This window comes from Mustela lutreola, chromosome 7 (genome assembly GCF_030435805.1).
Source record: "Mustela lutreola isolate mMusLut2 chromosome 7, mMusLut2.pri, whole genome shotgun sequence".
Lineage (NCBI taxonomy): Eukaryota > Metazoa > Chordata > Mammalia > Carnivora > Mustelidae > Mustela > Mustela lutreola.
In genome coordinates this window covers 145006586-145150764 of record NC_081296.1, presented here as the reverse complement: position 1 = coordinate 145150764, position 144179 = coordinate 145006586, and the positions used below count along the sequence as shown (strand labels likewise).

At 42.1% G+C, this 144179-nt stretch overlaps 2 protein-coding genes across 10 annotated transcripts in view; both read right to left on the bottom strand.

Moving 5' to 3' along the window:
• The window catches only part of PAPOLA (poly(A) polymerase alpha), a 59216-nt gene extending 5778 nt beyond the window's left edge, over positions 1–53438 (bottom strand). For 2 of the 6 annotated variants that reach the window (XM_059183061.1, XM_059183063.1), the window contains exons 1-19: positions 53200–53437; positions 38726–38899; positions 37853–37919; positions 33448–33529; positions 31550–31659; positions 31050–31103; positions 28328–28439; positions 27561–27650; positions 27332–27470; positions 25717–25789; positions 24275–24395; positions 23268–23352; positions 18249–18302; positions 17612–17731; positions 15822–15931; positions 11760–11881; positions 7867–8009; positions 4715–4815; positions 4270–4490 (exon numbers count right to left, since the gene is read on the bottom strand). In XM_059183061.1, coding sequence (XP_059039044.1) covers positions 4270–4490; positions 4715–4815; positions 7867–8009; positions 11760–11881; positions 15822–15931; positions 17612–17731; positions 18249–18302; positions 23268–23352; positions 24275–24395; positions 25717–25789; positions 27332–27470; positions 27561–27650; positions 28328–28439; positions 31050–31103; positions 31550–31659; positions 33448–33529; positions 37853–37919; positions 38726–38899; positions 53200–53207 — 1986 coding nt within the window. In that variant the 5' untranslated portion in view covers positions 53208–53437. Of the gene's footprint in view, positions 1–577; positions 641–4269; positions 4491–4714; positions 4816–7866; positions 8010–11759; positions 11882–15821; positions 15932–17611; positions 17732–18248; positions 18303–23267; positions 23353–24274; positions 24396–25716; positions 25790–27331; positions 27471–27560; positions 27651–28327; positions 28440–31049; positions 31104–31549; positions 31660–33447; positions 33530–37852; positions 37920–38725; positions 38900–53199 lie in introns of all 6 variants that reach the window. The other 4 variants (XM_059183060.1, XM_059183059.1, XM_059183064.1 and 1 more) reach the window with 4 other exon arrangements.
• A 12453-nt stretch (positions 53439–65891) lies between these two features.
• AK7 (adenylate kinase 7) lies at positions 65892–143525 on the bottom strand. 4 transcript variants are annotated; one of them, XM_059183058.1, is made up of 20 exons: positions 143374–143396; positions 140670–140749; positions 138149–138337; positions 135496–135728; positions 132742–132850; positions 122401–122495; positions 109248–109358; positions 98302–98382; positions 95731–95819; positions 94922–95012; positions 93794–93871; positions 92776–92925; positions 88857–88985; positions 87052–87178; positions 79876–80004; positions 79208–79276; positions 74107–74304; positions 70984–71204; positions 68285–68443; positions 65892–67807 (listed from the first exon to the last, which is right to left on the bottom strand). In XM_059183058.1, the coding sequence occupies exons 5-20, from the start codon at positions 132824–132826 to the stop codon at positions 67769–67771; spliced, it is 1851 nt and encodes a 616-aa protein (XP_059039041.1). In that variant the 5' UTR covers positions 132827–132850; positions 135496–135728; positions 138149–138337; positions 140670–140749; positions 143374–143396; the 3' UTR covers positions 65892–67768. The 4 variants fall into 4 exon arrangements, with proteins under 4 accessions (XP_059039041.1, XP_059039040.1, XP_059039038.1 ...); XM_059183057.1 differs by lacking the exon at positions 135496–135728 and having other exon boundaries at positions 143374–143392; XM_059183055.1 differs by lacking the exons at positions 135496–135728; positions 140670–140749 and having other exon boundaries at positions 143374–143525.
• Between the last annotated feature and the right edge of the window lie 654 nt (positions 143526–144179).

Genomic DNA, 144179 nt, shown 5'->3' with positions numbered 1-144179 from the left:
CCATGCACTCCAAAAGGCTCTTGCCAGAGCCTTCTGCCAAAAACTGGTTCTCAAAACATAGCCTACGTTCGCACCAAGAGTGAGATGACCTTCTCATCTTGGACTGCCCCAAATCCTACATATCCTTCAAGGACTACGTCAAATACTACAAGGTCTTCCTACAAAGCCTCTTAATACTTCTTCAGTCAGAAATAACATCCCACTGCTCCTGTCCTTCACACCACCACAGCAGCCTCAATTACTCTGATCTTCTCTGATAATATAATTAGTTGCTTCTATCTCTTATCTTCTCTACTTAATTACAAGTTCCTTTAAAGGCATGGAACATGGCTCACTTGTCATTTTATGCCATTCAGTACCCACCCAGATTGCCCTGCATTTATTAGGACCTCAAACATTTGAGAAATTCAATTTCAGCATTATAAATTAACGTTCAAAAGGGACAAACACTTCTCTAAAAAGAATACTAAAAGCAACCTACAACCTAGAGAACAAAAAGACAATACAATATTCTAGAGACATTTCTATCACATCTTCCGTACTCTTGTGTATGTATTCCAAGGCTAAATTAGTATACCTTTGTTTCTGTTTTATCATGTCCACTCAAAGCAAGACAGTTAGCATCTTCGCTTGTTTCATCCTGTTTTTGAAAAGAAAAGCTTTATTCTCTAAAATGAAAAATTTAGATTATCTGCCAATCAATGCTTTAATTGATAAAAAAAATTTTTAAATTATAAAATAATTTAACCTGTAAAATCAACTATGGCTTAAAAGTAGATTACTCATTCACTTGAAAAAAAAATTTTAATGTAACATATTTAATTTGGCTTCAATATCTTCCAAACAAAGAATATGAAGAAAGCTGTTACTATTAATCAATACCACCTGAAGTACTTTCCTAAACCACTAAGTTCATAAAATATTTTTTGTAAGAAAGAGGGAAAAAAAAAGAGTTCTTTGATCTAACAATTTAGAAACTTGGAATCCTATCACCGCCATTCTGGGAAATTCACATACATATCAGCACTTTTTATAAAAGGTTCTAAGAAGTTCTATAAAGAGTACCTCTTTAACTTTCCCCAACTTAATTAATCACAGAATCCCCCTTGCTTAGTAAAACTTAGTAACATCCTGAAGAACAGGTGGTTTGAGAAATGCTCTCTTCCCAGTCTTAATTTTTTAATTTATTATAGTTATATTAAAAAACAACTCATTTGATAAAGGAAGGAAAAGGGAGGCCAAAGATGGCTGCACTTTCCCATATTTGCAATTAACATCCCTGTAAGAATAACTATTTTAACCCTAATTTCTCTGCTGTATTTACTAGGCATAATTATAATTTTAAATGCAGCTTTATAATAAGACATAGAAACTATGTTTCTATGAGTAGAAGAGATTTAACAGTTAAGAAATTCTAATAAGGGCCTTATATTTGTACCCTGAAAACAGTACAAACTTCAAGAACAGAAATTTGTCATAACTAGGCAAATACCAAACCTGACTGGAAACGCAGCATTATAGAATTATTGCTAATACTTGTAAATATACTGGCATATACATACATAGATATGTACACACACACACATATGGTGATAATAGACTGTAGTTGTGTTTTCAGAAGTCTTTATCTTTAGATACACACAGAATATTTAGGGCTGAAATGCTATGCCTGGGATTTGCTTCATAACAAGGGAAAGGAAGTCGATGTGGAGATGGAGGAGGCTGGCCGTGGGCCGGTAAATGTGGAAGCGAAGTGATACAAACAGGACTGTTCATTAAAATTTTGTACATGTTTGAAATTTTCCATAAGAAAAAAGTTTAAAAATACATAGGTAGCATCATTTAACCATACAATCCAGGGCAAACATTAGTCTATTTTTATTTTACATATCTGTAAAGCCTTCGCCTATGATGCAAATCAAGGGGCAGTACACCTCCTGAGCACCCTGAACCTGTCTGTACACATGTTAGCGCATGATTAATTAAGACCAGTGTTTCTTTCTGGTTAAAATTTCTAATACCAAGTACTCATTAACAGAGAATAAGAGATCCAGTTGAGGAGAACTCCAAAGTGATGATATTCATAATAATCTTCTCCTTTAGCACCATGAGATTTAGGCCTGGGTTCTAATCCTGACTGACTTTAATTAGCTTTATAAACAGAAAAACCACCGAAACTCAAGCTCCTCCTTCTGGGCAATGAGGAGATCAGCCTGTGAGATACCTCAGACCCTCACGTCTCTTGTATATCATAAAGCTGTTTTTGTTAGTCAACTCCATGAGGCTGCCAGAAACAAAACCCAGACTCTGAGAAAACATTAAAAAAAAAAAAAAAATTGCAAGGAAAAAAGGGAGGGAAGTCGGTTTTAAAGAATACTTAAGAGAAATCAATCAATCAGCTATACAGGGATCTTATATAGTTACAGAATGGAACAAAGACTTAAAAAAAAAAAATCACTGATGATGCAATGGGGGTCAGTTGAGCACTGACTAGATATTTGATTTTTCTAAGCAGGGTAAGTTTAGTTTGTTTATGCTTTCTTTTTTGTAAATCTTATCTTTTAGATACATGATTTAAAAAATACTGATGATATATGAGGTCTGGATTTTTAATTTCTGTAATACAGACAGAGGGAGATGGAAAAGGCCCAAAGAATGAAGGTGACAGAGCCCACTGTTCCCAAAGCTGCAGCGGAAATGACTCTCTACTTGTGTATAGACTTAAAATTGTCCATAGTAAGTTAAAAAATCCTATAATCCTACTGCCTTCGTATCTAGACAGGAAACAGGAGTGTTTTCTACTAAGGTAAGTGCAAATGAAACTACCAACATTATGCCGGTACTCCATGGGTCAGAGCTCTCAGGAGCCATTAAGGGATTAAACCATTAACAGAAGTAAACAGAATGAATAGGCATCTCCAGTTATCCTTACCTGTACTTTACTAAGATCAAAAGAAATGTGAATTCTGAATTCTGCAATGCTCTGCCAAATTCCAAACAAGTATCAAGAGACACACAAAATGTGCAGTTTCACCAAAACCAGCACACTTTTAGGTTGCTGCACTACACAGTCATGCAGCATTGGGGGTCTGAATAAAAGATTCCCAGGCCTAACTTCTGGAGTCTCTGATTCAGCGTATCTGGAGGAGGCTGTAAAATCTCTATTAGGAAGAAGGGAAAAATCACTCTGAAAAATTCTGATATACAAGCAAGGCTGAAAATCATTGCCTTAAAAATTAACTACAGATGGGTTTTCAGGATAGGAGTTGTAAAGCATGATATGATATAATCATTCTTAATTCAGGACCATTAGAGTGATAAAATTCATCAAGTTATTCATATTCAGTTAACAGGGACCATATTCAAAAAAAACCTAAACCAATATGCTTCAGAATAAGCTGGGGAATAGAACACTTACAAATTAGTGACAATAACATTTCACTATTACAGAGCAAAACACTCTCATGAGAAAAATCCAGATTTTTTTTTCCCCATTCTAAAGAAGCTTTGATGAAATAAGTAAATTCCTAAGGAACAAAATTTCAACCAAAAATCACAATGAAATTAGTTTTTCGACTGTCATCTCTGAGACAACAGTGACTGTCCTACTAACTGGAAAAAAACAGGAGAGTGAGTCCAGGGAGCAATGAAATTGTGTGACAAGCCTACTTACTTCTGTTTTATATTTCAAAACACACACCAAAATCAACATACACTTTTAATGGTTTCCCTAAAACTATCTGAGACTTTGGCAAGGCAAATTGGCCACTATAAAAAGTGAAAAGTATTGTGAGAAAATTTTCCTGAAGGGTTGGAGGAAGCAGTTATTCAAGGTCTCAAAATTAATCTGACTTTAAACTTTGGCCAGTTATTCAGTAAGAATTCCCTAAAAACCTCTCAGTAACCCTGTAACACCAAGTACAGTGTAAGAAACTCTAAAACTCTACTTGGATCCTGGAACTATATCCAAAGGGGCTATCAAAGAATCAGTACACATAAAAGATACAGCTATGAGAGAAAGAGAAACTGAGATGACATGCTAAACTGTGCTATAGACAAGCTCAGTTTAAATGAGGCCCAGCTTTATGGACGAGATAGGCACTGAGACGGTAGAAGGGTGAAGAGACACTATGGCCCTAAGGCACTACCTAAACATTTTCTAAATGCTTTCTTCCTTGCTGCTCTTAATTTTGGCTCGCAAAGATTTTCTTCTATTGTACTTTAAAATAGGCAGACTGATATTCCCATGGCTAACTAATATATAGATACCTCTTCTGTTTTGGTTTTCTTAGGACTCTCTTCTTTATGAGGTGAGGACGTCCTCTTGACTCCTACTATAGGGTTAGGTATTTTTGTTGCTGCATTTCCTGAAGGTCTAGGTGGTGGGTTTACCAGACGTGTTGAAGAAACAACTCTGGAGACCGTAGGCTTTGGTGGTGGCGAAATGGCTGGCTGTGTGGCAGTTTGAGGAATGCTTTCACTCGATGTACCTAAGTAGGGAAGTACATGAACACCAGAAAAATTACAGTAAATCCTGTCAACAGCAAGTTACAAGTAAAGCTTTAGTCTGAGTTTTATTTTTTCATCGATAATAACACAGTAACATTAAAAAATTAAATTCGAACCACTTAACAAATAAAGCTACCCTTCAAAATGAAGGCTAACACCAAACACGGTGTAAGGATTCTCAAGTCTGTCAACCCCATCTCCTTACCCCCTGAGCTTTCACTGGAATTTACTTGTGGCACAGAAACTTCAGTAGCCTGTATGTTGGTCACAGATGCTGCTGTTACAGCTGGAGCAGGACTGTTTCTGCTAAAAGAAAAATTTAAAAAAAAAAAAAGGTGAAAACCGCAAACAGGAAAGTATAAAACTCCGTAACAAAATTTAATATGGAAATTATTATTTGAAGGAAAGGATTCTTTCATTTTACTTCTGTGTATACATCAGTAACTGACTTTATTTGATAAATATGACCAACAACCCAAAGCGCTTACTCTAAAGCAGTGCTATCCCACAGAACCCTCTGGAACAACGTCTCACAGCTGTGCTATCCAGTACGGTAGTCACCATACAGATGAAGCTACTCTGCACTTGATATATGGCTGGTGAGCAACTGAGTATTTTATTTTATTTAATATTAATCAATTTAAATCACCACATGTGGCTAGTGACTAACCTATTAAACAGGACAGTTTTAAAAACAATCTGTATCTGATTTAGGGGCAAAGACTTAATGGATCTGAGGTTTAAGAAAATCCTGTCAAAGGCTATGAATAAGAAGATGGTCTAAGAAACAGAAATAAATTCCTAAAGGTTCGTGACACCCTAAAAGCAAACCGGTGGCCCAGATAAACAACAAAGGCTTTCAAAGCCATCCCTCCTCTTCTATGTTCTGGATCCTACTCCCTCCTGTCATTTCAGGAAACTGAAATCACCCATCCTTTACTCTATCTCTTCAACTTTTTTGTCTCAAATAAATCCTATCGCAGTTAAATAATCTCATTTTAATTACCCCTTGCAAGAAAAATAAAAGCACAAAGTCCTTTGGTTATTCTCACTCCCTCGGCTACAGCTGGCACTCTGCAACTGTGGAACACTGACATCCTGACAAGGTGGCGGCGGCAAGAAAGGACTTCGACTTTTGGTGCCTACAAGACATTTGCATTTAACCAGGGCCGTCAGCTTATTAAAGCTTTGGAGTTCGGGGGCGCCCGGATGGCTCAGTCGATTAAGTGTCCATCACTTGGTTCAGCTCAGATCATGATCTTGGGGGCCTGAGATTGAGCCCTATTTCTGGCTCTGTGCTCAGCACAGGGTCTGCTGGATTCTCACTCTTCCTTTCTCTCTGTCCCTCCCATTTATGCTTTCCCAAATAAATAAATCTTTTTTTTTTTTTTTTTTTTAAAGATTTTATTTATTTATTTGACAGAGAGAGATCACAAGTAGGCAGAGAGGCAAGCAGAGAGAGAGGAGGAAGCAGGCACCCTGCCGAGCAGAGAGCCCGATGCGGGGCTCGATCCCAGGACCCTGAGATCATGACCCGAGCCGAAGGCAGCGGCTTAACCCACTGAGCCACCCAGGCGCCCCCCAAATAAATAAATCTTAAAAAAAAAAGTTTTGGCGTTCACTGGTACACAGAAGTAAATGAAGTCAACAAGCGCAGATGATCCCACTCCCCTAGGGAGAATACTGAGCCAGGACAAGAGCATCCTCAAAGGCACACACATCTAATGATCTAAACAGAAAGGAAGAGCTGGCCAGAGCACCACCACAGATGCAGAAAGAAAACCAGAAAGAGCTGGCAAAATGGTTAGAGCATAGTAAATACTCAAAATATGCTAAGCAAATATACAAACTTAAAATCCAGAAGTCTTATTTACAGATGTTACTCAGTATTACACAGGAAACTGTTGTTTAAGCTTCTGAAGTTACTTACTTACTTCAGTTACTCTGAAGTTACTATTTTACATACATGTGCATGAATTCAAAATACAAAAGGCTTTTATACAAATCCCTTTGAAGGTAACCTCGTATTTCCATTAAAAATAAAAAAGACTCTACAAGGATACACTGGAAAAATTTATAGAAGATTAAACCTAAATACGCCTTTTTGTGTTCTAGTTCTTGCCACCATAGCCATGTTATTTCTTTCGTTAACAAAAATGTTTTAGCTGTGTTAAATGATTCTAAAGACACTTAATTCTTTAAAAAAAATAATAATAATAATAAATTCCTGTAAATAAAAGCAGCCTACAAAGACCTTCACCTTCCTTAGAAGACCCCTAGTATGTCCACACATCTGCTCCCCAGCTATACAGATGTAAGCAGCCCCAGGACAGAAAGGCAATTTTGTCCCTCTTGTCCATTCTCTTGTCCATTCACCATACTCCCCGGAGGCAGGAGAAGCCTCAATACAGATCTTTCTTAAGATGGTGTTACGTCCAGTTAAACCCACCATAAACTGAAAATACCTTAAGTCGAAGATGATTTAATACCCATAACCACCAACCATCACAGCTTAGCGTAGCCTACCTTAAACATGCTCTGGACACTCTCATTAGCCTACAACTGGGCAAAACCACCTAACGCAAAGCCTGTCTTATAAAAAAGTGTTAACTATCTCCTGTTATTTACTGAATATTGTACTAAGAGGGAAAACCAGAATGGCCGCAGGGGTGCAGAATGCTTGTGGGCGTACTGGCTGCTGACCCTGGGAGCGAAGGGCTGACTGGGAGCTATGGCTCACTGCTGTGCCAGGCACAGGAGACTATCATAAGGTGGTGTACTGCTACTCTAGGAAAGGTCAAAATTCAGACTTCAAATTATGGTTTCTACAGACTGTGTACTGCTTTTATACCGCTGTGAAGTCAAAACATCTTAAGTCAAACCATGTTAGTCAGGGACCATCTATATGTGAAATCTGAGGGATTACAGCACTAACATTCACATTCACATTTGAATTAAGATACACCTGTCTCAAAAACAGAATACAAGTACAACACAATAGGATAAAAAAAATTACTTTCCCCCCAAAATAAGTTCAACTGCTATCTTGAATCAGAAGGAATAAAAATAATATGCTAAATAGAAGACTCTTGGGGTGCCTGGGTGGCTCAGTGGTTTAAGCCGCTGCCTTCGGCTCAGGTCATGATCTCAGGGTCCTGGGATCGAGTCCCGCATCGGGCTCTCTGCTCAGCAAGGAGCCTGCTTCCCTCTTTCTCTCTCTCTCTGCCTGCCTCTCCATCTACTGTCAAATAAATAAATAAAATCTTTAAAAAAAAAAAAAAAGAAGACTCTAAAAAGAGGATTCATCAAATGTGTTTAGCGAACAGCCAGTCCACTTCCCTCCCTCAATTTCCTTACCCCTGAGAGCTGCCAGAACTGTTCAATGGACTGGTCTTCATAGCACTCGTAGGTGAAGGCACAGACATGCTGTTATCACTGTCCATAGACAAGTCGAGGCTGCTGTCATTCAGAGGCGTCAATCTGACACCTTCTGTTGAATGCTGCAATTAATAAAATATTTAGTCAAATATATATTTCACCCACATCTTTTACTTTGAAAAATGATTCCTACTACACAGCATAAATCAGTAAGTGCATGAAAACTCAGAAGTGTCATGCTGACTTATAATATAAGGTGAAGATTTCATAGATACACACCTTCTGACTTTTAAGAGGCCTGACTACTCTACAATTCTTCCATGGGAGAAAATAGGAGAAAGGAATGCTACATTAAAAGGACACATTCTCCACAAGATACACCGCACACTAAAAAGCACTATAATGTGAAAACACATGAATCTTAACTCAGACAACTATAAATATATACAGACACATACACATAGAAGGGAAAAAGTCTTAACGATAAACCCAATACTAGCAATAAATATCTCTGGCTTTGGGGATTGTGACCAATTTCTAATTATTCTACAATGAACATAAAATTGAGTAATATCAAAAAAAATAATCAAATAAGTACAGCACAGTACCACTTCTAAACATCTATAAATGAATGAGGCTCTCCCAAAAGAAAGAATTTCTGGTGCTCTGACTGCCAACTTAGAATTTTAACACGGTACATCTAATAGTATAAATTATCCTGTGAAAATAGAAACAGCAGAAATAACTTCCTGAAAGTGAAACCTAATATCCACATGTAAATCCTAATGCTAGTCCTGCTTCTCAAAAATCAAAGCACTCAACATGTTACTTTATAGAGGAAAACCCAAATAAAGCATGATTTTTAAAGAACTTAGTTTCCGTTTCTACAATCAGTAGTATTGCAATATCAATTGATTTCTTCAACTTTTTCTCCAGAATACTTTTTAGCCTTGGTGCTCCACTTATCTACAGAAACATTTTAATGGAGATGACTGCATTGCTGACAAAAACCCACTTCCCATTCGTGTGTCTGTCTGTGTGTGCATGTGTGTGCTCCAGTTCCCCAAAGGACAAGACATTCTTTGATCTAGCACTACAGACATTACTTTTGTACATAAATCAATATTAATCAAATGGGGAAGATGAGACCTGGCAGAATGGAGAGGAAGAGAAGGTAATGCCACATGTTTATGAAGTCAGTTGTGAAAAGAATTTTCTAATGAGCTTCTTTCCTATGCAAAAATGCTACCAATTTCATTCTCCACCAGTGTACAGTAACTAAATTACACGAAATCTACATAGTTACCTTCCTGCCCAGGTGATCAAACATCTGTGAAACAACAGGCCACTGCTGAGGATGATCTATGAACCTGAAGGTTTTAACTGGCTGGTTTGAACACAAAACAGTTGCTCTGCTTTGCCTATGTCTATACCAAATTTGGCACGAGAGACTTCAGTACCAAGAAACCATAAATGTTCTATCCACACTTTCTAATAAAAGATAAATAATGACAGAACATACTACAAAGAGAAATAAACACACGTGCACTGAAACCTAGGTCGAATTCACATCTCCTATTATACAACCATGGGCAAATTTATTAACCACTTGGTTTCCTCTATTAGACAGTATTTGTGGGTTGTTTTATCATTAAAAACATAGAAAAACATTCATACAGTGCTTTGCAAATAAACAGCAGTTAATAAAAGGAAGAAATCAAGAAGAGTCTAAGAAAAGATTCATGGATCTAGATTTCTAGATACTACTTCTAAAAACAAGAAAGTGTTTTTTCACTACAACTTAGAAATAATCCAAATGATGTCAAATAAAGTAAAGATATAGTCATACTATAGCCACACAAAGAAATACTAAGCAGCCACATTGTATCTGTAATGTAATATAATTTGGACACATAATAAACACCCAAAAAGCAGGTCACAAAAGGGCATGTACCATCAAAAACCTTTTAAAAATACATGATATGTGATTACATATGTGCACCAAGAGACTATGCAGAAACACACACTGGAATGCGAAAAGTAGCTATTACTGGGTGATGAGAGTACGGTTAAGCTTTATTTGATAAATAACAACGTTTAGACTAAGTAAGTTATTTCTGAATGCTAATAATCCTTTTTGTTTCTAGATGATTATATTTAGATAGATAATACCTTAAGAAATAGAATAAAAATAAAATTTACTTAAACTATACTTTTGTTGTTTCAAATAGCAACAATACCATGTGAATAGGGGTTTTAAAAGGTAATTGGAGAATAAAGGGTTCTGGAAAATCTAATTACCTCAGATATAAATAGATGTTTTAATAAAATAGAAATAGCTAAATAATGTTAAAGAACGTAACAATCTATTTACATTGACTTCTGAAAACACACAAAATGTTTATATGTTTTTACATGGAGTAAAGATACATTTAAGTATGGATGCTTAAACTCATTAATAACACCAAGGAGCAATCAGAAGACAAATGTCTGGCTTGATTATTTTAGTTTAAAAATAAAATCATTCAATGGCAAACTTTATGTATATTTTATTACAAATAAATAAAATGGCTTGAGAAAAGAACAGTACTTTTTGCCACTTTCTAGATTAGTTAACTCATAAAAGCATTAGGATGAGAAGAAAACAAGTCACATAAAGGCTTTAATGTACCAAGTTACTTTAAAAACAAAAGTGCCTTTTAAAACTGCATTTTAGACCAGACTCAAAAAGCAAGTACCTCTACCCCCAAGTTATGGTGATGGCAACAGAAACAAATACGAGCATTTGCTATGTGCTAAAGCACTAGTCGAAACCATTTTCTACAGGTATTAACTCATTTCATCCTCACAAAATATCTAATGAGGAAATTATCTTAATTTTAGAGAAGAAGCAAATCCAGAACGTGATGTTCATTATACAGGTGGCACAAGTCACAGCAGGGAAGCAGTGGAACTGAAACTGAGCCAGCCTATCTACTCCAAAGTTCTTTGCCTTGATTTGGATGCTTATATCATACTATATGCTACACTTTTCTTTCATATTCTCTTAAATAATATATTGTTTTATATTTTTTAAACTTATAAAATTAAAATTATTAAATTAAATAATACATATTCATCAGAACCTTTTAATTGAACATACTAATATATGTAGCTCTGACCCATTCATTTTCACTGCAATGTATATTCCATTATAGAAATTAGCCACTTATTCTTGAAATCACATAAAGTAAAAATGTAACTGTCATCTCTGCACTAAAATTCTAGTATGTCCTTTACAGTAAGTTTTAATAAGAAAAAAATGTCCTTTATAGTTATTTAAAGAAAAAATGTAATAAGTAAGTCAGTAAATAAATAAATTAAAGAAAAATAAGGCTGTAAGTTATTTGACAGGAAGCACTATTACCAGAACGACATGCTACAAAACATTAACTCTGGTCACCTCTGTTTGTGATCTTTATATTCAATAACTTAATTTTTTAATAATACACATCTATACTCTTAATCAAACAAAGCCATTTTATAAAAAGTCATGTAATTTATCCACATGTTACATAATTTACTTTTTAAAGGAAAGGAAATTAGCTACTGATGTGGGTATTAAATAGACTCTGAAAGAGACTATAAGTCTATGTAAAATAAGGACAGAAAGCATAGCCACTAGTCTGTCTGAGGTCTCCAAGTATGTGCAAGAAACACGCCTGGGAGCAAGGTTTCACAAACTGGAACTTGCTCCCTGGAACAGATTTTTTAAATGCTGTGATCTACTTCAAGCATGACTTAAACGGAGTCTAAATGCTGAAGTAGGGATAGGCTGAACACAGTAAAAACATTATGCTAGTAATGCTTTTGTAAGTACTTTCTAAATTTACCTTTTTCTTCTTCTGAAGAACATGACTAGGTAGTAGCTGATGGAGTTGCTTTCTTTTTACATGCATTGCTGCAATTTTCATGTCCACCTCAAACATCTTGCTGTTTATTGCTTGCCTATAAACTACACAATTATGAAATTGTTACAAGAAACGAAAACATTTTAACAAGGACAGTTAAACCAGGATAAGCTATTCTAAGTAAGGATCACTTTCTATCAATCCTGTGCATAAAACTATCAGGCCAAAATTACCTCTCATCTGACATAATCCATTGCCTAATCAAACTCTTAAGTACCTTTTATACCACGAGGTCTACACAATGAATAAAAGCACAAAGTATACTAACTCTTCCAGTTTATTACTCTTAAAATAATAACTTTAAAGAGGAACTCTAAAAAAACAGCAGAATTTTGGGGCGGGGGGCTTCTTCATACCCTTTTGTGCTACCACTATTTAAAATTCTAGCCCAATTATGTAACAAAAGCAGCAAAAGTCAAACTTGACTAAATCCAAAGATACCTTTTCAAAAATGTGCAGGATAAAACTTTAAGTATTCACCATCTTCTACTGTACAATAACTCAAATAACAGAGGTCACAGGCACAAAAAGAAAATGCTAAAAATAAATTCATCCAAATTAGTTCCAGAATATCCCCAAATGGAAAAATTAATTCATTCAGTCATATGACAAATTATTTATTGAGCACTTATACTGTTTCGCACTGTTCCGGGCATGGGGGATACAGTAGAGAATGAGAGACCAAAAGAACTTCGAGTCTACATTCTAGTAGGGACAATACAAAAAACAGGAAACAACAAAGTAAAAAAAAATTCATATCAAATGATGCTAGTGCTATGGAGAAAACTGAGTAGGGAAGAAAAGAAGAAGCTCAGCATAGAAACTGAGAGGACATCAGAGCAGAGACTGAAATCAAAGTGAAGTAAGCAAAGATAACTGATGGAACCGCATTCCAGGGAGATCCAAGGTCAAAGATAAAATGTCCTCATGTCTGGGATGTTTGAAGAACAACAAAAAGGCCTTTGGAGAGAAGAAAAAAAATCAAAATCCATAATCCCTTAAGAGCAATTCTAGAAATCCCCAAAGCTCCCAAAACGTAAGTTCTTCCCAAAATTGGCACCAAAACTCATCTGGTAACAACAAACCCTGATCTAACCTATTTGTGGCTATATGGTCTCTACCTTTGCTTAATGTGAATCCCGAACAGTTCCCTGAAGAAATGCTGTCATTGACTACCAAATGTTGCTCCAAGCCCTACAAGGAATATTACCTTTATTACCTTTCTGGCCCCAAGACATATGGATAAAGGATTTTAAACTTAAAACAGGAAATGAGGCCGGAGACATAATGAGTAGTCCAGATTAGGTAAAAGCTTGCAAACCACAGTAAGGAAGGACTTGAACTTCTTTCCAAATGAGAATGGTAGCCATTACAGTTTTTAAGCAGGCAAGACATGATCTGGCTTAATATCATTTCGTATGCTGGCTGAGAATAACCATTATACCATTAGTAGCTGGGCTAGGACAGACCAAGGAAACTATAGTTAATGAGAGTAATACAACAGAACAATGATAAATGGCTTGGACTAGTGGGAAAGCAGCAGATAGCAATTAGTAGCAGGAATTTCAACGGATACTAAAAGTAGAGACAAAAGGATTCTTCATCAAATTATGAGAAAAACAGGAGTCAAGGAGGACTCTAAGATTTCTAGCTTGAACAACTACAGGGATATAGCTGCCAATACCTGAGATCAAAAAGATCTGAAGAGAAGCTGGAAGAGACTGGAAGTAAGAATTTGAGTACCGAACATATTAAATATTTTATTAGAAAATCCCACAAAGAATGCAAGCTGGTATAGCCACTCCCAAAAACAACATGGAGGTTCCTCAAAAGGTTGAAAACAGAGCTACCCGAGACCCAGCAATTGCACTACTGAGTATTCCTAAAAGATACAGATGTAGTGATCTGAAGGGGCAGTGTGTATAGCAGCAAAGTCCACAAGAGCCAAGCCAAAATATGGAAAAGAGCCCAGATGTCCATCAACAGATGAATGGATAAAGATGATGTGGTGTGTATATCCAATGGAATACTACTCGGTCATCAAAAAAAAAAAAGAAAGAAAGAAAAGAAATCTCACCATCTCCAACAATGTGTACGAAACTAGAGGGTGTTATGCTAAGCAAAGTAAGTCAATCATCTGAAAGTAAGACAGTCATCATATGATCTCGCAGGTATGTGGAATTTAGGAAACAAAAGAGAGAATCATGCAGGAAGAGAGGAAAAAATAAAACAAGACAAAATGACAGAGGGAGACAAACCTAAGAAACTCTTAAGAATAAGAAACAAACAGGATTGCTGGAGGGGAGAAAGGTGGGGGGATGGGCTAACTGGGTGATGGACACTGAGGAGGGCATGTGATGTAATGAGCACTGGGTGTGATGGAAGACCGATAAATCACTTAATCTCTACCTCTGAAACCAATAAATACATTATATGTTAATTGAATTTAAAAAATAAAAAATAAATAAAATAATAAAAATAAAAAACAGAAAAAATCCCACAAAGGGGGAGCCTGGGTGGCTCAATCGTTTAAGCATCTGCCTTCCACTCAGTTCGTAACCTTTGGGTGCTGGGATGGGGCCCACATGGGACTCTCTGGTCAGCGGGGAGTCTGCTTCTCCCTCTCCCTTTGCCCCTACCCCCTGCTTGTGCGGGGTTGTGCATACTCACTCACACTCTAATAAAATCTTAAAAAAAAAAAGAAAAGAAAAAAGAAAATCCCACAAAGTATTCCATTAAAATGTTTCAAGATCCAGGACAACTGAACACTTCCCTCCCAAAATAAAAATTCCTTGAAAATCCTGATGGTTCATTAGCACAATCTTAGATAAATAATTGAGGATGAAATGCACAAAACAGATTTTCTAATTCAAGTATCTCTACACAATTTCTTAGTTTATAGTTCAAGATGACATCAGAATTTTTACTCTGGAAAAAAACACTTCTGCGCTATTCAGCAATGGAGTTACCACCCTCCAAATCTCATCCTAAAAAAATGTGTATGAGTGTTTTTGTTGTCAGTTATTAAGGGTTACTACTTGCTAGGGACACTAAATATCCCTCAGTGTTCCCAGTGTTCCTCACTAAGAATTGTGCCATATGCCACTTATATTCCTAAAAATGAAAAACCTACTTATCGATTATTTGAGAGAAATCAACTCAATTTTTCATAAAAACAGAGTCTTTTTAATCTGAATTTTCCAAGGAGGCAACTACCATGGGTCTCATTTAGAGTTCATCTTGTCTCATTTGAAAACTTAAACTGCTACTGTATCACCAACAGCAAGGCTGTTGATGGTCAGAATCACAGCGGACAGCACCACACCTCCAGGAGCAGCTCCGGGACAGCATACTGCTAGTGATCCCACACACAGTGCAACCACCTTCTAGTCGCCACACCCGCACATTCATCTCTGTCTCTATACATGTTTACCATTCCCTTGAAAAGTTGTACATCTGTGTATAGCCTTTGCTTCTGTGAACTACACCCATTTGTTCTTTAGACAAACTATTCTATCTCAGTTCTCTCTCTCAGGGTATGGGTGAATCTGAAATGTAGCTCTAATCACCCAATACTCTACCTGTGAATCAACACTTGAGTCTACTATATATTTGATACAAAGAAAAAAATTTCCTCACATCACCAGAAGTCTAGCTTGTCAATGGCTAAGGTTCAAGATTACTGAGGCAGTCAGACACAGACTCAGTCTTCTACAAAATCAAATTCTCTTCTAACTTCAAAAATAACTGTTAATACATTAAAATGGTCCTACTTAACTTTAAAGCTACAATGCAAAAAAACCCTCCTTATACATTAGACATTACTGAAACTAATAACTAATCCAAAACATTACGATTATTCTGATAATCACTGTTTAATTTTCCCAAGTAAATTAACAGTTATTGCAAATATTACTATGGTACACATGAAGACAAATTAAAATATGCAAGTTACGTGTTTGGATCATCCAAGGAGAGATATACCTGTATCTGTGAAAGACTGAATATCATAGGTGAGATCAACACTGAGATTTTCTGAGTTTTCTGTTTTTTTAAACACTAACCCAATCACCCACATGGTGCGAAATTCTTCCCTGCAAAGTAAGAAAAGTGTTACTATTTTATCAAGACTTCATGAAAATGTTATCAATGTGGATGACAACCTGAGGTATGTGGAATACAAATGTGTCAGCAAACTAAGTGAAGTTCTAAACCAAAATTCCATCAAAACTATCCCCCCAATGCCTGTCCTTCATATTCCTATGACTATATACACAGGGTACTAAGAGCCAATGTTAATGATGATCCCAAGTATGAAAGGCACAACAAAATTATGTTCAAACTAACAAAGGAAAAGGAATAATGCATTTTAGAAAAATCTAAAAAGAGAGAGAGAGTATTCTAGACAAAAATTTTAACTAGAACTTAACATATAATCCTTAAAATTTTTAAACTCAGTTGAAAAGGTGGCATGAGGGGCACCTGGATGGTGCAGTTGGTTTGAGCATCTGACCATTGGTTCGGGCTCAGGTTGTGATCTCATGGGTCACGGGACTGAGCCCTGCCCTGGGCTCTGCACTCAGCACAGAGTCTGCTTGGGTTTCTCTCTCCCTCTCCCTGTGCTCCTTTTCCCCTGACCCCTGCTCTCTCTTTCTCTCTCTCTCTAAAACAAATAAATCATTTTTTAGAAAAGAGAAAGAAGAAAGACGACATGAAAGTAATTTGACTACAGCACAATAGCAGGAACAATGGGTGATTCAGGTACTTTTGAACATTCAATAATCTATGTGCTGAATGGATCAGTCTTTTAATAAATTAAGACTGCAGCAACAAAAAGTGATAAAAAACTCACATAACAACTCTTTCACAGGACTGCAAAAGAAAATAATCTCTATCAACAAATAAGAGTAATGGCCATACCACGGTCACAAAATCTCAAACGATCGGTTCCCCTATACTTTTCAATCTTTCTTTAATGCTACTTTATCTTTTTTAACTTCCTTCACCTTCCAAATGCAATGAAGTATAGGCAAAGTAGAATCTCAAGTAAATAATACAGGAACTGAACCAGAAACTGAAAGACCCTTAAAAGAATAATGGGAGCCTTTTATTAACCAATCTTCCCAGTGTTTCAGAATCTAACACAAATCAGATTTTTGCAAGGTAAATTTATTTTAAATTTTTTTTTTAAAGATTTTATTTATTTATTTGACAGACAGAGATCACAAGTAGGCAGAGAGGCAGGCAGAGAGAGAGAGAGAGGGAAGCAGGCTTCCTGCGGAGCAGGGAGCCCGATGCAGGGCTCGATCCCAGGACCCTGAGATCATGACCCGAGCCAAAGGCAGCAGCAGCCCAAACCACTGAGCCACCCAGGCGCCCCTGCAAGGTAAATTTAAAGCATGTTCTCTCTTTCAAAAAATTAAGATGAAAAGCAAGACATATTTGGGATAGCAGCTATTCTGATGACTGTATACCACGGGTGAGAAGTTTCAAGAAATGCTAAAAGGCAGATATGCATCATTTGAACTCTAATTAATTAATAGGTATATCATTAGACTATTATCAAAGAAAAGTATTTTAATACTGATTTTTCTCAAGAAATAATTTTTCTCCTGTTTCCAATCTGGAAAACCTAATCTACTAATCTCAAATTGGTTTTGTGCCATATATGATCAACAGAATGGTGACTCTAGTTATTAAAAACTGCCTAAGCTTCTATGAGCACAAGTTAAAAAGGAGAGAAGGAAACTAGATGAAATTAGAAGACTGCTTACTTGTCAGGATTTTCTTTGGGTGCTGGAAATGACTGGGGATTCACATGCGCCAGCGTAATAAATTCATTCTTCTCCAAACTGCCAACCAGGATTCGGATTTTTGATTCCACCAAGCCCACCCTGAACAAATGTCACTTAGTATTAATGAAAGTTCTGGTTAATTTAAAAAAAATAAAATAAAATGCACAAAGTCAAATACGTTTACACCAAGCAGTAAAATGAAGATGATACTTAAATACACGTGAGGGCAGTTCAACCATCTGAACTTGCATAGATAAAACCAGTCTTAGACTCTAAACAAAAATGCTGAAGCAAAACTGAGGAAGGATTATCAAGCCACATTTCAAACTAAGAAGGTTACAAAAGACATTCCTGCAAATATTTAAAAGAAAAAAAAAATCAGTAAGCTAAAACAAAGAACTTTAAATATAGTTAATAATATATGGATGTCCGTAAGGGAAACAAAAAACAAAGTTGTGGATGAATCCCCAAATGCCTACACTTTGCTACAAGTAGGAAAGTTCCATTTTTGGATAAAACCAGACTGAATGGGAGGACAAGCTTTCTCCCATCTGTTGTGTTCTGAAGCTATCTGATTTTTGCTTATTTTCTCTGTAAAGTCTAATCTTATACTCACCATTCTAGGCGTTGTTTTTCTGTTGGTGCACTTGCTAGAAGTACAATATAATGCCTTTGGAGATAAAGACAACATGCTATTTATTTTATTTAACTGCTTTGTGCTGGATATTAACACCATAATGTAAGTTTTGTGACAGTTCTAGATCAGTATCAGTTTAGCAAGGGGGACTGCAATCTTAAGATATACATAAAATCCTAAAAGCTCAATTCCTCGTTTCTAACTATTGGTGGGTTTAGTTGTTCTGAAAAAGAGTGATTTTATAAATTATCCCAAAGCAGCTTAGTTCAAGAACAATAAACAAACATTAACTGATAGTCTGGTTCAAAGACTCCAGTGGAATACTTTATATCTATAAGCTGCTCACTAAAATATAATCTATTAAAACCAAGTTTTTTTAACAGAAATAATGTACCAAGCCTCTAGCCACAAAAACAAGATCACTAATTATACATATTACATCAGTAAGCTCAAAAACAGTTCAAACACACCATGCTTTTTAACTCAAATTAATAGATAGCAAAAATTAAACTGAATACTAAAGATAGGCCTCGTGATTTTTTTCAAATAACACCATAAATTTCTATTAAAAGGCAGACATGACTAACATGAAAGCAAAGAAGAAATCTGATTTTTATGCAGAATCCAATCCCATTAAATTGGAGAAAAGGCAAGTTTTCATTTTATAAAATGCCATCATAACCAAATACTAAAAATTTAAGTCTTTTTAAAACAAACTATTTAGAACTAAAGTATAATTCATGTAATTTTATGATATTAAAAAAGTCCAGTCCAACATACTCTTCCACAGAACCCATTTTAGAGGTGCAAGAAGCCAAACTTCTTACTAGAAACTACCTCACAAAAAAAGCAAACTGACATTACCTAGTATGGGCACTAGTCTGAAATACCAGAGTAGGATGGAAATTTTTTAATTAGTTAATTCTTTTTTTTTAAAAAAGGCTGAAACCCTTATCTTTCATATATTATAAATAAGGTTTCGGACCAAAACCAAATGTCTGACCTAGGCCAGAAAAAGACTAATAACCCCAGTTCAAATTAGCCATTAAAAAAAAGAAAGAGAGAAAGAAAGAGAGAGATGTTTAGGTTAGGGACAGTGGGAATTTGGCAAGTTAAAGCATTTTTTAACCATTGTTCCTTAAAATACTCCATTTGATTACTTATTATTTACTCTCATTAAGTAATTAAAAAACAGTTATGATTCTTCCTAACTATGTAAGCCAAGTGAGACTTGTTTATGTACGTCATCTGTAACATAGGGTAATGCCTCTTAGTGGCAGGGAAAAAGTGAAGCTCAAATGATCTAACTTCAAGTATTTATCAACAAGGTAACAGAGGTAGTATGTATAAATACGAAAACATGTAGACATATATGTGAATATGCAGCTCAAATCCATATAGACCAATACTTCCCTTACCACCAGTTTAAATTTGTTCAGTATTATTTGGATCAAACCAAATATACAGAACAAACACAGGCGGCTCAAATAAATAGAAGTTAATAAAAGTCACATAAAAGCACTAAAAGCTCATGCATTTTACGAACACAGAAACCCACTTTCAGAGCCCTTAAATTCTCTTAAATGCACTAAAATCCTCACGAGCTCAGTCAGCAACCTGAGCAGATTGGGCAGGTGGGGGGTGGGGAGGAAGATGGAGAAGAGCTCTCTGACAGAAGCGCGACAACTTACAATGAGAGACAACAAACTATAAAAAGCAGGCATGTGCACAAAAAGCAAAGTTGTCTGCATTCACCTAGGACAGGGACAAAAGTCTCTCAGTCCCTAAACTACTCTTACCACACTATTTAAATGGATGTTCTTAATCACCACCTGAGTCTTCAACAAACGATGCACAATATTCTCTATTTACAAAGGCAAAACATACAATCCATTTGAACAAAATTTTGGTGGAATTCAAAGTTTAAAATTTTGAAGTTTAAAAAGTTCACCTTTGGTACTTATTGTAATGAGGGAGGCCTGGGGAGTGTGGTTATGTCCTTTACTCAGCCACATCTAAGCAATTTTAAGCAAAAAAGGATATATAAAATACAATTAAGTTTAATAGAAACAACCTGCCATTAGGAATCCATTTATAAAACAAATACTCATCCGGCTAAGAAACTGAAACCAAAATACCAACCAAATTTGTTAAGTTTTAAAAACCAGAACTGGTATTCAATTCCTAAGGTCCCTATCAGAAAACAGAGAGACCAAGAAGTTATTTCTAAATTTAGACTACTTTTTTTTTATTGCTGTCCCAAAAAACGTGATCTCCAATTTCCAACTGCCACCATCATTTATTTGCTCAAGATACTCAAATTCCTTCAGGAGACACTCTCAAGTCTTAATGCAAGTCATTAACTTTCCCTCAAATTTAAAGATCTCCAGTTTCCAGTAAAAAATTTTACTATAAAAATACATCTCCAATGAATTAAAACCTATTTAAAAATTCTTAAGAACAATTTAGCAGCTTTTATTACCTAATAACCTAACAAATACCTTATTTACCCAAAAAACAATATGTAAGCAGGTTTCCTGGCCATTTCATCACATTAATATTTTACCTGGGTAGATTATAGCTCAAATATGTGTACTGAAAAATCTAATCATCTTAGAGAAAAATCCTTTTAAGTAACTCGGGACCCAAGAATTAAAGTTCAGTATTTTAAGTTTTTAAAACATTTTAAGGCTAAATTCGTCTATTCACACACACTCCTTGAAATTGTGAATAATCTTATACCTTAGGAAACATGCTGGCCTCTTGCTATTACCTTTCCTTCCTCTTTTTCCTAGTGAAATGGAATACCTGAAGTAAGTATTCACATTTCCTATGTGAATGATGATTTTACTGCTACGTGTCAACCTGAATTATCTTAAAGGAAAAACATGAAAAATGTCTTCTTATAGTTATTTAAAATTGCACAAAGCAATGCTACCCCTTTTTCTCAAGGAACACTGAGATCTTCTGGAAGATGACTTGTCTGCTTTTTTAAGAAAATGAAATTTTCCCATGCTTCCTTCCCTTCTGAGAATGATAGGTAGGTTTATTACAATTCAAAATCTAATATTTAACAAATGGCACTACTTTCAGGATATACTTCAAACAAGGCTTAACCAACTCAGACTCAAGAGAAAACGAAGGATTTCAATTCAGATGTACAGCCGATCTGGGGGGTATTACATTTGATATGTTAAAAGAAAAATTCAAATCAATGACTACCTCTACATTCTAATGATAGTAAGCACTAGATATTTATAGAGATGACATTTTTGGAGAAGTTAAAATACAAACAGGATTTGATATAGATAAAACTAGCGCCTTACTGTCACATTTTCAAATCTGCTTTCTCGGGACTCACAGCTAAAACTTAAATTTTATGATAGAATTTCCTCTATTTGGTGCTACCTCCTCAAACCTAATCATACTTGTGAAGTTGTTTTTGATCACCTAAAATAATTTGTTTCAAGAAAACTCACTAAAGACAATAATCTATGATCCTTCATTCAGTCCACTGAAGACTTTTTAAGTACTATTTGGCGTACAGGACAACTTAAAACTTCTAAAAGACTAAAGATTAAACAAGGTTCAAAAAAAAAAAACCTTCGAAGTTATGGTAATGCAAATGTATTGTATTCAAACAGACGACACTATCAAGGTTTCAATTTCAACAATTAATCTTTCAAGTAAAGGAAGCCACTTGAGTACTTTCAAAAACTTCTTTCTACCCACCTTAGTCCTATGAGGAAGTGAGACAGGAAAAAGAATGATTCTAGCTTAGTCTTTGATTCTCAGGTATTAAAAGATGCTGGTATTTTTCTAAAAACCAGTTTCGTCCTTATTCTCCATACAAGCAATTACATACTTTGATGTTGTAGTCTTAAATATCAGAATATGTGTTTATTAGTTTAAATGTTCAAAGGTACTTCCTCAACATCAGTTAAAATAAAAAAACAACAAAAAAAGTTATCCGCCAAATGGAAAAGCACAACTTATGGGGAATAAGTAATAAACAAGAGCATTCAATGTTATGCTATTTAAATATTTACTGACAACGCAGTGCTCCCAGAACACAACAATTAAGCTGGCTCCATATTGCTTTTTCATGCAAAAGATACAGAAACAAAACACAGAGACATCATGAAGGTCATCATTCTTGTTTTTAATTGGGGAAAGAGCATAAAGCAATCTTGCTTAGATTATTACAAAACACAATCCAACACAAGATCAAATGGTCAGGAAAGTTTCAAGCATTAAAGAAAAAAATTTTAAGTGGGACTTTGGCAAGTTTTCAGCTCAGGGCAAATAAAAGTGCAAGTCCATTGTTTTTTTAAAAAGTAAGATTTATTATAGCTTACAATTTTCATCAAAACCAACACAATCAGGCTTTTATCCTGTACTAAGGTATTAAATCATTATATTAAAACCATTCGTAAAAAATATTACACCCACTTAGATTCCAAGAAAATTATTTGTAGAAATATCTGATGGGCTTTATTAACATTAGGGGAAAATGGTAGGCCAATCATGTGCTATAACTAATGGAAACACTTCACTGACTCTATGTCCGCATTTTATTAGCTCTGCTTATGGTTATATAGAATCTCAATGGTAAGTTTCCAGAACTTGCAAAATACTTCGTTTCCTAAGAGAGAACAGTAACTACAGATTTTAACTGCTCACTCCTCTGCCAAGGCATATGGATTGAGTGTTCTGGTGATGACTTAAAGACGCCTACAGAACTAGCGTTGCTACAAATGTAGGAGTTCGGTTACACCAGGCAGCAAACTATAGGGGCTACACTTCTCCTCAACAAAGGAAAAATAAAGGGTTTACTAAAAACAGTACACCCTCTGTGACAGGAAGGAAAATTCTACGGAAGATGTTTAAAGGAAAATTTTAAAACTACATTAGTCTAGCAAGAAGAGATGTCACATACGCTACCATTAAACCATTACTTAAGAGAGCAACATGTCTGACATGCCTTAAAATACATACTTGTACTTTTGAAAGAAGTTTGGAGCTTCAAAAAGTTTGGACCACTCTGCCTTACTCAGCAAAATTTCATCTGTGATAGCAAGACCTAAATTAAAAACATATTAGAATGTTGGCATGCTTCAGTCTAACAATCTAGAATTTTAAAGATCTTAAACATACCACATGCATTCACTATAATCCTAAAATCGTAACTTTAACAAACAGCAATTTCAGTCTATGACCTTAGAAGACAGAGATTCTCACATAAACACTTTTCAAGAAGGTGGAGGAGTTTTTGAGAGCCAAATTTTTGGTAAATTACCGTTACTCTAAATGCCATGCTCATAGGATGGCTCTCTCCAAAAAGTGAAGCACTGTAGTTAACCAAGAAAGAAAAACTTCCCATAAGCTCTGATTCTGGCCTCTCTAAAATCAAGCTTCCTGTTGTTTCTAACATTCTCCCATGAAGAGAAAAGAATTTTACACTCCTAAGTTTGAAGTTGGTAGTGGTACAGCTACTTCTCTTTCCATGACTATTATCAATCAAATCAAATAATCCTATTCCAGCTACTTCCCTCAAAGACCATTTTTGGCAATGAAACTGGAACTGTACTGCTGGGATTCAGAAAGTTTACAGGTTCTTCCAAATAACAGGCATTTTGGCCCCAATCCTACTCAAAGTATATAGCTTGCTAAAAGCATCTCTTTTGTCACCAGTGGAGACAAGCTGGTATCATTTTAAAACTTTACAAGGCAACCGCACAGCACTAAAAGTAGCCCTTAAAGGGCCACCTAAGGGGAGAGCTTTAAACTGGTTAACTTTCTAGTCTATAATCAAAAATAATTGGCCTCAAAGGATAAAAACTGAGTTTTTCAAGTCAATTCTCAAATACATACTGTAATCAATAAACACCAAAACCCACTTCAGTGACTGCTTTCTTCATTTTAAACTGCATAGCCAACTACTGGGTCTACAATGGTATGTAGATCCTTCGTGTACAAAGGAGAGCATAAGGATAAACACTTACCTTGTTTAAACTCCTCAACCATGACCATCCGTGTTGAAACGGACACATTGTACGTGGAGTTCTGTTGTGGGTATGCTGGTGTAATTATAGGCATAAGATGGTACCTATCACTGGGGTTTACCTACATACAACAACAGCCAATCAGTTTCTTCAAGTACATATGCAACAGACACTTGGACTTTTTACCCCTTGTTAAACTGAACCAATGATTACATTTTACGTCATTCATAGCTGGAGTTGAGAAAGAAAAACCATGGAAGGCGACATTGTTTTTATAGGAATTCTTCACAGAATCCGAGATTTGGTCTCAACTAAAGGTTTGCTTCGATCATTTGGGCATGACTATTTTGGCAATCTTACTAGAAACAGTGTGCCTGCCAAGCAAAAAAGGTTCTAGTTGAGCATCTACTGATGTTTAGTTTTTCTTTTTTCAACAACAGAAATGGGGATGCACACACAATTACACTTTTTAAAAAGGTCATACTAAATAGTGTTCTGTGCAAAACAAATTTTAAACAAAATGGAAACATAATTTTTAATACATCATTAACTTATAGGAAGTATAAGCTTCTTAAAACATTCTGAGGCTGTACTATCTGTGTTATCATTTTAAGAAAAAATGAAATTACTTAGTAACTTATCTTAACCTGTATACTAATGATAACTGACATATTTCCACAAAGGAAACTATCAATTCACATCCTTCCAAAATTAAATGACTGAGGTTTGGAAAACTTGAAAACGGATAGCTTGATGTAATTAACAGACTTAAAACGGTCATAATTTTCAATACTGTAATAAAATAGGAAATTACTGGAGAAAAATAGAATTTTATAGACCTAAAAGTCTTACTGAAACCTCTATTTCTTTTATCAATTAATAAAGTGCATGTTGTTAACATCTAAACTGCATAAGCGGTTCCCCAAAAGCAGAACAGAAGCTCTTCTTTTATCCCAACCAGGTTTTTGTAATCTGAAATATCCAAACCAATTTTTACAATTACATCATAGTAATTAGAGTGATACTGCTCAGAAGTTATCTGCCACATGTAAACGTTAAACAGTTTTCCTACCACAACCCAATTTTAACAGAATATTTAGATCAAATAAAAAAATACAGGGATTTTGAGTATCCTTTTATTTTTTTTAAGCACAAATGCCCACACAAACTTTGACTTACAAGGTAGTTCTATATAGAATAAATTAAAAATGTTAGTGAACTTGATATTATAAACTATGTACAATTAAAAGGAGTTTACAGGGTACATAATTATGCTTCTCACATCAGAGGACAATTATAGTTGAGGTTATCTAAAAGAAAGTGTAATACGGACATGTCCACTCATACATAAAAGGACGGGAGGTCTCCCTGAAGATTATGCAGATGATTTTTACTCGTTATTGCACAGTGCGAATTTGTAGGGGAAAAAATAATACACTAACCCTTGGGTCCCATACAGGCAAATTAAGATTGCATTCTTCAGGCTGTTTCAATAGCACTGGATTTGGCCATTCCCTGTTTAAAAAGATTGTAGCACTTGATAAGACTATTGGATATTACCATCTAAACGTATTTTGTTAAACATACAGCATTTGTGAAGGTGATCCTTCTTCATTCATTCTGCCCTCTTGATATTTATCATCTTTTACTCCTAATCTGTTGATGTTAAGACGACTTCAAATACTTTTCCTCTAACTATGAAATCAACTTAAACCATCTGGTAGCTTTCTCAGGCTGGTAAGTCATACATCTTCTCTGACTCTCAAAGAACTGAAAAAGCACTATTTAAATTAGAAAATACTATCCCAAGACATCTGATGTGTTCACCTCAACCTTCAACAGGATAAACCCCTCCTGGAAGAAAAAAGTCCTAGCCTCATACTGGCTACATCCAAAGTCAAGTGAGGGTGAAAAAGTTAACTCATTTCGGCAAAGGAATATGAATAATTACAGAGACGGATTAGGGAAATTTTCTCTCACAACCTAAAGGCTCTAACATGAATGTGTGTGATGAAACTTTGTGATACAAATAACTTTGTTTTCAAGACGCATTCTACGAGTTAGCTACCTCAGTTCTTTAGCGAAGAGATTAAAAATTCAAAAATATTTGCCATCCTTCGTAGCAAGCTTAGCTTCTTAGAAATATTATTTACTATGTATGTGTAGCATTACAGAAATTATGACACTCTTTAGTCCATCTCATCAAAACTGATATATGATTAAGCACTATCAGATCTGTATATAATAGAATGTGTACTGAAAAGTGGGGCAAAGTTCTATATTATAAATCTCTAATAACTTAAATTTGTATAAAATAACTAAAAAAGAATTATTTTTGCAGAGGGAGGAGGTACAAGGTTTGGCAAGTACTGAGTGGGAAGACAGATCTCAAAGATCAATTTGATTAAAAACCAAGAAACCTAATCTTTTAGGCCAAAGCAACTAATATGAATTGGCAATCTTTTTTTAGCTTACTTTTCTTAAAAGAAATAATGATTGACAAATGTGAACATGGTGAAATGAAGACGCTTTAAAAAACAAACTCTCCTGCTTTAACAGCTAATCTCAAAGGGATGACGAAATTGCTATTTTTTACACATTTATAGTTATTCTTAAAAGCTTTTTATATACATTTATAATATTTTACCAGAGATAAATGGGCAGCTGAAAGCAAAAAAATAAAATTTCCAAGAAAAGAGCTACAGATTCAGAAGAGTCCGAAGAGTAAAAGAAGTGGTATATGTAATTTCATTCATACTTCCTAAAACTGATATAAATTAATTGGCTTTTAGCAGGCATGACGGCTAAAATTCTGTTTATTTAGAGGAAACGGAAGCACAAAAAAAGCACCTGCCTTACTATCCTGGGAAAGCTAGGGAAAAGGAGAGGAATTTAGGTTTGCCATTTTATATACAACATGATCTCCCCAAGGCTACCTAAATGGCTACATCATGAACTAAAATTTGAATCTGAAACCAGCTGCAGAAATGTCATAGAAATAAGACTAAACTTCAGTGTCTACAATCAATTTTATTTTAATATAATCTAAACACATACCATTTAGAAAATACCAAGAAAAATTTATGTACAAGAGTTGATGCTATTGCATTTGGATAAAGCTGGCAAGTTCTTGCTACTAGCATAGCCCAGGAAACACCACCGAGGAAACCTAATATATTGGAATAGATGTTGTGGCCTGTTGATAAGGGAAAAGCAAAAAGAAAAGTCAGTGTTGAACAACAGTTGAAACGTTTTTAATAAGCTAGCCAACAAATTCTGAACTCACGTTTGGCCCACAGTTTGATAGCTCTCAGAGTTAACCTGAAGTTGTCAATGTTTGGTACTAGATGTAAAATTTCATCTGTTACCCTGCAACCTGATTAACAGGGAGTGAAAAAACAGAACGTTAAATCATCAAAAGTTTAATGATGATGTTTCTTTTCAATTTTCTAAGACCGATGTCAAACTTAAATAAAAACTATTTCACTGAATCAGTAACGTTAACTGAATAAAAAGGCAAATAAAAAATCTAAAACTTTAATCTCCTATCACAAATACTACTATAAACCAACCAATCTGCCTAATCTCAAACTTTGACTGTATAATTAAAACTTGTTCCCATCCAGATATACGGACAAGGGTTTAATCCATTGAAGTTTGCAGGAATTGTTCTTTGAGAACAGGGTAATAGAAATGTAAATACAATAGTGTTCAAAAGTAACCCCTTGAAACACAACAGCTGAAAAGGTTATCAAGAGTGTACGATCACAATTAATTAGGGTTACGCAGTGAAACCTAAACCACTAGTAATAGAGTACAAATGTCTGTCTTTAAATGCCCCAGGAAGAAAAGAAGTAACAGTGCAAGATACTAGTAAAATAAATTACCACATAGCCCCTCTGCAGTCTTAACTATTACGGAAAGCATATTTTATCCGACTCACTATGGGTAAACAGCAGGGCTATAAAAAGTTCCATTTTAAATCTGAGGTAAAACCTATTTTGCATTTGACAAAAACTGTTACTATGCAAACAGAAGTAGGTTTTAACATACCATTAAGACTTCTTATGCATCTTATATCTAAATTCTTAAGCAGACTGTCATCTCGTAAGTCCAAGTCTTCTGGAATAGTCTGCAGTGCTAATCTTGCAAACAAAATATCAATCTAAAACAAAAACAAAACTTAATATTCCATACCCATTGGACTATTTTTAAGGCATTTCTTTAACAAAGAAAACACTTTAAATCTAGGATCTTCTCATCAACTATGAATATGACAGTGCCTCCAAAAGTCCAAAGTCCACTGATTTTTATCAAAGGTATTTTAATCAGATGTTAAAACACTGCATTATGAAAGAGAACCTGAATAAATACTTCTCTTTTTTTTTTTAAGATTTTATTTATTTATTTGACAGAGAGAGATTACAAGTATACAGAGAGGCAGGCAGAGAGAGAGAGAGAGAGAGAGAGGGAAGCAGGCTCCCTGCTGAGCAGAGAGCCCGATTCGGGACTTGATCCCAGGACCCTGAGATCATGACCTGAGCTGAAGGCAGCGGCTTAACCCACTGAGCCACCCAGGCGTCCAATACTTCTCATTTTAATCATGCTTACTAATGCATCTACTGGATATACTACATTTGTTAATGCATCTACTACCAGACTATTTAAAATTAACTGTTTAGTTCTCTCTATATATAAATTGTGAACGGATTATATATTAAAAGGTACCCAACTGTAAGGCCAACATCCTTTTATTTAGCCCAAATATACCTGCCAATAAAAAGGGGGTTCCTTGTATTTAAGAACTCACATATCTACCATTACAGTAGATTTTCCCAACTTACTTTTGATTAAATAGAAACAAGACAAAAATAAACACTAGCTAATTTTGAAGGCTTATAGATGCAACCGACAAACTCCTCCCCAACTCCTCGCTGGGCCTGGAACCCAATGCAGGGCCCAGAACTCCTGACCCTGAGGTCAAGACCAGAGCTGAGAAGAGTCAGACACTTAACCAACAGAGCTACACAGGCACCCCTCCCTTTTTTTCAAGGAAAGGTGAGGGTATGAACAAACTTAGTATGGATTCGGTCATTACTCCTGAGGGTATGATTTCATGGTTCCAAAACTCGGATGCTGCCAGAAATAAGCCTTTTTAGAAAATCACTTTTGAAGGCAGTATTTTAAAAGAGCTTATTGTGAAAAATCATTTAAAACATGCACCTACAGAACAGAAAAACAGCTACATGCTTTTATAAATAATTAACTTGTGGTATAGCATAAATGTTCAAATGAAAGAGATTCCAAAGTTCAGGTGCTCCCCGAATTTAGACAGAAATAAAGATTATGTGCTACAAAAACATGTAACTCAAAAAGCAAGGCAACAGATACTGACATTTTCAGTTAGGATAAAGTGATTTTTAAAATGTTCTAATGTAAAAACATTCCCTAAAATAGTGTCATTTTTATATACAATGTATGGGCAGAAAAGTACCACATTAAATATTTCAAGTAACCATCTGACTTTCTTCTCCATCCTGAAAAGTTCACACAATTGCGTCGGGTCTTTCACAAAAAAAATCCCCCCCTTTGATAATGTTCTTTTGAGGAAAACAGGAAACTGCCTTACCTTACACATTGTTTTATATTTATTTAAACAGTGACAGCAAAATCTACCTGAACAAACCTCCATTAAATTGAACATTTTACGTCTACTTAAGGTTAATCATTCAACTTAAGAAGACGAAGCTGGCCATCTTTATGCAGCAAGTAATTAGAAGTCGCCTTTTTTGCAGAACGATGAAGGATTATTCTCCCAGTTCCCCAAGTTTTACAATCTTCACTACCAGTGACTTTCCAGAACTATTATATATGACAGAAATAATGTAAGTAACTGAAGTTGCTTCACTGTCTTACAGCTTGTTCCAAATGCCTTCTCTACAAATGTGGAGAACAGCAGACAGAAATGAGTATCATCTAAAAAATCTGAACTCTGTAAATCCTCCCCCACCAGAAAATATCTCAGCATACACACTATAAGTCAGTTTTCTCTCAACTTCTTAAATATTTAATTTAAATGAAGTCAAGGTAAAGTTCCATTTACAAAAATATATTACTACCTTAATAAGACTAAAAGTATTTAAATTTGCAAATGGAAAACCTGCTGAGTGAACAGTTTTGTAAAAGCATTTCATAGTAAATGTTTAGTTATTTCTGCCTATATTTTAGCTCTTCATTTCATGAGATTCTTTGAGAAAAGATTAAGGGGCACCTCAGTGGCTCAGTTGGTTGAGCATCAGATTCTTGATCTCAGGATCTTGGGATCGAGTCCCACACTAGGCTCTGTGCTCAGCAAGGAGTCTGTCTGAGATTCCCTCCTGCCCCCCTTCCCCTCCAGCGTGTCTCTCTCATTCTCTCTCTAATAAATCTCTTTAAAAAACAAAAACACTAAAACTGGGGTGTCTGGGTGGCTCAGTCAGTTAAGCACCCGACTCTTGATTTCGGCCCACGTCATGAACTCAGAGTCATGAGACTGAACCCAGCGTGGAGCCACCCAGGAGTCTCGCTCTCCCTTCCCACTCCCTCTAAAAAAAATAAATAAAAATTTAAAAAAATAAAAAAGACTAGAACTGATTTCTACAAAGAACAGATAAAAATAGATTTTAAAAAACAGATAAAAAATAGTATCACAGCAACTTACCAATTAAAATAATTTTTAACCTACAACAATCAACGTTATACAGAGCAAGAACTGTCTATTTGAATTACACCTTACCTCTATCCCATCAAAACACAGTTTGATAACTGGTACAAATGCCTCTTCAACAGCCTGTAAGAAGATTAAGGGAGTTCAGTGTCTCTGAAACTACATATCAGACCTATACTAGTTTTAGTTCTTTTAAGTGAATGAGACATTTGAAATTGTTTAAAAATATTAGCATAATGCCTGACACAGACTAGGTTCTCAACAACTAGCTTTAAGACACTAGGCTCTTGAATCAGATAAACCTAGGTTCAAAGCCTTGATTTTTGCCACTCAGATGTAAATTATAGCAACACTGCTTAATATTTATTCTTTTCGCTGATTTCCTACTCTGAACATGAGATGAAATTTATTTTAGGCTTGTAAAGAATAAAATTCAAGCATACACGTTATGCCCCTTGAAAGAATCTGGCAAACTGCAAGAGTTCAATAAATGACGGCTATCCCACAAAATTTGCTCTATTTCACTAATTTTTGTAACTCCTCCCCTCTCACCCCAAACATTTACGCACTCTTAAATCTTTTACTTCTTCCTGTAATTTCAACTTATCATAGAATGAGGTGAAAAAGTCACTTCGATCAACATGTCTTGGTGCAACACACAACGCATCAATATCGGCACCTAAAAAAAATTAAGCCCATCAACCACAAATTACTATTACGATAAAATTATTTCGCATCTTATCATGGCAGTACTTGATGTTGAGAATCTGCTAACATTATACCGGTGAGCCTCTGAAAATGTGACCTTCCCCTTAAAAAACATTACTGGTCAGTATAGGAAAAACAGGATCCTAATTGACGGGGTTATCTTTTTTCCTGCAATAACCTCTCTTCATAGTGGTCCAGATGACCTAGGAGTCAGAGGAAGGTAACTCAGATAGGACTTTTATGTTAAAGAGAGGGAACTATTCAAGAAGACACCCAACATTTTGATGTTACTAGTCATAGACAGATTCATTAGCAAACTGTAAAACTATTTTATAAATACAAAGTATTTTTCCCCCCACACATTATGTGAGTAGTGCTTGTAAGCCTCTATCTGGCCCCTAAATGGGGCCTACAGAATAAACTCCCAAAAGGATCACTGGCAAGAATGCATAAAGGCATATCATGGTAAGAAACTGTTACTAATTTAGTGCTTGACAGGAGCCAAGCCTCCAGCGCATTAGAGGAAACACAACAAAGATGACTTAAATCAATAACTGGAATCATAAAAGGGAGATATCAATGATCAATCAGGTCAACATAGTCACTCCCCTAGAAGACTCAATAGCTAAGGCACTACTCTTAAGGCTGTATATTTAGCATATATGTGAGAGGAAGAAACTGTACAGTGCACAGGACACATCAAAAGCAAATGCCTAACTACTACTGGCATAGAGCAGTGGGAGATCAGGAGAAGGAAGGGTGCCAGGACCAAGAGAACACTATCCTGGCAGACACTTTTAACAAAGAAGCCAGTGGTTAATGGTTGAAGAATGCTACTTCTGCCAAGAGATGGCTGAGAGAAACTGTTCATGCCTACTCTTTGTGTAAGCCTCAGACATCTATTTATTACATGAGAATAAGAGAACTGAGGAATAAATAAGATAATGAAGACCAAAAACTTACTATTAGCTCAGTGCCCAGCAAAAAAGTCCAATAAATGTTCTCTGCCATGGTAACATTTTCACTGTGTATTTATTTGTCTAAGTACAAGCATAAGCAAGAAAACTAACAGTAATCATCAATGGCTGCAGATACACTATTGTGGTCTGGTTTTTGCTCAAATGTATTTTACAACTATTAAAAAAAAAAGCATGGGGAAAAGAAAATCCACAGGTCTTTTTAAAAAAGGTCTGCATTCATTTTTTTCTAATTTCCTGACCTGATATTCTTTAGGTAGAGGAACTGATACAGAGAACAGCACACTGTCCAAAGAACTCTCCAATGGAAGTAAGTTCTCTCCGTCTTTGCAGCACAGTAGCCACTAGCCACCAAGTTACTAATGGACACTGAAAACGTGGCTACTTCCACTGAGGCACGCACTTAACTTCTTCAGCTTAAGTATAGTTGATGTTCAGTGTTATGTTAGCCTCAGATGTACAACACAGTGACTGCACAAGTCTATACACTATGCTCTGCTCACCACTCTCAAGTACAGTTACCACCTCTTACTATACAAGATCGCTACCATACTACTGACTATATTCCTGTGCTGTACAAAACTGATTTTTTAAATTTACTTAGTACCACACTGGTCAGTGCAGGTTTAGAAGGCATCTATTTTTATCTTCTTAACATTAGGCTCCCTGAAGTACTCTATCTTCCAGGCAAACTCACTCAAGTAACTGTGATGAATGTGTCATTATGATTTTTATGAACTAAAAAGGGTATTCCTTCTCAAGACAATTAAAACAGTATTTACCTTTTGTATGTACTCCTAATCTGTAAGATCCAAACGTAAAAATTTTTCCTCCAACATTTTCAATTACAGATTGTGGAAGATTCTGTTAAACAAACAAGAAAAGGGACAGTTTATCAGTGGAGCACAAAAGAAATTATTTTAAACAGCACTATATAATAATTTTTAAAAACCCAAGAATTCAAATTCAGCGCAAATTCATGGAAGGTAAACAAACTCTGTCGGCTCTACCAAATACCACGTCTTCAGGTAGCAACCAATTCTGAAATAAAAGCAAATTCCAATTTTAGTGAATGTGCTTTAGTGACCCATACCGTTTTACAATTTTGCCACATTTCTGGAAACTGCTATAAAAGAGGACTATCGTATAGGAGAACATGTGATTCCATTGGATCAATGTTAGAAGCAGATTTTATTCATGACCAAGATGCTGCAAATATCATGAATGTTAGAATAAAACAAAAACATATTTGATGGCTTAAAAAAATTACATTCAGTGATTATACTGAATATTCCATAGTAAATTAGACATAATTTTACCATATCAAAAGTGACTTTAAAGCCAATACTGCTACATAATAGTTGAGATTTCCAAAGGCTTTGGTGAGATTACTTTGAACAGAACTAAAACTTACTGATAGTTTCTTAAGAGTAGAAAACACCAAGAACAAGGATAAAGGATAAAGGCAAGCATTTAAAACTCATCTTCCCAGGACGCCTGGTTAGCTCAGTAGGTTAAGCCACTGCCTTCGGCTCAGGTCATGATCCCAGGGTCCTGGGATCGAGTCCCACATCGGGCTTCTTGTCCAGCAGGGAGCCTGTCTCTGCCTGCCACTCTGCCTGCTTGTGCTCTTCTGACAAATAAATAAATAAAATCTTAAAAAAAAAAAAAAATCATCTTCCTGGCCCTGGTACTACTTTAAAGTACTTTGGTGAGTACTTAAAACCACTGGTGGTTAAGGATGGTACCTGTCCAAACAAAAAATTTTAATGTGTGCTTGGTCAATGTTTCTCTTCACTTTCTAATTCCTCAGTAACATCTTATTCAGTACCAAAACACCCATCACTCCTCCTCAAGTAACATAAATGAAAGTGTTACTTCATACTACAAAAATCTTAAAAATAAACTGTAAAGATTCAGGGACTCCCTTGTTTTTTGAGGGCACATTTAATCAACACTTACAGAAAAGGACCATGTAGATATATTACATTTGTCTTCCTACATTTAGAAATCTAAAAATCTCACTTGCAAAGATGGCCCGGTTATATAAATTAAGCCAGGAAGATGTTGCCGGAATAGGCCTACAAAGGGAAGTTAGGAAGAAACTACCTGAGAACAATGATCCATGAACTTTTCTAGTAAAACAGATCTTTTGGATAAGTGAACTCTAAACTGTCCAATATAGCAGCCACTATGGTGTGAAATACATATGTAATGTGTATATAGTGAAATAAAGCTGGCTTGGCTGAGGAGGTAGGTATTTTAGTTCATTTAAACTGAAACAGCCACATGTCACTTATGGCTACTGTTATTAGCACGTTTACACATTTATATGCTTATAGCTATTTTAGTAATTTTAACCCAGAAAATTAAGATTCTTTAATTCTGGTCACAGAAAAATAAACTGTAAAATCTTCTTTTTTATTAATCTCAGAATATTAGCAAACAAGACAACTAAAGTAAAAATCAAATCTTAGGGGCACCTGGGTGGCTCAGTGGGTTAAGCCTCTGCCTTCGGCTCAAGTCAAGATCTCAGGGTTCTGGGATCCAGCCCCGCATCAGCCTCTCTGTGCAGCATGGGAGCCTGCTTCCCCCTCTCTCTCTGCCTGCCTCTCTGCTTACTTGTGATCTCTCTGTCAAATAAATAAATAAAATCTTAAAAAAAAAAAAAATTCAAATCTTACATAACTCCCCCCCAATACCATAAATAAATTAACTGGAACTATCCATTAATCACCGCTTCTCAACCAGGGATGACTCCACTCCTCCAGGAACATAAGGAATGTCTGGAGACATTTTTAGTCATCATCTGGAGAGAGAGAGGGCAGGACAGTAAACCTAATAAAAAGGGGTCAGGGATGTGTTTTGCTTAACATCTTGTGATGCACATGACAGCACCCTAAAAAAGAATTATCTGCTCCCAAAATATCAACAGTGTCAACATCAAGAAATCCTGTATCAAGTCTTAAAACTAACCATCTGGAGAAGAAATTCTCTCTACAAAAGGCAGATTCAAAAGATCAAAACTTTCTCTAACCAACTCACTACTAATGGTTAGGCTATAGTGGAAAGGACATTGATAAAACCCAACAGGAATAAGCACTACTTTCATTAATCCTAACACATTTTCTTACGGGCAGTAAAACCAGCAGAAAGAACTGTTACCAAGAATTACTGATGAAAGAAACCTTACTGAAGTAAATACATGAAACAAACTATCCATGAGGCAGTATTCATGTTTCACATTAAATAAATCTAAGTTTTGGCTTTGTCTACTTGATTATGGCTTTAAACTTAAACATTTAAAAAATGCCATTAAAACAAAGCTGTATTTCCTAGGATGCCTGGGTGGCTCAGTCGGTTAAGCTGACGCCTTAGGCTCAGGTCATTATTCCAGAGTCCTGGAACGAGTCTGCATCGAGTCCTGCCTTGGGCTCCTTGCTCAGCAGGGAGCCTGCTTCTCTCTCCCCTTCTGACTGCTTGTGCACACACTCTCTCTCTCTCTCTCTCAAACTGACAAATAAATAAATAAGATCTTTAAAAAAAAAAAAAACGATTTCCTACAGAAGGTTAAGGAAACACTAAGTTCAATAAATGAGTAAAAAATACTTTAACTTGGACATCTGCTGCTCAGCTCAAAAAAAACCCTTCCTTTATAAAATCTCATTCATAGGGCACCTGCTGGCACAATTGGTTAAGGGTCCAACTTTTGATTTCAGCTCAGGTCATGATCTCAGGGACCTGGGATCAAGCCCCACATCCAGGCTCCAAGGTAGTATGCCCAAGATTCTCTCTCCCCCTCTGCACCACCCCCACAAATCTTTAAAAATAAATAAAAAACAAAATCTCATTCATATCAGGAATTCTGTCAGTGAGAAACTGTATAATACATGGAGTCCCCCATTTAGAACACTCCCACTGCTGAAATTTTAATCAGTTGCTTAAAATATATATATGCTGTTTCAAGAAGACATATTATATTGGGATGCCAGGGTGGCTCAGTTGTTAGGCATTTGCCTTTGGTTCAGGTCATGATCCCAGGGTCCTAGGATCAGGCCCCGTTATCAGGCTCCCTGCTCAGCAGGAAGCCTGCTTCTCCCTCTCCCACTCCCCCTGCTTGTGTTCCCTTTCTCACTGTCTCTTTGTCAAATAAATAAATACATAAAAATCTTAAAAAAAAAAAAAAAGTATAAATTTGACTAAAACTGGGGCGCCTGGGTGGCTCAGTGGGTTAAAGCCTCTGCCTTCCACTCAGGTCATGGTCCTGGGGTCCTGGGATCGAGCCCCACATCGGGTTTTCTGCTCAGCAGGGAGCCTGCTCCCTCCTCTCTCTTTGCCTGCTTCTCTGCCTATTTGGGATCTCGGTCAAGTAAAGAAATAAAATCTTTAAAAAAAAAAAAAAAAAAAAATTTGACTAAAACTGAAAGATTTTCTTCTTTGTTAAACCCCTCTCTCAAGTTTTCTTCAATCCCTGGTTCTCTTTCCATCAATTTTTCAAGATGTATTATAGATTAAATATGCATTTTGTACTGCCTGAGAAAATTACCACTATGTAAGCAGTTTTTTTAATATAAACTCTATCCCCAACATGGGACTCAAACTTACAACCCCAAGATCAAGAGCTGCACCCTCTACAGACTAAGCCAGCCAGACATCCCTATGCAATTTTTAAAAATGGGTCAAATGAATTCCATACGCATCTCTAAGAATACATTTCCTTTACCAGAAGCCCAGTCATGGATTCATCAACTGTATGTATGATTTTTCATAATAAAATTTTAGGAACTCAGAGAATATTATAAAAAACTAAGGAGATACTGAGTTTGAGAGCTTAATATCTGCAAACCTAAAAATTGTTCAATGTCATAGGTTGCTTAAAAGGTAACAAGATTCTCAAATATTTAATATACCTTTTTAAAGCACCTCTTTAGGCAGTATCTATTATTTCTGTGAAGCAAAAGTAATTATGGAGTTTCAGCTTAAAATACTGCAACAAAAAAGTATTTACAAAATCACTGAATTCAGTTCAGATTTCCCTGCTTTCAAATTAGAAACAATCTAATTCTGGTATCAAATAGTCTAAAACAGACTTTGCATTAAAGACTCTAAATTCACTCGAATAAGAACAGCTTAAGACTGCTGCTGCTCAGCTGACAAATCATTTCATATACAAATAAGTCGCCTTACCTTGCTTTCACTGATTTCTCGTATCCACTCTTTTACCAGGTTATTTAATTTTCCCAAAATTAAAATCCTGTTGATAGAGCAAATATCAATCAAGTATCAAGTTGTTTCATTACTAATTAAAATGAAAATCAGTTTTCAATAGGTGGATCCCTAAATTTTAACCAGTTTTTAAGTTATCAGAAAGTATACAGTAGTTTACTACAGGCACCATTACACTGGGTAAAGCATTCTTTTAGCTGAGTAAGAATTTTCCTTCTGACAATTCTGTACTGTAATAACTAAAAGCATCAAAAAATCAAAAGGGAATAAAATTCACTGTAGGAAAAAAGTTTCTAAGCTTTGCTCTTGTACAAGACAGATTTCAGGGAATATTCTGACTGAGTAGATAATGCCTCAAAAATTAGTTTACCAGGGTGCCTGGGTGGCTCAGTGGGTTAAGCCGCTGCCTTCGGCTCAGGTCATGATCTCAGGGTCCTGGGATCGAGTCCCGCATCGGGCTCTCTGCTCAGCAGGGGCCTGCTTCCTTCCCTTCCCCTCTCTCTGCCTGCCTCTCTGCCTGCTGTGATCTCTCTCTGTCAAATAAATAAATAAAATCTTAAAAAAAAAAAAAAAAAAAATTAGTTTACTGAGGTGCTTGGGTGGCTCAGTGGGTTATGCCTCTGCCTTTAGCTCAGGTCATGGTCTCAGGGTCCTGGGATCGAGCCCTGGTATCGGGCTCTCTGTTGAGCAGGGAGCCTGCTTCCCTCTCTCTCTGCCTGCTTCTCTGCCTACTTGTGATCTCTCGCTCTAATAAAGTAAACTCTTAAAAAAATTAGTTTATTACACTGATGAAAAATTATAAATTAAAAGAAAAATACATATGTGTGTATTCACCTGCGCTGCAGTTCCTCTTCCTCTTCAAAAACCCCAAAGGGCTTCAGAGTCTCAATCAGTTTCTGTGTAAGCAGGCAGTCCGTCTCCTTGGGGGCTGCTAAGCTGATAGGAGAGGTGATGCCATAGTGCTTCTGGGGCGGCTGTGTTTGTTGTGATCCCTGCGTTGTAACTGGACTACAAACAAAATTAGATAAAATTACTGCCGAAGAATTTCTACAATTTGAAACAAACCATTTGACTAGAAAAACTGCTTTAATAAAATGCATTTCTAAACACAGTTGGTTCCCTGCCATACTCAAAAAGACTCCTTTCAAAAGACATCTTAGAACAAAAAGTAACCAACCAAAAGCAAGTGACCCAAGAGAAAACTCTTTATCTCTTCCCACTCCAAGGACTTTTATCTTTGTCATTGACTAAATACCTAAATAAACACAATCTAGAATACGGTGAACTGAGAAACTACTTCTTGAAAAGGAGCCATAATCTGATGTATTGTTATTTCTAGAGCAATGATAAACACACTACAATTAATATAGTAAAAAAACACACACTATTTACCAATACAAGAGACCCCCCACAAATAGAATTTAGTATCTGACTCACAGTGAAAAAAATTTATAAAATACAGAGCAAATAACAAAGATAACTTGCGGGAATGGGGGGGCACTGTAGTCACACACTTAAAGTTATTACACATTTCTGGTGACAGACTGGCACTTAACAGTGATGCTAATCTAGAAGTAGTTTTCCCCCACTTTTAGAGAAATTCCAGATTTTTTACAATCAGTGGGATTTTACTATAACTAGTTAAATACAAAAAGGCATGGCATGCTTGAAACGCTTTAGAAAATTAGACTCGAGTATTTTTTGATGAAACTCATTCTTGTCTCTTATTCTCTGTTAAAATAATTGTCAAGAGCTCTATAGATAAGAAGCACAATTATTATTTAAAAACTAACAAGTCAGGGGTGCCTGGGTGGCTCAGTGGGTTAAAGCCTCTGCCTTCAGCTCAGGTAATGATTCCCAGGGTCCTAGGATCAAGCCCCACATTGGGCTCTCTGCTCCGCAAGGAGCCTACTCCCCCACCCCGACACCCCCCCCCCCGCCTGCCTCTCTGCCTACTTGTGATCTCTGTCTGTCAAATACATAAATAAAATTTTAAAAAAAAAAGTGACATCAAAAAGGTAGTTCTTGGGCGCCTGGGTGGCTCAGTTGGTTAAGCGGCTACCTTCAGCTCAGGTCATGATTCTGAAGTCCCAGGATCCCACATCAGGATCCCACATCGGGCTCCCTACTCTTTGGGGAGTCTGCTTGTCCTGCTGACCTCTCTCCTCTCATGCACTCTCTCTAATAAATAAAATCTTTTTTAAAGGGGGGGGGGGTAGCCCTCAGGGCACCTGCATGGCTCAGCTGGTTAAGCCTCTGCCTTCAGCTCAGGTCATGATCCCGCATGGCACTGGGCTCCCCGCTCAGGGGGGAGCCTGCTTCTCCCTTCTCCCTCTCCCTGCCGCTACAGCTGCTTGTGCTCTATTAAATAAAATCTTAAAAAAAAAAAAAAAAAAGTAGCCCTCAAAACTGCCTAACCATTTGAGAATTCTTCACACTATACATACTGATTTCAGATATATCAGGTATTAAATGCAAACAGCACACTTACCACATATCCCAAAGTGATTATATTCTCTCATATTTTTCACTGCTTCATATGAGTTTCTCCAAGTAAACTAGAACCCTTTGTGACTACCACAGGATTATGAATACCTTAATAAATGATTTTAACATGAGTAGAGCCAGAAATGAAAACAAATACAAGTTCATTCTAGCTAGACTTGGTTCAAGCAAGGCGAGATTTCAAGGCAAGTGTGAACTGGATTTGTTTTCATTAACTTCAGGTAAAATAATCCACTCTAGTGGAATGGTTTTTGTTTTGAGCAAGTAATACATTTCTCTACATTCATTCCTTTCTGAAGGGGTTATATCTATTACCAGTTGAGTTGGGTCATCAACAAAATAGGAGTACTCATTTTCTGTGAGGTTAAGGCTCAGTTCTCTTTCCCAGTTTTTCTTTCTCAAATATTCAGGTCTTTCACTGTCACACAAAGTAACAATACTTGGAAAGGTCCTATCTACTTCAAAAATATCACCAGAATATTAGGATACCGACTCATATTTCTAAATCCACACCAAGTCTGTTCACCCTAATTTGAAAAATATGTTGATTTCTAGAAGTTTCCACATTAACATTTTGATGGGGAAACAAATTAGATGCAAATTACAGCTTTTTATTTACTTTATTCAAAATATCATCACATAATCTAAGATAAAATCATATTTATTTGCCCCATCTATTTCAGGAAAGAATTACATATACAGCATATGTCTACACATGTATACATACAAGTACATGTATAAAACATACACTAATTCAAGAACACTTATCAAAAAATAAAAATGAGTCAAAATCAAGTAAGAGGAAAGAAATACATATTCTAAAAGTCACAAGATAGGGGCGCCTGGGTGGCTCGGTGGGTTGAAGCTTCTGCCTTCGGCTCGGGTCGTGATCCCAGGGTCCTGGGATCGAGCCCCACATCGGGCTCTCTGCTCCGCAGGGAGCCTGCTTCCTCCTCTCTCTCTGCCTGCCTCTCTGCCTACCTGTGATCTCTGTCTGTTAAATAGATAAAATCTTTAAAAAAAAAAAAAAAAAAAAAAAAAAGTCACAAGATAGCTGTGCCTCCAATAAAAATGGCTTAATTTTAACTTAAATATCTGGACTAGAAATTACAAGCTACCATATGCACTGTCAGTGTCCAAAATGTCCCAAGTAGAAAAGCTAACCATGACTGTAAATGGAGAAAGTGAAGTTTTCCATTCAATTTTAGTATTAGAAATCAAGTGGAGTGATAAAACAATTTAAGGATCTTTTATTTGCTATTCTAACAAAACAAAAATACACATTCAATACTGAGTAATTTAAAGGATTCTGCTTTATAGAGCCTCTCCTAGAACAATACACCACACAGCTATCAACCCCAAGAATGCACCTTCTTCCTCCCATTCTCACACACATTAGATATCCTTCCTATCTATCACTTTCTACAGTCATTTTTTAACCAGCATTTAGTTTTCTTTAGACATGACTCTATTTTAACAATGAAATCCTACAATTAAACAAAACAAAGAAAAAACAGACTAGATACAGAGCTACAGTATTTGTGATTTATTAAAATTTCTTTCGGGGCTTTTACTATGAAGAACGTTCTACGTGTGCTTTTCCTGTGCCTGAGATTTTCCATCTCATGAACACGATTTATCTTTACTTTCAGGATACTCTATGAATTCTCTGGGTGAAACTGGTGGCCATCCAGCAAGTTCTCCACTCTACAACAATGCAATTATCACTATGTAAGAACTTGTACCCTAATTTCTTGCTGCTTTATATCTCTATCCTTACTTTTCCTTTTCACCCAACCTTTAATGCAAAATATTTTGCTGGTTTCTAACATGTGACTAAAGCATTCTGTCTTAATCCTTTCTGGATTGGAATAAGATATAAATACAAAACTACAATTACAGTACATATATGAATTTTGCCCCCCTCTCAAAATCACACACCAAAAAACCCCACAGCAAAACATTACTTCCCCCATCCCAAGTGTTTTGGTGAGTAGAAGAGTGGCACCTGGGGGCCCACAATGTTTAGTATTTTCAGAATTCTTCTCTCAATCATGGAACACAGGATATTTTCTTTACAACATTTAAAATATTTAAAATATTTTCATTACAGAAAGGCTTACACAAGACACATACCCGTTTTCCCTTTTTTTTTTTATTTAATTTTATTATTCTTACTTTTTTTTTCTTAAGTTTTAACATTCTGTGTAACAATTCCATTCCAACTACTCTAGTTTTAACTCCTGGCACCTTGTTCTCACTCCTCCTTTCTCCCTTACCATGCCACCATTCATTCTGCTACCAAGCACAGAAACCTCCATGATTTCTGGTAGCGGAATTCAAAACTCTTGTCTACAAAGCTTGCTCTCAATTCAGAAGCATGATAAAGTAGCAGACAGAAAGCGGGCCTGATTTCACAACTACTAGTTATATATCACTCTGGTTTCACTTCTGTTATTGTTATATTATTATCTCTAAGTTGTACCTCCAAGGATTTACCTTAGAATTTATCTCTCTCCTCTACACCAGATGGTAAACTAGGAATCTAAAAACTTTAGCACATCTGTAACACTGAAGAACAGTTTCCAAGCATAGGAAGCTTTAATCCAATGCTCAGAGAAAAGTCCACTCTTTTCCCATGTTAGGATGTGCATAACAGGACTCTAATTAGGATAAAGATACTTAGAATAGCAACATTTTTGTGAAATTAGTGTATGACTGCAGTAGCTTATTTCAGCTATATATGTATTTCAAAAGTCTAGGCATCTAACTTAGTAAAAGTGTACTCTGAAGTACCGAGAACCACTCTGGTACAGTAATTTAAAGCTAACTCAAATAGTATAGTGTAAGTTCCCATGATTTGTTGACTGCAGTTTAGTGGCCATATATCCAGTCAAAGTATGATCAATCTTCAGATAAATGATACTAATAACCATTTCAAGTCATTGAGGAAAGTACAGAACACTCAAATAGATTTGGTTATCCATTGCAAAATCTAAATTCCAGATGCCATGGTACTTAACACTATTTACAGAACCATATTTAAGACACACAAAACTCAAAAGCCATACAGAAAAAAAATTACCTACATAAAAGTATTCCAGCTTTTATATAATAAAAATATATCATAAGCGAAGTTAAAACAAATTAACAAGTGAAGAAAATACATGCAACCTATCCCAAAGAGTATAGTCTCAATGCATAGAGTTCTTAAACCAACTAAAAAAAAAGTTTCCCTGCACATCATGCAAGCAAATTAGGACAACTATTTTCCTGTCAGACTGCAGAAAAACAAAGCTGATATACATATGGTAAAAATAAAAGATTATAAACCTACAATATTGATAATGGTTTAAGAAAATGAGCACTCTTATCCATCACAATGGAAATGAACATAATTTTAAAAAGCAATCTGGCAATATTCATTAAAATTTAAAAATGCATGTATCAATTTTAAAAGTTTATGTTCCACGACTTCACCTCTAGCAATCTATCTTACAGAAATAGTAGGACACAGGAGTCAAACCAAAACCCTGAAGTTGGGAGACATGATCTTTTAAATTCACAACACAGTTTCAATACATGAAATGTAACACAAAAATCCAAGTTTTTAGATGCTTGTGGGACAGGGATACAATTAAGTCAAGTCAAATATGTACAATAAACTTGAAATGAGCAGTGCCTATCCCAAGGTTATCCCCTATGTGTGGGCGGGGGGCAAGTAGCATGCTTGGTATGTGTAAATATCTCTGACTCCACAGGTTCTAGAATTTCACCCTTCTCCTAGGAATAACACAAAAAGATGTCCAAGGTTGTTCACTGGACCACTTATATACAATGTACTAAGTGGAAGCCACCTAAATATCCATTAATATAATGTGACTGGTTAATTACAGTAAATTCTTGAAATATAACACTATGCCATATAAAAAGAATGAGGTGATTATTACATGTAGTAGCAAAGAAAGATGCACACAATATATCAGCTGAAAAAAGCTGTGGAATATAATTATGATAACAGTATTTACTGAAACCTTAAAATATTCCAGGTAGCATGTCAAGCACTTTACAACTGTCCCAATTGTTCGTAACAACTGTACTATTAACTGTCACCATATTACAGATGAACAAAGTGGGGAAACAATGGCTGATCTAAATTTCCTGTGCCAGGGTAAGAACCCAGGCACCTAACCCTCTATGCTGAAGTGCCTTTATACATCTTTCACAATGTACAGTTTTATATATTTAAAAATTATTTGTTTTTATACCTACATAAAAATGCACCAAGAAGAACTGATAGAATTTCCACTTCATACTTTATAAAGGTTTCAACTTGTTAAATTATTTTTAATTAAATATTAATGATGATGTACAAAAGGTGAACATCATCTAATTCTACTATGTATTCACCATTAAATTAGGTTAGTGATAGTAAGGAGCCCAAAATCATGCCTTAAAATTACTCCCTGGCAGCAAGTCACACCAAATAAATGTTCAATTTAAAACAGTAATTAGCATTTTGATGACTGGGCTTAAAAAATCAGTTTATGCTGGGCGCCTGGGTGGCTCAGTGGGTTAGGCCACTGCCTTCAGCTCAGGTCATGATCTCGGGGTCCTGGAATCAAGTCCCGCATCAGGCTGTCTGCTCAGCAGGAGCCTGCTTCCTCCTCTCTCTCTCTCTGCCTGCCTCTCTGCCTACTCGTGATCTCTGTCAAATAAATAAAATCTTTAAAAAAAAAATCAGTTTATGCTAATCAAAGCACATTATCTAAAAGTGAAATAAACAAGACTTTAAAAAATGGATTTTTTCCCCCATGCAATCCTGCAATGAGAAATATTAAATACAAAGCAAACCATGCTTTATTTATTGCTCCAGAAAACTGCTAAGGCAGTTATCAAGGTTATAAAACTGCATCAATCCAGTTTTTCACAAAGCACCTTTGCCTCATATAACTTAATTTTGCCAGAAAGTATAGCATTTATTAGGTTGAAATTTACGGAACTCCTAAATATATATGAAAGACAACACTAAAATCAGGAATACAAAGACCGTCTCTGTTCTCAGTGACAATCTCAGATTTGGTCTGAGATTCCGATCCTTAAACAAGTGCAAAGTAAAAGCTTAAAATAAATACTACAGAACCAAAGAATTAAGGCTATGCCAAACAAAATCAGTAAGGAGGTGTGTACTGCAAACGGCTTTAATGAAGGGTAGGAGGAAGGGCAGTCTAGGCAGATGACAAACACAGAAAAGGAAAGGACAACAAATCACCAATGGTGTTTTCTCAAATAGTTAATGTTTAATGACTTTGCATTCCAATTTAAACAAAGCTCATACTACTAATGAACCCCTGTCTCCCATTATTAGGCACATGGAATATGCTCTGGCCTAAAGCTAGCAACAAAGTGAAAACTCATAGCTACCAGCCAACTGAAAACACTTTTATCATTTCTTTCCAGTTTTACTTAAGTTAGAATTGAAAGCTTAACCTGTCTGACGGTCTTCTTTGGAAAAAATCAGATAAATCACAAAAACATATTTAATGTAACAATTCACCACAATAGAATTTGCTGTAAAGAGGCTTTAACCTTAAACATAATGTGCCCACTGGGACAACCAGACAGAAAAAGATTAAGGGTCTGAATGTGTATTCGACATTAATTCTTAACAGAAATAATATCTCTTGGGCGCCTGGGTGGCTCAGTGGGTTAAGCCGCTGCCTTCGGCTCAGGTCATGATCTCAGAGTCCTGGGATCGAGTCCCACATCGGGCTCCCTGCTCAGCAGAGAGCCTGCTTCCCTCTCTCTCTCTTTGCCTGCCTCTCCATCTACTTGTGATTTCTCTCTGTCAAATAAATAAATAAAATCTTTAAAAAAAAAAAAAAAAGAAAAAGAAATAATATCTCTTTCACAAGAAGTTTAACATAGGATGTTTTAATTTTACTAGTAGCTTAGTCCAGGCTATAACCAAAACAACCTATCTGATCACTAAGGAATTATATACAAAGAACACTAATTCACCTGCCACGTGCTCTGTGTAAGTGATACCAAACATATCTACAACCTCACTATATTCTTAAAATATGTATTCCAGTTCAATCAGCCAGTATTTAGTAGGCAGCAGTAGAGGGTGCAGTAGTAATTTATGCTCAAGGGGACTACATTATGGTGACTCCCAAGGCAGAACTCTGGAAATGCAAGGTTGATTGATTATGCAGGGAAAGCGTACTTTTATTCAGTTATAAAAATGACCAAGTTATTCTTCCTTCCTTCCTAAGGGCACTTCCAACTGCCCCCTTGCCCTCTTTCTCCCAAGGGGCTAGAAGATGTAAAAAACCAGCAAGACCACAGTACTCATGCATCAGTTTGCCAAATACAACTTGAAAATGAAGAAAATCCAAGAGAATCTGAAAAAGCACAAAGATGTATCAGAATAGTCAAAAATATGTTGTCATAGTACTGTAACACATTAATTCCAGGAAAAGCAAGATGTTTCTGATGACCAAAATGACAAAAATACTATTCTTTAACAACCCCAAAACTATAAAAGCCGTCAGAGAATGCAAGAAGCTGGTTTCTGGACAAAACATAGAATACAAATTTGAAAGACCATTCTGTAAGAGGTAGAAAATAAAGATATCCAGCAAAACCCCTAGTTTTTTTTCCTTTCCCAAATCCTTAAATTTCCACAAATGAGAATATATAATTTTGCAAACATACAAAGATTAAAAAATATCACATTCCACAGAAGGCAGTGGTCACAAAATGAGAGTGTAGAGTGATAAATCGGTATGTGACTTTAAATAAAGCTAAAAATACATTCTAAGATTTTAGGTTTTGTAGTCTTATCACTTTACATGTACTATATGTATATGATACATGTCATCAGTTAAAAAAAAACTGATTCAAATATTCTACACACAAGAAACGTGATCTTAAAAACTAATTCTACTTAAGACATTTATTTTTTTTTTAAAGATTTTATTTATTTATTTGACAGAGAGAGAGAGAGATAGATCACACGTAGGCAGAGAGGCAGGGGTGGGGGGGAACTAGGCTCCCCGCTGAGCAGAGAGCCTGATGCGGGGCTTGATCCCAGGACTCTGGGATCATGACCTGAGCCAAAGGCAGAGGCTTAACCCAGGGGCACCTGAGCCACCCAGGTGCCCCTCTACTTAAGACATTTAAACAGACTCCAACTGAGCTGATGAAACATAGTTCCCAATAAAGCGCAAAGGAGATGGTGTATAGTACTAGAATGAGAACAGAACATGGAACCCTAGCTGAAGTAAGCTGAAGTAAGTTGTAATCTACAACTTAAGCACCCTGAAGACCATGGACAGGTGACTACTTCAAGCCTTAATTTAACCAACTTTATTTTTATTTATTTTATTCGGCAGGGAGAGAGCAAGCGAGCACAAGCAGGGGGAACAGCAGAGGGAGAAGCATACTCCCCGCTTAGCAGGGAGCCAGATGCGGGGCTCAACCCCAAGCTCATCATGACCTGCGCTGAAGGCAGACACTTAAAAGACTGAACCACCCAGGCACCCCTCAACTTAACCAACTTTAAAGGGAACTAATACCTCCTACAATGCTGTTCTGTAAATAATAAACTGAGAATGTGCAATCATTTAAAAGCTGCTGAATAATCAGAACAATGAACATACAGAACAAACAAACCAAAAAATGCCTCCCACCCCACCAAAACGGGAAATACTAGGAATCCAAATGGCTTCATTCTGGCCAGAAAGCGTTTTCACCTGGGAGGGGTGGGGCAGGGGATGGGTGTGACTAGGGAACAGGAACTGAAGAGGTTCATAAATGTATTCGATTCCAATACCTACCTCCTAACTTCTCCATCAAAAAGCATGAACTGAGAACAGACTTAAGGTAATAGAACATATTCCAAAACCATAGCCAACATTAATTTGGCAACAAGCAATTCATTACAAAATCTCTAATACTGCAATCTGAAAACCAAAATCGCTGTTAGAAGTTATCTTCCCTAAAGGTTATCCAATGCATTATTTTGCATTGATAACAACAACAAAATAAATCTTTAAACCACATGTGTGTCCATCCCTCCAGACTATCCAAAAGCCACCCAGAAATGCTACAGTGACACCACCACTGCAAACAGCGGCTTGGAGCAGCAGTTAGCTGCTCCTGTCAGGCAGCAATTCTCAAGGTCTCAAACTTTTTGGTCACAGACTCCTTTTACAACTCTTAAGATTCATTGAGGACCCCAAAGATCTTCTGCTTATATGGATTATATCTGCCAATATTTACTGCATTGGAATTATAACTGGAATAAATTCTTAAAATGTTTATGTACTTAAGTAACAAGAACTCTATTACATGTTAACATAAATAACTTAAGACTGTTTTCCAAAACAAAAAATTTAGATACTAATCTCCCTGTTTTACATTTTTGCAAATCTCTTTAATTATCACTTAATCAAAGACAGCTATATTTCTCTATCTGCTTCTGCAATTAATCCCTTTGACAAGTAGTTTTGGTAGACACGTATGAAAGAAAACCTGGCAAACCACCCTCCTAACTGGAAGAGTAGTTCAATAACCTGTACAAATAACTGTAGATATTTCTCTATGATGCTACACCAAAACTCCACAAGTGGTATTTTTTTGAAGATTAATTACAGTATCAAAGTTGAAACCCTATCAATAAATCCCTTATACTGCTGCATGAAAATCCATTGGTCTAGGGGCGCTTTAAAGGTGGAGCCTGTGACTCTTGATCTCAGGGTTGTGGGTTCGAGCCCCATTTTGGGTGTACAGATTACTTAAAACTAAAATTAAAAAAAAAAAAAATCCACTGATCTACACTGCACTTTGAATATAAATTTCACCGATGTACTTTTTTTATTTCATCAAAATTAAGCTTATCGGGACGCCTGGGTGGCTCAGTTGGTTAAGCAGCTGCCTTCAGCTCAGGTCATGATCCCAGCGTCCTGGGATCGAGTCCCGCATCGGGCTCCTTGCTCGGCAGGGAGCCTGCTTCTCCCTCTGCTTCTGCCTGCCATTCTGCCTGCCTGTGCTCGCTCTCCCCCACCCCTCTCTGATAAATAAATAAAATCTTTAAAAAAAAATTAAGCTTATCTTCCAAATATTGACACATTATTACAAAATATATTTTTTAATGGTATCATTAATATCACACTACCAATCTAATCAGAAACATTTTTTAACTACCAAGAAGCTATCAAGCCCACAATTGGCAGAAACAAGCCTTCCAAATTTTTAGTTTTTATCTTCAAATTTACTGGCCACCAATGCTGTCAGCTGTTTCCTTAAAAAGAGACAGGCTCACGTCATTTTCAGGAAACTGATAAATGGTCCAAGTGTCAATACCCACGGTGGGTACATCAACTGTTTTTTAGATGAAAGAACTCCACAAGAAAAATACTAGTTTAGCTCACAAATCAGACATGTGCTTTTTTCAAAACAACCACTGTACTTTGTATAGAGTTTTATGTGTACTTCCCATTTTATCATGGCTTATGTAAAACATAAATTCGAGTCAGGATTCATTAAAATTAATGTGTTTTACTGTTTCATCGAGAAACTTTTAAAGTGTGTGTTATGTGTGTAATGAAGAAATACAATGACTGGCGGAGGCCGCCCTGGCCAGGGGCCTGCCTCCGACATCGCCCTTGCCCCTCAAGGACGACAATGACTAGTACAATATGGTGCTTCTGCCTTGATTTGTCCTAAGGCAAGAACAGCCATCATCTACTACTGCCTTCACACCATCGATGCAATGTTATTCAAGTAAAAAAGACATAACATTTCAGCACTACTATGAAAACAGTTTCCATTTTTTTGTACTCCTTAAAGCGATCTGAGATCCCCGGGGTTCCACAGATCACAATGTGGGAATCACTGGTACCCATTACCATCCACCAAGAGGTCCCAGTTCTACCTGCTATGACTTCATGAAACTGATTCTTTTTTCCTAACATCCTGAAATATTTGGGAGAAAAGCTACTGTCTCCCCCAAGTCTTGCTAAATATCTCTTCTAGTAACTTAAACAACATTCTATGAATGTGGTATAAGCACTAGGTCACTGAGGATGGTTACTCTCCTCAAAATCTTTAACTTCAACTTGTGACAGTCAGAACTCAGCTGATGCAAATAATGGATCTCTCCAGCACAGTAGGGCAGAAAGCAGAAAGGCCTTATACTCTATCAATGCCATGTGACTCTCAAGAAGGATAATCTTGGCAGGATACATCTGGCAACATCTGGAGACATTTTTTGGTTGTCACTACTGGAGAGATGGGGGTCTTGAAATCTAGTGGGTAAAGGCCAGGAATGCTAATAAACACCTTACAACACAGAAACGCCCCTCTTCAAAGAATTATCTGGCCGTAACTGTCAACAGTACCTACCAGAAAAGCCCTGTATTAATGGATCCTAAAGACTACCCAAATTTTTGGAAGTTTCATCACCATGGCTCTTAAATCGTACCAGCCTTTCAAAATTATACATATTACATATGAGTTTCAGACAAAATATGAGTACTTGTTCATAATATTGTCATGACCAGAACTTCAATAATCTATTTTGATTTAACCCATTCTGACAGCTCAACTATGGCCAACTCCACAATCCCACCCAAATTTAACAGGACAGGCATACTAAAAAGCAAGCACGATAAGCCTGGAAATCAAAATTCAAAACTCCAAAGAAATGAAATGAAAGGCAATGTGACACCAGAAAATGAAAAACAAAGAAAGCTGATTAATGAGGGAAAAGGCCTATTTACCTAGGCAGTGTGGTCTTTTTGTTGTTTACTTAAAAATATAGTATACTTAGGGTTAAAAATGAGAGGGACAGCTAACAAAAAACTGGGCATACTGTTCACATTTCAAAAAACACACTGGAAAGCCAATTATCTATGTGTCAATGTGCTGTCTAAACTGTCTTCCATTCCATATATTTGAACTTCCAAGAAAATTTATGCTCTTAGGTCTTTATAGAAAATGTACACCTCCCTTCCTCAAAGAAGGCTGGGAAAGGGTAGATATAAAAGTATTTTTATTTTCTAGAGAAAATGATTAATTATCTTTTAACTCTAATTAAAATACAACTGTTAAGTTGTGTATTTCCTATCACTGATCATTTTACTACTGACACGATCATCACAAAGTTGCTTTTCAAGCACAGCCATAAAATGTGAGCTAACACAAAGAAGTCACATGGCATCACTAAAAAACATTTATTTTAAATTCAGCTGAACTGAAAAATGCCACACACACAAAAAATCAGTATCCCCAGTGTCTTTCTACTCACAAAAGGATGAATGAATCAATTAACAGGGAACTTGTAGATTATAAGATTTTATATCTGCATATTTATTTAAAACTAAGCAATATTGTCATTTACAGAAATATGTTGACAGGCCTCTTAAAAATGACAGGAGTGGTTAAGGAGGAGCATGAAATTCTTCTTTTAAATACCGTGTAAATAGCAATAGGCATCTTAAAGCCTGTGTCGAAGTTAGATCCTCACCTGCACGCGCGCACACACACGTACACGTACAGAGACACATAAATAAAACTAAAACCATAACCAGTAATATATGCGAAAAATGAAACTTTAAAAAAACAGATAAACCTGAGGTGCTGTGCTAGGTGTCTAGAAATCATAAAACCTTTATTTTGTACATAAAGAAAACTTCGAGTGTCAATTACATGGTTCATTTGGGGCCTACAAAGAAGAAAATTCGGTCCCTCGTCTCCAAGGAGCACGCTTACACCAGAATGTTCAAAAATGGAAGAAATGCAGTCTCACATTTAGGCCTCTCCACGGCTGGATACACGCAGGGAAAAAAAAAAAGCTGTAATCTACTTTCGATCCCAACAACGAGTACTCAGATTACATCTCATTCTTTGAAACAGAACAGAAACTTTTTAAAAAATGCTGCAAGAGTAACAAAGTGTAAGACGCACACCGAGTGGGATGAGAAGGCAAGCACGGACCAGCCTTCCGTCTAACCATCCGAAAAATCCCAAGCACCACTGGAGACGGGGAGTGAAGCAGGCAGGACCCCTCCGACCAGCCTATCAAAGCAGCACCGAAACAGCAATACCTAACCCAGCGCGCTGCGGAGGACCCCCCGGCAAGCGCCCCTTTGCCGACGGTGGGAAGCCTGGGGAGGACTGGGCTGGTTCCGGGGGCGGGCGGGGGGGGCGGCGGCGAGGCTTCCAGAGAGCGAGGCTCGTCGCTCCCAACTGGGCTTTTAGCTAGTGCTCGTGCGAGCTCGGGCGTGGAAGTGGGTTCCCTCTGCGCACGAGGTGGGCATCCCGGAGACGGGAGGGAGAGGGACGCAGCGCAGGCAGACCAGGAAGGGAGGCATCGGAAGGAGCCGGACAGACGCCGAGAGTGGACCTGAGCGCTGAGTGCAGACCCCGCAACCAGCCGGGCCTGCCTTCCCCGCCGCCGGGCATTGTTTTTTCTTTCTTTCTTTTTTTTTTTTCCCCCACCCCCCGCACGGGGCGGAGAAGCGAGGGCACTCAGGTTCGGGTTCCCCCGCCCGTTCCGGAAGGGGAAGGCCCCCGGCCCCACGGCCGCGGAGCCAGGAAGGGGTGGGGGGAAGCGGGAACCGAGCACAAGGGGAAGTGCGGCGGCGAACGGGTGAGGAAACAGGAAGAGCCCCGTTCCCGCCTGCCTCCCCAACGGGGCGACGGCCCGGCTCTCGCGCCACCCCTTCCCCCCTCCCCCGACGCCCCCAAGGCCCCGCCGGCGTGCGAGAGAAAACAGAATACAAATCACTTACAACGGCATCGTCTCCTGCGCCGGCACCGCCCAGTCACTTCCCCCCCGCAACCGCCGCCGCTGCCGCCCTGGGCATGATCCACTGAGGCGGGAGGGAGGGGGGGGCCTGCCTCAGCCCTGGGTCCAACCCCACTCCCGCACCGCTCCCGCCGCTTTAAGCGCTTCTCCTCCTTCCCCTTCGTCCTAACATGGCGCCCGAGCGCTACCACAGCAACGTTCTAGAACCGCTGACGCCGCCACGCACGCCGTGCGCGCGCCTGCGCAAAGGCCACCCGGCGCCGCGCAGCTTCACGGGAATGGTAGTTCGTGAGGCGGCCGGAGGTCCGGTAATTTCCGCCCCAAAGCCGTCGCGCTTCCGCGGTGGGTGTGAGGTGTCGGCTAGCAGAGGCGCGGGAGGCTCCGGTGGCTGTCCGTTCCTCGAGCGGGGACGCTCCTGTCGCCGAGGAGCACCACGCGGCACCTCACAGTGAGTCGCGGCCGAGGTCGCAGCTGCCGCACCTCCCCTCGAACGGCGTCATCGGCGGCGCTCGGCGGGGACCCAGGCGCCCATGCGTGCCCGGTGAGCCGCCCGAGCGCTGAGCTTGGGGCGCGGCCGCTCAGGTCGGCGCCTTGGGGGGGCCGCAAGTTACTCGGCCTCTTCCTGCTGTCCTGCGAAGTGAGACTAAGACCCGCCTCCGGGGGCCGTGTGGACTGCTGCATGTGTTGGTTGATGCAGGGCAGCGCTTAGCACGGGCTGGTCGTTGGGACTCCCCCTCCCCTGTTGGAGCGAGGTCCACCCCTCTCGGGCTGTTGGCCGACCTGTCCGCCAAAGTGTGTACGCAGGCGCTCAACAAGTGTTTGTTGAATGAATGGATTTGCGGGGCAGCGCTATGATGACACCGAGTTCTGGAACACGAGCTGATTTTACCAGCGGGTGGTGTCCTGGAACCTCCGGGTAAAGCTGCCCTGAAGTGGAAGGACCGAGGGCAGGAACCCTGGGGGTTTTAGCCCAGACCATCCTGCAGCCCTCATCCGTCCCCGGGGTGGGACCTAGGAGCGTATTCGCCACCCCCAGCCAAAGCTGGAGTGTTGGTGCCTGAGCCCGACTCTGGCACTCAGCCCTTCCCTCTGCTAATTAGAACGTGTTCTAAAGTGTCACACGGAGGGTTTACGGAGGGGCGGGAAGGAATTAAATAAACACGGCAAGGATCAAGTTCTAAAGTATTTAAGTAGGTTAATATGGACTTGTATAACCTCGGGAAATTGGGCAAAGGACTTACCTGCTTTCACAGAACATCTAGTCTGACAGGCGGTGGAGGCATAAAGACTGAGTGGAGGAAGCACAGGACCTAAACCTGTACTGTCCCGTCTATAGCCATTTGTCACGTGGGACATTTGAGCACTTGAAATGGGCCTAGTCCATTTAAGATGTAGCCTGAGTGCAAAATACAGATTTCAGAGATCTCCGTAGGAACAAAAGAATGAGATCCCTAACTGATCTCATTTTATAATATATTTATATTCATATATTTATATGTAATATATCTACGTTTTGTATTCATTACATGGCTGAAATAGTATTTTGGATATATTTTTAAAAATTCATTAAAGTTCATTTCATCTGCTTCCTTTTAAAATGTGGCCACTGGAAATTTTTAAATTATATGCATGGCCCTCATTTCTGTTGAACAGCACTGTTGGGAGACAGACTTGTCCTTGATTCTCACTTCTACTTGTTCCCTTACCCTCTTGTCATCTAAGTGGTTTTGGTTGGGGACCCAGTAGTAGACCTGCCCTTAAAAGTTTGGAAATCTGAGATCCAGAGAACTCAATAAAATACATTAAGGCTCTGATGTTAAAATTTGCTCATAAATAGGCACTGATGATGTATGCCACAGATTAGAGAATGGGAACTTCTTGAGCTCAAGGCTGTCCTCCACTTGGCATCTCAGAAGGCAGTGAAAGAGACAGGGTCCTTGAAACCTCTGTGCTTTCAGTCTCCAGGTGCTCCACACCGATTTTGTTTGAGCCTTCTCTAGAATGACACAGCAAGATAGTGCAACTAACGAATATTTATTTAGTACCTGGAATGTGCTAGATGCCATGTTACTTGCTGAAGACAGAAGGAAGTATACTTGTTGGAATCAAGGTCGATTTCCCAGTGTGACTTTAGAAATGTCCTGATAGGGCGCCTGGGTGGCTCAGTCGGTTAAACATCTGCTTTGGCAGAGGTCATGATCCCAGGATCCTGAGATCAAGTCTTGTGCTGGGATCCTTGCTCAGGGAGGAGCCTGCTTCTTCCTCTCCTCCCCATTCATGCTCTCTCTCTGTCCATCTCAGACTCTCAGATAAAATCTTTTTAAAAAAATATAGAAATGCTTTGGTAGATATATACACTTTTCAAATCTCTGTTATATACCTGAAACTAACAGCATGTGTCAACTACACATCAATAAAAGAATTTTTTTTAATAAAAAAAGCTTGACCATTAAAAATACACTGACAGAAAAGTTAGGATTTAGTAAAGGAACAGGCGGAGAAGGGCATAACACGAAACAACTTTAAAAAAAAAGAAAAGATGGGGCGCCTGAGTGGCTCAGCGGGTTAAAGCCTCTGCCTTCGGCTCAGGTCATGATCTCAGGGTCCTGGGATCGAGCCCCGCATCGGGCTCTCTGCTCAGCAGGGAACCTGCTTCCCCTTCTCTCTCTGCCTGCCTCTCTGCCTACTTGTGATATCTGTCAAATAAATAAATAAAATCTTTAAAAAAAAAAAAGAAAAGAAAAGAAGGAAAGTAGAAATAGCTTAAATTTATTTGGAGACAGACTTTTGAAGTAACTAGACCACAGATATGTGGTGGGAATGAAGCTGCCAAGGACTGAGAGGCAGATAATGCGGGGCCTTTGTGTAACAGATCGTTGTGCGTCTGCCACGCACCATCGCTGTGCTAAGCTGGGAGATCGCTTCCCACTTTGAAAAATAGTCAAGATCCCTGACCCAGTGAGACCATATTTTCTTGGGAAGCGGGGGGCAAACAATAAACCCATAAACAGACAAGGGAATTACGGGTTGTATTAAGAACCATGAATAAAATAAACCAGGTAATAGAATTACGGGGGAGGTCACCTTTAGGTAAGGTGGTCAAACAAGGCCTCGCTTCGAGACCTGAAGCCATCGAGAAGATTCAGCTTTTATCTTTATGAATGGGGGAACCATGGAAGGTTTGAAAGCAGTGATGAGATCACGTCTACGTTTTCAGAAAGATCACTCAAAAGGCAGGAACAAATTTGAGCTGCGAGAGCTTTCGAAGCTGGAGGGTAGTTTAGTTCTTGCCAGGGTTCAGGTAAGAGATGCTGCTGCTCGAAGTAAAGAAGGGACTGATTTCAGAGAGATTTAGGAGATGTAGTTAATGTGAATGAATGTGAGAGGCGAGGGAGAGGAAAAAGACATGATTTCAGACATGCTAGGGAGGGTGACCTAGTGGAGGGAGCCACCAGTGAACAGGAAACGAGGGTAACTAACGAGGCTGAGTAGATGAGGTCATGAGAGTCACGTGGTGTGGAGTTTTTGAAGTGCCTGGGGGTCCTTTAGAAATGCCCATCAGGTGAGTGAAAACATGTTTCAGGAGCTAAGTCAGGGCTGGAGATAGAGATTTTAAACTCTGAAAACAAAAATTTCATCTTGGAGTCATGTTTCAGTTCACGGAAGGAAGGGCCCTTCATACACCCAGTAACTACAATCTAATCCAACCCAGACTTCACGAGTGGGTAATAAGCTAGGCGTTCAGTATCCCCAACATTTAGGGTCCACCAAAGAATAGAACTTGAGCAAAGGAAAGTGGAGCATGAGATAAAGCCAGTGACCAGTATACCGGGTTAAGACAGGACCCCTATTGTTAGCCTTGCCTTGCTTGTCCTCAGAGCCCTGCCCACTCCCTCCAGCTGCTGCCCCGACCCCACAGCCCTCACCCTGCCACAGTGCCTCTGTTCTACTGACTACGGACATGGGGGATGGCACTTCCTACTGACGACTTAAGGATCCTTCAGATTGCATTTTCCACAGAACAATGTCATAAGTAGGGAGAATTCCTAAGCTGGTTCTCATGGGTCCATAGTGCATTCAAATTTGAGAAACGGACAGAAATGTTTTTGAGAACAGAACCTCTTCCTCTGCAGAGGAAGAGACACGAGAGAGAGGGAACACAAGCAGGGGTAGTGGGAGAGGGAGAAGCAGGCTTCCCACTGAGCAGGGAGCCCGATGTGGGTCTTGATCCCAGGACCCTGAGATCATGACCTGAGCCAAAGGCAGCTGCTTAATGACTGAGCCACTCAGGTGCCCATGATATAGAGACTTTTATCCCAATAATAAACTACAGTAGATTCATTTGGTGACTGATGATGCATACGTTTTAAATTTTTTTAACCAACGTAAGAGACCTAACTATGGAGAGCAATCAGGGTTGCTGGAGGGGAGGTAGGCTGGGCTTTAAGGAGGGCACTTGTGTTGAGAGCGCTGGGTGTTACATAGAAGAGATGAAATCACTAAATTCTACTCCTAAAACCAATATTACACTATATGTTAACTAGAATTTAAATAGAAATTTGGGGGGAAAATTTTTAACCAAGATTAACCAGATTGATGAGTCCCTCAAGTAAAAATAGTAGCCTAAGCACTTTCATCTAATACGTATTATATCCTTGAGCTATCTTTTCTTTAAATTCTTTTAAATTCCTTTTAGATCTTTGTTAGTTTATGTTTTAAAGAATGCGTCTGCTAGGGGCCCCTGGGTGGCTCAGTCAGCTAAGCGTCTCTCTCCATCGTCTTCTCCTGTCGGTCCATCAGAAGCCGCCCCCTTCTCTGACTCTTCTGCACCACCCTAGTCTCAGCCACCGTCTCCTCTCGCTTGGGTGTTGGGGCGGCCTCCGTGCTCTTCTGCTTCTGTTTGTGCTTTCCTTCCATTCATCCCCCATACAGCAGCTGGACTTTGAAATCATAACTCAGATTTTATCACACTCTCACTATGAAATAAAAAATATATATATATCAAACCCAGTCTAGTGGCTTCCCATTGCTCTCAGAATAGAACCAAACTTGACAGTGGCTTACAAGGGCTCGGTGGCCTGGCTCTTGAGTTTCCCTCTAACCTCATTTCAAACTCTGCCCCTTTCCTCTCTGTGCTTCAACCCAACTGACCTCTTTTCCTTAAACATGCTCAGCTCCTAGGGGCACCTGGCTGGCTATCGGTTAACTGTATGCCTTCGGCTCAGGTCATGGTCCCCTGGATCAAGCTCCGAGTTGGGCTTCCTGCTCCACAGGGAGTCTGCTCCCCCCCCCCACCGCTCATGCTTCCACGCTCACTCGCTCTCTCAAATAAATTAATAAAATCTTTAAAAATGCCCAGCTCCTTGCTGCTCAGAGCCTCCATGCTTATCCCCTGTTTATTCTGTTACCCTTACTAAAATCTAAACTCCATGAAAATAGGAACCCTAAGCGTATTGTTTGAAAGCCGAAAGCACAAAACCGTGCTTGGCACATACTGGCACTTAAGAATTAAGTTGTTTCTGGGGCGCCTGGGTGGCTCAGTGGGTTAAGCCGCTGCCTTTGGCTCAGGTCATGATCTCAGGGTCCTGGGATCGAGTCCCGCATCGGGCTCTGCTCAGCAGGGAGCCTGCTTCCTCCTCTCTCTCTCTGCCTGCCTCTCTGCCTACTTGTGATCTCTCTCTGTCAAATAAATAAATAAAATCTTTAAAAAAAAAAAATAAAAAAAATAAAAAAAGAATTAAGTTGTTTCTGATTCTTTAAAGGCAACTTAGATTTGCCCAGTATTTCCATTCAGTTATTTTTTTTCCTTTCAATTATTTTCAATTCTGCAATTAATCTGGCTAAAACAAAAACAGTTGGTAATTATCTTAGCATGAGCTGCCATAACAAAATACCACAGAATTGGTGGCTTAAACAAGTAGGAATGTGTCTCTCACAGTTCTGGAAGCTGGGAAGGCCAAGGTTAAGATGCCAGCGTGGCCAACCTTCTGGTGAGGACACTCATGCTGGCTTGTAGATGGCTGCTTTCTCATTGTACTCCCATGGCAGGGAGAGGGAGTAGGGGAGAGGTGATGGGGAGGAGGGGACAGAGAGGGAGAGGGAGGAAGAACAAGCTCTCTGGTGTCTCTTAAGGAGACCTCAACCTATTGGATCATGGCCCCACCCTTAAGACTCTACTTAACCCTAATTACTTCCTTAGAGGCTCCATCTCCAAATACAGTCACAGGGAGGGAGTTAGTACTTCAACATATGAATTTTGGGACATTCATTCAGTCCATAACAATGATCATCTCAGGTTGCTCACTCCTAGAAAGTAATGATGCATCTTCAATGGTAACTGGTTATTTAGTGCTGTGTAACAATTTGCCACAAATTTCAAACTAAAACACACATTTCAAAAAACAATTAATAAAAAACACATTTATTATTGAACAGTTTCTGGGAATTTGGAATTCTGGGAATTTGTCAGGAATTTGGACATGCCTTAGCTGGGTCCTCTGATTCAGGGTCTCTAACAAGGCTACATTCATGGTGGGCTGGGGTGGGGGGGGGGACGGGTCTCATCTGAAGGCTCAACTGTGGAAAGACTTAACTTCCACACACATTTGTTGGCAAGATTCAGGTCTTCAGAGCTGTTGGGTTGAAGGTAGCAGTGTCTTGCTGACTACTTGCTAAACCATGTGGTTCCCCAACAGAGCAGCATTCTTTATCAAAGCATGTAAGCTCAAGGCAAAAGATTCTGCCAGCATGATTTCATATAGTCTTAGGTAACCTAAGATCTGCTGGATTCCATGGGAGAGAAGCAAATCCTGTGTTCTACCCACACTCTAAGGAAAGAGAGTACACAAAGGCATGAATACTGTTAGGCAGAGATCACTGGAGGTTATCTCAGAACCTGCCTTCCTTCTCCACTAAACTGACTTTGTATATAGCACCTAATATTGTATGAGACCCAGAAACACTCTTAAGTAATTTGAATGGCATTTTGATTAATTAAAATTTTTTTCACACAAAAGACTAATTTTTCTCAATGTGAATTCAGATGGCATTTTTCTTTCCTAAGTTGGATCTCGGGAACTCTCTGGCTACGAGCAGGTCCGCATTTTAAGGAGTTCTTTTGTTTTGTTTTGTTTTTAGCTTTTTGTTTTGTTTTTAGTTTGGGGTATATGGTATATTTCATTTTTTTTAAAGATAGAATACCAGTTCCTTTTAAAAAGATGATTAAAGTACAATTAAACAATAACATGTATAAGCATGAAGGCCTTTGTGCTTACCCCGCCCCATAACACTGCCTATTGAGCTGTATCAATTTTTATCCTGTGCACACTCTAATGTCATTAGTACCTGAATCAGGATAGAGAAAATGTTCATTACCCCAGCAGAATAATCCTCTGTCGTTATCATCACTGCCACATGACCCCTATTTTGACCTCTATCACTACGGACTAGTTGTATCTGTTTTTCAACTTCATGCACATGGAGTCACAACACTATTCACCCTTGTAACTTCTTTCACTCAGCAGTATGTCTGTGAGACTTCGTTGAGGGAGTGACAGTTCATGTTTTTTCATTGCTGTGTACTATACTGTCACTGTATCTTTCTCCTATTGTAAATATCACAGTATATCTTTCTCCTTTGAAGGACATTTGGGTTTTTTTTCTTTCCAATTTGGGGATTTTATAGTAATGTTGCTTGAATATTCTTGTCCGTGCCTCGTTGTAGACATAAGCACTGATCCCCCTTGGGCGTATACCCAAGTGGAATTGCTGGACCGTGAGTGTACCCGTGCTTAGCTTTGGTAAGTACTCCCAAAGACTGTCATAGGGGTAGTACCAAAGTGTAGTCCCACCAGCAATATGTGTGTGTTCCCGTGGCCCTCCATCCTCCCCAACACTTGATGTAAACAGTCCCAATTAATTTCCACCATCCACAACATTGTGTGGGAATCCCCCTGCAGTTTTTCTTTGCATTTCTCTGATGATTACTGCCATTAAGCACTTGTAAATGTGCTAATTGGTCATTTGGCTATGCTCTTTTATGAAGTGGTTTCTCAAGTCTTCCTGTTTTTATTTATTTATTATTATTATTATTATTTTTAATTTATTTATTTGACAGAGAGAGATCACAAGTAGATGGAGAGGCAGGCGGGTTGGGGGGGGGAGCAGGCTCCCTGCTGAGCAGAGAGCCTGATGTGGGACTCGATCCCAGGACCCTGAGACCATGACCTGAACCGAAGGCAGCGTCTTTAACCCACTGAGCCACCCAGGCGCCCCACGTCTTCCTGTTTTTAAATTGGATTGTCAGTCTTACTAACTTTGAGGACTTTTTGACATATTCTGAGTACAAGTCCTCTATCCCGTCTACTGCATATCTGTGCATATCTATGTGTATGCATTGTAAATATCTTCCCAGTTCTGAAGCTTGGCTTTTTACTCTTTTTAAAAAATATTTATCTAAGTAATCTCTACATCCCACATGGGGCTCAAACTCATAACCCCAAGATCAAGAGTCACACACTTCTTGGACTGAACCAGCCAGGTGTTTTGTTTTGTTTTGTTTTGTTTTGTTTAAGATGTTATTTATTATTTATTTATTTGAGAGAGAGAGAGAAAGAGAGAGCGAGAGAGCACGCACACGCCGTGTGCTGTGGGGAGGGGCAGAGGGAGAGAAAGCAGCAGACTCCCTGCTGAGCACGGAACCCAGCGAGGGTGTTGATCCTGGGACCCCGGATCATGACCCAAACTGAAGGCAGATGCTTAACAGATTGAACCACCCAGGGGCCCCCTGACTTTTTACTCTTTCAGTGTTATTTTGAGAAATCTTTGCCACCCCTGGATTATGAAGAATTCCTCTTACATTTTATTTAATTCTAGAAGCTTTATTGTTTTGACTTTCCTGTTTAAGTCTATGATCCATCTTAAAATAATTTTGTGTATAGTGTTAATCAGAGGTCAAGGGTTTAGGTTTTTTGGATTTGGGGAGTTTTCTGGCGGGCTTTGGTTTTTTGATTGTTTTTAATGCATGACTCCAAAGTGACCTGCATCATTTGTTGAAAAGACCATACTTTTTCCCCATTGAATTGCAAAGGTGAATTTGTTATAAATCAGGTGATTTATTAATATTTGAATCTATTTCTGGACTCCTTATTTTCCACTGATCTTAATCACTGTGACTTCATAATGAGTTTTGCTGTCTGGAGAGTGAAATCCTCCAAGTTTGCTGTGGTTCCTTCTGACTCTCCTAGGTTCTTTTGCATGACCATACACATTTCTGAATCAGATAACCACTTCCCACCAAAAAAGAGAAAAGAAACACACTAGAATTTTGATTAGGATTGCATTGACTCTACAGATCATTATTTGGGAGAAGAATTGAAGTATTAACAGTACTGAGCTTTACAAGGCATTAATACAGTTTATTCCTCCATTTCATTTTGCATTACTATCAGCAGTGTTTTATAATTCTCTATGTGGAGGTTTTACACATCTTTTTTAGATTGGAGCTAGGTACTTTATTATAAATGATACCAGCTTTTTTAAGTAATATAGAAATATGTCCATCCAAATTATAGTTCTACAGAAAGAAGATGCTTAGCAGTGACAAGCTGGACTGCTTAGATTTTAGGAGAAAAATTGCCTTCAAAGACCTTAATTGTAAAGTGACTCTTAATGAATCAAACCAGAAAAATGAAAAGTCCCCTTAAAAAGAGCGCTTCCTAACGTAAGACCCAGAAGAATGAATATGTCAATATCTTTTAAGAGGGAATGTGTCAAGGGGAGTCACAGAAGTAAACTCACTGCCCACCCAAAAGTCTGGGCAAATGCACCTTGTCAGGAAGAACCAGAACACAGGACGGGTGCGGTGGGGGTGGACACATCAAGCTAGCGGAAGCCAGTGCCTTGTCCTGGTTTTGCACTCCCCAAGCACTTGTGATCAGCCGGTTACTCAGAGAACCTGCTTGGAGGAAGAGAATGTGCTGGGGAAGTGGGTGCAGGTATGCTGCCGCTCAACAACTGTGAGTGTGTCTCATTGTGAGTGCAGTCATACTCTTGTCTTCTCTCCTGGTCTCCTAGGAGATGAGTTAAGACAATTCAGCCTCTCTGGGACCCACCTGACCCAAGACATGGCTGAGATCACTCTTCTTACCTTGCCTGGCAGAGGGCTAGACTCTATATGAATTCACCAAAATCAGTGCCACTTAGTGAAGCCTCCTTGTGACCCTTTGATTTGGGGAGATTTCCTCAAATAACCCATCACAGCCTATGGAAAGGTGTAATATGGACTTCATCAACAGACTGGAGATCTGAATTGTATAACAAATTTCAGCTAAATAGCTCTCACTCACTAATATTATATTTCTAATGTGTGCTGTGTACCTTTTTCATCTCTAGAGATAACAGCAAAAAACAGTCCCACCTCTGTGGAGCTTCCGTTTTAGTGGGGGAAAGAGACAATAAGAACAATGGCTTATAAAGTGATGTCAGTGCAAGCAGAGAAAAGGAACAGAGTGGGATGTCACCAACAGGATGGTCTGAGGAGGCCCCTCGGAGGACAGGATGTTTGATCCAATCCAAGGATGTGGTGAGAGTGAGTCACAGGGATATGTGTGGGCCAACGATTCCAGGCAATAGCCCCAAAGCAGACTGCACTTGGCAATGAAGAGCGAAGTGAGGGGGCAGGGAGGTCATGAGGGGTCAAACTATATAAGGCCTCTCAGGCTGGGTCAGGACTTTGCCTTCCACCCTACATGAGAAGGCAAGGCCTTGGAGGCGATCAGACATCTGTTTGAAAAAGATCCCCCTGCTGCTATGTTAAGAGCAGTCACAGGAAGGAGCCTCCCAGGGACCGGTGACAGCAGCAATCCAGGTGGGAGAGGGTGGTATCTTGGGCCAGGATACTAGTGTTGAAGGGGTGAGAAGCAGGAGGACAGGATATGTTGCAAAAGTTGGGCCAGTATGATGCACTGGTGAACTGAGCGAGGATAAGGAAAAAAGGAGCCAAAGGTGACACCAGGTTCGGGCCCTGAGCAACTGGAAGGATGGAATTGCTGATCCCTGAGATGGGGCCTGCAGGAGCAGCAGTGGGAGGGAGGGGCGAGTGGGCTTAGAAATTGGATTGGCCTTGCTTTCAACATTCTGGTGGAGGGCAGAGAGGGTTTCAAGGGGAAAATGATGAAATGCTCGGGAGAGGTCAAGTAGGATTTGACAGTTGGATTTGGAGGTCTTGAAGGACACTGGTAACCTTGATCTAAAGAGGGACAGGATACTGGGACCATGGCTGGAGGAGGCTGCAGAGGTCAAGGAAGTTTTCTGCATTTTAATCTGTTTCAGTCTCATTTTCTGTTTTGTTTGTTTTTAAAGATTTTATTTATCTGACAGAGAGAGCACAAGTAAGCAGAGTGGCAGGCAGAGGGAGAGAAAGAAGCAGGCTCTCTACTGAGCAGGGAGCCCGATGTTGGGCTTGATCCCAGGACCCTGGAATCATGACCTGAGCCAAAAGCAGCCATTTAACCAGTTGAGCCACCCAGGCGCCCCTCATTTTTTTTTGAAGTGTAGGAGCTAGTACATTAAGTTGGAAGTGAAGGGTGATGATCCAGAAACAAGGGAGAAATCTGGCTGTGAGAGAGAAGAGCAGTTCTAGGAGCAGCATCTGATGATGTGAGACAGGGTGGCATCCAGGCATAAGTCAGGAGTTGGTCCTAGATGGAAGCACAGAAGGGAAACAGAGCTAGTTTATAGTAGGAGGATAGAACGGCTCTTTGGATTGCTTGGGTTGCGTGGGTTTTCTCAGTGAACTAAGAAGCAAGGTCATGGAATGTATCCATCATGAAGGCAGGGAAGGTAAGTATTATGAAGGCTAATGACTTCAAACTTGAAGATGTGTTCTATTTACTTAGTGTCTTTGATTAAAGTATCAGGGTCAAAAGTAGTGCAGGGAAGCAAAAGAAGAGATAATTGGATGTCACCAAAATGAAGAGATTTTGTGCATTCAAGGACACCTGTCAAGAGAGTGAAAAGACAAGCCATGGAATAGGGGGAAATATTTGCAAATCATATATCTGATAAGGGTCTTGCATGAAGAATATATTAAAGACTTGTATAGTTCAATAGCAAAAAGACAAATACAAAGTGAGCAAAGGACTTGAACGTACATGTCTCCCAAAGAAGATATACACATGGCCAGCAGGCATGTGTAAACATGCTTAGTCACAGTGTGACACACTTCAGACCCATTAGCATCACTGGCATGTGCACACACACACCCCACGTGCACACACACAATAACAAGCTTAAGTATGCAGAGAAATTGGAATCCTCCTGCATCGCTGGTGGGAGTGGCAATGATGCAGCTACTGTGGAGATGGTCAGCAGTTCCTCTGGAAGTTAAACATAGAATTACAGTGTGATAGCAATTCCGCTCCTAGGTATCTGCCCCCCCAATTGACACTAGCTGTTCAAACAAGAACCTGTACACAAATATGCATAGCATCATTTCACGGTGTCTAAAAGATGGAAATGACCCAAATTGTCCCTCAACAAATGAATGGTTCAAGAGCCTGTGGTGCATTTGTACAGTACAATATTATTCAGCCATCAACAGGATGAAGCCCTGATCCATGCCACGGCATGAGCCTTGGAGATATGCCCATGAAAGAAGACACGAAAGGCCACATATTGAGCGATTTTGTTTATGTAAATATCCAGAAGAAACAAATCTGTAGAGACAGGAAGCAGACTAGTGGTTGCCAGGAGCTGGGATGAAGGGATAGTACAGGGTACAGGATTTCCACTGGGGTGATGGAAAGGTTCTAAAACTAGGTAGTGATAATGCTTATCCAGGGCTGTGTGAGGCCAACACCATCTTGAGCAAATGCTGATGGTAGACAATCAGACAACTCTTCTTGAGCTCAAGCCTTCACTCACATTCTTTCCTTTTGTTTAATCACACCCTTAAGCACACCCTTAGGGCATAATGTCCATGATCTGCCCTGGAAATAGGACTCTGACACACCTATTCTTTGTCATTGTTGTTGTTCTAAAAGGGGAGGGGGCAGAGAAAGAGGGAGGGCCAGCAGGTTCCACCCCCAGTGGAGCTCAGTCTCACAACCTGAGATCATGACCGGAGCAGAAATCCAGAGTCAGAAGCTCAATGACTGAGCCACCCATGTGCCCCAACAGACACCTATTCTCTGATTGGGTCGACTTCCAGCCTCTAGGGCTATAAAAGCAGCTCTTGGTGGGGGAGTGGGGGGGGGTTGGGGACCTACTGGTCTAGGGACTACCCTGAGACATACTTCTGTCCATAAATCTTCTTAATAAACCATTTCTTGTCAAGCTGGGCTTGTCAGCCTTTTTCTTTGGTCCTCCTGCTCCCTCAGCCCTAGGAAGTCGTTTTGCATATACCTCCCTTTCATGGAATAAATACAACCCATGCACCTAGTGCCACCGACTTGTACATTTTAAGAAGGTCGCAGTGGTAAATGTTATGTTGTATGTATTTTACTATAATAATAATAAAAAAAAACAGTGCCGTTATATTCAAATTACATTATTTAAAGAGATGAAATATATTTTATTTTTTTAAGATTTTATTTATGTATTTGAGATAGAGTGAGCAAGAGAGATCAAGTAAGAGCAGGGGGGCAAAGGGGCGAGGGGGGACAGAGAGAGGGGAGAAGCAGGCTCTCCCCTGAGCAGGGGACTCAGGCTCTATCCCAGGACCATGGGATCACGACCTGAACCAAAGGATGACACTTAATGGACTGAGCCACCCAGGTGCCCAAGATGAAATATATTTTAATACATTTCTCATTCAGTGTAACTTCTCATAGTGTATAATTCTGGGAATTATGGGATTTTTCAAGCTGGAAAAGACCATAGGGATTGAATGCTTATGGCTATATTATAAAGTTTGTTGAAAATATTTAACTTTTAATTACCACAAATACTAGGATTATTTATTCTGTTATGGTATTTTTTTCTACCAAAAGGTTTATAATTCTCTCTATGACTCATTGCTTAAGATACTGACCCTGAACTCAAAAATTTACCCCTGGAAACCAATGACATCTGACTTAGCATGAGTCACCAAAGCATAAACCATTGTCATTTCTTTCTGACACCATTGGCACTAGGGCAATAGCAAACTATGTAAAGTCATTAGCCTACGTGTTCAAATAATATACAGTCTGATTCTCTTTATGCTATAAATTACTGTAAATCCAAGTGTGCAGAACACTTTGACTAAGAATGAAATGTTATATCAATATTTGTCCTATGAACTATACACAGATACTTCATCAATTTACCTTTAAAATACAGTTCTTTAACAAAGTCACTCATTGCCATCAGCTTTTTATAATGATTCTACTTAATAAAGTATTGGCCCCCCAAAATTATAAAGTATTAAGAAAAAATAAAGTATTTGCTTAGAGGGAAAACAAAGAATTTTCCAAAAACTGGAAAAGCATTTTTTTTCAAGCAGAATTCCAAATCACAATTTTAACCTCATCTCTAACTCTAAAGGTGTATCACACCCAATCTTTAAATTTTCACTGCGTTTCAGGATTGTTCTTGAAGAGATACTCTGCCTATAATTGAAAGAGAGGAAAAAAAAGACACATCAGTTTAGAAGACAGTACTACTACTGTTTATCATTTCAAAATAAAAGTACATAAATCTTTACTTTCAAAGAAGTAAGAAAATCTTACTATACACTGTGAAGGTCTTAAGAGGCTATTTCTCAAAAAAAAAAAAAAAAAAAAAACGAGACACAATGCTTTCTCTATCTCAACTAGCTTTTTGTTTAGATTCGGGCATCTTTTTTTTAAAAATATTTTATTTATTTATTTGACAGACAGAGATCACAAGTAGGCAGAGAAGCAGGCAGAGAGAGAGGAGGAAGCAGGCTCCCTGCTGAGCAGAGAGCCCGATGCGGGACTCGATCCCAGGACCCTGGGATCATGACCTGAGCCAAAGGCAGAGGCTTTAACCCACTGAACCACCCAGGCGCCCCAGATTTGGGCATCTTTTAATTTCAAATTGATAGTAAAACAAATATCTCTTACCAGAAAATCAACAGGATCATCCGGTCTGACCTTACAACACTCATTCAGACCCTGCATCAGGGTTGGCATCACATGGGTCATTAAATAGTTTCTCAGGGGAATAGACTGGGCCTCTAGTAGTTCTCTTTCTTCTCTTTTCACTTCCTCTAGTCGCTTATTCTACAAATAGAACATTTGGGGGTTGGGGTAAACAGAAAGGGGAGAACACATTCACCTGATTCATCCCAGAGTACACTGGAACCCAATACTGCTGTACGTGGCCACTAGATTATGATCAAGTTGGCATCGCAAACAGCAGAGAAAAGATATAAATGGTGTTGTAAGAACTGCTTAGTGTGCTAGAAAATAATAAACTGGATCCCAAACTCACATCTTAAATCAAGATAATTTCTAGCTGCCCAGATGAAGAAAGAGCCGGAGCGGGGGAAGAAAGGCATGAGGGAAAGAATCACAGAAGTGCTAATAGAAAGTCTAGAAGGTATTCATCTGGTGAACACGTGTTATTCCTTGCTTGGCATATGGTCCCTCCTCTCTTGGGAATAGTAATTCCAGATTCCTTTGAGAAATCTCCCTTCTTAGCCTGGTAGTTTAGGTGGGACTTAATCCCATCAGTCCAGCCCACCTCCTGCCTGTGGATATTAATAAAGGAGAAGCACATGAGGTAGAACCCAAGGATGATGCTAGCGTGGAGAGCAGAGCACAGATAGGGACCCCAGGTCCTTGATGAATCATCTGAGTCACATATCAAGCCTTGCCTGAAGCCAGCTCTACCTGCCCCCCCCACTTGATTTGAGTGAATCGTTAAGTTTTCTTTATTTCTAAGCCATATTGAGTTTGCTTTTCTGTCACTTGCAAGATAAAGAGTCCTAGATGATATTATCTGTTAAAAAAGCATTTTTCCCAGCAAGACAGTAAATCCATAAACCAACATGGGAAATGGACTGATGGATTTGACTACACACAACAATAAAACTTCTCTATGTCCAGAAGACACACCATAAATGCTGTCAAAACATAAATGATGAGTTGAGAAAAACCATTTGCAACAGATTATAAAAAGCTCGGCTATCATGAGAGGAACACAATTTGCATACATCTGCACATAACTGACTCATCACCCCATCACTGTATGAAGCAGGTACTATCCTCCTCCTCCTCTCACAGATGGAGAAACGGAGACACAGAGAGAAATCTGTACAGAACCACAAAGCTACCCAGAGAAGGAGTGAGACTTTGACTCTAGCAACACAGCCTGGGAGACCCTTGTCTCATGAGCCCCCTCCTGTTTCTATGACTACACTACCTTATCGGGAGCTGTTCTTGCAAAATACTAAGAAAAGAACATACCGCCCAAACATGGGCAGAGAAAACGTGCAACATGAGAAATAGAAATGCCAATGAACAAAGGCAGAGTTGGTACATGCCTGACCCGAGAGATGAACATTAAAGCAATGGGATGGGGTTTTGGTTATCTGGTTGATATTTTGTGAGCAAAACTGAGAAAGCAGCATTGGAGGAAGTGTAGGGAAAGCCACTGGTAGACAAGGTGTGAGCTGCTCTACCCTTGCTAGAAGGTAGTTTCGAAATATGTATCAAAAATTACACCACATGTAGTCTGACCTAACAAAATTCAGGAATTCATGCTAAGGAGATAATCGGGCATCCAAAGATGTGTGCTTAAGGACATCCTTCATCTCCCCGTCCCTTCCACAAATATTTGTTGAGTGTCTGTTAAGTTCAAGTCAAGTTCAAGTTGAGTGTCAAGCACAGTTCTTGGCATTGGACATGTGGTATTGAACAGCAATAGAAAAAAATCCTTGTCCTCATGTGATTTAAATTCTGTGCAGAGAAAAGACAGTAAGATAAATATATAAAATATATAGTCTCTGAGAATAAGTGCAAAGAGGGAAATTGAGACCTATAAAAGGGGATAGGCCATGCGATGGGGAGACGCAGGGGTTGACATTTTAAATATGGTGTGCAGGAAAGGCTTCCTTGGAAAGAGGGCTTTTTAGGAAAGACTCAAAGCAAATAAGGAAGTTAGCTGCAGACACTGTGTGTTGTTGAAATGCATCACGCCAGAACCTGGAAGGCCCCAATAACGAGTCTCATGGTGATGGAAGCCTGTGAAACGTTTGCACAGGGAATTGCCCACGTGGGTCTGTACATTAGAAGGACCGCCAGCGGCAGCTTGGGAACAGGCTGGAGATGGACAAGAGCCCAGCGGGGAGACCACGGAGGAGGCACCATGATTCCAGCGAGAAACTCCGACCCTGATCAGAAGTGAGGAGCTGTGGGAGGTTCTGAGTGCGATTTTCAGTAGCAGAATAGGCAGGAATCCATGATTTGGGGAATCGAGAGGGTGAACGAGGCTGACCATCCAGGTGAGATGTGTAAATGGAGGAAAATCAGAGGAAATCCCAAGGTTGGCCTACGGCACCATGGGACCCAGTTACAAGAATCTGGATTATCAGTACTCCTGGTGAAGGCTAGGTGCTATTATTGCGATTATTTATCCCAAGCAAAAGACCACGGGCACCTTTTAGGAAATTGGCATATGACAAAACAAACCAAAACCAAAACAAACACAAACACATGCTTGGGTATTTCCATGACATTTCTCTAGGAGCAGGATGGGAAGTGCAGCTGCCAAAATGGCTTGGCGTCCCGCCCCCAGACCCGCGCACACACTCACGCACCCACTCCTCCCAGCGGGCGATCTTCTCCGCCAGCTCCACGGCTTCCCTGTGCTCCCGTTCCGCCTCCTCCATGGCCTCCTTGGCCAGCCTCTCCTCTGCAGCCCTCCGCTCCTCCTCGGCCTTCTCTTCTTCCGTTAGGCCATAATTTCGAGGCTCCCCAATCTCTTTGATGAGCTGTTTGATGGCAAGTCTGTTTTGAGGGTCTTCAAGTTTTCCTACATCTTTCAATACCAGGAGAGAGGAAGGAGATCAGCACACACTTACATTCTCCAAGGTACCACTCTGAGACCCCATTCGGGAAAATTTTTTGTTCTCATAAATGTGCTGTGGAAGTGTAAATCACCATGATGTGATGTGATGTTTTGTTACGTTAGGAAATGACCACACTGGGCTTTGCTGTTCCGGTGGCCAGGATGGCTCAGGATTTCTTGGCTCACGAGCAAATACCAGCCCTGTGTCTGGGAGTCCTGGGTCTGGGAGGAAGAGGGAGGGCTCCGTTTTTGAGCTCTGACAGCGCTGATTTTGAGCAGTGGGGGATGGGTGGGATGGACTTCCTTAAAAAAAAAAAAAAAAAAGAGTTCTCCATGCCTGGAAGCATCCAAGCAGAGAGAGATGCTGCTGTGGGGGTTCCCACAGGAGAAAGCCCTATACTTGCTGAAAGCCCGACAGGAGTTCCCCCATTTCTTTTTCTTCTTTTTTTTTTTTTTTTTCCTGTTTCTGAAACTCAATGATCCTGGGATACATTTTTAATTAATAAGTAAAACAAACCATTTCAGTTAGCCTACTTGAATAGGGAAAAGTCCAAATTCTAGAATATCCAACTAATTTAACATCGAGACCAAAACAACAACAACAAAAAACCAGCAGCAGCTTTTTGGTAAACCATGGGTTTCTCTACAAAGTTGCTCCACACTACATTCTACACCCACTCTCTTGGGTTTGCTAGGAAAGTGCCCCCATCAGAAGGGTGTGCAGTGGACGATTTTTGTTCTCAGCGCCTCAGATCTTCCTAGGAGTAGGGACCTTGCCCTCATGGCACAACCATCGCCACGCCCCCTCCCTGCCTTCCTACACTATGACCTTGACCCAGACTAGAGGCACCTCTAGCTTCTGCTTGGGAAGAGGGGAAGAAGGGTCAATATACATCACTTGGTGGGAGGAAGCACGCCCCCAAAAGTGAACAAAAGCAAAATAAAACAAAATTCATATATTCCATGCCTTGCCTGCACTCTGACACTTTAATGTATTTCTCCCAATTTCTCTAACAGTAATTACAACTTGATGTGCTTGAAAGTGCTCTGAAACACTTTTGAAGAGGCTCACTTTTGGAGACCAGGGCTGCCCAAACCTATACTTGTGCCCTGACCCTGGGACAGGGGAACTGCTGATTGGGGATGGGAACCTGCCCAAACCATGACTTTGGATTTGCCCTTCTAGGGCTGTGTTATTAGGGTGGAAGGTCTAGCTCTAGGCTTGGTTCCCAGGATAGAAACTCCTGGGCTGTGGGGCAACCCCAGTTCACTACATGAATGATGGAGGAGAGATGCTGGTCCAAAGAGCCAGAAAGAAAGAGACTCTGAGAGAGGAGAGAAGTCCAGACTTGCCAAGAGAAAATGCAGGTGCCAGCCCTGTTCCTGATCCTTCTCGGGCAGGGCCCGATAGCCTGCATTCCTGACCTTGACCCCTCCCCCACACCCATCCCCACTAAGATTTATCTCTCCTTTCCCTTTAACGTCATCTCCTCCTCGTCAGGGTGGAGATGAGGTCAGATGTGACCAGCACACACACAATGACCTCACATCCAGTCCTCCCTTCGTTTCTGTCTTTCTCAACATTTCTCCCCAGGGCTTTCCTGATTTTTCCATAAATCACTTTCTGAGCATTACTGAAAAGATGGCAATCACTGTTTTTGTGCAATGTCCTCACCATTCTCTCCCAATTCTCTAATCAAATAGGGTGAGCTACTTTCCATATTAGTAGATTCAAATCCTAAGGTTTTACATGGAAAATGTGAGTCTAGGGCACACAGGAGGACAAAACCCAATCACTTCTTCGGGGGCCAAACAGATTTTGTAGATTTATAAATTGCATTATCTTTTTATTGCTTAACAGCACACTATGTCATGTCTTAGTAATAACAAAATTAGTCAACCGTTGCACCAGACACTTCCTATCTCCTATCTCTAAATTTGTAATGACTCTACAAGGCAGGGGGTATTTTCCCATTTCACAGATGAGAACACAGATGAGCAGAGCCAGCCCTGAGACCAGCTCTCCTGCTTCATGTGGACATGATTCCTTGGCGGTACACCTCCCGTCACTCCAGGGTCCAGATGCTGTCCTCTCTGGCTCTTGAGGGCAAAGAGAGACCCTGAAAGACCTCCAGGGGTCAGCCTGGCCACTGAGTTCTACCAGGCTAGGGGTTCCTCACCAAACTCAGGGGAGGAAGAAATGTCAAGATCCAGGAAGCCAGAAAGGAAGTTCAGCGCTTCACCAAAGTCCAGGGAAGTAGAAACACCCTATGACAGCTGAGATTTGAAGCCAGGAACAGTGACGGCCAAGTGAGGCTGATGACAAATCCTACTTACTAAGCGCCTGCTGGCTGCTGAGATCTGAGTTCAGTGCTTACTGGAAATAAAGGGGAATGCGGTGAAGGACAATTTGCTTTCTGAGTAGCAGTGGGGGTCAGACAGCCGGTCTAAAGGCCAGGAGGGGCTCTGGGAAGAGCATCAGGGCCCTGCAAAGCTCTGGGGACAAAACACTGCCCCCACGGAAGCAGCCGGCAGCAAATATACATATCTTTGAAGTGTCCTTCAAAAAAATGCCACTTTGGTATTCGATTTCATAACCTATGCATATATTTTCGTATGCCCCAACACCCCCCCACCACACACCAAATCCTCAAGTAGAAGGACTCCCCAGAAGGAAAGCCCTGTTTGTCCTGTGATCTCCTGGCCCCAGGGACATAAGCTCTGCTTCCCTGTCCCGCCCTCAGCCCTGTGACAGACTCCAGACTCCACAGACTCCAGACTCGCACCAGGGGTGCCTGGGGGCGGAGGGATGGGGTCCTGACACTTGTCAGTGGTTCTTCACGTTGACCTTAGTCTCGAGCCTCGCTCATACCAATATGTATCGGGTGGATTTCAATCTCATCAAAATAGTTGATGACAGTCTCATCCTCGGTATTGAGGTCCCGGTAGTTGCTCAGGGCCCGGAGGAAGCGGTCCTGGCTGTAGTGGGTTCCCGCCACGATGCTCTCGGGGAGGTTCATCACCCGCTCCTTCAGGAACTCATCCGAGGCGTCCAGCACGCAAACGAACTCTGGGGAGAGAGTGGGGCTCCTGAGTTAACCCGAGGAATGGAGGGTCTAACCCGCAGGTGGCCCGGGCCAGCGCTAACCGAAACATCCGGTGCCCAGGCCGGACCTCAGTGACTAACTGGCCTCCCTGCCTTCTCTCCCCGAGGAGAGTACATGCATACAAATCACTGACAGTTCCAGACGCCTCCCCATGAGGCCCAGCCAGCTGGTACTCTGTGAGATCTGTTAGTTTTCTCTTTTTCCCCTTCTTCCTTTCTCATTCTTTCCCTCCTTTCTTCAAGAAAAAAAAAAAAAAAGCAGAAATTGGAAAGCGCAAATCTCTAATGAGAAAAATATAGCAAATAAAATGCCAAATAGCAAATGGTAGCAAATCTAATCATCGAGTAAAAAGAAATCCGATAACAAAAAGCAGCAGAAATCGGAATTAGCGCATCTCTGAAAACCCTGTGGCATCAACCATCAGCTGCCGCCCAGCCAGGCCCCCCTGCACCTTCCCCTGCCTCCCTGCACAGCCTCACAGGCTCCCAAGGAGACTAGCGGCTGAGCGAACTGATGGCCAATTTGGCCAATTAATAAAAACAAGGGCTCCCCCTGGGACTTGAGTTTCCCCAGATCCAGCTCTTCTCACGTAATGCAACTGGCCAGGAAGCGTCTGCCTCCCATTCAACAGAGCACCTATCTGATGTCTGACCCGGGAATCAGATTAACGATAGGGATCATTTCATCCACCTGTGATTTTCTATTAACCTGTGAAAGCAGCTGTTTCTCCAGCTTCCCATATAAGTTCGGTGGATGTAAGTTGCGTGAATGAGTCATCAGAGCACACATCAGTGAAACAGACTTTCTAGGTGAGTTACTATTCTCAGAGGTTCTCAGTGTGGTCAGAGTACGCGGGTGCCCAGATCATTAACCAATAGCGTGCTACCCGTAAGAGTCCGGAGAAGCCTGGAAGCCGTTTAATTTTTATCCTGAAATAGTACTGGTTCCCTGTGGGCCAACCCGGGCCCATCACCTGACTTTGTAAATTAAATTTAATTGAGATACTTAAAGATTAATTAATTAATTAAATTGTATTGGTTGGCCACATAATAAGGCCATCTTCACTCAAATGCATTCTAATAAGATTTCTTGAATGAGTGAGAAAAGGAAGTGCACAGAGCAGAGCCCAGAGCAGAGGGTGCCTACGGGACAAGTGGCCCTCCACTGAGTACCATCTGCTCCCTGCGTTAACAGTGAAAATCAAGGTTGAGGACAGAGCTTGCAGAACAAGATCCAGTAAATTCATAACCATAGTCTGAAGCTGCCACTATTCTGACCTATTTTAATTTAGTTTAGATGCTCATCTGTGATCATCTGATTTTGATGAGTGGCTATACTCTGAAAAGGAGAGGAGATAGCTAGACCTCCAAATGCCGGTATAGTACTTGAATTGAAATGATGTCAACAAAGTCATTGAAATTTGAATCTAGTTAAGCCCCATGACGTCAGACACCTAGAAGAAAAGTTAATAAATCTGTTAGTGATCTAAGACGTTTAAAATGCGATGCTGTATTTTTCTTCCCAGTGACTGGGAGAAGAAAGCTTCCGGTCAGCCAAACACCAAGAACAGTGATGAACTTGGCTTCTAACTTTCAAGAATTTTAGCAGGATGAAATATATTCCCCACTAGATGGTTTCTTCTTCTTCTTCTTTTTTTTTTCTTTTTCTTTTGGAAGCTCTACACCCAACATAGGGCTTGTACTCCTGACTCCCAAGATCAAGAGTTGCGTGCTTTATTGCCTGAGGCAGCCAGGTGATATTTTTTTAAAAAGTCCTCTCTCTCTTATGATTCAGACAGAACTTCAGGATTTTGCAGTATCTCGAGATAATGATTCAGAACATCTACTGTCCTGGGGAGCCTGGGTGGAGCGGTTGGTTGAATATCCTACTTTTGATTTTAGCTCAGGTCGTGATCTCAGATTTGGGAGATCGAGCCCATGTTGGGCTCCCAGCTCAGCTCAGCATCTGCTTGGGATTCTCTCCCTCTCTGCTCCTCCTCCCACTCACGTGCTTTCTCTCTCTCTCAAATAAACAAATCTTTTTTTTTTTTTTTTTTTTTTTAAAGGAACATCTACTGTCCTTGTACTGACTATGGATAGCAAGTAATAGATTTCTGCTTGGTAGATTGTATGTAACAAGGAGATCACTGTGTTTGGCTATCTAGAGTCATGAGAAATCTGTGTTTTGTTTTGTTTTGTTTTTTTAAGATTTATTTATTTATTTGAAAGGGGGCAGAGGGAGAAAGAGACAGAGAATGTTGAGCAGACTCCCCACTGAGCATGACACAGGCCTTGTTCTCACGACCCATGAGATCACGACCTGAGCCAGTATCATGAATTGGACACTTAACCAAGTAAGCCCCCCAGGTGCCCCTGAAAATCTGTGTTTTAAACATTTTTTAAAAGATTTTATTTAGTTTTCAGAGAGAGAGAGAGCACAAGCAAGGGGGAGCAGCAGGCTCCCCACTGAGCAAGGAGCCCACTGCGGGGCTCCATCACCCTGCGATCATGACTCGAGCCAAAGGCAGATGCTTAATGACTGAGCCACCCAGGTGTCCCTAAAACATATTTTCCATAGTAAGCAAACAGACAACTATATTTATTTATCTTCATTTTTTTAAATAGGCTCCACATCCAATGTGGGGATCAAACTCATGACCCTGAGATCTAGAGAAGCGTGTTCTACTGCTCCAGCCAGGAGCCCCAAGCAGGTATGAGTTTAAACTTAACCGGCTTCAACCACGAGATCTGAAAAGAACTGACCTAGATGCAGGCTAGCAGCCGTTATAAAAGGCAGTGGTTTATCAAGGAGAGAGAACACCACCTATGACTGGGTCAACCATAGACTCAAGTGTGTCACCACTCCAATCAAGCATGGGGACTTGTATTAATCAGATTTATTATTTTCTGTATCTTACGATGTTTTGACATCTCAGGGGGAACGTTACAGACCTGGAGAGAGACTGCCTCTTTCAGGACTGGCTAATTCCTAAAGATGGCCAACTACTTACTCAGGAGAATGGCCGTCATGTGCAAAGTGACCACCCCGTTTATAAATCTCACACATCAAGCCGCTAATATTTCCCTTGCCTTAAACCATCCCAGAGCCAGGCACCAGGGAACTAGAGAGCAAAACCCACCGGAACTGGCTCAAAGTAGCCAATCCTCTTAAAAAAAAAAAAAATGGCTATTTCCTCAGCCCTGCCTTGCCTTTCCCGCAGAAACCCCAATTAAGGCAATGGCCTAGGCTTCCCCTCACTGCTTCTTGCTTCCTACTTCCTGACCAAACCTGGCTCATTTCCCCACACGATCTAGACGGTATACCCCCTACTCTGGGGTCCCTTCTTTCAATGGCAATAGCCTCTCCTGTCCTCACCCAGCCACCTCCCTGTATTAAAATTCTCTGAGTACAGATGAGACAATCCTCTCATTTCTTCCAGGAAGACAGAAAATAATGACCATTTCCAGAAAGAAGATAATTTACTAAGAGCAGACTAAACATTCCAAAGAGATGACACATTTGACCCGTTTGGACCATGTCCAGCAGAGGGAGAGCAGCCCAGTAGACCACAGTTAAGAATCTGAGCGCTTCACGTTTGTGATTCCATTTCCTGGAAGGGTTTCATTAACTCTGTGTTTTGGAGGCAGAGGAAAGAGGAGACCGAGTTTGAATTTAAGCCATTTCGTGTACCAGGGAAATGGTCTCAGGTAAGTCTCTGGGCTTTCGCTTCTGGATCAGGTAACCGTGGGAGTAACTGCAGCCTGGCAGGACTGTGCAAAGAAAGGTTCAAGGAATTCCTATCTCGTGCGGTTCTGGACACATGATGGACGAACAGTTCAGGGCAGTGCTAAGGATTTGGCAGGCGGTTTGCAATGAATGAATATTGCCCAGAAGTGATAAACTCTCAGAAACCAGAGAGATCTGGTTATTTAGTCGACTTTAGTTTTTAACTTCTTCCGAGCCCAACACTTATGTTCATGGGAAATTTGAGACAACCCGCCCCTTTAGTATTGCAAACGCCCTGCCCCAGGCTTCAGGGCCTCAGGCAAATAAATAGTAACTACATCCCTGAGGATGACTGCTTTCTGGGGGCCCCGGTGCTTCCAGTAGCTTCATGGCAAGCTCTTCCTGGACCAAGGGGAGAGGGTTACAGCCATACACTGACTCCCGTGCAGACTCTGACGCAACCGAGCATGCTCCCCCTACAATCCTAAGAGATGACCTCGGGCTCACTTGCTGAGAAAAGCTGTTTTTGTGTTTCCTATGATGATATCGCATGCAAACTGATTAAAAAAAACAACAATCTTAAAAGTTCAAGACAAGGTCACAAGAAATGTCAGCCAGGCTGACAGTCAGCAAATCCTTTTTCATGGAATAAGTTGTTTACACTTTACTTCCAAGAGGACATTGTGCAACATCTGTGTATCTACGTGAACAGTGAACAGCTCGGCACCTGTCCAGTCTCAACCCTGGATTTGGGAAAGATGGGAAAGATGAGGGCATGGCTACCACCAAAAACGGGAGGAAGGGCCCAGTCCCTGGTGGTCTTGCCAACTGGCTCAGAAGTCAAACCATCAGGGGACTGGCCTCCCTGTGCTTCGTTCCCAGAGGGAGCAGCAGAAACAAACATTCTCAAAGACTCCTGTCCATTTCAGAACTTAATATTCCTGTATTTCTGATTGTTGCCTCCCATACATTCCCTAGCTTGAGAGCTTATGTTTAAGGGTATCGTTTTACACCCCACCCCCCGACAAAAAAAAGAGCAGGCGGAGAAAGATCTGCTTTATTGACATAAAAAAGATGGTTTGGGTGCAAAATGGCATTCCTCTAAATATGACCTTTGAGAAATAAATATTTTAAACTTACCGGGTATGATTAGTTTATCAAAGGGGAACATTTTGCCTCTGACTTCTTCTTCTTCTTCCTCGTCTTCTTCTAATAAAACAAAATATACATTCTCGTATTTATTACGTGCTATCACTGTGGACAGCCCCTCAGCAAAATATTAAAATATTTAACTAGAAGTTAACTAGAAAACTAACGATAAACAGAAAAAGCATGTGTTTTAGACAGTCCCTCTGATGTTCAAATTTTAACTGAGTCACTATTACTATGATATGTTGCAACTTATCTGAAGGTGAGCACTCAGATGAAGGAGGGGTGTCTGGCTGGCTCAGTCCGCACAGCACACGGCTCTTGACCTCAGCATCATGAGTTTGAGCCCCACGGTGGGGGTAGAGTTTACACAAAGAAAGAAAGAAAATCTTTTTTTTTTTTTTAAAGATTTTATTTATTTATTTGTCAGAGAGCGAGCAAGCGCGAGCGAGCACAGGCAGACAGAGTGGAAGGCAGAGTCAGAGGGAGAAGCAGGCTCCCTGCGGAGCAAGGAGCCCGATGTGGGACTCGATCCCAGGACGCTGGGATCATGACCTGAGCCGAAGGCAGCTGCTTAACCAACTGAGCCACCCAGGCATCCCGAAAGAAAGAAAATCTTTAAAAAAATAATAAAAAATAAGGGGAACGCTCGAACTCACGATTGAACAGGTCTTTAGCTTGATCATAGGTCTTCGGGAATCCATCCAAAATATAACCTTGATTCCTGCAAGGCATTGATTTCAACTTTTCTTTGATAAATCTAATTACATATTGATCTTCTAGTTGGCCTGGTAAAAAGAAAAATATATATATTACTAGGGAGTCACATTATTCATGGGGATTACAAAGTCATCTCAAAATTGTTGTGTAGTCCAAGTAACTACTGAAAATCTTTTATTTTCCCTTAAAGTTACAAATATGTGGTTTTGTATTCTGAACATGATCCACTGAGCTGTAATGCACAATAAAATAGGAGAACCCCATGTGCTTGTCTGCAATAAAGAACAGAAACAAATGCTGATGTCTGGGGGCGCCTGGGTGGCTCAGTGGGTTAAGCCGCTGCCTTCAGCTCAGGTCATGATCTCAGGGTCCTGGGATCGAGTCCCACATCGGGCTCTCTGCTTAGCGGGGAGCCTGCTTCCTCCTCTCTCTCTCTCTGCCTGCCTCTCTGCCTACTTGTGATCTCTCTCTGTCAAATAAATAAAATCTTTAAAAAAAAAAAAAAAAAAAAAAAAAAAAATGCTGATGTCTGCAGTTCCCAAATTTTCTTCTGGGTGAAGTCACAACTTCTGGGTGAAGTGGAACGTGTATTCCCGTGTGCCAGCAGAGTTCACTCAATTCTGTTTTGATATTACGCCTTCATCTGTAGCCTTCTAGCCTTAAGACATGGTAATAATAACCTTAATACATAGCAATAAATGTTTGTGCTGTAAGAGTTAAGTGAGATAGTATTCACATGTGTTGTTAACACATGACTTATTAATAATGGAATAACAGTAATAAATATTTGCTGCATCGGAACACAAATCAAGCTTGGGGTCCCTGGCTGGCTCAGTTGGTAGAGCATGCAACTGATCTTGGAGTGGTGAGTTCGAGGCCCACAGTGGGTGTAGAGATTACTTAAAAATAGAAAGTAAAAAATAAATTAAAGTCGAGGGCGCCTGGGTGGCTCAGTGGGTTAAGCCTCTGCCTTCGGCTCAGGTCATGATTTCAGGGTCCTGGGATCGAGTCCCATGTTGGGCTTTCTGCTCAGCAGGGAGCCTGCTTCCTTCTCTCTCTCTGCCTGCCTCTCTGTCTACTTGTGATCTCTCTCTGTCCAATAAATAAATAAAATCTTAAAAAAATAAAAAAAAATTTAAAAATTAAAAAAATAAAAGTCGAGGGCGCCTGGGTGGCTTAGTGGGTTAAGCCGCTGCCTTCTGCTCAGGTCATGATTTCAGGGTCCTGGGATCGAGGCCCGCATCAGGTTCTCCGCTCAGCAGGGAGCCTGCTTCCCTTCCTCTCTCTCTGCCTGCCTCTCTGCCTGTGATCTCTGTCTGTTGGATAAATAAATAAAAAAATTTTTTATAAAAAATAAAAATTAAAAAAAAAAATCGAGCTTGATCTAACTCTCAGAGGCACGGTTCTCTTTAAAGCTGCAGGAACCAACATCCTCCCTACCCGGGTCTCTCCAAATCTGCACTCACGACCTTGGCCCTACTACACAGTTCCCTCCGGAGCCTTGGACGCCCGGTTCCTGCGGTGCATGGCATCGCTGAGGATGGAGAAGTTTGTCCTAAAACTGCCACAACGGTTGAAGGATCAAATGATGCAGCTTCCCTGTGACAGTCACATGTTACTCTATCACAATCATCAGACGGCCACTGTTTCTGAGACCTGGCCCTGCCTTTACGTTACTGATGTGGGCATTACCGCATCGTGGGGTGGGAACTTTGAGTGACTGATCTACAAAGCCCTTTCTAGGCTCACACCATACTTTTAGTTTATCAGTGGGTCTACGATATAAAATAGTTTTGGTCTCTCTCTCTCTCTCCTTTTTTAATTTTGTTTGAAAGAGAGAGGGAGATCATCTTTTTTTTGCAAGGAGCCCTACTCACTCAATCCCAGGGTGCTGGGATCCTGACCTGAGGCAAAGGCAGACGATTACCTGACTGAGCCCCCTAGGTCCCCCAGGGGCAATCTTAAGCAGCTCAGACACGGGGCTCCATCTCACAACCCTGAGATCATGGCCTAAGCCAAAATCGAGAGTCACACACTTAACAGACTGAGCCAACCTAGCATCGGGGTTTTTGCTATTTATTTATTTATTTATTTAATTTGACAGACAGAGATCACAAGTAGGCAGAGAGTTGGGGGGCAGGCTCCCCGCTGAGCAGAGACCCCCCCAACCCCGCCATGCCGGACTCGATCCCAGGACCCTGGGATCATGACCTGAGCTGAAGGCAGCAGCTTAACCCACTGAGCCAACCAGGCGCCCCTGCTATTTTTAATCACTGAATTAATGACAATAAAATGATGTCATTGAAACACCTTTTCTTTCTTCTATCATTGACACATGACTCGTTAAGCAGTAACTGATTCAAAACTAATTATGTCTTTCAGAAATTTAAATGTTAGGGCTGAGACAAAAAAAAGAAAAGAAAAGAAAAAAAAAAAGAAAATCGAAGGTGTTATTTTGCATAATGAAATTCCTCGAAATGATCTGACATTGTTTCTCAGTAAGGAGGTTCACAGTGATGCAAAGAAATAGAGCCAAGTAAAGTGTCGAGGGATTCAGCAAAATTCAAAGACGAGTTTTATCTAAGCAGTCTATTTCTGATTTCCGAAGGTTCTGTTGCTGAGGCAAACGCACATCTATATTCAGAAACCAGGCTTCAGCCCCTCCAGGCATCCCTCCCTTGATTCCAGCCCCCAGCTTTGCCATGCACTCCGTCTGCTTCAGAGCGGAAGTGTTCAGTATGCGAGAAGGGACCTCTAGCGCAGTTTCTGATAATTACGGCATGTGAGCACACAAAGGGCCAGGCCCAGGTGGCTCTCTCTAGAGAACGCTGACCTCCTAGAGATACACCCCGACCCTGGCAGTGTGGAGCTCCTTGGAAGAGGACTGTCACTTCTGCTTTAAAATGAATGAACAGAGCCCTCCTGGACAGCCTTCAAAACGACACCTGCTTTTTGTTTTGTTTTGTTTTTTAATTTTAAGTCTATCGCATTCAAGTAATATTTAAAATGCTAGTATGAGGGGCGCCTGGGTGGCTCAGTAGGTTAAGCGTCTGCCTTTGGCTCAGGCATGATCACAGAGTCCTGGGTTTGAGCCCCATGTCAGGCTCCCTGCTCAGTGGAGAGCTAGCTTCTCCCTCTCCCACTCCCCCTGCTTGTGTTCTCTCTCTCGCTGTGTGTCTGCCAGTAAATAAATAATATGAATCCATATTCCTAATTACTAAAACATGGTTCAAAAATAGGTGCATCCAAGGTTTTAAAATACTCCATGCAGAGCGTAGACACTAGGAAGTTGATAAAGTTACATACATCCCCCCCCCCCCAATTTTTATTTTCATTTCTTTTTTAAGATTTTATGTATTCATTGGAGGGAGAGAGAGAGAGAGAGAGCACAAGCAGACGGGAGAGGCAGAGGGAGAGGGAGAAGCAGACTCCCCGCTGAGCAGGGAGCCCAATGCGGGGCTCCATCCCCGGACCATGCGATCATGCCTGAGCCAAAGGCAGACGCTTAACCTACTGAGCCACCCAGGTGCCCCCAATTTTTATTTTCAAACTCACAGAAAAGTTGAAAGACTAGTCCAATGACCCTGGAACCCAACCAACTTGTTTCAATCGTCCCACAATGCTTTCGAAAACCATAAAGTGAGCACGGAGAATCCGTGACCGGTGCATTCGGGTTTAAGCAAGGCCCTATTCCAGCTGCACTGTCAGGACTGGAGTGGAATTCTCGGCACCCCGAGGTGCCCTGCTGCGCTGGGATTGTGAAATTTGTCTCACTGGAATCGTTGGAGTCATTTACAAACAAACTGGATCGTGCAAGGGGAGAATCGAGCTGACCTCTGTGTCCTCACTCGGGCTGTGAAATTTCTAGGTAGGTCTGTGCAGGGAAATCAAAGGTCTTGTTTTGTCCACACACAATCAAGGTCCATGTTCTAGATTCAGGTAAATATGAACAGGAAGGATTTGGGGACAAACCTGAGGGAGAAAACAAAACAAAACAAAAACAACCTTCCTAAGGTTAAAGGGGACAGAATGAACTATTCAGTCTTGTAGGCGGTGGGTGGCTGTGGGCCACTTCCTCTGTCCCCTTTCAGGGCCCCTCCAGGCAGAGGCTGCTGACCCAGCGTGGCCTTTCTTGGCATCTGGGGGGAGAACAGAGTCGGCTGCCAAGGACAGGCCCTGGTGGCGTCTGAGCAGCACCGCCACTGTCCTCGGCTCTGCACGGAAATTCCACTGGGTGTGCTCACCTCCTCGGGGCCGCCAAGAGCCCCGTCGGGACTTCAGACCATCCTGATACACACTCTGGATATGACTTTTGGGTTTTTGCAAAGCCCAATGACATGTCTCTGTCCAATAAATATCATCCAGGCTTTGTCTCATCCTGTTTGCCTGCATCCTCTGCCCTTGCTTGGGGCAGCGCTGTTCACTGCTCCCGGCGCCCTGCTCTGGCTCTAGCCCTCAGGCTTACCAAGCATACACACAGGGCCGTGGACGCCTGTACATTCCTTACAATCCCAGCCCTCTGCCCTCTAACGCGACCTTGCCAGACTTCCTTCCCAGGTGTCCTCATTACACAACGTCTTATCTTGGGGTGTTTCCCTCCCCGAAGCGGTGGCAGCCAGGACCCCATTAGTCTCTCTGAAAGCTGCATACCGGCTCCCAGCTGTCTCCTAGGTGGGGCAGAGGCAGTGTTTTATCTCAAAGTACTACACTGGGTTTTCTACAGTCAGTGGAACATGCTACTCTTGATCTCAGGGTCGGAAGTTTGCGTATCATGTCAGACACAGAGATGACTTTAAAAAAATAAAAATTAAAAAAAAAAAAAGAATCACCTGGCTGGTTCAGTCAGTTGAGCATGCGATGCTTGATCTCAGGGTCATGAGTTTAAGCCCTACGTTGGGTATGTAGCCTTCTTAACTAAAATTAATAATAATAATAATAGGGGTACCTGGGTGGCTCAGTTGGTTAAGCATCTGCCTTTGGCTCAGGTCATGGTCCCAGGGTCCTGGTTTGCAACCCTGCACTGGGGTCCCTGCTCAGTGGGGAGCCTGCTTCTCCCTCTGCCTCTGAGCTCACTCGCTCTCTCTCTCAAGTAAATAAATAAAACCTTTAAAAGAAATAATAAATAAATAAATTTTTTTAATTAAAAAAGTTTTATAGGGGCACCTGGGTGGCTCAGTGGGTTAAGCCGCTGCCTTCGGCTCGGGTCATGATCCCAGGGTCCTGGGATTGAGCCCCATATCGGGCTCTCTGCTCAGCAGGGAGCCTGCTTCCCTCTCTCTCTCTGCCTGCCTCTCCATCTACTTGTGATTTTTCTCTGTCAAATAAATAAATAAAATCTTTTTAATAAATAAATAAATAAATAAATAAAAAAGTTTTATAAACGGGTTTTTTGTGTCTCTTCCTTTTCCTCTGGGACATCTCTGGGATTCTAAATGCCACTTCCTCCTGGACCAGCCCATACCGAAGCAGAAACCAAGACACAGCGAATCATCTACCTGCTTGAAGTGGACATCCGTGGTGGGCATACAAACCTATGTCCGTCCCTAAGAACCAGACTGGAGCGGCGTGGGGCGAGAGGAGGGGGAGAGATACCTTCAGAGGGAGGCATGGAAGGACCAGAACCCATGAAGACGAGTGGCTGGGCAGAGGACCACCTGTAGGGACACAGGGCTGGTGCCCGAAGACCAGAAGTGGGCAGGGCAGTCAAGCGCTGTGCCCCAAGGAATGCAGCGGGCGGTCCTCAGTGGGAGAGTGTGTGAAGGGCAAAAGCAGGAAGGAGCCATCTGTCACCTAGGACCCAGGACGGGCTCATGCCTCTGTCCTTCCCCCTGCTTCCCACATGCCAGCCCTACCCTGGGGGATCAGAAACAGCCACCAGCAAAGAGGAGCGGAGGAGGTAAGGGGAAAGAAGCCAAACGTGCTTGAGAGGGTAGTGAGGGGAGACACTCCAACGGAGCCGAGTCCGGTGGTCACACACTGGCCTAGTCCACAGATGACACCAGTAAAACCAGCTTGATGGAGGATCTCGACTGTCTACTTAAATCAAATGTTAGTTTGATTTAGTTTAGTTTAGTTAGTTTCTGAATAAATGATGCTCATTTCTGCCAAGTAGCAAGATCCCTGGGAAACATCTAAGTTCAAAACACAGCTTGCAATTATTTGATTGGAATGGACTTCTTAAAGAATGAACAAAGAGACGACTGACTTACTATCTAGGAGTTGCATAGGAGAACCAGCCTGAACCTGTCCAAGGGTGGAGAAAGAATGAGTCCAGAGTCTGTGTTTAAAGTGACCCCTCACTCCAGTGAGCCTGTTCAACAAACTGGTTAAAGTTACCAAATGAGTAAGGGTATTTTCCATTTATTTGTATTTGTTCCTGCATGTGTTTATGGCTCCATGTCATCCATCTCTTTTTTCTAGTAAGGACTTAATGGTTTTCTTATTAGTTTGCCTGAGCATTTTATATATTAAGGATATTAAGTCTTCATCATCTTAGTGCTGACTTAGTGGCAAATATCTTTTCCTGGTTTGTCCTTTGCCTTTTAATTAGTGATTTTTGATATAAAATATTTGTATAAATATTTATATTTAAATATATTCATATATACACATATATACATATTTATATATATTTATAAAATATTTGTATAAAATATTTATAAGTACACATTTGGTCTTTTATTATCATTTTTAAAGTTTCTTTTTCTTAAGACTTTATTTATTCATTTGACAGACAGCGAGAGAGAGAGAGTGAGCACAAGCAGGGGGAGCAGTAGACAGAAGGAGAAGCAGGCTCCCCACTGAGCAGGGAGCCCAATATGGGGCTTGATCTCAGGACCCAGGGATCATGACCTGAGCCAAAGGCAGATGCTTAACAACTGAGCCACCCGGGTGCCCTTGTCTTTCATTATTATTAACTTAGGTAGTTCTTTCCCATCCTATGATCAGATAGTCACCAAAATATTAATGGTGATTTTTTTCCCCACTGGGGTGGATGAGATTATGATTGAAATTTCTTTGTTATATTTTCTGGACTTGAAATAGCAAACAAGTAATCTTTTATAACAAGGACACGAAGCCGGTCAACAAGAGCAGCCCCTGGCCTTGCACACTACCTGCATTTTGTTCCATGCTTTCCTTGATGCCATCCAAGAGCTCCTGGGCATCTTCCACATTCTCCTCTTCCTCCTCCTCCCCTTCTTCTTCATCTTCCCCTTCATCCTTAGGTGTGACAATCGCCTCCTACATAGCACAGGGATATTCCAATTGGACGATGCCCTGCATGGATCTGCTACTCACAGATCGTCTGGTGGGTGATTCTGGAAAAGGCTGGTGTCCAAGGAGGGAACACGCTCACCCATGGTCACTGTGGAAGTCGTCAGGACGCGTGTATCTACAGAGATGGCTGAGAGCCTCAAGGTTTTTCTCACTCTATTTTAGGAGAAGAATCCATTTCTGTGTTAACACCAGAACTGCTTAAGAGTCAACCCTTTTCTAGGTGTCAGGCTGTATCTTACTTGAAGGAAACACATTTTGTAGAGATTCAGACTTCTAGTAATCATTTAAGGAAATATACCATAGTCGCTACATTTTCAAAGAAATGATAAAAAGCAGTTTGCTGAGGGGAGGGTAGGACGAATAGGCAGAGCACGGCGGAGTTCTAGGGCAGTAAAACTACTCTGTGTGATACTGTGATGGTGAGTATGTGTCATTCTACATTTGTCGAAACCCATAGGATGTGTAACACCAAGAACAAAGCTTAAAGCAAAGAGTGGCCTTTGGGTCTTAATGAAGTATCCGTGTGGATTCACCAGTTGTAACTAATGGAACCATTCTGGCGGGCATGTTGATAACACCGCCGCTTATGCACGCAAAGGGTAGGGGATGTACGGAAAATTTCTGTACCTACCTCTCAGTTTTGCGATGAACCTAAAATGGCTCTAAGAAAATAGTCTTTTTTTTTTTTTTTCTAAGAAAATAGTTTCTCTTTTGTTAAGAGAAAGTGTGTGTGTGCATACACGGCAGGGAGGGCCAGAAAGAGAGAGAGACAGAGAAACTTAAGCAGGTTCCATGCCCAGTGCGGAACCCAATGAGGGACTTGATGTCACAACCCTGAGATCATGACCTGAGACAAAATCAGGAGTCGGAAGCTTAACCAACAGAGCCATGAAGGCACTCCAGTAGTCTCTTTCTTTCTAAAGCAGTTCATAAATAGTCTGATAATACTCTGAGAAAGACACACTAAGATGTAAAAAAAACTAAAAATAAAATGGGGCTGCCTCGGTGATTTAGTCAGTCAAGCTTCCAACTCTTTTTTTTTTTTTTTTTTAAGATTTTATTTATTTATTTGTAAGAGAGAGAGGAGCGAGAGTGAGCACAGGCAGACAGAGTGACAGGCAGAGGGAGAAGCAGGCTCCCTGCCAAGCAAGGAGCCCGATGCGGGACTCGATCCCAGGACCCTGGAATCATGACCTGAGCTGAAGGCAGCTGCTCAACCAACTGAGCCACCCAGGCGTCCCTCAAGCTTCCAACTCTTGATCTCAGCTCAGGTCTTGATCTCAGGCTGGTGAGTTCAGACCCTGCGTTGGACCCCACGCTGGGCGTGGAGCCTACTTAAAAACAAACAACCCCCCCCCAAACCTGAAAATGTTCCAGTAGACAGAGAGAATACAAGATACATGTCTTAGCCACAGCTGGAGACGGACTAGACTTCAAGGGCATCATGAAGGGCGCTACCATCTCACAGAGGAACGTCCTGTGGGAGGCTCTGTTTTCATGACTGGGGCCAACAAGAAACTCCAATGAAAATAACAAATCTCTTTGCAGGATGCCACATAACATTAGCAGCCTCCTTATTACGAGACTAAGGAAAGCACTTTTGAGGTATAAAAATTCCCAGGGAAGCAGTTAGAAATGTTACCAGTCTCGCTATGGCTTCGGAGATGACATCCTTCAGTTTAATGTGATGCAGCTTGTAGTGCTTGGCCAAGGCTTCGGCAATACTGGACTTCCCCACAGCCGGAGGACCCAGAATGCAGATCTTGATCGGCTACAAAAGGAGAACAAGGACTGGCCGGTGAGTTGTGCACACTCGATGGCTTGACAGAGTGTTCTTTACTTCGAGGGGGCCCTTTCCTGAATGTCTCGGGGTCCTGCAGGCTGACTCTTCTGTCAAGCCTCCAGAGTCACTTCCTCCACGGCCGGCCTTTGTGGTCAGGGCCACTTCGTCCTCACAGCGCTGCCCCCCAATCAGGCAGCGGCCCTTCCTGTTCATTCTGCTTAGCAGGTACTTAGTGAGCATCTACTATGTGCATTGACTGACATATGGGGGACACAATGCTCAACGACATGTGCTCTGGACGTACTAGAAGTACTAGAAGTACTAAAATACTAAAAACAAAGTACTGAAAAGAACTAAAGGACAAAGTACTTGAGCATTACAAACTATCATATTACTTTTTTAAAACTTTTTAATTTAAAATTCAATTTTACTAACATACAGTATCCTGAAGAACTAAAGGACTCAAGTACTCAAGCATTACACAAAAGTACTAAAAGTACGAAAAACAAAGTACTTGAGTAGTATACGCTATCATATTACTTTTTAAAGATTTTTTACTTAAAATTCAACATAATTAACATAGAGTGTATTATTAGTTTCTGAGGTAGAGGTCAGTGATTCATCAGTTGTGTATAACACCCAGTGCTCATTACATCCCACGCCCTTCTAATGCCCGTCACCCAGTTACCCCCGCCCCCCACCCACCTCCCCTCCAGAAACCCTCAGTTTGTTTCCTAGAGTTAAGAGTCTTTCACAGTTTTTCTCTCCTTCCAAATTTATCTTATTTTATTTTTCCTTCCCTTTCCCTATGTTCATCTATTTCTTAAATTCCACATATGAGTCGTATTACTCTTACAAAGAAAACAATGACATAGAATTTCTGGTCCAGTGTGAGAGGGCTGAGATTATTTTCTCATGAGTATTATTTCTGAACTGACTGGGTCTTTAATCATACTTTACTTTCTAGCACAGTTCATTTATTCTAGTTTTAAAAAATATACTCATTAAAAAAAAAAAAAAAAAAAAAAAAAAAAAGAGCTCCATCACTTCTGCCAAAACCTGCTTCAATGCTCCAGAAACTCGGTGACATTTGTAACCAGGGAGTAAATATTTACTTCCAACAGAATTCAAAATATCAGTAGCGGTCATTCCTTTCAAAATGGTCCAAAGAGTTGTGGAACTGAAGCCTCGTATTTCATCAGGCTAATTAATAACAACAATCAGGCTGATGGGAAGACTTTCCATTGGCAGAGTGTCCAAGCTCTTAACGGTTATATAATTTCAGCCACCATTTTGGTTGTGATCATTATTACTACCATTTGACAGACGAGGAGGCCAAGTAAAGGAAGTAAACAGGACACTGCAGGGGTGCTGACTGAGGAGGGTGAGCATAACTGGTCTTATCTGCTGAGGGACACTTTCAGGACGATGGTGATGACCACGATGGCGGGCAGTGGAGGGGCAGGTATCGGAGAAAGCAGCTCAAGCTGAGTCTGGATGGGCAGGGCTGTGCTCCTGGGTGGGCCTGGTGCATTCAGCACAGCCCGAAGGCCAGCTGTCAACTGAGCATGTCCCTTTTGTCCACACACTGATGGCCGATCTATCTCCTGGGATAGGCGTACCTTGGCCAGTGAAAAAGCAGATTGGCAGTTTATTCACTTAATAGTGAGAAGTATGTCTGCCATGGAACTCAGAACTCCAAGTGCACATGTCTGGTACATTTCTCCCTCGGAGCTGACAGACATAAAGGTTGTCGATGAGCATCGTTGGAAGACAAAGAGCTAGATGAACGGACTATTGAGTGCATCCGGTCACGGTAGCTTGATGCATCTGCAGCAGGGACCACCTTGCCTTGCTAAGGGGACCAGACTCATGGAAGCCCTTGGCTTAAGGTTCTGTGTTTTGGGATGTCACTGGCATGGCACCGTCTGCCTTACCCAGGGTAGTTTCCTGGGCTGTGCTTCTACTCTGACCAGCCCCTAGGGATGGAGAGACTGTTCCATTTTTAGAGATGCTCAGGGCACCTGGGTGGCTCAGTCAGTTAAGGGTCTGCCTCCAACTCTGGTCATGATCCCATGATCCTGGGAGCAAGCACAGTGTCCGGTCTCCCTGCTCAGCAAGGAGTCTGCCTCTTGCCTTCCCTCCTGCACTCATGTTCTCCCTGTCTATCTCAAATAAATAAATAAAATCTTTAAAAATATGTATTTTTAGAGACGCTTATTCCCTCTATCACGCTATCATGTTCTGTCCAGTCTTGCTAATCGGGAACCACGTGATCTCTTTAAGGTGTCTTGTACCCTAACTGTGTTGTTTTTTCCATTTGACCCACAGAGGACAACACCAGTCTCACTATTTGAGTTGTGTCTTATCTGTCTCAGGATAAGATGCAAGTACAGCCACCCTGGGTATATTAGATGCTTAAAGGCATCACTGTTTCTTTTGCTGAGAGGCACATCTACTACTTAACTAGGCATGTTTTTCAGGAGAATATGGTTCTTAGGACACAATGATGAGACCACTTTTGCCTGTATGGCGTCTCCCATGCACAGTGGTAGCTCTGGTTAGGATGTCTTGTGTTCCTCATATGGACCGGATAGTTTTCAACACATGTTCTCCTGTATTACTCACAATCCTCTTTGGGATGCTAATCTGCGATAAATCAAGGATCTGGACAAGGGCTACACAGAGCTGACTTTGGGAAGGGAGGTATGGAGACGCAGCAGTTAGGCTGCTCTGGCTTAGTCTGCACCCCAGCTAGTTTGAATCTCTGACTAGCTGTGTGACCTTGAAGAAACTGCTTAACCTCTCTGAGCCTAAGTTTCATCATCTATAATGGGGAGTTAAAAGCATGTCTACTTTGAAGAGTTTGATGATTAAGATGACTACCAAATCTCTGGGCCAACAGGAAGAGATCAAAGTAACAATCAGATTTCTCCTTTCCACCTCCCACTGACGCTCTTCTGTAGGTAAGTAACCAGGGTGAAAACAGGGTTAAAACAGGCAGGGCGGGGCGCCTGGGTGGCTCAGTGGTTTGGGCTGCTGCCTTCAGCTCGGGTCATGATCTCAGGGTCCTGGGATCGAGCCCCGCATCGGGTTCCCTGTTCCGCAGGAAGCCTGCTTCCCTCTCTCTCTCTCTCTCTGCCTGCCTCTCTGCCTACTTGTGATCTCTGTCTGTCAAATAAATAAATAAAATCTTTAAAAAAAAAAAAAAAACAGGCAGGGCAAGATGCACCTGTCATTTTTCCATACGTAGACAGAGCTGGGGTGGTCAGTCTTGAGCTTACTGTCAGGTTCAATTTGTGTCAAGCATAACAGTCGTTATCTGTGTTAACTTTAAAATGTTTAATATTTGATTGACAATTAATTAATTAGTATACACCTAGATTGTTAGACGTGGACAATTGGATTAAAATTTTTAAAAGAACTTGATTTTAGAAGTTGGGACATATAAAAAAGAGAATACTTTCATTAGTGTGATTATACTAAAGTTTTGATTTACTTTGCTTAAATCAGAATTTTTATTTTTATTTATTTTTTTACTTTATTTTATTTTATTTATTTATTTGACAGAGATCACAAGCAGGCAGAGAGGCAGGCAGAGAGAGAGGAGGAAGCAGGCTCCCTGCTGAGCAGAGAGCCCGATGCAGGGCTCGATCCCAGGACCCTGGGATCATGACCTGAGCCGAAGGCAGCGGCTTAACCCACTGAGCCACCCAGGCGCCCCATTAAATCAGAATTTTTAAAACAGGGAGTCGAAACAGTAAATTGTTATAGTTACCAGTAATCCTCTGCTTTGCTTGTACTCTTTGAGGATATTGTTGATATTTTCCACAAATCCTGTTTGGGCAACCCACCGAATGTTAAAATTCTCCTTCACAAAAAGGGCTTCCATTCTCAAATTCACCAGTAAATGGTCAAGACACTCTTGCTAAGAGATAAAGGAATATTAGAGATTTGACTTGACTTTTCTTTCATTCCGACAGTTATAACAGACCAAAATCCCCATGATTAAAGAAAAAAAAATTATACAGTCCCCAAAGATGGAAGTCAATCAATGGCGGCGCTCAGTGTTGACAGAGCGCCCCCTGTGGTCTTCCTATGCAAATTCTAAATCTTCCCACCTCTGTGCTGGGGACAGGGAGCATCCTGGCTCTTAGACAAACAGCTCAGAGTAGGACGATGCCGGAAATCCCAGTGTAAGGTTTCTTTCTTACAAATTGTAATTGTATTGTTTTTTGAATGGTGCAATCCCTTGACTCAAAATCCAAAAGAAAAAGTCGAGAGGAAAGCATTCTCTGTGATCTCCATCACCACCCACTTGGCCCAGCTCCCAAGAGACAACCAGTGATATCTGTCCTTCCATAAACATTCTCAAAGGTAGTGTTTAGATGCAATTTATTCCTAAAAAAAAACCAAAACAAAATAATAAAATAACTACGTCCTAAAGCAGGTTCAAAGGGCACACTGCTGACTAAAGCTGTGTAGGTTTCTGTTGTGATGGAATCAGAAATCCCAGGTTCCTATCTGTATTACACAAAGAGGCCAAAGAGAAGGACACCCAGTGTCTGTAAAGCATTTACGTATCAAACAGTTTTCAAATGCGTTTCCTGAGCGGGACCCCTGAGCGTTTTTCAGAAAAGAAAACAGAAGCTCTCAGTAAGACAAGGGGAAACTGCTTTAGGGTAAAATGTTTAGCTGTGCAGGAGCAGCAAAGATAAAGCTGGAACCGAGGTATGTGGACTCCAAATCCCTCAAGAACCAATAACATTTAGGAAAAGAATCTCGTATCTACTCACTGTTAAGTCCTTGGTTAGGAAAGCATTTTCTTTGGGTATTTTCTGGATTTTCCCAGGGCCAGTATTTTTACTGATGCACTGTTAGAGAAAATCAGAAACACTATTTGGTTTGCCTGTAAGATTTTAATACAAGATTTCTCAAATGAATGTCAACCTAAGGGAATACTTTTTTTTTTCCCCCTAAACAGAGGGGTAGTGCCCTGAAGGCATGCACTGATTCATCTCTTTTGCAAACATCCAACGTTCACCACTGCAAGCCAGAGACTGCAGACAGCGAGGAGAAAGGGCCCTCCAAGGGCTTTCAGTCAGGGGAGGCAGCCCAGTACACAGATGATTAATTATGCAAACTGCGGCTTGCAGAGGGGATGCTGGGAAAAGAGGCGCCTGACCCATGCAAGAGGTGGGAAGGAGGCAGGGAGGTTTTCTGAGGATTAAATCTGAGCAGAATGTTAAAGATGAGTAGGAGGTGGTCAGGGGAAAGCCACATTCACTGTGCTAGCTGGGCTACAAGGTGGCCAGTGGCCTGGATTGGAGAGACAGCCCCCACAGACCTAGAGTCCCTGCAAGCTGCCAGTAGGTTTGGGGAAATCTGACCCTATAAGTACTTTGAGGCAAGTATCCAGGACATATTTTAGTAGCCCCCTGTGGGATTCACATGTGTGTCTTGGTCCCACAGTGGCCCCTCCTGCTCCCTTCAGTGCACAGACTGGAGAAAGGCCATCTTGACTGTAAATTTCCCAACATATACACTGCAGATGCCTACAGTGACTTTGGTTTTAAGGATATTCCATTTGGGGAGTCCCCAGTCTTGTTAGCATAGCCGACTCCACAGCTATACTTTAGGGGGTAAAACAGTTTAAAAAATGCAAGCAAGTGTGAGGGGCACCTGGGTGGCTCAGTGGGCTGGGCCACTGCCTTCAACTCAGGTCATGATCTCAAGGTCCTGGGATCAAGTCCCGCATCCGACTCTCTGCTCAGCGGAGAGCCTGCCTCCCCCTCTGCCTACCTCTCTGCCTACTTGTGATCTCTCTCTCTCTCTCTCTGTCAAATAAATAAATAAAATCTTAAAAAAAAAAAGAAAAGAAAAGAAAAAGAAATGCAAGCAAGTATGGAATGGGGCGGCTGTACCTTGACCAAGTCTTCCAGGGTGTGGACAGACTCGTCCACAGCAACCAGGTAATGGAGCTTTGGCACGTGGTCTATGATGTTCTGTATCACTCTGCAGCCCACCAGGAAAAACCATCACCAGGGAAGAAAGCAAGAAAGATGGAGTCAAGTAGAGTGAACCAACCACCACCCCCAGGGCCAGGCAGTATCTCACTCCACTTCCAACTCAGGCATGGGTGGTACAGACAAGGAAGCCGGGAAGGTCAAGGAACGTGCCTCAGGCTGAGCCACAGGGAAAGTAGAGATGCCAGGATTCCAAGCCTGATCCATCAGCTCCGGCTTCACCCAGTGCCATGCAAAGAGCCCCTGACCCCCAGCAGGACTTCGGTCCGTGAAGTCTGCTCACCGGGGCAGCTCCTGGAAGTCTCTCAACAGAGCTTTGGGGAGGGGTGTCCACAGAGTCAGACACAGGTCTGGAGAAGCCGTGGCTGTTTTAGGGGAGCTGCGGGGCTGGAAGAGGCAGTGGGGTGGGATGGGAGGGGTACGATTTCCTACCCCGGGTGATTCGTGACTTCCGACATTCAGGACAGATGACTTCTGGGTGAAGACTGCACTATGGGCTTTCCTGGCATTTTCAGATGGTGGACACTAGGCCACCAGATGCCAAAACAGAGATAATGACCAGACCTTGTGCATAGGGTTGTCATGAAGAATGGATACAGTGATGTAAGGGTCTTAGCGCTTGGCAAGTGCTTACTAAGTGTTCACTGAAACACAAATACATTATTCAATTACTTCCAGGGAAGTCCCAGCTCTAGAAGAACACTCACCCTGCTAGATCAAGAACATGAATGGCTGGAATGACATTTGTTCCATCTCCAAACACCGGTATGGCAGGGACCTCACCCAACCAAGCTATCTGAAAGAAAAGCAAAAGTGTATTGCCCCCTGGTTGTATGTAACTATTAGAGCTCAAGCACAGCCATTCAAAAGACCCTTGGACATCTAAAAGACTCAGTGGTCTGATGATGTTATCGCCTAAAGGGATGTTTTGAAAATCAGTTCTGATGAGATTTAGTTGCTGCTCAAATCCTATTAAGAGAAACCATGGAACGTATAACCTAGGCTGAAATACTTTTCAGGATATCTACAGTCTGGTGGGCTATCTTCCGTCATCATCTGTGTGGTGTCTACACAGAAAAGAAATGCTTTCACATGCCTTCCATCCTCTCACATACACACAGAAATGAGAATGAAAGTCTAAAATTGCTCCCATGGGCCAGGGGTCATTATTATCAGTTCAAAGATGAAATGCTTAGTAGATAAACCATTGGAGACTCAGTGACTACTGTGCCTGGATCTGAACCCTGATCTTCAAAGTCCAAACCCTTGTCCTTTCCCCACATTTTAGGTATTTCAGTGAAGAAATAAATAGTCTGAGGCGGCCTGGGTGGCTCAGTTAAGTGGCTGCCTTCTGCTCGGGTCTTGATCTTGGGGTCCTGGGATCAAATCCCCCATCAGGCTCCTTGGTCAGCAGGAAGCGTGTTTCTCTGCCTGCTGTTCCCCCTGCTTGAGCTCTCTCTCTCTTTCTCACTCTGACAAATGAATAAATAACATCTTTTTTATTTTATTTATTTATTTTTTTAAAAAGATTTTATTTATTTATTTGACAGAGAGAGATCACAAGTAGGCAGAGAGGCAGGCAGAGAGAGAGAGGAGGAAGCAGGCTCCCTGCTGAGCAGAGAGCCCGATGCGGGACTCAATCCCAGGACCCTGAGATCATGACCTGAGCCGAAGGCAGAGGCTTAACCCACTGAGCCACCCAGGCGCCCCCAATGACATCTTTAAAAAAAAAAAAGAAAGAAAGAAATAGACAGTCTGGATACTGTTGAGCTGTCAAGTACTAGACTATCTTATATCGCTTTTAAAGGTGAAATAGAGGTGGCAGCCGCAGCAGACCACTGGATCTTGTAAGATATTTCAGACTTTCGGAAACCGTTGAAGGGTTCTAAGCAGTGAAGTGGCATCATTACATTTGCTTCTGTTGCCTTGCAAAGGAACGACGGGAAGTAAAAGTCTAAATGCGGAGGTGGAGACCAGGACAGTTGGGCCAACAAGAGATGTCTAGCCTGTGGATGGGGCGGGGGGAGTGCGGTGGGAGAGGAGGAGATACTGAGGAGGTTGGCCCTATAGTACTGGGGGATTTTGTGATGGATGAGAACCAGGGAAGAGTTGGATTCTGGTTTGGTGCAGCTGGGTGGAAGGTCCCATTTTCTGAGATGGGGTCCTGGAGGAACAGAGGGTTGGGGAGAACTGCAGGTAGAATTTGGGTTTGTGAAACTTTCCAAGTGAGGTGCTTGAACAGGCAGCCAGATTCACAGAGCTAGGACTCAGGAGCAAGCCCTGATGGAGAAACTGATGTTTGAGAGTCGTTGGGCACCAGTCACGGGAATGGACAGAGCAACCCAGGAGAAGAGTGCAGACAGGGAAGATAAGAAGGGGGCCACCTGGTTGGAGAAGTCAGTTAAGCATCCGACTCTTGGTTTCATCTCATCATCTCAGGGCTGTGAGATCGAGCCCTGTGTTGGGCTCCACACATAGTGCGGAGTCTACTTGAGATTCTCTCTCTCCTTCTCCCTCTACCCCTTCCACTTGTGCACTTGCTCTCTCTCTCTCAAATAAATAAATAAATAAATAAATCTTTAAAAAAAAAAAAAAAGGCAAGAAGGTCTGGGGCAGGAACCTAAGAAAGCCAACAATCAGTGGCCATGTAGCTGAGGAGCAGCTGAGAACAGACAAGGACAAACGGACCTACCCTTCTCCTCTACTTTGGCCACAGTCTTCTATGTGCTGTTCCTTAATCCCAACCTGCAAATTTCTCCCTCAGGTCTTTGCACTTCCAGTTCCTACCACCCTTCCTCCAGAAGGCAAAGTAGCCAACTCCCTGATCACTTTCTGCTCAAGTGTCATATCACGAGAAAGGCCTTCCCTGATCATCACATTCAAGATACCACCTCCCAACCCTACCACTGGTTCTCTTTCTATCTTTCTCTGTTTTGTTGCTTTCTATTCTGTTTGTCAACATCTGAAATACTTTGTGTCCTGGCCAGTTGGGTTCGTATCTCTCACTCTCCTCCATCCCACTGGGATGCAAGTTCCACCAAGGCAAGGACTTTATTATTATGGTATCAGAGTCCCAGAATTGACAACAGTTTCTGGAATATGGTAGGCATCAGTGTCTGTCCCATGGATGAAGGGGGAGCCATCTTTTTCCTCATTGCTCTGAGTGTGGTCATCATAGAGGAAAGGAAAATAGAAAAAGAAAAAATAAAAACTTCAAACTGAATAACCTTACTGTAAAATGCTTTTCTAAAACCCTCATAGTCACTGAAAAGTCATACCTTAAAAAAATAATGTAAGATGCCTCCTTCCACTCCATATTGAAGTCCAGCAGCAACCACGTAAGTTGTGAATTTTTTTGTCTAGTAGATAGAGGAGAGGAAAAAAGCTAAATTTAGTATTACTAATCGTACTGAACCAGATGATTTTAGTGGTTAAAATGAATGAAAGACACTGAATGCTTCTGACCACTACTGAAATTTATCTGGGACTTTTAATTAAATGAAAGCCAAAGATAATTATCTGTGAAGATATAAAAATGGGTCCTTTCGGAATGATCTTTACTTACCCAGGAGGGGAGGTGGACATACACAGGGAGTTTTTTAGTAACAGGCCATAATATAAGGTGTGATATTACGATTCATAATAAGAAATATATATTTGGTCTTCATCTCTATATCTGGCATGAGTTCCCAGAACTATGGGAATGGCCAAGCAGAGGAATAAAGGTGTCTTTTGTTATGTTAATCAGGTGACTTTGCGATCCAACCCAAGATGTGAATGATTGCCCACTCCAACTTCCCCACCATCTCCAGGGAGGGGTGTGGTGGGGTGGAGAGGACAGCCAATGATTTACTCAAACATTATGAAACCTCCATAAAAATGCAAAAGGAGAAGGTCTGGAGAGCTTCTAGGTTGGTGAACGTGTGGAGAATTTGGGGAGAACAGAAAAGCTCCATGCCTTTTCCCAAACCTGGCCCTGAGCATCTCTTCTATCTGGCTATTCCTGAGTTATATTCTTTTATAATAAATGGGTAATCTAGTAAGTAAAATGTTTCTCTGAATTCTGTAAGCCACTCTTAACAAACTAATCAAATCCAAGGCTTGGAGAAGTAGGAGGGGTTAGGGGACCCTCCAACCTGTAAAGGTTGGTCAGAAACACAGGTGACAGCTTGAGTTTGCCACTGATAAGGGATAGAAGCAGAAAAATGTCTACCTTTAGCCCAGGAGGCTGACCTAGCCTGCATAGTTTTGGTAAGGGTTAAATATGTACTGGTTGCTACATTCTTTTTTTCTTTTCTTTCTTTTTTTTTTTTTTTTTTTTTAAGTATGCTCCATGCCCAACAGAGGTCTTGAACTTACAATCCTGAGATCAAGCCTGAGCTAAGAGCTTAACCAGCTGAGCTGCTCAGATGCCCCCTAGTTGTGTTATTTTCTTCAAGGGTCTCATGACTGCCCATGTATTTCACAAATGGTTAATATGAAACTGAATGATAAGCACCAGAGAAATCTTGCAAAGGTAGTTTTACAAGTAGAAATTCAAGAAAACGTTTATGACCTCATACACCCTGCATGCCTCCCACACCCTGAACACTATGTGGGCAACTACTAGCTTCCTACAGCAAAAGTACAGCTCTTTCTGTCCACAGGTTTTATCCCTGTGCTATTTAAATAAATTTACTAAGTTGTACCATACAAGGTCTCAAGAATTCTATTTTGATGGTTGTGCTCAACAACCACTCAACACAACAGGTGAGGCAAGTGGGGGACAATCTCATAGGACTGAGCCCTAAATCTGTGGGATCTGATGCTACCTCTAGGAAGATAAGTGACAGAATTGAGTTGAAATATAAAACACCTGGCAGGTGCCCAAGAATTACTTGGTGGTGTGGGAAACCCCTCCCAGAGGGCACGAACACACATGTTAGAATTGGGAACCTTTATCAGGAAAATGAGTCTCTCTTCTGCTCCAGGTAATCCATGGTGGGTTATAAAAACCTAAAAGCTCCTAATTCGAATAGTTAGAAGTGCCAAGTAAAATGTCACTAGTATCCTTCTAGGATGGTAGAATTCTCAAGGACATAAAAGAAAACAGAAGTGAAAACAAGAGTGGTGAAGAGTGGACAGTGTGGGCGCCCTGGGAGGTCGAGGGTTCTCATAATCTAGGTGTGTGCGTTTACAAATCCATGCAGGCAGAGGAGACAAAGCACTAGATTTGGTGAGGTTAGGAGTCGGGCCACAATATGAAAGGTTCATCCACAACAAAAGAGTGAACTAGAAAAGAAGGTGAAAAGGAATTGCTGTCAAACCTAAGCCAAGGTTCCCTGGAGAATTTTAACCTTGGCCCTATACTTCTCAATGGTTTGTCTTTCACAATCAAATTACCTGCTTAATCCAAGGATTCTAGAACCAAAAATTAACATAAAAAGCATTTTAGGCAGTGAGACTCTTGGGCACTTCAAAAAGGCAGATACAAAGTTCCCTCTACCTGGCTCCCCCCACTCCCACCCCACCCCCCAGGAATCTCCTCTGTCCTTTAAAGCCCCAGTAAAAGGACAGCAGCTGGGGCAAGGGTGGTGACCTTCTTGTAGCACGTGGGTGCTGGTGTGAGGGCACAGCTTTGACTAGCAAGCCAATTACAAACCGTAAGGCATAGTCTCACTGTGATTCCCATTTTGCACTGACCATAATGACTCCTGGAGGTGTCTGATCCCTGAATATACCTGAGACTTTTATAGCAACACTTTTGGAAGAGATACTTTACACTTTGATATAAAGTGCACTTGGCTCACTTTTCCCTGAGAATTCATTTACCTGAGGTTTTTAGGGGTGATGGATAAAGAAATGGATGTTGACAATTTAAAGGGATGCTATTTCTAAAAATCCATGCCAAATAACAGGTTTACTTTTACAATTGGAGTTCCTGAAATCACAAGAAAATATGCTACTAATACTTGCTAATAGAAACTTTGTACTAAAAGACCTTACTAAAGATGAGCTCACAAGCCAAAATTATAAAACTGATGAGGGAACCATTCAAGATGAGTGAAATCATACTTGCAAAACCTTTAGAAAGTAAATTAGTAGAGATTATGAAATAAATATGGTTATAATGATGAAAAATTAAGAAACTGGAAAAAAAGGAAAAGAACAGGATGATCAGGACAGTGATGATGATGACAAAGAAAAGGCAGGTGGTGGTGGATGCGGTGGGGGAGCCTGGGTAGCTCAGTTGGTTAAGTGTTTGCCTTTGGCTCAGGCCCTGATCCTAGGGTCCTGGGATCGAGTCCTGCATCAGGCTCATTGCTCAGCAGGGAGCCTGCTTCTCCCTCTGCCTGCTGCTCTTCCTTCTTGCGCTCTCTCTCTGACAAATAGATAAACTCTAAAAAAAAAAAAAAGAACAGGCAGGTGGTAGAGCAAGGAACAGAGAACAGGAGAGAAGGGAGCTGACTAAGGTGGAGAGAGGAAGAAAGCGGATCACGCCTTACCCTCCCTCCCTCCTGCATTCATGTGAGCCTGAATCAGGCTGAGCCGGCAGAAGAGAAGTTGAAGATTTCATGATAGACTCATGACTTTATTTTTATGTTTTTTAAAGATTTTATTTATTTATTTATTTATTTCAACACACAGAGAGAGATAGCAAGAGAGGGAATACAAGCAAGGGGAGTGGGAGAGGAAGAAGCAGACTTCCTGCTGAGCAGGGAGCCCAACACAGGGCTGGATCCCAAGATCCTGGGATCATGACCGGAGCTGAAGTCAGACACTCAACAGACTAAGCCACCCAGGTGCCCCTAGACTCATGACTTTAATATTAAACCTATCTGAGCCTTTGTGAGAGCTAGGAAAGATTTCATTAATATCCAAGAATGGTCTGGAAATCTGCAGAAATGGCTAAGATATTAGCCTGCTCCCAATGTTAAGAAAACAAAATGATTTTATAGTTTCATTCTGACAATGTGTAACACTGTGAAGGGGTTATAGGAATGTGCCTTGAAATGAACAAAGCAAAGATCTAAAGTAATTTCAAGGAGATATGGATACGTTTACTCCATAGTGGGAGATTTTTTTAGTATACCCCTTCTTAGTAATTGACAAATTCAGGAGGCCCCCAAACTAGTAAGAGATGCAAAATAACATTAAGAAACTTGACCTCGGGGCACCTGGGTGGCTGAGTGGGCTAAAGCCTCTGCCTTCGGCTCAGGTCATGATCTCAGGGTCCTGGGATTGAGCCCCACATCAGGCTCTCTGCTCGGCCTCCCCCCACGCTTGCCTCTCTGCCTACTTGTGATCTCTGTCTGTCAAATAAATAAATAAAATCTTTTAAAAAAAAGAAAAAAGAAAGAAAGAAACTTGACCTAAGGAGACATAATGGAAATTGCACACAGGTTTGAAAAACACAGGTTTTTCAAGTCCGTATGAAATTTAAAATAAAAACAACCCTGGCTGTGTACTATGGAGCAAAGCATCTCATCAAAAACTACATAATCGCCACCACCCAGACCACATCCTCTGACTAAAAAGCAATTCAGTGATAAATGGACAAAAAGGTGACACTGGAGGAGGAGTTAAGATGGCAGAGCAGCAGGGGGTCCCTATGCTTGCCTCACCCCCCAACACAGCTAGATAAATATCAAGTCTTTCTGAACACCCAAGAAATCAATCCGAATGCTGAGAGAACAAACTGCAGAACTAGAGAGAAAAGAAGCCACATTATGGAAGGTAGGAGGTGCAGAGACATGATTCCAAGAAAAAAAGAATCATGAATACTGCAGAAGGGAGGGAGCCCTGATCTTGGAGAGGGGAGAGAGAGAGAGAAACAGAGAGAAAGCATCATGTGGGGGGACTGCCCAAGAGAAACACTTCCGCAAACCACGGATTGGGACAAGTACAGTGGCTGATTACTGCAAGTTTTTACAAGCACTGGAACCAAAGTCTGAAGTTTTAGAAGTCTGCACCAGACTTCTAAAGTCCAGAAGTGGACTTTTAGAAGTCCACTTGCTGGGTGGAACCTGGTGGTCATAGCAGCACTCCTGCGTGGAAGGAGAGAGCGGGCAGTGTCTGAGGATCCCCCGGATTGCACTGGGAGAGGCAGTGCTCCCCTTCTTGGAGTGCATTTCAGAATGAAGTGGTGGCGCTGCCTCTCCAGGGACAAAATGCTGGCAGGCACCAACATGCTGCCTTGTTCATTTGTATAGGAACAGAGACACCTGCTGAGGGCAGTATATCGTGGTGCTGGCTTTTTGTTGTGCTATAAACCTCAAACTGCTGCATGGTTGTGTGACTACTGTTCTGGGACAAACCAGCACTGGCCACAGCATGGGAAAACCCTTCCCCCAGAGATCAGCGCAGGTTCCTGTGTACCAAGGGCCTAAGATATGGAGTTCTGAAACCCAGCTGTGTACCCCAGATAAAACATAGAGGAGTACTGTGCTGCCTGGCAGGCAGACAGCTTGGACACAGACAGGGTGAGGCCAGAGATCTTATGGAAGCCAGGGAAACAAGAGGGGAGAGGATTCTTTTGTGGGGCTTCCTGAATAGTGGTGGGTGCAAACTCCCCTCTCCGAGGAGGAGAGCGAGGGGTGATGCCATTATTCCCACCCACCCCCCCCCCACCAGCAAGGACAGACATCATTGAGCAGCACAGTGCCCCGCCCCCTTGTGGTGGCTGGAGCTGATTAAGTCAAACCCCACCCCCCTGCACCAAGCAGGTACATCTTACTAGGGCAAGTCAGCCTGAGAACCAGCGCCGCCGGACCCTTCCTAAGAGGACCAGCACACACCCCTCGCTCACACCAAGTCCACTGATCACAGATTGCTGCAAAGCTCCATCTCTATGGAAAACAGGATCTAGTCTCCTAACAAGCAAACCAAAATACACCTAGTTAAAACGTCCACACTGTGGATGAAGTCCAAACATCCGCCACTGCAGGAGAAACTCTGCAGAAGACTGACCTCAGGGAAGGAGCAGTGAAAACACAACAACACAGTGCACACCGTGAGACACTTGCTGAAGCCCCAGGTCCTGGACAGTATAGGATTCTTCTTAATATAGACATTATTCTCAGGAGCGGGAGCTATAACAGGCTTTCCTAACACACACACACACATACAACAAGAGAAGTGCACACACCAGTAACCTACACAAAATGACAAGACAGAGGAATTCAAGCCACAAGACAGGACATGAAGAGGTCATGGCCAGAGATCTAATCAAAACAGATGTAAGTAATATGCCCAAGCCAGAATTTAAAATAACAATTACAAGGATACCAGCTGGGTTTGAGAAAAGCATAGAAGACACTGAAGAGATAAAAGAACTAAAAAACTAGTCAGGTCAAAATAAGAAATGCTGTAAGCAAGATGCAAAACTGACTGGATGCAACGACAACAAGGAGGAAAGAAGCAGAGGAACAAATACGTGACACAGATGGTAAAATTTAAGGAAAATAATGAAGCTCAAAAGAAGAGGGGAAAAAAAGTATTGGATCATGAATGTAGGCTTAGGAAACTCAGCAACTCCATAAAGTGTAGTAACATTCATATTATGGGAGTCCCAGAAGATGGAGAGAGAGAAAAAGGGGCAGAAAGTTTGAGCAAATTAGAGCTGAAGACTTCCCTAATCTGAGGAAGGACACAGACATCCAAATCCAGGATGCAAAGAAAACTCCCATCAAATTCAACAAAAGCTGTCCAACACCAAGACATATCATAGTAAAGTCTGCAAAATAGAGAGTTAAGGAAAGAATCCTGGGATACCTGGTGGCTCAGTCAGTTAACTGTCTCCCTTTGGCTCAGGTCATGATCGCAGGGTCCTGGGAGTCTGCTTCTCCCGCTCCCTCTCCCTCTGGGTGATCATGTACTATCTCTCTCTCTTTCTCTTATAAATCAATCAATCTTCAAAAAAGGAAAGAATCCTGAAAGCAGCAAGGGAAAAGAAAGCCCTAACCTGCTAGGGATGACAAGTCAGATTAGTAGCAGATCTCTCCACAGAAACCTGACAGGCCAGAAGAGAGCAGCAAAATATGTTCAACCTGCTGGAAGAGAAAAACATGCGGCCAAGAATACTTTTTCCAGCAAGGCTGTTATTCAGAATAGAAGGAAAGATAAAGAGCTTCCCAGACAAACAAAAACTAAAGGATTTCACGACCACTAAACCAGGCCTGCGTCAGGCTGTCTGCTCGGCTGGGAACCTGCTTCCCCCTCTCTCTTTGCCTGCCTCTCTGCCTACTTGTGATCTCTCTCTCTCTCTCTGTCAAACAGATAAATAAAATCTTTTAAAAAATAATTACTTTAACTATAAATGGACTAAATGCTCTAATCAAAAGACACGGGGTATCAGAATGAATAAAAACAAACAAACAGGGGCGCCTGGGTGGCTCAGTGGGTTAAGCCGCTGCCTTCGGCTCAGGTCATGATCTCAGGGTCCTGGGATCGAGTCCCGCATCGGGCTCTCTGCTCGGCAGGGAGCCTGCTTCCTTCTCTCTCCCTCTGCCAGCCTCTCAGTATACTTGTAATTTCTCTCTGTTAAATAAATAAATAAAATCTTAAAACAAACAAACAAACAAACAAGACCCATCTATACACTGCTCATAGGAGACTCATTTTGAAGCTAAAGACACATCCAGATTGAAAGTGAGGGGGTGGAGAATCATCTATCGTGTTAATGAGCATCAAAAGAAAGCCTGAGTAGCCATACTTACATCAGACAAACTAGATTTTAAACCGAAGACTGTAATGAGAGATGAATAAGGACACTATATCATAATTAAGGGGTCTAGCCAACAGGAAGATCTAACAATTATAAATATTTATGCCCCCAACTTGGGAGCAGCCAGATACATAAATCAATTAATAACAAATTTTTAAAGAAATGCATTGATAATAATACCAAAATAGTAAGGCTCTTTAATACCCAACTTATAGCAGTGGACAGATCTTATAAGCAGAAAATCAACAAGAAAACAATGGCTTTGAATGATACACTGGACCCGATGGACTTAACAGATATACTCAGAGTATTTCATCCTAAAGTAGCAGAACACACATTCTTTTTGAGTGCACATGGAACATTCTCCAGAATAGATCACATACTGGGTCACAAATCAGCCCTCAAGAAACTAAGATTGAGATCACACCATGCATATTTTCAGACCACAGCATTATGAAATCTGAAGTCAACTGTAAAAAAAAAAAAAAAAGTTGGAAAGACCACAAATACATGGAAGTTAAAGAACATCATTCTAAAGAATGAATGGGTTAACCAGGAAATCAAAAAAGAAATTAGGGGCGCCTGGGTGGCTCAGTGGGTTAAAGCCTCTGCCTTCGGCTCAGGTCATGATCCCAGGGTCCTGGGATCGAGCCCCACATCGGGTTCTCTGCTCAGTGGAGAGCCTGCTTCCTCCTCTCTCTCTGCCTGTCTCTCTGCCTACTTGTGATCTCTGTCAAATAAAAAAAAAAAAAAAAAAAAGAAATTAAAATATACATGGTGGTAAATGAAAATGAAAACACAACAGTCCAAAATCTTTGGGATGCAGGAAAGGCAGTAAGTAAGTAAGTAAGAGGGAAGTATAGAGCAATACAGGCCAGCAAAAACTGTCTCAAATATACAACCTAACCTTACACCTAAAGGAGCTAGAAAAGGAACTGCAAATAAAGCCTAAAGCCAGCATAAGAGGGGAAATTATAAAAACTAGAATGACAATAAATGATATAGATACAAAGCCAGTAGAACAGATAAATGAAACTGAGAACTTGATTTTTGAAAGTAAAATTGATAACCCCCTAGCCAGACTTATCAAAAGAAAAAAAGGACCCAAGCAAAAAAAAAAAAAAAAAAAAAAAAAAAAAAAAAAAAAAAAAAAAGAATGAAAGAGGAGAGATCACAACCAACATCACAGAAATACAAACAATTATAAGAGAATATTATGAAAAATTACATGTCAACAAACTGGGCAATCTGGAAGAAATGGATAAATTCCTAGGAACATACAAACTACCAAAACTGAAACAGGAAGAAATAGAAAATTTGAACAGACCCATAACAAGCAAAGAAATTGAATCAGTCATCCAAAATCTCCCAACAAACAAGAGTCCAGGGCCAGATGGCTTCCTAGGGGAATTTTACCAAATATTTATTTATTTTTTTTTTAAATTTTTTAAGATTTTATTTATTTATCAGAGAGAGAGAAAGGGAGAGAGAGCAAGCACAGGCAGACAGAATGGCAGGCAGAGGCAGAGGGAGAAGCAGGCTCCCTCTTCCTGCCAAGCAAGGAGCCCGATGTGGGACTCGATCCCACAACGCTGGGATCATGACCTGAGCCAAAGGCAGCTACCCAACCAACTAAGCCACCCAGGCGTCCCTACCAAACATTTAAAGAAGAGATAATATTAATTCTTCTCAAATTCCAAAAAATAGAAACAGAAGGAAAACTTTCAAACTCATTCTACGAGGCCAGCATGATCTTGATTCCAAAACCAGATAAGGACCCCACTAGTTTGGGGCTTGAAACCACAACCCTGAGATCAAGACCTGAGCTGAGATTAAGAGTTGACCGACTGAGCCACCCAGATGCCCCACAAAAAATGTATTTTAAAATAAAGTTTTGATTGTATTATTTGGATCATGAGACAAATTTAATGTTTTTATAAGAAAACATATTAAAATGGTAAGATTCTCCACTTTATCAGTTACATCAATTATTTGTGTGTATGTGACCATATGTTCTAGATAACGGAACATAAATGATCAAGAAATCATGGATTCTTGATCTTCAGCAATGCTTAATGCTTAATAAAATAATACACTCACAAGATTTGAAATTGGAAGAAATTTAGACCTGTCTAGTCTAGTGCCTTTATTCATTTTACTCCAAAACTTTAATAACTTAGAGAAGGTCATCAATCAATGGGTAGAAAAGGGGCTAGAAGTCTCAATCCCACTGTTATTTCCTTCAAACATTTTATACTTGTAGTGTTTATATTGCCAGAGGTTAAAAAAAAATTTTTTTTGTTTGTTTGTTTTAATAGGACAGAAGGTGAGGACAAAGTTCCTATGGTAATATCCTCTGAGACCACCAGGTGTCACCATGATTACATGTCACTTCTGTGGGTTCTCTGCCCGTGGGGAAAACGTAGTAGATGGACCCTTTGGAGTTTGGGGGGTTCTGTGTAAGTTCTACATAAGTTAAATGTGGATGATGATAACAGGCCTTGATCCACAGGAGTTTGAGGGTTATCTAGGAGATACACAAGGATTACATGAACTACCCAGAAGCCAAACATTTAGCACAGGGCCTGGCACTTAGTGAGCAAACCCTTGATAATTCTTAAATATAGTAAACTCATTCATCACCAGGGCATTCCCATCATCCATTCTGACAAAAGATAGGAAACACACCAGTTTTACAATATCTGCGTATCAAAACGATCAATTTTGCTGCACCAGAAGGCTAAGAAGCTGTTGGTGTTCACAGTTTTCCAGTTGTAGGTCTATCTTAGTAACAGGTGGCCGTGCCCATGTCCAGGTCAACTCTATGGACTGATGGAGCTTTGGAATCAAGAAAAAATAAAAGTAAACCCTGTCGTCTTTGCGGTCTGCTGGATCTGAGGTTGACACAGCTCTATCACGGGGCTCCTCTTCCCCACAGTGCCTGCATTTGTGAAATGGGCATAATTATGAATGTCTACAACACTGGGGTTGTACAGAATGGATCAGACCAGGCCAAGAAGTGCTGAGGACGGTGCTCAGCAAATCCTACTTATGTGACCTTGAGCTAGTTACTTAACTTCGGAGAGGCTCATCTGCAGATCTGTGAGACAAAGTTAATACGTACTTTTCTGCTCTAAGAAACAGATGAGGGAGATTCTGAAAAAAGGGGAAATGTGGCCCCGCCCCCGCCCCACCCACCACACTGACTGAGTTATTTGCCTATTCTGGGCTAAGGGACTCTTGACTTCAATGGGTGAAGGCTTGTGCCCTCTTGGGGACCTAACACAAGGCTGTCAACTTAGTGGGCTGGACCAACATCGGGGACCAGAACCCAAGGAGGGCGCATCTTGGGGGGAACCTGAAGCTCAGAGATCGTGGGCGTGAGGATAAGGGGACCAGATGCAGAGACGTGTAAGGAGTTGACCTACACGTGGAACAGCCCGGCCCTGGCCGTATGCACCAAGCACTGCCCCCGGACAGACTTCTCTCACTCTACATGCTTTACTGCTCCAGACTTACATTCTTTCCAAACTTGAGAACCATTTTTTCAGCATTTATGTGGTCCAGAAAATTTGGATGGTGTTTTCTTCTTCGATAATCCTCTTCAGTAAATGGAATCTCAGAATCATCCTATGGAAGACAAAAAGCCAGACCAGGGACATGGAGCTTAGAGCTACATATAACTACTAAGCCTGGAATGCTTGTTCGACTGTTCTGGAAAGCTCATATAAAGCATCTGAAAAGCTATTGCTTACTTTTCCAGTGATTCAACTCCCTTGAAAATATTTTAGCTAGCCAACTATTATCACTTACACTTACCTTAAGCAAAAGAAAAAATTTAAATGTCTTTCTTTTAAAGACGTTTAATAACCCATTCCTTTCTTTTCTTTCTTTTTTTTTTTTAAAGAGAGGCAACCCACGGAATGGGAGAAGATATTTGCAAATGACAGTACAGACAAAAGGTTGATATCCAGGATCTATAATGAACTCCTCAAACTCAACACACACAAAACAGATAATCATATCAAAAAATGGGCAGAAGATATGGACAGACACTTCTCCAATAAAGACATACAAATGGCTATCAGACACATGAAAAAATGTTCATCATCACTAGCCATCAGGGAGATTCAAATTGAAACCACATTGAGATATCACCTTACACCCGTTAGAATGGCCAAAATTAGCAAGACAGGAAACAACATGTGTTGGAGAGGATGTGGAGAAAGGGGAACCCTCTTCCACTGTTGGTGGGAATGCAAGTTGGTGCAGCCTCTTTGGAGAACAGTGTGGAGATTCCTCAAGAAATTAAAAATAGAACTTCCCTATGACCCTGCAATTGCACTCCTGGGTATTTACCCCAAAGATACAGATGTAGTGAAAAGAAGGGCCATCTGTACCCCAATGTTTATAGCAGCAATGGCCACGGTCGCCAAACTATGGAAAGAACCAAGATGCCCTTCAACGGACGAATGGATAAGGAAGATGTGGTCCATATACACTATGGAGTATTATGCCTCCATCAGAAAGGACAAATACCCAACTTTTGTAGCAACATGGACGGGACTGGAAGAGATTATGCTGAGTGAAATAAGTCAAGCAGAGAGAGTCAATTATCATATGGCTTCACTTATTTGTGGAGCATAACAAAAAGCATGGAGGACATGGGGAGTTAGAGAGAAGAGGGTTGGGGTAAATTGGAAGGGGAGGTGAATCATGAGAGACTATGGACTCTGAAAAACAATCTGAGGGGTTTGAAGTGGCGGGGGTGTGGGAGGTCGGGGTACCAGGTGGTGGGTATTATAGAGGGCATGGATTGCATGGAGCACTGGGTGTGGTGAAAAAATAATGATACTGTTATGCTGAAAATAAATAAATGAAAAAAAATTAAAAGTAGAACTACCATATAAAAAAAAAGATTTTATTTATTTATTTGACAGAGAGATCACAAGTAGGTAGAGAGGCAGGCAGAGAGAGAGGAGAAAGCAGGCTCCCCACTGAGCAGAGAGCCCAATGCGGGGCTCGATCCCAGGACCCTGAGATCATGACCTGAGCCAAAGGCAGAGGCTTTAACCCACTGAGCCATCCAGGTGCCCCTCCTTTCAAAAAAATTTTTAATTTACTTAAATTCAATTAACATAGTGATTGTTAGTTTCAGAGGTAGAGGGCGCGGATTCATCAGTGGCGTAAAACACCCAGTGCTCATAACATCGCACGCCATCCTTAATGCCCATTGCCTGGTACCCCGCTCCCCCACATTTGTCCCCCACCCCCAAATCCTCAGTTTGTTTCCGAGAGTTAAGAGTCTCACCGTTTGTTCCCCTCTCCGATTTCGTCTTTCTTGATTTCCCTTTCTCCTGTAATCCTGTCTTGTCTCTTAAATTCCACATCTACAAGTGAGATCATGTAATTGTCTTTCTCTGATTGACTTATCTCGCTCAGCACAATACCCTCTAGTTCTATCCATGTTGTTGCAAATGGTTACGATTTCATTCTTTTTTACGGCTAATAGTCCATTGTGTATATATACCACATCTTCTTTATCCATTCATCTGCTGATAGATATCTGGGCTCTTTCCTTAGTGTGACTGTTGTGGGCACTGCTGCTAGGAACACTGGGGTGCATGTGCCCCTCTGGATCACTCTGTTTGTATCCTTTGGGTAAATAAAATAACCCATTTCTTAATAGCTTTTGCAACATATAGAGTTTCATGTTTTAATCTAACTTGTGGGTGGTTTTTTTTTTCTTTTCCATGTTGCCCTTTCCCCTCCAATCAACCTCATGTTAATAAGAGCATTCCATGTGTAAGTATCTATCAGATAAGGTGAAATATCATTTGCACTGGGAATCAGGGATGAAAAATATTTCTCCACAGTCCACTGAGCAGCACATCACATCACATTTGTTCCCTCCACAGCTCACCATCCTGGGAAGACCCATGGAAGGATCCTTCCAGAACAAGGAAATGAACACTTCACAAAAATCAAAGGAAGAAATTGAGACTCAGGGTACAGAGTGACTTCCCCAGATCCATTCAGACACAGAGGTCCTAGTAGTTGGAGGAGGATTTTTTTTTTAAAGAATTTGTTTATTTATATGACAGACAGAGATCACAAGTAGGCAGAGAGGCAGGCAGAGAGAGAGGAGGAAGCAGGCTCCCTGCCAAGCAGAGAGCCCAATGCGGGGCTCGATCCCAGGACCCTGAGACCATGATGGGAGCCAAAGGCAGAGGCTTAACCCACTGAGCCACCCAGGCATGTCTGGAGGAGGATTTTTAAAGCACAGTGTTCAATAAGGAAACTTTCAACCACATTACAGTGGTCCAAGTTTGATAATTGATCCAAAACATTTGAGTCTTGGCTTTACATGGACTGAATCAGAGAGACAGCAGAAACACAATGATGAGGACCTAGAGGGGACACAGTTGTTGGCAGGAAGGACCCAAGTGACCAGGGCCAAGCTGGGAATCAGTATTGGACAATGCAAGTAATAGCCAGGGCTATTGATCAGGGCCTATGGACCATGTCGAGAAATTTAGATTTATTCTAAGAGCATAAAAAGGCATCGAAGGGTTTTGAACATTTTTAATCTTTATTTATTTATTTATTGAATTTTTAAAAAGACTTTATTCATTAATTTGACAGAGAGAGAGAATACAAGGATGAGGGAGGGACAGAGGGAGGAAGACAAGCAGGTTCCCCACTGAGCAAGGAACTCTATGTGGAGTTCTGTCCCAGGACCCTGGCATCATGACCTGAGCCGAAGGCAGATGCTTGGCTGACTGAGCCACCCAGGTGGCCCAGTTTTGAGCATTTTAAACAAAACTAAAGCACAAAGACCTGAATTATATTTTCATAGGATCACTTAGGATGTTCCCTTGAAGACTGGATTGGAAGGAGGGAACGGCAGGAACCAGTTACCAGGGCGCTTTCATAGTGAGCGGTGGGAAAGGCTGAGGCTTGGGCTAGAACGTCACCATGGATACAGGGAGAGAGCCAGATGCATTCTGTCTCATTCGGGGTGTTGAGGTAACAGAATGTCTGGATGGATTGGCTGGTGGGTGGAAGAGTGAGGCTGGGGCAGCCGGAATGGTGCGATCACCATGGGGAGGAAGACCGGGAGAGGGTCAGTGTTCAAGGAGAAGATCAAGCTCTCCCACCTCAGCTCTGGGTCCGTGGTGGATGTGCAGTGAGTACGTTACGTGATGAGCTGATCTCTCAAGTATGTCGAGTGGCTCACATACAGGGTTGCCTGAGAAAAATACAGGACACCCAACTAAACTTGAATTTCAGATAAATGAACACATAATTTTTTAGTTTAAGTATGTCTTAAATACCCCCATGGGATATACTTATACTAAAAATTACTCACGGTCTCTCTAAAATTTGAATTTAAGTGAGTATGCTGTATTTGCATTTGCTAGATCTGATCATCCTTACTTGGGGTCTAGAAACAGGCTAACTGGCTTTGCCTTCAGGAAGACTTGAGTCCTGGCAACTCCAGAGCCTTGGCTGTCACGATGGGGTGACCAGCCTGCCTGGCTGGCCCTCCTGGGCTCCCTGGGGGCCCAGCACCCCTCTTCTAGGATTTGCCTCTCCTTCCAACCTCATGGCCGTATCAGAGACAGTCACATCCCCAGTGCTCTGGTTCTCTGGCCTCAGGTTTTGATAGTCTGTCAATCTCTTCCCCGAAATTGTGAGACGGGGACCAAGGGGAAAGGAAGCTCACCCTCTCTCTGGCCAGCTGCACTGTCGCCCATCCACCAGACCAGGCTGTGGGGACTGAGCTGTCGTCCTGATGCCTGGTTGGAACAGAGACCTGGCTTGCACACCACGTATGAACCTTCGTTACCAGCCACTGGGCTGTGTTCCCTCTAGTCCTTGAATGTCACTTGTTACAAACAGGTGACAAATGAAGTATAGTTGGATCCTGTATCTTTCGCATAAGTTTTTTTCCTTGTGACTACTTTAATCTGTGCTTTCCCAATAAATGGTGAGTCGACTTTTTGTCGGCTTTGTATCCTTTATCCTTTGGTTGTCACACGGTAGAGACTGGTGGCATTTCCGGATACTCTGCCGGTCTTGTTAACATCTCACCACAGTCAGTGAGCTTCTTTAGACGCTTCCTCCTTCCAGGAGGGGGAGAACTGACTCTGCAGAGTGATCACCCCTCTCTGTTTGGCTGAAATCTGTTGTCTTGTACTGCAGTGTTGGACCCGCTTTCTCACTGGTCACTATGTTTGCTCAGGCGGCTCACCTGCCAGACTCTTCCTACCAGGTTACTCTGTAACTATCAGCACATCAGTCCTTTTTCCTCTGGGCTGTCGGCTAGCGTAATGGTCTCCGCTCTTGACTCACACGTAAAAAACAAACACATGGCTGTACTTTTGAAGCTGATACTAGGGGCGCCTAGGTGGCTCAGCCACTTAAGCATCTGCCTTCAGCCCAGGTCATGATCCCAGGGTCCTGGGTTCAAGTCCCACTCTCCTTCTCCCTCTGCCTCTGCCTCACTCTCTCTCTCAAGTAAATAAATTTTAAAAAAATTAAAAAGTCTTAAAAAATAAAAGACACTAAAAAAAAGGCCCCATAAATCTTGAGATTCTTCCACTTTTTTTTTTTTAAAGATTTTATTTATTTATTTGACAGACAGAGATCATAAGTAGGCAGAGAGGCAGGCAGAGAGAGAGAGGAGGAAGCAGGCTCCCTGCCAAGCAGAGAGCCCAATGTGGGACTCGATCCCAGGACCCTGAGATCATGACCTGAGCCAAAGGCAGAGGCTTAACCCACTGAGCCACTCAGGCGCCCGAGATTCTCCCACTTTTTAAAACAAATACAAATGAGTTAGTGTATTAAAAAAATGCTAGGGGGTGGGGGATGGGGTAACCTGGTGATGGGTATTAAGGAGCACACGTGTTATGATCAGCACTGGGTGTTACACGCAACTAATGGATCATTGAACACATCAGAAACTAACGGTGTACTATATGATGTCTAACTGAACATAATAAAAAATGAAAAAAAATTAAATTAAAAAATAAAAATAACCAAAATGAATAAATGCCCTGTATACAGTTTTCTATCTGTTTGGATACTTTTGGCTTCAAGAAACAGAAAACCAAATTCAAAATGGCCTCAACCCTGATGAGATTCATTATGTCCCCAAAATAACTTTCAGAAATAGGGTGTCTCTAGGGGAACCTACATGGCTCAGGTGGTTAAGTGTTCGGCTCTTAGATCTCGGCTGCAGTCTCGATCTCACAGTCAGGAGTTCAAGGCCCATGTTGGGCTCCGTGTTGGGTGAGGAGCCCACTTAAAACAAAACAAAACAAGACACAAAAAAGCCAGGGTGGCCCCAGGTGCCATGCGATGGGCTTCTCTGCCCTTCTGATGCTCTCTCAGTTCTAGCTTCCTCAGGGCGTGCCCTTCCTCTTCGGGATCCTACAAGACTGGCAGCAGCCATTAGTTCCAAGTGTCATGTCCGGAGCGGACAACATCTCCAGAGGGAAGAAGGCTGCATCTTCTAAGCAGGGATGAGCCCTTCGCAGAGGTCTCCCAGTGGACTCCTCTCTGTGCCAGATCCTGGACCATGCTGATTTCCCAGGCACAGAGCTAGATGACATATCCCGGGTCTCTTGCAGTTGGGTTTGGCAGTGAGATGGGGTTTTAGTCAAAGGCATTTAGAGAAAAGATGCACATGTCTTCCACACGTGGTTTGGAAAGCTTCCTGTGCATGATCTTCTGTGCCTTCTACCTGGGGTCCCCAGGCTTGATGTAGATTTGCATAATGGCTCTGGAGGCCACTCTGGAAGATGGTCAAGCCATCCAGTGGGAGGAGCCTGGGTCTCGAAGCAGAGTTGGGAGGACACTTACTCATTCATCAGAAAAACCTGTCACATGTTGCATATGAGTAAGGAATAAACTTTTACCACCGCTAAGAGCATCAACATGTTTGGGGTTTGGCTGTTACTCTCTGGCATTCTGGAATTAGCTTGCATGCCTGCCCTTAGCCCATCATTCGCAGGAAGAATGGGACCATCACAGCTCATTGGATTCATAAGGCTTTCCCTGGAGGTGGGGATAGCATCCCTCTTGCATGGCTCTCATGGGCAGCTCGGCCACTGAACCAATCAGGACTCTGCTAGAAAGGAAGAGAGGGGAGTAGGGTGGCTGTCAGGGGACCAGCTGCGTCTACACCAATCCATGCTCACCTTTCTCTTTTGAGTTGCATAATGAAGTCGTGGCTTTCCACCAACTCAGTGGACTTCAGTTAAGCACAATGTGTCAGGTGGCGTCTTAGCAGGATAAAAAGTACAGGCAAAGTGGGTAATTTGAGGAGAGTTTAAAAACAGGATTATTGGGGGGTGCCTGGGTGGTTCAGCTGGTTAAAGCCTCTGCTTTCGGCTCAGGCCATGATCTCAGGGTCCTGGGATCGAGCCCCGCATGGGGCTCTCTGCTCAGTAGGGAACCTGCTTCTTCCTCTCTCTCTCTCTACCTACCTCTCTGCCTACTTGTGATCTCTGTCTGTCAAATAAATAAATAAAATCTTAAAAAACAAAAACAAAAACAGGATTATTGGGACACCTGGGTGGCTCAGTCAGTTAGGTCCCTGCCTCCCAGGCTCCTAGGATGGAGCCCGAATCGGGCTCCTTGCTCAGCAGGGGGGGGGTCGGCTTCCCCCCGCCCCACCCCTTTCCTGCCACTCCCCCTGCTGGTGCTCGCTCTTGTTCTGACAAATAAATAAACAAGATCTTAAAAAAATACATAAAACAGGATCATCAACAAAGAGGTGGACAGCGTGAAGGGGAATCCAATACCTTGGAGTCAGTAATGGGGTGCTCTGTACCACTCGTAGATCCCAAAGCCGAGAGGAAGCCAGCGATAATTAGGGTCTAGAGAAGAGGGGACAGGCTGCCCAAGAGGCACAGTGATGTTGGCTGAGGAGCTCAGCCTGCCGGTCCGCAGGACAAGCGCGCCGACCTCTCTCTTCCTTTCCCTCATCCCCTCACCCAACTCCCCACTGGCCAAACCCCGTGGGCAGGAGAGGGCAAGCGCACCTGCTGACCTAGCCCGTGACGCCAGAGCAGGGCCGAGAAACGTGGGGACTGGGTCTGCAAGGACAGATGGGAAACGCCCAGCATGCGAAATGATTTTCGTGACGCTCACCCTTCACCACTGGACAAGCGGGGAGCCCTCTTTGGACTCTCAACCCTGCCCAGGGCATCTCTGAAAATGTCTCAGCTTTCTGACATCAAACATAAAATCCAGGCTCACCCAGATTTTTACTGACCCAGAACATGGAATCTAGTCCCTTCCATAGTGTCCTGGAACTCGTTGTACTGAAAAGTGGCGTTAGAGCTGAACATTGTGTCTTGGGGAGGCCCAGGAGGGCTGCTGGTGAGCCATTTTTCATGATGACAGAGCTGAAAATCTGTCTTTCCTAAAGTCAAGAGGTCACAATGATTTTTTCCAGCTTAACGTATCTTGTTCATGACCGCTACCTTCTAGGACCAGGTTTGATTGGCTGTTAAGATTTCCTGGGATGACGACAAGAAGACAGAAGCAGGGAAGAGCAGGGGGACAGGTGCACAGGGCGTGCCCAGCTTCCCGATCGCTGATGCCCAATGGCCTCTCTGACCGCGGATTTTTGCAGACCTTGCTTATATCTTTACAACAACGTCCTCTTCCTGTGTCAGCTAACTCCAGCTAGGTTCTGTTCCTTGCAACCAGATATCCACTGATGCCCAAGTCTGCCTCTGCCCCACACCTGTCAATTAGATTTCTGGGGGACAAAGTGCCCTTCAGAGCAGCCTGGTCTGTCAGTTTTCTTCTCTGTCCCTAGAATAGGGGGAACCAGATCTGAGGACAGATATTCCAACTTCCTCTTCCAACCATAACCACAACTGGGATGATAAACATCACTGGGCAAGGAGGCGGTCATAGGCCTTAAAGGAAGTCATTAAGGGGTTGCACTCAAATGGTCTTCTTCAATGGTTGCGTGGGGCTGGGCGGCAGAGACAGCCGCGTTTGCAGGGCCTCACACTTACCAGGTCCTCCGATGTCCTGCCCTTACAGATCTGACTGAGCTCAACTCATAATCACAAGTCGTGACTTGCACAAACACCCTAGACTAGGGTAATGCAACTCTGCCTCCAACAGGAGAAACCGAGGGACACCTGGGAGATGCAGTCAGTGGGGGTCCAGCTCTTCATGGGGCCCTGCGCTCAGTGCAGGGTCTGCGCGACATTCTCTCTCTCCCTCTTCCACTGCGCTCCCCACCCCCAGCTCTCTCTAAAATAAATACATCTTAAAAAAAAAAAAAAAAGAAACCAGGGAAAACTGAAATCCCACATGGCTTTCTTCTGCTCCCAGCCAGGGTGATTCTACTACATTTTACTTATTTGTGAACTTCTACACCAACATAATCTCACATTTAAGGAAAGTTTACAAAAACAATATGGAGAACCGCTATACATTCTTTCCCCTTCAGATCCACTAATTAAAAAAAAAAGTTATCACATTGTTTTCTCATTATCTCTTTCTATTTGCATGAACATTTTAAGGGCAAATAAAAATTAAAAACAAGAAGCTTCAATCTCCCTGTTGACAACGAAGTAAGAGGCTTCTCTCCCATCCCTTCTTAGAGCATTATACTTTGATAAAAGGTCTGTAAGTCCTTTCTCTGTCTCTTTGAAATGTATGTGGTTTTTTAAAAAAAGATTTAATTAATTAATTTATTTGAGAGGGAGAGTGAGCAAGCCCATGAGCCCACAGGGGAGGTCGGGGGAGGAAGGAGCAAAGGGAGAGAGAGAAAATCTCAAGCAAACTCTCTACTGAGCTGAAATCAAGAGTCGGACACTTAACCGACAGGGCCACCCAGGCACCCCAGGAGTGCAAGTTTGTTTGTTTTTTTTAAGATGTTATTTATTTATGTGTCAGAGAGAGAGACCGCACACGTGCACGAGCAGGGGGAGCAGCAGAGGGAGAGAGAGAGAAGCGCCGATCCACCGTTGAGCAGGGAGCCCAATGCAGGGCTCCATCCCAAGACTCCGGGATCCTGACCTGAGCCAAAGGCAGACGTTTAACCAACTGAGCCACCCAGGTGCCCCAAGTGTGTGAATTTTTTTTTTTTTAGAAGCCAAATAAGCCTCTTAGCAGCTTCCTAACGAGGAAAGGCCTTCCTGAAGGACCTGGGAGATACCTCTTTTTTTTTTTTTTTAAGATTTTATTTATTTATTTGACAGAGAGAGATCACAAGCAGACAGAGGCAGGCAGAGAGAGAGAGAGGGAAGCAGGCTCCTGCTGAGCAGAGAGCCCGATGCGGGCCTCGATCTCAGGACCCTGAGATCATGACCCGAGCCGAAGGCAGCGGCTTAACCCACTGAGCCACCCAGGCGCCCTGGGAGATACCTCTTTGAAATAGAAACATCAAGGGAGAGAGCACCTCTGTCTTCTAGTTTCTGTGGGAAGGTAGGAGCCTGACTTTGCCACACCCCTTGCTCTCAGTTGCAGAACTCCCTCCTGCCATAAAGGTATGAAAGATCTGTTTTTCCTCTGGATGAAGCCAATTAGCTAACCCAGATGGCCACAAAAAATTACTAGGTGAATGTGGGACGAACTACCTATGACCGATGGTGCTGTCAAGTCCCCTTTCTCAAGAACTAGTTAATGTTATCGGGAAACACGCAGGCAATGGGTGGAACCTGCGTGGCTAACCACAAAGGGGAGATTCCCCCGGCCTTTGCCATCTCTTAGTGGATTGCCCAGGACGTGCATGACATTCCATTTTCATGCTTTTTAGGTAGTAAATTTGTTTTCTTTCTCTGCTCCCTTGTGAAGGGATTTTCCGGTTGGGTGAAGACAGTGTTTCTAATTGTATTTCCACACAGCATACATGTATCATTTCTTTCTTCTGAACCATAGGAGAGCAGGCTGCATACACTGTGCACATACTCTGAACTTCTCAGTGAGTGTCTCCTAAGCACATCTTCCTAGGAAACCACAGTATGGTGATAAAATTCAGGAAATTTAATACTGATATACATAATTTTATCCCATTGACAGTCCTTGCTCCAACGTTGTCAACTGTCCCAGCGATGACCTTTTTAGCGTCTCTTCCCCAGCAGAGGTCCAGCCCAAGATCACGCCTGGCCCAGAACTGCCATGTCTTGTTCATCTTTATTTGGAGCAAAGCTCTGGTTTTCTGTCTTTTACTGCCATTTTAAAAGCTTATGAGCTAGTTATTTAATAGAAGATCCTTCATGTTGGGTTTGTGTGATGTTTCCATGTGATTTGATTCGGGCTCCTGCACAGCGGAACCTGGTTTCCTCTCTGCCCGGCATCTACTTCCTCATCCCCTGTGTGGTTTCAAAGGTAAATCTCACACACAGCATCATTTCATCCATAAATACCTCCTTCATTCCACTGCAGTTGGATTTATTCATTTTGGGGCATTTAGCATTGCTGGGTCCTAAGAACTCTTCCCCTGTAAGTTCTATTAATTTTTCTTAAAAAAACGAAAAAGTGTTGGTTTTTACTTTTAATTATGTGACCATTTGGAACTGAGCTTTTGTGTGGTATGTGGTAGAGAATTTTGGGAGGTGGTAGAAAACCCCCCAAAACTGGTTCTGTTTTGACTGCTGTGGTGGCTACACAACTGTATGCATTTTTCAAAGCTCATAGAACTATCCAGAACTCTATGAGGAACTACCTGAACTCCATGTAGGTTATACCTTTATAAGCCTCACTTCAAGCCATCATGAGCTGTTGAGGAAATACAAGTTACAACCACAGTGAGAGGATATGGACTTGCCATAGGACACAGGTGCTAATACAGCAGCCATCTTCCTCAATTTTCTTGGGGGACCCATGTCTTCTCCACCATCAGAGCATATAGTTTGGGGGCTGATCCTCCCCCACATCTAGAAGTGAGTATATAAGCCCAGGCCTGGCCAGCCGGAGCTCTGTATTCCCCTGGCTGCAGTGGCTGGCTCAAGTTTAGACCCCAAGACTTAGACACCCAGCACATTCCAGTCCTGGGGTGGTACATGAGCAAAGTGGAAAAGGCAACTGAAGTTCTGGGGATGTAAGTCCGGGAGCTGTTGGGGGCCATCAGGATGGGGAGCCTACCTGAGAATGACGCCTACCCAGGAGGAAAGAAGCAACAGATGAGAGAAAGAGAACAGTGAGCTATGAGGACATTGTTTGAGCTTCTAGGTCCAGCTGTGCCTGCAGTCCACCTTTGGACTTCTCACTTATGAGCCAATACATTCCCATTTTGCTCAATTCAATATAAGTTAGTTTATAAGTGAAGGAGCAAGCACACTCTGGCAGGCCAGCAGCCAGTCAAGAGACCAACAATTGTTTTGTAGCGGACACTTCACTGGATGGTCTGCAGGAACCAGAACAGGAGTCAAATGACTGGCTAGGTCTTTGACGTGAGGGCAACCGGAAGGGAGTGGGCAAGTGACCTTTACAAGAAAAGGACAGAAAACAGCTCTCCAATCTCAACCAACTCCCGGTTCACCAAGGGAAAGACAATGAAAGAAACAAATGGCCTTTGACGCAATGTGTGATAAGTCCCTCCATATCTCCTCGTTATAAGTAACATATTCCATTGATTCTAGGATATTGCATTTCCCTCCCACATTCTGATCTCTGAAGTTGGGATGGGTCTTGCAGTCAGTGTCTTCTTACAGCGTGCGCAGCCAGAAAGTGTTGAGGTTGTCCTTGCTGGCGCCTGGTTGACCTTGAGCACGACTGATTCTGTCATCCCTTCCAATGAAAGGAGGCACTGCACCTGTTCACTGAACTGCCTTTCTCAATGTCTTTCACAGGATCGCACTGTGATTCAGTTCACAGGCACAAAGACACTGGGGCAGAACGGCCAAGGTACATCTGATATCCGTAGAGAAAGCCAACAGCTCTGGAAGACAGAGTGTAAGCCCTCATGGAAAAGGAAGGAAATGACCTGAGGCAGCCTGCATACTGCCTTACCGTGTGGACAAAGACAGGAGGCACGGGTGAGTCACCCACCTGGCCTCTGAAGATGAAGGGCTTTGGGGGCTCCCAAAACAACTGTATGGGGCATCCATGTTCCTTTTCCTCTCTGCACGAGAAGGTGTAAGACAGGAACAGAGGTCTCAGTACAGCTCAAAGAGAGCTTTTTCAGAAACAAAGTCTAAGTGATAAGTAAGCATGGTTTCAGCTTAATTGGTATCATTTATCTTTTCCTTCCCCAGTGGCACATAACCCAGGGAGGGCCCTTAGAATTGAGTGTGCTTAGAGTCAGTGATTTCTGTTCAACGCTCATTATGGGGTAGAATCCAGGAGGGAAAGACCACACGGTGCACCGCAGGACGTCCTCTCTGCACACAGATCACAAGGTATCAAGCGTGGAAGGATGCACCAAGGCAAGGCTAGTGCAGGGGCACCTGCGTGGCTCTGCTGGTTGAGCCTCCAACTCTTGAATTAGGCTCAGGTCATGATCTCGGGTCCCAGGATCAAGCCCCACGTTGGGCTCCTCGTTCAGCCGGGAGTCTGCTTGGGATTCTCTTTCTCTCCGTCTCCTTCAACCCCTTCTCACTCACTTCCTTCTCACTCACTCACTCTCTCTCAACTAAATAAATAAATCTTTATTTAGAAACAAAGAAGGAAAAGCTAGTGCACTACTTACAGGGTCCAGGGGTTTGGATCGTGCCCAGGTCATCACGGTGGAGACTAAAATAAATACCTTGCGCTTCTCAAAGTGGCTGACTTCTTCATTCAGGGCTGTAGGGCCAAAAAGTGGAGCAATTATTCGGGTCCCCAAAGACCTCACTTTCCCTATCATGTGTGGGACTTGAAATTAAGACGGGTGTCACCTCTGTGCTTCCCTGGACAGTCCCCCTGCCCTTGTGGTTCCTGGCATTCTCCCACCAGCCACCTAAACTCTACTGAGCCCAGCTCCCAGATTTAACCCTCCTTCTTGCCTCCTGGGCCATAGCAGTGGGCCAGTGGGCATCCTGATCCTCGCCGGTATGGACTAGAACAGTTCATGGCTTTTCTTGCCTCCTTACCACTATGAGATACGTAATATTATTATCTCTGTTTTACAGACCAGGAACTGGGGTGTAGTTTGCCAAGAGTTACAGAGGAGAGATGGGGACACAGTCCAATCCAGGCAACCTGGTTGCAAATGCTGAGTTCTCCCGCTATGCCCGACAGCCAGCCGGCTGCATGGAGAACGAAGCAGCGGGGCCTAGCAAGGTTGGGGCTGGGGCTGCGAAGGCCCCAAATCCAAAGGTAAAACCCCATTATGATTTCACCTAAAGCAGTCCTGGGGGTTGCGGCGACAGCCCATGCAGTGGGCGGTGTGGGCCGTGGCTGGAGGGCCTTGGGTATGGCGGGAATGGCTGATGATGAACATTCCATAGTGATCAGAATCTAAAACAGTGGTAGACGGAAGGATGAACATTGGATTTCTAAAGGGTTTGTTGCCTCCCAGGGCGGCGGGGGGTGGGGGGAGGGCTCTCCACACACTGAAGCATTCAATCTCCTTAAATACTTTCGGCATGTGATTCCATTAAAATATTTTTCACGATGTATAATTTTCCAGAAAAAAAAATCTAAAGAGAGGTCTAATTAAATTGTCAGAGGAGCTAAGTGACACGGTTGTCATGGTGCATTTTTAGTCTCAGGAGCTAATTCCCTGAAGAGGCAAGACAATAAAAGGCTGATGATCCCCTGAATCTAATGAACGTGTGGAGGCCGACCCTGAGGTAAGAAGGCGTTACTGAATTCAGCCTGAGAAGACGACGTCCAAGTGTTAATCTCCAACGGAAGCGTTCATTTTAGTGCCATTTTCATTCTATTAACAAAAATGGCCTCTTCAATTTCATTCTGCCCTTTTACCCTGTTGGCTCCACGATGCCTCAGACTGGTTTGTGACCTAGTTAGTGACTGCTTGGCCCACTTAGAGCTCTTCAAAGTGGGTTATCCTTTCATTTGTGATCATTTTAATGGGTCTAAAATAATCTCCTTGTTCACTTGTGAACAAGCACAGTTTATCCTCATATGCAAATGGTTTCTCCCATTCCTAACACTTTGTTCCCTTCTTCTGGGTCATCTTGCCTTCCTTGGAGAGTATCTGTGAAGAGCAAGGTAGGAGAATCCTTTTCTAGTAAAAAAAATTTTAAAATTACTTAATAAAACATTATTAAGAAGTAAGAATTACCCTTTGCAAAAAACACAAAACAAAAACAAACCCACAACAGGGGACACCTGGGTGGCTCAGTCAGTTAAGCACCTGCCTTGGCTCAGATCCTGATCTCAGGGTCCTGGGATGGAACCCTGAGCTCGGTATCAGGCTCTCTGTTCAGTGAAGAGCCTGCTTCTCCCTCTTCCTCTGCCCCCCTCACCCCTTCTCGTGCCCTCTCTCATTCCTGCTCTATCTCAAATAAATATATAAAAATATTTAAAGAAAAAACCCACAACAACAAAAAAAAAGTGCAAGAAAAAGCCCCAAACAGAAACCATACTCCCAATCTAAGATTGTGCACATCAGGTAAAAGAACAAAATTCTCAAAGCCCCACCAAGCCCACACGCCCCACCCCCCGAGGTGACCCTGATGGCAGCTGAAGGCCTCTAACTGCACTTTCTCACAGACACCAACACACTGCTTTCTCCAAAATGAGGTAAGACAGTTGCAACCTTCCACCCAAATAGAGAGGTAAAATCTTCTTCATTATTTAAAGGTCTTCATTAGAATGAAGGAGACAGTAAAACCCACTCCATTTTAAAGCTCATGAAAGGAGACACCGTTGTCAAAGTCTGGGAAACCACTGTGCTCCTCTGTCACAGCAGGAGGGTAGTGGCTATTATCTCAAATTCATAATCAAAGGACATCCATCCGGGCCAGGATTTTTAGACATTAAAAAGTACAAGTGGGGGCAGGGGGAAGATGGTGGAGGAACAGGAGATCTACCTATCATGGGGTCCCAGGAGTTCGGCTGGACAGTCATCACACCATTCCGGACAGCTACAGACCCAGCAGGAGATGGCAGAGAGGAAGAGCAGCAATTTCAGGAACAGAAAAGCAACCACCTTCTGGAAGGCAGGACATGTGGAGAAGTGAATCCGAATCCACGGGAAGATAGACCGTGGGGGGAAGGGGCAGCTCCCGGCAAGCGGCGGAGCAACGGAGCCCAAAGTCAGAACTCCTAGAAGCCTGCTCCACTGAGGGACGACGTCGCTCCAGAGGCTAAGCGGCGGTGGAGCCCTCACGGGGACAGTGTGGTCTCAGGACCCGCAGGGTCACAGAAGGATCGGGGGTGTCTGAGTGTGGCAGAGCCCCCAGGTATCCGAGCGGGCACGCCGGCTACAGAGAGAGGAGGAAGGGCTCTCAGCTCGGGGTTACCTTAACCATGGTCCATGGCACAGTCGGACACTGCTCTTCCAGTAGGGACCCCACCCCTGGCACATCCGGGAAACTCACCTTCCCCAGGGGAGGGGTGCGGGAATACACTGCAGGAATCGGCTGGGTTTAGAGACTCCAAACGGGGCTGTGTGGTCACACAGGCCGGGGGAGCACGGAGCGCGGCGGGAGACCAGGGAGACGGAGGGACTGCTTTTCTCTGAGCGCTCCGCTCCTCCAGGTGGAAGATTGGGAGGCCGCCATTTTCGTTCCTGTCCTCCGAAATGGTTACGGAAAGCGAATAGGGAACAAAAGCTGCCGAGCCCGAACCGGAGCACATTTCTTAGCCTGGCCCCTGGCAAGGGCGGTGCTATTCTGCCTCTGGCAAAGACATTTGAGAATCAGGGCAAGAGGCCGCTGCCTCCCCCAGAAGATTAGCAAGAACGTCCAGCCAAGACCAAGTTCACCGATCAATGAGAACTGCCCAACTCCACAGCTGGGGCAAAGCAACACGGAGAATTCATGGTTTTTTATCCATGATCCTTTAGTCTTCTAAAGTTAAATTTTTAAAATTTTTGTTCTTATTCTACTTTGTAAATGTTTTCCTCTTTCCTATTTTAACATTTTTAAACTATTTTATCTTATCAATACCTTTTTAAAAAATCTTTTAAAATTTTCATTGTTATAGTTATTATCTATCCCTTCATTGTATTTAACCTTATTATTTTGTATACAAATAGGTTTTTCTTTCTTTAAAATTTTGGGATACAGTTTCTTCTAAAAGATGAAAATATACCCTAAATCTAGCCCATGGCTTTATTCTAGTCTCCAGCCTGATCACAGTCTTTCCTCTTTTTTTTTTTTTTTTTTTTTTGTTTATCTTTTTTCAACCAACTTCTTATCAATTCAATTCCTTTTTTAGAATCTTTTTAAATTTTGGGGCGCCTGGGTGGCTCAGTGGGTTAAGCCTCTGCCTTTGGCTTGGGTCATGATCTCAGAGTCCTGGGATGGAGTCCCGCATTGGGCTCTCTGCTCAGCAGGGAGCCTGCTTCCTCCTCTCTCTCTCTCTGCCTGCCTCTCTGCCTACTTGTGATTTCTCTCTGTCAAATAAATAAATAAAATCTTTAAAAAAATCTTTTTAAATTTTCATCTTTACACTCATATTCCATCCCTTCATCATGTTTACACTTATTTTTGTATACTTGTGTTTTTCTTTCTTTAAAATTTTCAGAGGTAGTTCCTTCTAAGAGACTACAATACATCCAAAATCAAGTGTGTGGCTCTGTTCTATTAACCAGTCTAATATATATATATATATATATATTTTTTTTTTTTTTTTCCCCCTTTTTCTCCTTTCTTCTCCCCCCAGTTTCAGGTCTCTTCTGGTTTGGTTGGTGTCTATCTCTCTCATGTCATTTCCCTTTTGGTAGTTTGCCCTCTCATTCATCTATTTTTTTTTTTGTAAATATTTTATTTATTTACTTGACAAACAGAGATCGCAAGTAGGCAGAGAGGCAGGCTGGGGGTGAGGGATCACACTCCTGGCTGAGCAGAGAGCCTGATGCGGGACTCAATTCTAGGACCCTGGGATCATGACCTGAGCTGAAGGCAGAGGTTTTAACCCACTGAGCCACCCAGGAGCCCCTCATTCATCTATTCTTATCTGGATAAAATGACAAAGTGAAAAACTCATCACAAAAAAAAAAAAAAAAAGAACAAGAGGCAGTACAATGGCAAGGGACCTCATCAATATAGGCATTAGTAAGATGATGAGTATCAAAGTGCCAGCTGGGCTCAAAAAAGCAGGGGAGGTACTAGAGAATCCCTTTCTGCAGAAATAAGATCCCTTTCTGGAGAAATAAAAGAACTAAAATCTAACCAAGATGAATCAAAAAAGCTATTAATGAGGCACAACTAAGAATGGAGGCTCTTACTGCTAGGATAAATGGGGCAGAAGAGAGAATTAGTGATACAGAAGACCCAATGACGGAGAATAAAGAATCCGAAGAAAAGAGAGACAAACAACTACTGGACCATGAGCAGAGAATTCGAGAGATAAGTGACACCATAAGATGAAACAATATTATAATAATTGGGATCCCAGAAGAAGAAGAAAGAGAGAGAGGAGCAGAAGGTATATTGGAGCAAATTATACAGAGAATTTCCCTATTTTGTGATGGGAACAAGCATCAAAATCCAGAAGGCATAGAGAATCCCCCTCAAAATCAATAAAAATAGGTCAAGACCCTGTCAATTAATAGTAAAACATACAAGTCTCAGTGACAAAGAGAAAATACTGAAAGCAGCTCAGGACAAGAAGTTTGTAACATACAATGGTAGATTAGTATTAGATTGGCAGCAGACCTATCCACAGAGACCTGGCAGGCCAGAAAGGACTGGCATGATATATTCAGAGTACTAAATGACAAAAATACACAGCCAAGAATACTACATCCAGCTAGGCTGTCATTGAAAATAGAAGGAGAGATTAAAAGCTTCCAGGACAAACAAAACCTAAAATAAATTGAAAACACCAAACCAGCCCTACAGGAAATACTGAGTGGGGTCCTCTAAGCAAAGAGAGAGCCTAGAAGTAACAGACCAGAAAGGAACAGAGACAGTATACAGTAACAGTCACCTTACAGGCAATACAATGGCACTAAATTCATATCTTTCAATAGTTACCCTGAGTGTAAATGGGCTAAATGCCCCAATCAAAAGACAAGGGTATCAGAATGGATAAAAAAACAAAACCCATCAATATGCTGTCTGCAAGGAACTCATTTTAGACCCAAAGACAGCTCCATATTTAAAGTCAGGAGCTGGAAAGCAATTTACCATGCTAATGAACATCAAAAGAGAGCTGAGGTGGCAATCCTTCAACCAGATAAATTAGATTTTAAGCTCAAGACCATAATAAGAGATGAGGAGGGACACTATATCATAATCAAAGGGTCTGTCCAACAAGAAAATCTAACAATGTTATTTATCTATGCCTCTAACATGGGAGTAACCAACTATATAAACCAATTAATAACAAAATCAAAGAAACACATCGACAATAATACAATAACAGTAGGGGACTTTAACACCCCCCTCACTGAAATGGACAGATCATCCAAGCCAAAGATCAACAGGAAATAAAGGCATTAAATGACAGAGTGGGGGAGCCTGGGTGGCTCAGTGGGTTAAGCCGCTGCCTTCAGCTCAGGTCATGATCTCAGGGTCCTGTGATCAAGTCCCGCATCAGGCTCTCTGCTCAGCAGGGAGCCTGCTTCCCTCTCTCTCTCTCTGCCTGCCTCTCCATCTACTTGTGATTTCTCTCTGTCAAATAAATAAATAAATAAAATCTTTAAAAAAATGACACACTGGACCAGATGGACATCATAGATATACTCAGAACATTCCATCCCAAAGCAACATAACACACAGTCTTCTCTGTGCACATGGAACATTCTCCAAAATAGATCACATCCTGGGTCACAAATCAGGTCTCAACCAGTACCAAAAGATTGGGATCATTCCCTGCATATTTTCAGACCACAATGCTCTGAAGCTAGAACTCAACCACAAGAGGAAAGTTGGAAAGAACTCAAATGCATGGTGGCTAGAGAGCATCCCACTAAAGAATGAATGGGTCAATGAGGAAATTAAAGAAACATTGAAAATATTCATGGAAACAAATGACAATTCAAGCAGAACTGTCCAAAATCTTTGTTGTAACCATCTCTCCTAACAACATACTGCTTAAAATGTAACTTAGGAGAAATTATACTAGTTACCAAGCATGCTTAGATAAAGCCTTAAGAAAAACATGTACTGGCATGTACATGGCCTCTGGGGGAGGACTCCTTGAAGCCAAGCAGCTGGGGATGCCCGGCCCGCTCAGGGGGGAATGCCGCCTGCTTCATTTTTCCATTGTCTCCTCTTCCCTGGAGAGCACCAAGCAGTTAGTCAGACAATCCTTTCGTTTGGGCTTGCTCACTGTAGGTCACGTGCTACATGACCAGACATGTTTTGCCTTTCTTCTCACGTATGTACAAGACTCATGGTCAATGTGTAGTCTCCTCTGGCTTTGTTGATTGTTACTCACTTTCTAATAAATATGAGACTGAGGAGTTGTTCGGGGCGACAGTCTTTTCCACTGTCGTCCCCAGCTCCCATTGTCTTACAACTGACTCATTTGTGTCTCATTCTTCTCCCGTGAGCTGTCAAAAGGCGGCACTTGGGGGCACAGCAAAGGCAGTCCTGAGCTGGTGCAGCCACTCTGGGAAACAGTACGGAGGTTCCTCAAAAAGCTGAAAATAGAACTACCCTGGGATGTCTGGGTGGCTCAGTGAGTTAAGCTGCTGCCTTCAGCTCAGGTCATGATCCCAGGGTCCTGGGATTGAGTACCATATCGGGCTCCTTGCTCAGCAGGGAGCCTGCTTCTCTCTCCATCTCTGCCTGACTCTCTGCCTGCTTGTGTGCTCTCTCTCTCTCTCTACTTCTCTCTGACAAGTAAATAAATAAATAAATAAATAAAATCTTTAAAAAGAAAATAGGGTTACCCTATGACCCAGCAATCGCACTACTGGGTATTTAACCTAAATATACAAACGTAGTGATCTGAAGGGCACGTGCACCCGAATGTTTACAGCAGCAATGTCCACAATAGCCAAACTATGGCAAGAACCTCGATGTCCATCAGCAGATGAAGGAATAAAGAAGATGTGGTGTATATACACAATGGAATACTAGCAACCATCAAAGAAATGAAATCTTGCCATTTACAATGACGTGGATAGAACCAGAGAGTATTATGCTAAGAGAAATAGGTCAATCAGAGAAAGATCATTATCATATGATCTCTCTGATATGAGGCATTTGAGAGGCAGGGTGAGAGGTTGTGGGGGGTAGGGAGGGAAAAAAATGAAACAAGATGGGATCAGGAGGGAGACAAACCAGAAGAGACTCTTAATCTCAGAAACAAACTGAGCATTGCTAGGGGTGGGAGTGGAGGGAGGGGGTGCCTGGGTGATGGACACTGGAGAGGGTCTGTGCTATGATAAGTGCTGTGAATTGTGTAAGCCTGAGGATTCACAGACCTGTACCCCTGAAGCAAATAATACATTATATGTTAATTAAAAAAAAAGTACAAGTGGGGAAAATGAGATTCCTTTGGGGACGTAGGGATGGAGTGGAATGGGAATGCAAGGAATCGTAGCTTTTTATTCTAAGCCTTACTGTGCTTTTTTTTTTTTAAGATTTTATTTATTTATTTGACAGAGACAGATCACAAGTAGGCAGAGAGGCAGGCAGAGAGAGAGAGGAGGAAGCAGGCTCCCCGCTGAGCAGAAAGCCCGATGCGGGGCTCGATCCCAGGACCCTGGGATCAAGACCCGAGCTGAAGGCAGAGGCTTTCACCCACTGAGCCACCCAGGTGTCCCCTTACTGTACTTTTTTTTTTCCACTTTACTTTATTTTAAGATTTATTTATTTACTTCAGAGAGTGAGCCTCATGCGGGAGGGGCAGAGAGAGAGGGAGAGAGTCTGAAGGTGACTCTGCCCTGTGCGTGGGCCCAATGCGGGGCTCAATCTCACAACCCTGAGATCACGACCTGAGCTGAAACAAAGACTCAGATGCCTAACCGACTGAGCCACCCAGATGCCCCAGCCCTACTGTGCTTTTTAATTTTCAAAACATGTCTGGGGGTAATTTCAGAAAAAAAAATTTAAACACTGCAAGTATGCATTATATAGAAAAATCAATTTTCAACGCCTGACACGAAAGAAGACTCAACAAATGTTAGTTAGCTCTGATTGCACTGCAATCAAATATAAGTGCAATTATTTTAGAAGGTGCCATTATACATCATCAGTAAATATTTGCAAAGGGGCAAAATGCAGAAAGTAGGCTTTTCAAAAGAGCTCTGCTTCAAAAGATGATACAATGTTCATGCTTTTGATTTGTTTCTCACTGAGTGAAATGGAGGCACAAAGTCAGAAAAAAGAAATCAAACATTGCAAGCTCCCGAGGAATCCCACACAACCACAGATAGTCCTTTTCCATTATTTCCCTGAGTATGGTACAGGCATTCCTGAAGCTGCATTACCTTATTTTTTAAAAAGATTTTATTTATTTATTCAACAGAGAGAGACAGAGCACAAGCAGAGGGAGCAGGAGGCAGAGGGAGAAGCAGACTCCTTGCTGAGCAGGGAGTCCAATGTAGGACTCAATCCCAGGACCCCAGGATCGTGACCTGAGCTTAAGGCAGAGGCTTATTCAACTGAGTCACCAGGGTTCCCACTCCCTTTCTTTGAACTTAACCCAATATATCATTTTGATGTTGATCGTACTCAAGGGTTGGCAAATATTGCCTCATCTTATAAATAAATTTTTATTGGAGCCCAGCCCATCACTTACATATTGTCTATGGCTGTGTTCTCACCATAGCAGCAGAGTAGTTGGCTCCAACAGCCAAAAATACTTACTCTTTGGCCCTTTACAGAAAAAGTTTGCTGACCTCTGACCTAATCTGCCTGAAAATGAAAATACTGATGTGTATAAGATATTGAAATAGAAGGTGTGCTGTGTCTTTTGGCTGTCCTGCTAGTCTGGGGTGGTGATTTGAATACGCTGATATGTTTTCTCCTTTGCTCCCAACTTAATCAAGAGATGAATCATAACAGCACCACACTGTGAGACATCATCTTGTTCTCTAAGACCTGCGGTCCTTAGAGTTCATGACAGTTATGAAAGCATTGGAAAAACGCAAGCACTCTCCCTGAGGCCTCACTGACCCTTACTATCAGGGGACATTTATTAAATTAAATCAAATCCTCACAGAAATAAGTCCTCTCCTCTTAAAGGCACATCCCTCTCATGATGCCCTTCTTGCCAACGTGCCATTCTCTGTCCCGCGGTGAAGTCCCTCCCATATGCCTTGGCTCTCTCATAGGACTCCAGGGACCTCGCGGGTATAATCTTTATCTCATTCATTTTTATATGTTCCCAATGCGCTCAACCCCACCTCCTTAAGCATGAATACAGGTTGAATCTTCAAAGTTACCGTTTCCTTTCTTTTCACGAGTAACAATAGTCTATTCTTCGGAAGCATGTGTTGTTTAATTCATTCAGAAACGGGGTCATTGAGTCTCAGGTGGCTCTAAGGTCACAGCAGTCCCCATAAGCAAACCAAAGCCTAGGTCTACAACTGCCGCAAGGTTAGGAAATCAAAACCTGAGGACGACCCATCATGACAGCTAACTAGGCTCTTCCAGGTCAGGCCATGCTTTAACTATAGCCAATCAAATCATTTGCTTGCTTTGCTCTGCCTTTGCCGGGTCAGTCTTTGCCCTGCCTCCTGTCCGTGCAGCGCTCCTAACCGCTTCCCACATGGCAAGCTCTCATGAATTGGTTTTTGCTCACATCAACTCTTGAAGGTTTTCCTATGCCCCAGCTTATCTTTAACACGACCCAAAGGCATCTTCATTAGCCTAACTTCATTTCATGTTTTAGGGAAGTTTCAGATCGGTTTTCCCATGGTTGTAATTTGCCTCGTGGTCATTAGACAGCTCTGAGGGTAAGGACATTGCATGAGAGTAGTTTCCCTGGAGAGAGAAGAGACTGGTTCACTGACCAGAGACTGCCCAGATGGCCTCCTCTGCTTGCTGTGCATTCTCGGAGATGTTATAAATAATGACGTCACACTCCAGGAGGCGCATGAGAAGGTCTTCTCGAGAGATGGTCTGAAAAAAGAGAATTGAGAGTCATTTGTTGAAAGGAGCTAACCTTCATTTCATATTTAGCCGGAATGACAATTTCCAAATTAGATATACTGCGGATGAAGTGTCCTACAGGAAACATTTGCAGGATGTCTATTTAAAATGAAATTTTGGCTCTCTTCTGTGTATAGTTTCCAAGTAACAAATAAGTTTATGAAAAATAGCTGGGAACAGATGATTAAAAAATTGCATAATGATCTTAGGTACTATTTCTGCATGCTATTTACACCCCGATTCAGAAGGGAAGAATTACAACACACTGAAAGAAAATGTGTGAGGCATTTGAAATTAACTCCAACTCTTTGCGAGATTATTCAAGCCATTATATATCATAAGCTACTCACAAGTGTTGATGAGTGATTAATGCAGATTGTTTCAGAATCCTCAAGATGGAATTAATCGGTCCTCTTTGTAAATGTAAGGTGCCTTATTACAGCTGACAGTTGGGAATATTTTAAAAAATACAGAAACTTTTAATGGGTAAAAATATAAAATTCTTACATTAGACAAAGTAACTTTGGTGATCACCATGTTTGAAATAGTTATTCCTTCCTGTGTGGATGTTGGTATGTTTCCTAGGAGTGCCCTACAGTGGGCGGGTATTATGATAACCATCAGAGGACCCTGCCTTTCCAAATCAGGATTTCCATTGGCTGTTAGTCCAGTTATCCTGAGAATCAGATACTCCCCACAGTTCCTTGACCACTTGCATTAAAGCAGAACATTTCAGACCAGACGTGACCTCTTACCACATAACTTGGTTAAAGAACAGAAGCAAAGTGAATGCCTTTCCAGAGAGAGAGAGGACCCGGACAGGGTTCATGCTCCCATTAAAACCCACAGCACAGCCAGCTAGTTTCCCCAGCCTGGTTCCCTAAGTCCCTTGGAGTCCCCCGGTACTCATTTCCGAGGGCTGCTATCACTTAGGGTCACACATTGAGTGGTTTAAACAACAGACATGCATGTCCCATAGTCTGGAGGCTATAAACATTGCTGTTTGTGACTGTGAGACTCCAGACTGTTGCCTCCTTCCTGCCAGCCTGAGAATGAAATCACCCTCAAGGGGAGGCAGAGCCCAGGAAGGGGCAGGAAAAGCAACAGCAGCCCCTGGATCACGCCAGCCCTGAAACTGCATCTTCTTTAAGAGACTGCCAGCCACATAAACTGAAGAATTTCCTTATTTATTAAGCCAGTTTGCGTTGCCGCATTTCCCTAGTGCTTACAGACCTGAACAGCCCAGACTGATGCAGAGAGCAGGGTTCTTAAAGAGTCTAAAAGACAGAGGGGTTTTGCAGAGGAGCATGGTAAATTTAATTTGGGGCATATTGATTCAGATGTGCCATCAGGGCTTTCTGGGGGCAGGGATGGTCATTATAGGGCAGTTGGATTTGGATGTCAACAGGGCTGGTGGCAGATGTGAAAGACTTTGGTTCCTGTTGGGGAGCTGAAGCCACAGGCCTGGATGAGATTGAGGAAGGACATCCATTAGGAGAAAGGAGGGGGCTCTGGGGAAAACCGCATTTAACGGGAGCCTCAGATGCACAAGAGAAGCCAGGTTATGAAGGCTGAGGAAGGAGGAAGGAGACTGACTCCCAAGAAACCAGGAAGACAGGACTTTGGGAATTTCAAGCTCCCTGGTGACACTTGCCAGGCATTTCCTGTGATGTGGTGGGGGCACCTTCTGGCAGGTGGGACTCACAGGCCATGAATGCAGGAGTGAGGCTGGCGAATGTAGCAGTGGTGGCCTGGGGCTAGGGCCAGAGAAAGAGGACGGTAGCCAGCAGGGAGGCCACATGTGGTATTTTTGACTCTTGGAAAGATGGGAGCGTGAAGCACGTGGATAGGTGGAAAGAAAGAAGCCGGTGGTGAGCAAAGCCCCTGGAGAGTGTGAAAATGGGTAAGTGGTGGAGAAAGTTCCCTCAGAGGGCAGGAGGGGACTCATTCATTCATCTCACAAGTGTTTACTGAGGGCTACTTTCTGCCAGTCAATGTGCTTGGGGCCAAAGATGCACAAATGAGTAGGAGAAGTGAGGTGTCTGTTCTCAAGGGGGTGAGAGTCATAGTCTGGGCCACCCAGCAATGACAGACAATAACCATAAAGTGTGACAAGTGTGATGATGTAGGCAGGTAAAGATGCTATGGGAGTACAAGAAAAGAGCTCAGTATTGAAACAAGGAGTGTAGAAGTAGAAATCACTGAGAGCTTCCTGGAGGAGGTGGCATCCGGAGTCAAACCCTGATGGATAAATAGGACTGGGTGGGTTGGAAGAGGAAAGGCTGTCGCACGGTGCGGTGTCTTCAAAGCTGTAGGTAGGGCCTGAAGAGCGGCTGGCGCGGTGATGAGACACCCCTCTCAGAAGTACATAAATATCCAGGATGAGGGTTGAGTAGCATGGGTCACGGGGGAAGCAGTAAAACTGCTACAGAAATGTAAAGATGGGTGGAAATTCAGATGGACCCGCTAATGCTTTGGTAAGTCTTGACTTTAAACTGAACACGTTTTTCTCTTCTCCATTCTTGAAGCTTCCCCCTCCCCTTCACTTGTTTTTCTGTAGAATCCTGTCCCAGGAACTGGGTATTCATACTGACAACCCACTGACCTCAACTTACATTTAGTAACAAGACTCGGATGGCTGGCGCCAGTGTTGGTCAGGAGACCTCCTTGAAGGCGGGGGGAGCGAGGCTGCCAGCACTAACCAGATTCTTATTGAAACCATAGATCCTGTGCGGCTTCCAGTCGGCGACGAGAGAAGAATGAGGCACAAACAAGTCAGCGGCCAGAGACTGGGAGCAGGGGACAGCAGTCGGAAAGCACGGCGGCCACGAGCAACTCCACAGTCTCACTGTTATTAGATAGAAACAACAGCCAACAGAAGGATGGATGAAGGTCACACGTTAGTCGCCTCTTGCAGCCCAGCAAGGAGGAGGGTCAAGTTCATAGTTAAACAAGCACATTCAAAGGACTCCTCTAACTAACACCGGGAGCTTCTGGGAAGAGAAAGGAGCGACAACGGAACAGGGAAGCAGGTGGTTTTCGTTCTGCCCTGAGCTGACTGGGCGTTCCGGGCTGCCCGGCTTCTGTGAAGGGGCGGCATTCCGAGCCCGAGCGAGCCGGGCATCCCCAGCTGCCCAGCTTCACGGTCGTATATTGTCCTTCTCCCCAAAGACCTGTTGCCAGTATATGTATTTAAGGCCATATCTAAATGTGCTTGGCAACTAGTGAAATCCTCCGGGGGTTACAGTTTAAGTAACACATTGTTCCGAGGGGCAGCAGCAATCCTGTGTTTTCTTATAAAAATGGGTCTACGGTATTCGTTTTCCCCTCAAGTTTTTATTTAAATTCCAGTTAGTTAGCATGCAGTGTCATATTAGCTTCAGGTATAGAATTTAGAATACAATATAGAATAGAATATAGAATTTATAAGAGATATATAGAATTTATAAGGAATTTATAAGTATAGATATAGAATTTATAAGGTATAGAATTTAGAATAGAATATAGAATTTATAAGAATCACTTATATAAAATACGCAGGGCTCATCCTAACACGTGTCCTGATACCCATCATCCATCTATCCCACCCCCCCATTTCCCATCTAGGAACCCTCATTTTGTTCTCTATTATTGAGAGTCCCTTGTGGTTTGCTTTCCCACACTCTTTTTTTTTCCCTTGCTGTATGTTCATGTGTTTTGTTTCCTAAATCTGAACTATATGTGAAATCGTTCAGTATTTAGTCTATGAATGTCTTATTTCACTTAGCATAGTATCGTGTAGTTCCATCCATGTTGTTGCAAATGGCAAGATGTCATTCTTTTTGATGGCACAGTAATATTTCATGTAGATACACCACATCTTCTTTACCCATTCGCCCATCGATGGACATGTGGGCTCTTTCCAGTTTGGCTATTGTAGACATTGTTGCTATGAACCCTGAGGTGCAGGTGCCCCTTTGAATCAGCATTTTTGGATCCTTTGGGTAAACACCGAGTAGTGCACTTCCTGGCTCGTAGGGTAACTTTTTGAGGAGCCTCCATACTGTTTTCCAGAGTGGTTGCACCAGCTTGCATTCCCACAATAGTAACAAGAGGGTTCCCCTTCCTCTGCATGTTTGCCAACATCTGTTGTTTCCTAACTTGTTAATTTTAGCCAGTCTGACACATGGGAAGTGAGACCTTATTGTGATTTTCATCGGAATGGCCCTGATGATGACTGATGCTCAGCATCTTTTCACATGTCCCTTAGCCATCTGTATGCTGTCTTCAGAAAAAGGTCTATTCATGTCTTCTGCCCATTTTCTAACTGGAAGGGTCTGAGTTGTGAAGGCATTAGCCTGCTTCAGCCTCCTTTGCCCGACAAAGTAATAAAATGATTGCTCCTCTTTATCCCCCAACTCCGTCTTCATGTTATACTTCAGCTCCAGAGCAGAGGAGGGTTCTTGACAAGAGCAGCACTGTTTCTCAGTAAGACAGTAACATACTGATGTGTTATTATGGAGTGGTTTATTACCAAAGGAGGTTTCTCTTCCACCCGCCATGGCCTGGGGGTTGTTGGGTAATGTAGGGTTGAATGCATTATTTTTATTTTTATTTTTTTTGAAGATTTTATTTATTTATTTGACAGACAGAGATCACAAGTAGGCAGAGAAGCAGGCAGAGAGAGAGAGAGGGGTAAGCAGGCTCCCTGCTGAGCAGAGAGCCCGATGTGGGGCTCGATCCCAGGACACTGAGATCATGACCTGAACTGAAGGCAGAGGCTTAACCCACTGAGCCACCCAGGCACCCTTAGGGTTGGATGCATTTTAAACACAGTTTAGAAATTTTTTTTTTTTTAAGCTGGTGCCCAAGGGAGAAGGAGAGAGAGAATCTTAAGCAGGCTCTGCACACAGCATGGAGCCCAGTGAGGGGCTCGATCACACAATGCTGACTCATGACCCGAGCCGAAATCAAGAGTTGGATGCTTAACCGAGCCACCCAGGTGCCCCAAGGCTAGAAATTTTATAGTCTGAAAGTCTAGATTAGATCCACCCCTTCCAAGAATATCGAATTTAAATGCTTTGTTTGTAAAGGCACACATTTAAAGTGGAGACCATGGTTGTTCTCCATCAGAGGACAAAGGCCTACTTCCACCTGCCCCTCACTTTCTCCCACTCCCAAGTTTGCAGAAGAGAGAGGAAGCAAAGACTAAGAGTGTACCATGAAGGTGTGGGAGCTCGAGGCGGCTCTGCCCTTGGTTTACTCTTAGCAACAGCCACCTAGACTTACAGTGTATGTCTCCACGGCAAAGTCAGGCTGAACACTTTCGAGCTTGGAGAGTGTGCCCACAATCTGGAAGGTGCCTTCCTTAAGTTTGACTGATGAGGCTTCCGGCAGGGCTGACTTATTTTCTTCGTCTTCTTCCTCTTCTTCCGTAATTTCTTCAAGGGAAGCCCCAACGACACAGTTAGACAGAAACTGCAAGAAAACATAAACATACTAAGAAACAACAAAGAACAGTGTATAATGAGGGCTGTACACTGGTAGCTCGCTGAAGTTAACACTAACTGAGAGACACAGCAAAGTGCGTGCTCTCACAACATTCTATTTTATAGAGGAGGAACCCTGGCTCAGAGAGCTTAAAGCATGTAGCAAGGGTATTGCCCTGCTCTGGCAACAAGCAGGGAAGGGCTGCAGTCACCATGTTGGTCTTGCCTAATAGAAATGGAGTAATGTCATGCTATCCACTCTGGTGAATTAAACTGGCTAGTAGCCCCATGAACAGAAGTAAAAGGAAACCAGTGAAATGAATATAGTCATGTTTTATTTAACCCAACGGGTTAAAAATATTCCTAATTTCACAAGAAATCCATATAAAAATTACTAATAAGATCTTCTATCTTCCTTTTTACTTATACTCAGTCTCAGGGTCAAGAGATCCAGCCCTCCACCAGGCATGGAGCCTGCTTAAGATTCTCTCTCTCTTTCTCTCGCCCTCTGCCCCACTCTGCTCCCCTTGCTAGCTTGTGCTCTCTCTCTCAAAAGACGAAAAAAATCAGGTTGGTGAAGTTTTATTTCTTATCTTACAGAAGTTATCCTTCGGAGTCATTTATGCAATGTTAAAGAGTTTCATGGGGCGCCTGGGTGGCTCAGTGGTTGAGCCACTGCCTTCGGCTTGGGTCATGATCCCAGGGTCCTGGGATCGAGCCCCGCATCGGGCTCTCTGCTCAGTGGGGAGCCTGCTTCCTCCTCTCTCTCTCTGCCTGCCTCTCTGCCTACTTGTGATCTCTGTCTGTCAAATAAATAAATAAAATCTTAAAAAAAAAAAGAGTTTCATATATGTGTGTATACTTAATATAAATTATTTGCATGTAAGTAAGAATGATTTTATTGTAATTTACATGTTAAACGTATGTAAGCAATCATGACATTATCATATCATACCTTGGGAGGAAAACACAGAAAAAACCCAAACAAACTGGAAGTCCCACCTCATTTATTTTGGTAACAGTCATTTTACATAAGTAACCCAGGCTTGTCAGGTTCAACCACTTATGGGAATACATTTCTTCTAAGTATATCATATATATTTTCATGTTTCTCTCAGACATACATATTCCAGGGCACCTGGGTAGCTCAGTGGTTGAGCATTTGCCTTCAGCTTGGGTCATGATCCCAGATTCCTGGGATCAAGCCCCGCAATGGGCTCCCTGCTCAGTGGAGAACCTGTTTCTCCCTCTGCCTGCCACTCTCCTCCTGCTTGTGCTCCCCCTCTCTGACAGATAAATAAATAAAATCTTTTTTAAAAGTTAAAAAATACACATTCCATTTTATTACCCCATTTCACAGTCGAGGACACTGATGCCCAGCTGTAAGGAGCTTGCCCAAGACTGCATGGGCAGGGAGGGGTGCAACTGTACCTTCTGATCCCCAAAACGGGACATGGACCATAACCCCCACCCTCCTTCCTCCCAGGGACGTGTTGGGGAGTGGGGGCAGGGGAGCAGCTGGCCTCACCCAGCTGGGCAGGAGCCTGAAGACTAGAGACCCAGCCGCCATCTCTTTTATATGTTTCATATTCCCACTCCTGCGTGGCTTGGTATGGAGAACAGAAATTCCCTAAAATTTCCGAACTGGAACCCAGGTCAGTCAAGGAATAACAGAAACATTCTGTTACCAATAAGCTTTTGGAAAAGATCTCTACAAACTAAAAGAAAGCTTTTGTTCTAAAAACATTGTGCTGTAAAAAAAAAAAAAAAGCCAGAGTTCAAAAGGGGGTAAAGAAAAAGTTTAAATTCTCTTGCCTCCCACCGTCCTAATCTCAATCAGGTCACCTCCCTTTTAAAATAATCCAGAGGGGCACCTGGGTGGGTCAGGGGGTTAAGCCTCTGACTCTTGATTTCAGCTCAGGTCATGATCTCAGGGTGGTGAGATCGAGGCCCCCAAGGGGCTCTGTGATGTGTAGGGAGTCGGGCTTGTTCCTCTCCCTTACATTTCGCCACAGCAGCCCCCCTCCTCTGTGTGTGATTCCCCTTCGTTAAATTTATGCAAAAAGTGGGTGGGGCACCAGAGAGCTGCTGAGCAGGGCCATCTTCAGACTTTCATGGGTCCTTTCCTCCAAGAAAAAAAATAAATACTAAAAATTCTATTTCATGACTGTATTGCCAGGAAGACCCACCGTCTTTGACTCTAAAATCTCATTTGTTTCCTTCTGATTATAAAAGAAATTAAGACACATTTGTGGGCCGCCAAGTCTAAAGGGTCCTGGGCCCTGTGCCTGCTGTCCCGGTGTGATTCCCCGCACGCTCACCTCTCTGTCCTCTGACTCCCACTCAGAACGTCTGCCTTGGAGCTTGCCTTTGAATCAGCTCCTCCAGCTTGATGCTCATCCTGGGGTGTGAGGGTAAGGGCCAGAGAGAGGGAGAGAGCGACCAAGAATCTCAAGCAGACTCTCTTCTGAGCACAGAGCCCTACGTGGGGCTTGATCCCATGACCCTGAGCAGAAATCAAGAGTTGGAGGCTCAAACGACTGGACCACTCACGTGCCCCTACTCTGAGACATTTTCTGCATACAGATCATCTCTATCGATCTACCTACGTATCTTCTCTATATCTGTATCTTTTTGAAAGACATAAATCCCTTCATACTACATCTGTCTTTTTAAAGTTTTTTAAAAAAAATTTTACTTATTTGACAGAGAGAGATCACACATAGGCAGAGAGGCAGGCAGAGAGAGAAGGGGAAGCAGGCTTCCCAGTGAGCAGAGAGCTAGATGTGAGGTCCGATACCAGGAACCTGAGACCATGACCCGAGCCGAAGGCAGAGACAACCCACTGAGCCACCCAGGTGCCCCTAAAGCTTCCTTTCTTTAAATACACATATTTTGTTATTTATTTTTTGCCTATTGTACTCTTTTTTTTTTTTTTAAGATTTATTTATTTATTTGACAGAGAGAGACTACAAGTAGGCAGAGAGGCAGGCAGAGAGAGAGAGAGGAGGAAGCAGGCTTCCCGCTGAGCAGAGAGCCCGATGCGGGACTCGATCCCAGGACCCTGAGACCATGACCTGAGCCGAAGGCAGCGGCTTAACCCACTGAGCCACCCAGGCGCCCTGCCTATTGTACTCTTGTCCTTTCTCTGCCCCCTCCCTTGCTTTTCTAGTCCTGTGGGAGATGTATCTTGTATTTTTAGTCTCTCGTAGTAGATACTTATCACATACAATGTACACACTGCTAAAAAATAAAACTGAACAGAGAACATTAGAAGATCTAATTGGCTTTATTAAGTGATTCATGAACTCAGCAGAAATTCCATCTTGCAAGCAGAGGGGAGCCCAGAGAAGCCGCACAGAATGGAAGGTTTTTATGAGGAGGAGGGTGGGGTGAGGAGTTATTAGCAAAAAAAGATTGTTTTAGCAAGGTCACCTTCCCTTAGGGGAGTGGGGGGGTCGTTATGCAAATTACTTCATCTTCCTCTGGGGAATGGAGAGAGCCCTGTGACAGACAACCTCATCGATGCCCTGCAAAGAATTTTAGATGATTGTATAAAATTCCTCTCCGGGAGAGACTGAAATTAAGTCCTGGTTTGCTGTCCTGGCAAATGACTCCTCCTTGAGCCTCCTAGCTTCCTTTCTCACAACACCATCACAAATATTACCATATATATTGTTGCATGCCATATATACAGTATTACTATTTTTATATATAAATAATCTAAATCTATATATTTTTAAAAGATTTTTACTTATTTGACAGAAATCACAAGGAGGCAGAGAGGCAGGCAGAGAGAGGTGGAAGCAGGCCCCCTGCTGAGCAGAAAGTCCGATGTGGAGTTTCATCCCAGGACCCTGGGAGAACGACCTGAGCCGAAGGCAGAGGCTTTAACCCACTGAGCCACCCAGGTGCCCCTAAATCTATATATCTTTTGACTGATCTTTAGATGGTACTGGATGGAGTAGTGGCCCCCTACTCCCCATCCCCATTTGGAAATAGGGTCTTCGCAGCTGGAATCAAATTAAAATGAGGTCATACTGGATTAGAATGGGCTCTAATCCAAAGGTCAGTGTCCTAAAAACAGGGAAATTCGGACACAGAGAGAATTGCGGGAAACACCATGGGAAGACAGAGGCAGAGATTGGAGTGATGAGTCTACAAGCCAAAGGATGCAAGATTTGCTGACAAGTGCCAAAAACTACGAGAGAGACAGAGAGAGAGAGAGAGAGAGAGAGAGAGAGAGAGAGAGGTGTGCAGCAGAAATCTTCCTTGCAGCTTTTAAAAGGAACTAGCCTTGCCAACACTTTGATTTTGGGTTTCTGGCCTCCAGAATCAAGACAGAATACACCCCGTTGTTTTAAGCCATGAAGCTTGTGGTACGTTGTTGACCGCAGCCCTAGGAAACCAGTAGAGATGGTATGCACTGCAGCCACATCCTATTCTCGGTAGCATGTGTTGTCTGCAAATGGGATCCTTAGCCCCCCCAAGTCTGCCCAGGGTGAGGACACACGTCTGTGCTGCTCCAGAGGGGAGCACGGAGATGAACGAGTCCCGGCCAGGGAGATGATAAAATTATGGCTTCCTTTGGACTACTGCGTATTTTCCGACGAACGGTCTCAGGACCCGCTTTCGGAACATCCTCGTTCCCCGGGGCTAACGACGGGGGGTGGGGGAGTTCGGTGGGACTCAGGGCCCCACACAGTGCCTGGCACATAAACAAAACGTGCCTCAAACGACCCTCCACACGCACGTGGAAGGGACGGAAGAACGAACATGCTGAGCCTCGCTTTCCTTTCGTGGTTGGGGAGGACGCCGCGCCCGACCGGCGAGCGCCGAACACCTGGGCTTCCAGGGGCGCCCCGCGTGCGGACCGCGCCCAGGACGAGGGACCCTCCTTCAGGGGAGGCCCTGCAGCGCCCCGCGGCGCAGACCCTCGCTGGGTTCGGGGGCTCGGGCACCCCGGGGCGGGGGCCTGGCAGCTGGGGACTGGGGCTCTCTGTACTCCGACCCGCCGCCGCTCACCTTCCCGATGTTCCCGCTGCTGTAGGAATCCAGCAGGTTTATAAACACCCTCTGGATCCGGCTAACTTTCTCCGTGGCTGCAGCAGTACCCTCTTCCTCAGCCATGGTGGGAGCAGCCCTGGTTGCTAAGGAGAAAGCGTCCCTCTGGTTGCCAAGGAGGTGGGGCGGGGGCTGGCCCTCCGGGGGCGGGGCCTACGACGCGGGGCGGGGCGTTCCGCGGCGGGGGCGGGGCTCGGCCGGGGCAGGGGCGGGGCGTTCCCTGGGCGGGGGCGGGGCGTTCCCTGGGCGGGGGCGGGGCGTTCCCTGGGCGGGGGCGGGGCTCACCCGGGCCTTGGGGCAGCGGTGTCTCCCCAGCAGGGCGCTCTCTGGCTCCACGCGTGGTACTCTCCGGCCGGGGCAGTCCGCTTTCGGAGCCTCCCCGGCCCGGACGCCGGGGCCACGTGACCGCTGCTCCCTGTCATCTCTTTCATTCCGAAACTGGAAACGCGCCCCAGGGTTCACGAGACCCGGGGGACTGAAAAGAACTGCTGCACCGGGAAAGCCCGAAGCCCATTCCCTTGTGGGATGGTCCGCCCGGGGGGACGTGACAGTCCTGCTGCGCCGAGAGCAGCTGCCGCCGTGGAGTTCTGGGTCCCGGACGCCGGAACGACAGCGTGCGTGGCCCGCACGGTGCAGCCAGTCGCTGCTCGGTCTGTGGGGCTCGGCGGGCTCGGGGGCTGTTAGGAGCCGCTGGGGAGAGACTCCTGGGGGTGGGCGGCGGTGGTGGCCGGTGGAGGCCTCCGTGCTGGGCTGTCGTCCACGTTCAC

Bases quoted from the DNA above. Each gene is read 5' to 3' on its own strand.
- AK7 (XM_059183055.1), bottom strand. From the start codon at position 143,478: ATGGCTGAGGAAGAGGGTACTGCTGCAGCCACGGAGAAAGTTAGCCGG. The intron at 87,179-88,856 runs GTAACATTTCTA...TGTGCTATGTAG, and splicing joins CCGAAGCCATAGCGAGACTG to GAGGCGATTGTCACACCTAA. The intron at 68,444-70,983 runs GTGCGTGAGTGT...TTCTATTTGTAG, and splicing joins TCGCCCGCTGGGAGGAGTGG to AATAAGCGACTAGAGGAAGT.